Here is a 119,925-nt window from a genome sequence, read left to right on the forward strand (position 1 = left end):
CTTTCCATCTTCCAAGTTTTTTTTCATTTTATTGCCTTTTACCCTTTCCTATCTAGCTTTGTCAGCCACTAGAGTTTCTCTATCATGAGGATCTTACTGCTTGCAGTGTTCCTCACCTGTTCTTTGACTCTTGCTCTTGTTTAACCACATCCCCTACCAGGATCCTTGTTTCTGCCTGAACTATTACATCTCAACCTGCCACCAGACTTCCTTTCAGAGGTTCTTGATCTTTTCCTTGAACCAAGATCAGCATGAAGCTCAACGTCTGATCTGACATTATGTTTCTTGACTTTCCAAAATTTTTATCTCCTCCTTTTAATCATTCGATCTGATATTCTGCCCCTTGTCTTGCAAATTCAGTCACCTTTTGTATTTCCTAGTGTCGCTTCCTGCCCTTCCTACTATGATGACTCACTCGGTCCTCCTGGATGATTGATCTTTGTGACAAATGGCCTTACTCTGATCTTCATCATCACTTGGTATACTCTTAGTCTGTGTATTTCACAGCTGCTGTTCCAAAGGTCTTACATACATAGGCACATCATTGGTCTTCATCATTTGTTCAGACTCCATCAGCGTGCAATCAGTGCCAGTAAGAATGTACGCTATATGGAATGTACTCTAACAGGTTGTACTTGTTTTCAGATGTTTTGTCACCATGCTAGGTGACATCATCAGTGAGCCTCCAGTGAAGCGCTGGTGTTCTGTCCCACTTTCTATTATGTGACTTGGTCTATTAGGGTGGGTGATATCATTTCCAGTTCTTTTTTTCAAAGATTGGTAAATGGGCTCTAAATCGATGTGTTTATTGATGGATATCCAGTTTCTAGCCTCTAGGAGTTCCTGTGCGTGTCTCTGTTTAGCCTGTCCTAGGATGGATGTGTTGTCCCATTCGAAGACCATATGTAAGGATACTAGTGATAGTTGGTCATGTCTTTTGGTGGCTAGTTGGTGCTCGTGTATCCTGGTGGCTAGCTTCCCGTCTCCCTGTCTGATGTAGTGTTTGTTGCAGTCCTTGCAGGGTATTTTGTAAATGACATTCATTTTGCTGGTTGTTGGTACAGAGTCCTTTAGGTTCATCAGTAGCTATTTCAGTGTGTTTGTAGAATTAGAAGAAACCTACAATATCATTAACCACATATTTACTGACATAAATTTCATCAACGAAGAAGAGAACAACAACAGGCTCCCCTTCCTACATGGAACAAACAGTCAATGGAGAAGTGCAGACCTGCATCTACGGGAAAGCAACACAGATATTCAATGACAGGAACAATCATCTCAACACCCACAAACGGAGCTGCAGGAAATTATTTATACTTCCACAACATATTGCAGCACCCAGGAACTGCGAGAAGCAGAAGAAAAATACTTATACAGAGTATTCAATAACAATGAGTACCCGATAAACATAGTATGCGAATCCTTAAACAACAAACCCAAAAAGATATACAACACACCCAGAGACTCTCGCCACATCCCATACATCAAAAACATCTCTGAAATGACTACCAGACTACTCCGACTCCTTGGCATCATGGTAGCCCACAAACCTACCAACACACTGAAACAGCTGCTGATGAACCTCAAGGACCCTGTACCAACAACCAGCAAAATGGATGTTTAGATTAGATTAGATTACTTACAGTGTGGAAACAGGCCCTTCGGCCCAACAAGTCCACACCGACCCGCCGAAGCGCAACCCACCCATACCCCTACATTTACCCCTTACCTAACACTACGGGCAATTTAGCATGGCCAATTCACCTGACCCGCACATCTTTGGACTGTGGGAGGAAACCGGAGTACCCGGAGGAAACCCACGTAGACACAGGGAGAACGTGCAAACTCCACACAGTCAGTCACCTGAGTCGGGAGTTGAACCCGGGTCTCAGGCGCTGTGAGACAGCAGTGCTAACCACTGTGCCACCATGTCGCCCACAAATGTCATTTACAAAATAGCCTGCAAGGACTGCAACAAACATTACATCAGACAGACAGGCAGAAAACTAGCCACTAGGATACACAAACACCAACCAGCCACCAAAAGACATGACCAGCTATCATGAGTATCCTTCCACACAGACGAAGAAGGACACCACTTCCACTGGGACAACACATTCATCCTTGGACAGGCTAAACAGAGACATGCACAGGAATTCCTAGAGGCCTGGCATTCAAACTGGAACTCCATCAATAAATACATTGATTTGGACCCCATTTACCAACCTGGAATAGAACTGGAAATGATATCACTCACCATAACAGACTGAGACCCATAAACAGAAAGTTGGACAGAACACCAACACTTCAACGGAGGTTCATTGATGATGTCACCTAGCATGGTGACGAAATGTCTAAGGACAAACCTACCAGCTCAGCGAGCAAACTTACAACCTGAACCTCAACCTGAGCTACAAATCTTCTCAAAAATCATAATTACTTTAATAACTTAGTTTCTATGTTGCAAGATTATAGTTGTACCATCAGTGCCTCTACCTTTCTTGTCCATTCTTTTTAGTCTTCCCTCTTAGAGTTTGCTATGTCCACAGGATTTAAATGCTTTTTTTCCCAGGGGCAAGGTCTGTACTGGCGCTCTCATCTGGTCTTGTGGTAGGCTTCAAACATACTGGAATGCTATGGTGGGTGCAATGGAGAAGATTCTGGGTGCAAGGGTGGAGAAGGACCCGATCTCTCTTCTTCTTGGCCTGCCTAGTGTGCTCCCTGCAGATGCGAATAAGAAAAAAAAACTTTCAAAATCCTCACTTTAAGTGCAAGAAAGAATATCTTGCTGGGTTGGGTATCTGAAAACACCCCTGGGCCTGTCGGGTTGGTGGAAGATTGTTATGGAGCATATCCCCTTGGATTTTCTCACTAGTATGGTACACCACAAAACTGAGAATTTTTATAAGATATGGCAGCCCTTTTTGGAATATCTGGACACAGCTTTATCTGCCACACTATCAAGGACTTTTATACAGCTGTTACGATTATGTTTTAAGGGTCCAATATCCAGAGAGGAGGAATTAGAGTCACAGAGATGTACAACATGGAAACAGACCCTCAGTCCAACCCGTCCATGCCAACCAGATATTCCAATCTAACCTAGTTGGATTTGCCAGCATTTGGCCCCATATCCCTTCCTATTCAAATACTCATCCAGATGCCTTTTAAATGTTGCAATTGTACCAGCCTCCACCACTTTCTCTGGCAGCTCATTCCATACATGCACCACCTTCTGCGTGAAAATGTTGCTCCTGATCTTTCTGAAAAGTCCACCTTAATAAATACTATATTGTTAGCATGCATGGAATTGTAGCCCTTTCCAAAGTCTGGGGTTGGGGGTAATCCCACATGATGGAGAATATTTTAGGATTCCTTCCAACAACTAACTGATGGGCACTACAGACCCCAGATATCTGATTTTGTTTTGCATGTATTGGCTGTATTAAAGTAGTTGTCAATTTACAGTTTGATAGGTCAATTAAGATTATTGGCCAGCATTTTGTTAATCATAGCATAATTTCTTTCTCAAATCTCATTACTAACGAGACTTTCTGTTGTCATGTGCATTGCTATAACATTCTAATTTTCACAAATACTCCTGAAATATTCATTGGAAAGTTTTCCTTCATTGGCATGTAGCTGATGATCCCCACCCATTTCTCTAATATGTTATCAATAATTAACATTTAATCTTTTCTATAAATTACCACTAGACTAAACTTGTTCACTATCACCACAAAATATAAAAGATGAACCTTTATTCCTCAAGGTCTATTGTTACAGTTTAATTAGAATTTCTTTCCAGTGGAAGACTTACTATTCTCCTATACTTTTTAAAACTATTACAGTTTTTGTGAATATCCTCTAAGTTTACCACATTCCTCATTGAGTACGTTTGCATCCTTTCAGAGAATTTTCAATTTGTGACATGATGGATGTAAAATCTTTCAGTGTGGTTTTGAAATAATCGGCTTCTTTCCCTCTAAATCCTCATCCCCAATGCCATTTATAATACCCTAATGATCTGCTTAAAAATGGAAGGCCTTCCAATGGATTGCAATAAAGTCCTAACTGTGTGAATTGCAAATCTACAGATCTCCCAAAGACAAATCACTTTATTGTGCTCCATATCCAACTTAATTTGGTGCTTTTTAAGTAAGTGGTCAATTAAAAGTAAAGGTATATCATCAGACACTTTGTCGGTACTTTTGATGTGATTTACCAATGTTGTCTTGCACAGTATTACTATTCTTTTCAATGATTTCAATGTATGGTCATCACTGACACTAAATTAGTAGAATATCATATTCTTTGAAACAAGCAAAAATGTAAATTACTGGAAAAACTCAGCAGGTTGGCAGCATCTGTGAAGCAAAAACAGCATTAATATTTCAAGTCCACTAATTCTCATATTCTTTGACCTTGTTTCAGTCTCCCAAGAATCTATGTAACACTTCAACTCTTTGGAGTTACACTCATTATCGAGAACTGTACAATTGAACAAATCTGTTACTCAATTTGATACTCGTTAACTGGACATTTGTATAAATGGTTTGGATGTGAAGATAGGAGGTATTGTAGTACGTTTACAGATGACACCAAAATTGGAAGGTAGTGGACAGCAAAGAAGGTTGCCTCAGAGTACAATAGGATCTTGATCAAATGGGCTAATGGGCTGAGGGGTGGCAGATGGAGTTGAATTTAGATAAATGTGAGGTGCTCCATTTTGGAAAAGTAGGACTTATACACTTAATGGTAATGTTAGGGAGTGTTGCTGAACAAAGAGACCTTGATGTGCAGGTTCATAGTTCCTTGAAAGTAGAGTCACAGGTAGATAGGATAGTGAAGAAGGCATTTGGTAAGCTTTCCTTTACTGGTCAGAGTATTAAGTATAGCAGTTGGGAGGTCATGTTGCAGCTTTACAGGGTATTGGTTAGGCCACTTTTAAAATATTGTGTGCAATTCTGGTCTCCTCCAATTGGAAGGATGTTGTGAAACTTGAAAGGGTTCAGAAAAGATTTACAAGGATGTTGCCAGGTTTGGAGGATTTGAGCTATATGGAGAGGCTGAATAGGCTAGGGCTGTTTTCCCTGGTGCGCCGGCAGATGAGGGATGACCTAATAGAGGTTTATAAAGTCATGAGGGGCATGAATAGATAAATAGAGAAAGTCTTTTCCTTGGGATGGGCGAATACTGAACTAGAGGGCATAAGTTTAGGGTGAGAGGGGAAATATATAAAAGGTACCTAACAGGCAACCTTTTCATGCAGAAGGTTGTGCAGATATGGAATGAGCTGCCAGAGGAAGTAGTGGAGGCTGGTACTATTGCATCATTTAAAAAGCATCTGGATGGGTATATGAATAGGGAGGGTTTAGAGAGATATGGGCCAAATACTGGCAAATGGGACTAGATTAATTTAGGCTATCTGGTCAGCATGGATCGAAGGGTCTGTTTTCCTGCTGTACATTTCTTTGACACTATGACTGAAGGTTCTGGTGATCAATACAATTCTTTCTGATTGGATATTATTGTCTTCCTCTCCTTCCAGACTTTCTGTTGTATATATCATGGTGAAATCCCTGTTATTCCACTCACAATGATATTTTGTGTCACATCCGAAGCCTCTATTACCTCCATCTTGTTTTTTTGGTGTTCATGCCTCTTCCATAATTGTTGAATTTCAGCTGCCTATTACAGCTAACTGAAGAGTTTTCATCTTCAGTCTTTCTTTACATGACAATTTGGGCCTCATATTCAAACGTGTCAATGCTACTATCGTTACATTGTCCATTTGTGCTGTTACTGCTAATTAGCCACTTTTTACCATAAAAGTCACTAGAAATTAATACTTGCTTGAAAATTGTTTTAGACATTCAGATCTAGAAGCATATATCTGTCTTTGAACCTAAATCCCATTGGCACAAAAAGGCTATCCATGTCTAATATTTGATTTATTTACTGTCAAGTGTATCTTGTTAGAAAAGACAGTGAAAAGTGTTGTCTAGTGTTGACACTCTCAGGTGCCATGTTAAAACACAGAAAAATAAACCAAAACATAGAATATAAAGGCAGAAAAATGAAGAAATAAAGTGTCAAACTTTACAGTCTTTCTTGTTAAATGCTGCGTTACAGCCCATGGGCCTGGTGACCTGGCATGACTCCCCTTGTTGTTGTGCCACTGTCACTGGAACAAAGGTTGACCCTTCTGGTGCCATCCCGCCTCCAACAACGCTCTCGCCACTGAGTCCTCATTGGACTTGGCCAAAGCAGATGCCACCGATGCTAATGGGTGCCAATTCCGCCACTGTCATGAATCTGATGTGGCTGCTGCTGATGCCACCAGATCTCATAATACGCCCAAACGCACCTCTGCCGCCATGTCCATGGATTTGCACTGAAAGAAGATGCTGCTGTGAACCCAAACTCACCTCTGCAACAGCAGCCATGAGTTGCTGCTCGGATGTCAGAGGCCACCAAATTAATCTCTGACACTGCCACTATGAGTCTGTGCTGCTGGGCTCACTTGAAACTGTGCTGTTGGGCCCACTTCAATCCATGCTGCTGGGCTTTCTCAAGTCCTCATTGTTGGGCCCACTCAAGTCTATGCTGCTGGGTCTACTTGCTGCTGATGCTGCCACTGCAACTGAGCTCTTCACAAGAGGTACATAAAATAAAATGGAAGAGAAAACAAAAAGAGAAGAGAGAAAAAAAGAAAATAAATCAAAAGCAGATGGAGTAGACGAGCCCTGGGTTCAGATACTCCATTCCACCACTTTAAATTCCTGGCACAATCCGATAATTTGAAGGCAATTACAGATATAGGGATTTTTACATGAAATTGTTGCAACCTCATATATATGTGATTAAACTCCAAGATGTAGTTTTCTTGGAAACATCATCCAGCTTTCTAAGTCTGTCAAAATCCAACCAAGACTCATTGGAGGGAGCCTTTAGCCTTGAAAAGGTGAGGTAACACAGATGAACATATGAAATAGGAGCAAGAATTGACCATTCAATCCCTTGTGCCATTGTGTTTTGAATTCTACATTCCCATCTAACCTTTTAAATTATAGAGTCTTCTATTCTATGCTTTTCCAATAAATGTAAGGGAAATGCCAAATCTTTTTCATTATTTAACTGTTCAGTTTCTACTTCTGAAATACTTTGCAGTTGATCTTACTGCTGACAGGAAGTGAGAAAGAAAGGGCCAGTTGTGCTTTCTTTGTTAGAGATGTAACTCATGCGTTGACTTTATTCTCCATTAGTTACAAGATTCCACTTCACAAAATAGTGGTAGGAAACCATATACTGAAATGTAATACCAGTCTTCTTTTTTCAAAGACTCTCCATTTGCTGCCACCTCAAAACAAATTGACTATAATTCGATTTGAATTGAATTGAATTGAATCTTCTATTTGAAAGTAAATCTTAGTTTCCCAGTTTCACTTTTAGAAGACCATTCCATGCTACCAATGTTAAAGAATCCCTGAGCCCATTTGTGAAACATGCACAATACTTCAGAAAAGAGTCTTAATTTCTTCAAACCGAGCTTGTTTCTCCATTCACATACACTCTTCCCCTCCTTCTGGCTGGCTCTTCATTATATACATCTTAATAACTATTTTAATTAACCTGGTCAGATATGCTGTGACACACATCTAGGACAGGTGGGATTTGAACCTGGACTTTCTGGTTCAGAGGTAGGGACATGATCAATGTGTTATCAGACCCCACATATAATACAATTAACTAATTAATCCCAGCACCTATTTACTTTGTTACTTTTGACTCCTAAGTTTTTAGTACACTGTTATATACTAATTATATACCACTAATAGGGAGTTCAACTTCAAGTACTGTTTCTAGATTATTTCGTAGCTCTTGTAGTGTTGTAGATTCTAGTTGAGCAAAAGCATCTACTTGCACTTTGATGTTTTTCTGGGCTGCTACTACATGTTCTCTCACATCCTTGATCAGATGATCACTTTTTACATAGAATTTGTTTAATTGGTTGCTGCAAACTAAGAGACAGGACTGCAGATGCTGGAAATCAGAGTCGAGAGTGTAGTGTTGGAAAAGCATAGCAGGTTAGGCAGCATCAAAGGACCAGGATTATCGACGTTTTGGGACTAAGCCCTTCATCAGGAATGAGGCTTGTGGGTTGGGGCTGAGAGATAAATGGGAGGGGTGGGGTTTGGGGAAAGGTAGCTGAGAAAGTGATAGGTGGATGAAGGTGAGGGAGAAAGTGATAGGTCTTTGGGGGGAGGCGGGGGCATTGATGAACAGGTCCAGAGGGCGGTGCCGATTTGGAGGCTTGGGACTGGGAAAATGTGGGTGGAGGGGAAATGAGGAAGCTGTTGAAATCCACATTTATCCTGTGTGGTTGTAGGGTCCCAAGACGGAATATGAGGCCTCCTCCAGGCATTGGGTGGTAACGGTTTGGTGGTGGAGGAGGCCCAGCATTTGCATGTTCTTGACTGAATGGGAGGGGGAGTTGAAGTGTTTAGCCATGGGGTGTGGGTGTCCCAGAGATGTTCTCTGAAGCAATCTGCAAGAAGGCGTCCTGTCTCCCCGATGTAGAGGAGTCCACACCGGGTGCAACGTATACAATAGATGACATTGGTAGAGGTGCAGGTAAATGTCTGACGGATGTGAAAGGGACTAAGGTTACAGCACAAGTCGAAGTCATACGACTATGATAAATCAGCCAGTACAGTTTGATCAAAAGCACTTCTCTAATCATCACTTTTTTAGTCAGAAAAGCAAACAAAAATTGCATGCATCATCATCTGCACTTACAAGTTATCCATGGTACATGGTCAACAAAGTGAATGATCATTTATTAACAAAACTGTTGCTTCAGTTTCTACACATGCATTGCATGTATAATTTTTTATATCATGCAGGTTTTCTAATGGTGTGCGTTGTTGTTGGCTGTTTGTCTGGCATCTGCTCATTCCTGGATGATCCTTTGTGAAACATGCACAGCATGGTGAGTGTTATTACCATGGTAAACATTATTGTTGATTCATTTCCATTGTGGGGAATACTGGACCTTTGGCACATATGGTCTTTCTCTACTTGGTGCAGATAATAAAATCACATGGAGTCATAAAGATATAGAAATGTACAGCACGGAAACAGACCCTTTGGCCCAACTCATCCAAGCTAACCAGACACCTAAATCAATCTCATCCTATTTGCCAACACTTGGCCTATATCCTGCTAAACCCTTCTGATTTTTGTACCCATCTAGATGCCTTTTGAATGAATTGCGCCAGCCTCCACCACATCCTCTGGCAGCTCTTTGCAGACACACACACCATCCTTTGCATGAAAAGGTTGCCCCTTAGATCTCTTTTATATCTTTCCCCTCTCTCCCCTAAACTTAGTTCTGGACAGTCCAAACCAGGGAAAGGTCTTGTCTATTTACCCTATCCATTCCCCTCATGATTTCATAAACCTCTGTAAGGTCATCCCTCAGCCTCTGATGCTCCAGGGAAAACAGCCCCAGCCAATTCAGCCTCTCCATTAGTTCAAAACCTCCAATCCTGGCAACGTCCTTGTAAATCTTTTCTGAATCCTTTCAAGTTTCACAACATCGTTCCTCTAGGAGGGAGACCAGGTTTGCACACAATATTCCAAAAGTGGCCTCAGCAATGTCTTGTGCAACCACAACATAATCTCCCAACTCCTTTACTCAATACTCTGACCAACACAGGAAAGCATACTAATGCCTTCTTCATTATCCTATCTACTTGAGACTTTACTTTCAAGTGACTATGAACCTGCAGTCCAAGATCTCTTTGTTCAGCAACAGTCCCCAGGACCATACCATTAAGTGTATAAGTCCTACCCTGATTTGATTAGATTACTTACAGTGTGGAAACAGGCCCTTTGGCCCAACAAGTCCACACCGACCCTCTGAAGCGCAACCCATCCATACCCCTACATTTACCCCTTACCTAACACTACGGGCAATTTAGCATGGCCAATTCACCTGACCCGCACATCTTTAGACTGTGGGAGGAAACCGGAGCACCCGGAGGAAACCCACGCAGATACGGGGAGAACGTGCAAACTCGATACCGTCTGACGCCTCAGTCGGGAATTGAACCCGGGTCTCAGGCGCTGTGAGGCAGCAGTGCTAACCATTGTGCCACTGTGCCTTTACAAAATGCAGCAAGTCACAATTATCTAAATTGAACTCTGTCTGACAGTCTTCGGTCCTTTGGCCCATTTGGTCAAGATTCTGTTGTACTCTGATGTAACCTTCTTTGCTGTCCACTACATCTCCAATTTTGGTGTCATCTGTAAACTTATTAACTATATCTCCCATCTTCACATCCAAATCATTTATATAAATGATGAGAAGTACTGGACCCAGCACTAATCCTTGTGGCACACCACTGGTCATAGGCCTCCAATCTAAAAAGCAATCCTCCACCACTACCACTCTGTGTTATCTACCTTGAAGCTGGTTCTGTATCCAAATTCTGTATCCTTGTTCTTCCTGTATTCCATGTGATCTAACCTTGCTAACCAGTCTACCATGAGGAACCTTGTCAAATGCCTTACTAAAGTCCACATAGATCATGTTCACTAGTCTGCCTTCATCAATTCTCTTTGATACTTCTTCAAAAAACTCAATCAAGTTAGTGGGACATGATTTCCCAATAACTGCCTGCAGTGAATGGACATTTGCACATAGGTCTGTGATTGAAACAAAATACATGGTAGTTCATATTTAGCATGTATGATTGAGGTGACAACTGCTCTTGTTGAGAATGGTGAATGTTTGAACTTTGTCTGGCTTTTTAATGCTTAGCTTTGGCAGTATTAGCAAAATGAAATATGGCTTTCTGTCACTTCACGTTGATTTTGTCACTCCCTCCTGTACTACTTTTCAATTCAGCAATTTTATTTTCCAAGTTGGAAGACTATTTGGATGTAGTATGACATTTATATTAGATTGGACTGCTTTCTATGCATTCACTGGGTAAATTTAATCACTCTAAAATTGAACTGGGATGCGCTGGATTGGCTTGATTTTTGTTATGAGTTGTTTGGCAGTTTTCACTGCTATCTCAGCCTTTCTTATTTGATTGAGAAAAGTGTATGGTACTGAATTTCACAATTCCTTATGATGCACCTGAATTCTTCACTTATGAACTGAGTGCCATTGTCACTTTGTCACAATGTGATTCATACCAATTAAAGTGGGTTTTCAAACAGTTTGCAATCCCATTGGTTGTTGACTGTAGCTGGTCCAATTCCCAGTTGTCAGGATAGTATCAAATGGTGACAAGATACTCATTTCCTGTGCTGTTGAAGTCTACTCAAAGCATCATTCATGGTTTTTCTTTTATTTTGTACAATCTAAGCAGTTCTTTAGTTAGCTTAGCATTTGTTATGAGCATTGCGCTAGCTATTGTGATTCTTATTATTATTACTTAAGTTTGGCATTAGAGCACCCCTCTTGCCTTCTTTAGACTAGACTCAATTCCTGGATGGCTTGCTTGGATGTGCTTCAGCATTTATTTTCTCATCTCTTTAGCGATAATGACTATGTCCTTTGTGTAAAGTGGCACATACATATGTTATTACTACACCAGTCCTATCACGGGCTGTATAACATGCACCTTCATCCTTGTTCTTTGTACCTTAATTCCTATGCTCTACTGATGCCTACACCCTATATCTGAACAATTTTTAAAGGCCTCAACCACTGGGTCTTTCGTTATCCTTTGTGACACTACAGAATATTTAATTTATACTACCAAGACTGCTGGAAATGACTTTTTCCATAATTCACATTCTCTAATCTGCTCTTTTGGCTACAGTATTTATATATCTGGTCCAATTTAGTTTCTGATCAATGGTAACCTTCAAGAAATTGATAGTGAGGAATTCAGCAAAAATAATCTGCCAAGTATTAATGGAAGGTAGTTTGATTCTCTCTTGTTAAAGATGGTCATTATCTGACATTTGTGTGGCCTGGATGTTACTTGCTGGTTGTCAGTGCAGGTCTGAATATTGCTGGACAATATGGACAGAGATTGCTTCAGTATCTGAGGTGTTGAAAATGATACTGAATATCGTCCAATCTTCAGTGAATGTTCTCACTTTTGAACTTATGATGAAAGGAAAATCATAGGTGAAATGACTGTAGATGACTACGCCTAGCAAACTAACCTGAGGAATACCTACAGCAAAGCCTTGGAACCAAAATGATTGATCTCCAACACAACTATCTACCTTTGTGTTAGGTGCGACTCCAACCAGTGGAGATTTCCACCCACTCCCCCCATTCCCAGTTTTGCTAAGGATCCATGATTGCACACTTGGTTCAATTCTCTTTGATATTAAGTATACTAATGCTCAAAGTATACGGGTGGTGGATGAATTCACTAGTGAACCTACCAGAAGCAAAGCTGGGAAAAAAAGTGAGCCCGTGATTGAAGGAACACAAGTTTCTCAATACTCTCATTAGCACCTTGCTTACCCTCTATTTCTTTAACTACCATGGTTTGCAAAATGTAGATTGTTTGCAACTTTTGAAAAATTATCCCACAAATTAGTAGTCAGCTTGTATGTTGAACGTAAGATGTGAACTGCCAGTGTTGGTGTTCACCATCTGCCATGGGCATTCTGCTTAGCCCGGGCACATCTTGGTAACATTTCTATACCACCTGCTTTATCTTGTGAAGTGACTTAGAAAACAAATTTAATCTTAAACACGTATTCTGAGCTGAAAACTTGAGTCCAACTCCTAATTTATATTTGTCCTAAACATGCTGAAAAATAGGGGGACCCTATTGACTCTATGTATGTTATTTCTCCATTCACAGTATTAGTGTTAAACCATTTAACTTTTCTGTGTTTTGTGAATGAGTGAGTGTGTAATTCAGGGCTTTTGAAGAGGTATAGTTTAAGTCATTGTAGAAATCTTTACTTTCTCTTCTTTTTTGTTGAAGTGTGTATCAGTAAATAATTATTTTTCTGTTACTGACTTAACCTGAAATGAATTGCCTTTGTCCAAATAGCAATCAGTAAGGAAAATTTGTCATTTTGGTGGTTTAATTGGATTTTATATATTTTGGGATAGCTTTTGCAACAGTAGGGAACTTTCCAGAGAAGTCCTAAGACTTCCCTGATTGTGTACTTGTTTAAATCTTGTTCCAATTCAATTTTTTTTCTAAAGTTCCTTGGCCTGAATTTATAACACTTTTGTCTGATCATAGATAGTGCCCAATCTGCTGATCACTTCGAGCTTCTACTCTGGCATCCAAAATGTTTCACTGATAAACACACTATTGTTTCGCAATAGCCCAAAATGCACTTTAGGTGCGTTTCAATTTTGAACCCATTTGCTCCCATGGACCGTGTATTATAACAAATAGTGCGCAATCTAAACTTGTCGCGTAAATATAAATGCTGATATTAACGTCTGTTGAGCCAGAGTAAATTTTGAATATTTAAGTTTTGCGTTTAATAAAGCATTGCAATTTCGGCCATTCATTTAGATGTTAAAGGATTTTTGATCTGAAAAGTTGACCTATTTTAATGGCATCTAAGTATTCTGAAACAACTTGATCAATTCACACATTTATTAGTGGTTCTGAAGAAGGCTGTGTTTCTCTTTCCACAGATACTGCCAAACCTGTTGATTTCTGTTTTTGTTGCAGATTTCCAGCATTCAGCAGCTCCCTGTTCGACGTGAGTTTTGAGTTGCCTTTTTCGAATTGGTTTCGGAACAGAGCTTCAAAGGTCTGTGTTGTCGAGGGGCATTAGGACCGCGCGGAGCCACAGTCCGAAGTTCCCCCCTAGCGGAACCGCACTGATAAGAACCACTGCCAGGCTTTTGACGTCAGTTACATTCCTGATTTAAACTGTCAAAGATGGCGGCAGGCGGCGAATGGAGGGGGTCAGCGATTTGTCGCCGTGGTGGCGGCGATGACAACGTTGAAGACGACAGTATCAGCGAAGGTAACAACCCTGTCCGCGGAGTATAACTTCTACATTTTAACTGTGTTGTGTCGCCGTTGGCTTATGGGAGGAATCCGGTCACATTTTCGACCGTTGCGTCCGGCTGAAAAAAGTTCGTTAGCTGCCCTACCTCCGGCAAGATTTGAACAGCGTCGCGCGGTCAGGAACCCGCACGCGCGAAGGGAAAGTTTTTTTTTGGGGGGGGGTGGAGAGTGAGAGAGGAGGGTTCAGTCCCTGGATCTACGCTGTCGCACAGGCGCAGTGAGGAGGTGGCGGTTACGACGCGGTGTTCTGACTGTTCTCTCCACCGACTTCCCCTTCTCCCTTTACGCATGCGGCCGTGAGGCGACGTTTCTGGGCCTAGGTCGCTGGGGGGGGGGTGGGGGGCGAGGGTAGAGAAAAAGGAGATGCCGTTGAAAGCGGCAGAGAAATCTGAGGAGATGCGGGTTGGGTTCCGGAGATCACCGGGACAGACAGCCGGTGAGTTTGAGGGGGGAAAAGGAGATCGTTATGGGGATGGTGTGGATGGGAAGCGCGCTTCTAGCTTATTAAATGAAGATTTTGGACAGACGCAAATGGTCCTGCAATCCTTGGGGTTTGTGTAGGCCCGCACTGGGTGCTAAGGTCGGGATTCAGGATCAAATGAAGTCAATGAAATCAAATGAAAACCCGTTTACATTCCCAGGTTTAAAAAAACACACTAACTACGGAAAGCCGCATATGTCAGGAGGACTGGCCCCAGCGTTGCTGGAGCGTTTTCCTTCACGGGGGGGGGGGGGGGGGGGCAGTGGTTTAACGCTCCTTTTCACCTACGGACTGGCGTGTAAGTTGGGCACTTTGCATTTTCATCCGATGTTGAGGGAGGAGAGAGATGGGGACAGACCAGAGTTGAGCAAAATGAATCGGAGCAGAGTATCTTTGCAGTCGCCGCGTCCCCTCGTCATTGACGGCTTGTAGGACAGAAAAGTCGACCATTCCATCCCGCGATGTTGTGAAGTGTCAGCTGCTTTTGAGTGAGCTTGGGGGTGGGTTATACAAAGCGTGGAGAGGGCTGAGCTCTCAGCCCATGTGTTAAGAAATATCGGGCGCTGTAGTATGTTAGAATAACGTTAATTCGACCGATTATTTAACTATATTCTAACTTCCTTCCCCTCCACCCATGACTGAGGATTGCTCATTTGTGGCTGTGTCTTCCGTTGACGGAGGGTTCTTCCATCTGCATGTGGCTCGTACCCCTCCAGTCTCCTCCCTCTAGGAATTTGGTTGCACACTTCGTTGGGGGGGATGGTTATGTAACAGCACGCAAATCCAATGCCAAGAGAAACAAGAACATTTTTACTAGGGGGAGGGGAGAAGTGGAGAGTGAATTGATTCTACCAGATACATCCTGCTATGTCAAGACCAGGTACTCTACTATTGCTTTGGAGCGAAGTGGGTGGATTTGTCTCCTGATTCGGAGCTCATTGAATGAAGTCAAAGCCTGAACATTTATTGTTTCTTTTCAATTTTCGGTTTTTAAGAAAAAAAAGCAGAAAACCATTCGGGGCTTTCTGAATTTAAGATTTGAGTATCACCGTGCACGTTTCTGTTTTTAGTTTTGTTAATTTTGCATGTTGGTCTCAGATCCTGACATTTCTTACAAACAGCCCGAACTCCTTCACATCTATTATCTCGAGTTTGTAATCTTACACTATTGATCAAAACCGGGGACTTTCTTGTGATTTCTGATGTGATTTTGTTTGACATGGTACCTACACTCCATTAGTGCTGTTGGAATAATTTTCTGCATTTTAATGCTTGCGCGATTGTTGAATCATGGAGAATTGAATTAAGAAAAGTATCAACCCAAAATGTGTAATTAACCAATTGTGCAACATTTTGCAGTGCTGTTGCTGATAATGTTTATTGCTGCCCCTGATGGTTACCCCCCCCCCCATATGCTGTAAATGCTTGAGAATTTTTATCATCAAAAGCCTTTGTTATTTGGTATTGATAATATTGGTGATTTATAGATACTCATATCTATAGGTGTAAGTCAGCTTTGTGGGATAGCTTTTTGATTGAATCTCTGACATGAAATTTGAAGAATGATTTTATTGTCACAATGAAATTTGAATGTTTTATTGTAATTTCACTAAAAATGCATCCAACAGTAAAATCACCGTAAAGAACTTCCACAGTCGCTCTGATCTGGTGCCATTTTGAATAGTTTAAAAAAAGGCATTCGCCAAGGTTCCCCATGGGAGACTGATTAGCAAGGTTAGACTTCACGGAATGCAGGGAGAACTAGCCATTTGGATACAGAACTGGCTCAAAGGTAGAAGACAGTGGTGGCGGAGGGTTGTTTTTCAGACTGGAGTGCCACAAGGATTGGTGCTGGGTCCTCTACTTTGTCATTTTACATAAATGATTTGGATGCGAGCATAAGAGGTACAGTTAGCAAGTTTGCAGATGACACCAAAATTGGAGGTGTAGTGGGACAGCGAAGAAGGTTACCTCAGATTACAACAGGATGTTGACCAGATGGGCCAATGGGCTGAGAAGTGGCAGATGGAGCTTAATTCAGATAAATGTGAGGTGCTGCATTTTGGGAAAGCAAATCTTACCAGGACTTGTGCACTTAATGGTAAGGTCCTAGGGAGTGTTGCTGAACAAAGAGACCTTGGAGTGCAGGTTCAGAGCTCCATGAAAGTGGAGTCGCAGGTAGATAGGATAGTGAAAAAGGCATTTGGTATGCTTTCCTTTATTGGTCAGAGTATTGAATACAGGTATGGGAGGTCATGTTGCGACTGTACAGGACATTGGTTAGGCCACTGTTGGAATATTGTGTGCAGTTCTGGTCGCCTTCCTATCAGAAAGATGCTGTGAAACTTGAAAGGGTTCAGAAAAGACTTACAGAGATGTTGCCAGGGTTGGAGGATTTGAGCTATAGGAAGAGGTTGGGGCTGTTTTCCCTGGAGTATCGGAGGTTGGGGGTGACCTTTTAGAGGTTTACAAAATTGAGGGACATGGATAGGGTAAATAGGCGAAGTCTTTTCCCTTTTGGGGATCGGGGAGTCCAGAATTAGAAAGCATAGGTTTGGGGTGAGAAGGGAAGGATATAAAAGAGAGCTAAGGGGCAATGTTTTCACACAAAGGGTGGTACATATATGTAATGAGCTGCCAGAGGAAGTGGTGGAGGCTGGTGACAATTGCAACATTTAAGTGGCATTTGGATGGGTATATGAATAGGAAGGGTTTGGAGGGATATGCTATACATCTGACTCTAACTGACCAGTGTGCAGGCTAGGTGGGGTTAGCCATTGGGAATACAGGAGTAGGGATGGGTCTGGATGGGATGCTCTTCAAAGGGTCCATGCAGACTTGATGAGCAGAATGGCCTGCTTCCACACTAGGGATTTTATGGATTCTATATTGTTGACTGTTCGTAACACTCCTGCCACTGCTTTGCTGCCGCCACACTGGACTCGACCAGTATTGAAGTTATTGCTCCTCAGGCAGCATCTTTTGCCACTGGACTTACCTTGCCAATATAGCAACTGAAGCCAGGTCCTCTGCTCACCTCTCTGCCAGCTTCCTCCTTGCTGCCATTGTCAGGGTCCTACTTTGAGCTCACTATCTACCTCACCAACTAGGTCTTTAATATATTTACAAGCTATTTTATGAGCTAATCAGATCCACATAACAATCTAGTTATCCATGCTTACTTGTTGCAAAAGACAATACTTTTTTAAATCAAGGTAGGATAATGTTCTGGGCTTTATTCTGAGTTTCTTCATTTCCAGAAGGAGATCTTTCGAACTATTTTCAGTTGATTATAATGGCAATTCTGACCATTCTCTAAGTATTAGTATGTGTCCCTGGTATTGTATGAGTGAACTACTGTATTTATGGGCAACATTATGAGCATCTCATAATTATTAGAATTCTTTCATAGGTGCTGTCCAGGAGTAACTTCTGTTTATTGCTGTAGCCTAGGAATGCTTTTCCGATCAGTGCAATGAAACAATCTTTGAAATTAGAAAGCAGCTAATTTTATTTTTCCTGCTATACTACCACAGAAGCAGCCATACTACTTTTAAGTATCACTGAATTTATAGTTGAAGATTAATTGATGAGGTTTCTTTGGCAATTCATCCTTCCTTCCAAGTTGTTTATTCCCAATTGCTGTTGAGAAGGTGATGGTGAGCTGCCCTTGAGCTGTTAGTCTGCCATGTAGTTACCCACACAGTGCTGTTCAAAAAGGAGTTAAATTCTTTTTTTGATCTATCAACAATGAAAGAATGGTTATTTTATGACATTGGGACCTTGCAAATTGTGGTGTTTCTATGTGTCTGCTTTGTGGGTGATGGTCATGGCTTTGGAAATTGCTCTGAGTTGACGGTATGCACTGCTACCAGCAATACTAGTAGAGGGGGATCAATATTTCCATTAGTGGAAGGGAGCTGACGAAGTGGACCTGTTTATTTTCTGTGGTCTCGAGCGTCTTGTGTGTTACTGGTACAATGCTCATCCAGGGGCAAGAAAAATATTCTATGCTCCTGACCTGGAAATACTAGCTCTGCAACCTTTTCAGTACAATTTATTCAATATGAATTACAGTGGACGGTGAAGCTTTTAAATGGCTTCCCTACCAGATATTAATTTTGGAGTGCTGAAATGTTGTGGGGGCAGAGGCAGCAAAGAGCTTTTCGAAAACACTTCAAGCAGTGCTTCATTTACATTAATCAGTGTAAGGAGCTTCCTACCAATAGTTTAAAATGATGGCTTGTCCATCAAGCTTTGTGTCCACATAGCTCAATAATGAGGTACAGTTGCAGCAGAGAAGGATGATAAGGAGACACATTCTGGATCTTGCACCCCTGTAACATCCTGTCCCACATGGCCAAAGATGACCTGGTACAGAATGGGCCTGTTTAGTGATAGTCATGTGGTAGTAATGTGTGTCCTTGAATAGACTTTGTCCTCAAATCAAAGGACAGCTACTGACAAATGTTTAGAGCGTTATACAACATGGAAATAGACCCTTTGGACCCCACAAGTCCATTGCTTTGAGGAAGAAGTCTACTCAAGGACAGTCAGTAGGTATGTTACTCAATACCAAAATGTTTAAGGAATTCTTGATGTTGCTGATTCACGAACTTAGCTGGTAGCCTACTTTCCAGAAAATGTTAACATTAATTTTTAAAAGATTCAACACTTACGGATTGGTAGGATTTTGTGAATATAATTTTCTTGGGAATGTTTTGAAAATCTCTGTTCTACTTGCATTTAATATACTTTTTTAAAGATAGTAATTAACAAAGTGGCTACAGATTTGGTCTTGTTTAAATTTGTAGTATTGAAGATGCACAGCATAGATTGCTTTAGTAATGAATTGGATAACAGTGGCATAATTGCGCCACAGACTGAGTAGGGCATATGTCAGTGTGAAACCAAGTGTTTCCTTCTAAGGTGGCTATTGCTACGTGTAGGAAGTGCTTAAAGGTGCAATTTTCACAAATACACCACAATTTGTGAAACCTCTTAAGTGAAGAATTGCTAAGTTCCCTGTCTTTAGCAGAAGAAAGTCTGTGCCAGTACCCCACAAGTTGAAATGCAGTGCTTTAGATTTGTAAGTGAGGATGTTGAACTTGCTTTGGCAGCATTATACTAAAACTGGAATGGTACAGAGGAGATTAACATGGCCCCATGCACAAGGATGACATGCAAATTTGTGAAGAGTTCCATATTATTAGAAGTCCTCTGGCACAGTGGTAATGTCTCTACCCTTGGACGGGACATCCAGTTTCTAGCCTCTCCTGCTCCAGCAGTGTATAGTAAAATCGCTGGACAGGTTGGTTAGAAAAATAAGTTAAATTAAGAAACAATTTGCAATATGCTAGGGTAGCGGTGGGTTCAGCATTTTCCCAAAGACTAAGATATACCACTGGCTTTTGTCTGAGACCATTGCTTGTTACTGGTCATACTATGGCCATTGTCTGTCTGGTGTTTCTTGCTTCTGCTTTTGGTGTCCACTCAAGCTATTGTTCATTGGGGCTGCTCCTCTTGGTTGGCTGTGAGGCCTTAATTTTCTTCTCCTCCTCTAAGGTAACAGGGTGTTGATTGTGGAGGGGTTCACTGGACTTTTACTTTGGGGTAGCCAAGGCTGTGGGGCTTCAGCTCTAGATTGTCCGAACAACCACAAAACACAGTGTAGGTGAGCAGCTAAATCTTCTCCATGTGGAGAATGATGGCCATATTGAGTTCTGCAGTTGCCTTGCATTGTTCCACCAGTAGCCTGCAATTGACAAACTAACCACTGGAGGGGATGTAGTATGCTGGTAAATGAACAATCTTGGAACTGGTGTTTGGGGGTTGCTTGGTGTTGCATGTGAGCCTGCAAGCCAGCAGATTAGCAGTGGGTAGCATGTCAGCATGGAAGAGATTGTCAATTGCGTTATCAGAACAAATATTAGAACAAAAAGTTTGCAACATGTAAGCTTTCAGCTCCCAATAACTTAACATTTAATGTGAAATTGCACTAAATGGGGCTGTCTTAAATCAGAGCTTTCTTTATTGGGTACAGCACCATAACTAGAGTTGAAAAGTGTGGTGCTGGAAAAGCACACGAGGTCAGGCAGCATCAGAGGAGCAGGACTGATGACGTTTTGGTCATATTCCCTTCATTGGGAACGTAGTGGAAGGGAGCTGAGACATAAATGGAGGGTGGGGTGAGAATAGGGCTGTGGGGGGAGGGGGAAAGTATGTTGAAGGCAGTAGGTGGGGAGGTGATGGTAATAAGTCAGAGGGTGGAACAGATATGTGGGAAGGAAGATTGACAGGTGGGATAGTTCAAGGGGCAGTGCCGAGTTGGAGGATTGAATCTCATCCCAACTCTGGGATGAGTTGAAGGGGGAGGACAGATGAAGAAACTGGTGAAATCAACATTGATGCCATGTGTGTGGTTGGAGAGTCCCAAGGTTCTTCTTCCAGGCAAAGGCTGGTTAGGCATTGGTGGTGGAGGTGGCCCAGAACTTGCATGTCCTTGGTGGAGTGAGAGAAGGGAATTCATGTGGTTGGTCACAGGGCGTTTGTGTATCCCAGGGATGTTCTCTGAAACGTTTCGCAAGTTGGTGTCCTGTCTCCCCAATGTGGAGCACATCAAGAGCAGTTGGTACACTAAATGAAAACTCTTTTGAAAGTGGTCAAAGGGTAGACAGACTTCATATTTTGGGGCCTGTTGAAAGAGTGCAGACGAATGGGGGTAAGATTGTCTTGGTGGGGCAGGGTCAAAATATTGGACAGTTTACAGCATTCAATTGACACTACCCTCCTGAAGATTAGTGAAAGGCTAACTTTTTGACTTGGTTAATGTCTGACTAATCATGTTTGATCACTTCAAATGCAGTGGGCAATTGAGTCATTTGCGTTGTGTTATAACAACATTGGGCAAACCCTCTTGCTTAATGTAAATCACAACACAGAAAAGATTTATTTCGTGCAGTAATTTGTGAAAACTTGAGAGGCCAAGAACTATTTATTTAAAGTAAAAATTAACATGCTTTAAGAAATAAAGTTAACAGAATAATTAACAACTATTCACAACTCCTTCCTCTAACCTATCATTTACTCTCCCTTCTATAAAACTGGTCCGATAAAGCCCTCTATTAAGATTTACCAAAAATATTCAAATTTTCAAAACTAGTCAGATGTCGAATCTTCTCTTTATATTTTCCTCCATCTCCTTTTTCTTAGGGATTTCTATTTCGCAGGTTACTGATCAATAAAGGTACCTTTTATAAGAGAGCTATTCTCTGGGCAGTCTGCAGATGTTGGTGGCTTGGCCGTTCTCCTCACAACTGTTCAATTTTCCCTGGTCTTGTACCCCGAAAGCATCGGCTTTTAAGATTGTCATGATAGTAAAATCAAATTTGATTGGAGTTTGGTATTTTCGGGGGTATAATTTGGCCTAATCTGAATCCGTTTTGTTTCCAGGCAACCTTTGTTCAGAACACTTGGTGCTGTCAGGTAGTTCTGTTAGCTTTTAACTCTCTCAAAGGTACAGTTCACTCTCATCTTTATAACAATTGTGCATTCTACCTGTTGCCTATAGATTTGAGGTCATAAGGCAGATGTTATGTTCAGTAATGGTAAGAATGAGTGATTTGATGAAAGTGGAGATTTGCAGTCTGAAACAAGGTGGTTCACTATATTACTGGGGCTGACCTTTTTGATTCGTAACAGTGATGTAATTGGAATAAAGTTGCTTGATTGCTCGGTGGGAAGCAAGTGATGAGTTGGCAAAATTACATTAGTGCTTTTTTTAAAAAACCTCTTTCTTGAATGCTGTACCATTTAAGGTTCATAACCCTTTTCATTTGTGTTGGATTCATTTAAACTTTAGATGTCTTAATGTTCAGATTTCATGGAGTTGTCTTGAAAGTGCAGCTTTGAATTGTAAGGTTTTTTTCCCCACAAGAAAACTATCTCATAGATGTGAATGTTTCCAGTTAGTGTCATCCTGTTTCCCCCTCAGTCAAAGCAAAATGCTCTGACACAGTATAGTTTTATCTCCTTCACCTTTATTCCGGCCCTGGAGGGAAAGAGAACGATCGCTAATGTGCACAGAGACATGAGTTCTCAGTCTTCTCTGGAACAGCAGTTTCTTAATTATATTGTCACTTACAAGGAGGAGGCATCCAGATATGATAACATGCATATTGATTGGGTGAGCATTACAATTGGAGTGTCAATAGTAAAGATTAAGTCATCTGCTGTTATGCAATGAATAACTGGTTTTGCATAATGAATATTTTTCGTCTTGTTAACTGACCTTACATACTGAATGCTGCCAGTATTAATAAATGCTTTTACATAATGAACACTTTTCCACTTTATTAATCTATTACCCTTGCCTCCAGCACCCCATTGTTAACTGCAAATTCTTATCAGATCTAAGTCATGCTTAGCTGAACCTCTTGTTTCACAAAACTCATAAATTAACTCTTTCTCTACCTGCTCATACCCTATACACATTCTCAAGGAGCAACATCCAAATGTAAAAGACTTGATATACAAGGAGCTGACCGTAGATATAGAACTGTGCCATGAGATGAAGTACTGTTCGTCATTGCAAGTAAAACACAGGTTGCTCAAGTCAATCCTGCAGTATGGTATTTGTCAGCCTTTGGAAAAATAATGTGAAACTTTTCAGTTTTTCTGATCTGTGGTATGAGTGACTTATCAGCATCTATGGGTGCAATCTCGTGCATGAAAGATTACTTTTTGAAGGATATTGGGGAAGTAAAACTGAAAAGTAAAAGGCTTTTGACATTTGATGTTTACTGCATTAAAGGACAGGCATTTTGGAGTTCAGTACTGGCTTTTAAATCTTATTAGGTAAAAACAATGACCCGCAGATGCTGGAAACCAGAGTCTCTATTAGAATGGTGCTGGAAAAGCACAGTTGTTCAGGCAGCATCTGAGGAGCAGTATAATCGACATTTCGGGCAGAATCCCTTTAAATCGTATTGTGTTGGTGGTACACTGGGCAGCTAAAACTTTTGTCTTGGTAGAAGATGTGAATGAAAAGCACTTAATGTTAATAGATCTCCTTGGTAGAAACAATCTTGTTGCCACTGAGTTCTACTTAATGCTCGTACTTTAAAATTTTAATTTATAAAAAATTGTACTTTGTGCTGAACTGCAGATCGTTTATTTCTTTTTATTACAACTATTAAGACTAAATCTGGTGATCTGGTAAACTTATGAAAATTTTAGTGGATCTTAAATACTTCCATCCTCACCGCCAGCATAATGTAATCTCAAATTGCTATCTCTGGATATGACAAAACTGCATGGAAAAAGGTCATGTTCACTTTGGGATTTATAGAAATTTCACTAGTCCTTCATTGCAATGTTTGTAGTGGGAGTTGAAAGAAAATTGTGTTTCTGTCAAACTTTGAGCATTGTTTGCTTTTAGGATCAATCAATTTAAATATGGATTACAATGTGGAAATGACACCTTCATTCATCCATCTTTCTGCAGATTATCTTCCACTTTCTATTTCAAAATTTTGTATGTTCATTTTGTTGCAAAAATGAATTTTTTTCACAAGATAAAAGCTGCTTGCAATGGTGAAGGAAAATAAAGCATTTAAGTTCTGTGAACAATTTATTTTTTGACATAGCTAAGAAACTATGTCAAATGAGGCACCTGAGAGCTGTTAAATGTGCTGTACTTTGTGACACTGATCAGTTATCTTGGAGCTGCATTGTTGATTTACATAATTCAGTAACCAACATTTTTTTGTAGGTTTTTAGTTGGTGGGATTGAAACTTAAGTTATGTGTAGAAGTTTAAAAGCAAATTATTGAGGTTTACTTTTAACTACTTTAAAAGGTTTGTAAGAACATTTGGTCACCATCTTTTTGTGGATGCATAACATTGGACAAATGGATTTTTTTCATCAGAAGTCTTTTATTATTTCAAGACCGTCCAATTCCACTTACAGCAATGTCTATGAAACTGAGTGGACAGTAATTACTTGCGTATTTAGTACTATGAACTATATTGGTTAGATGGTTGCTTAAAAAATTAACTTATGGGTTTGTCAGTTTTTTTTCCCCCCTAGTACACCATATACATATTTTTCTCTTATAGCTCTTGGTAATGTTTATATACTAAAGTGAGCTTGATCCCACTTAACCTGAAGTGGCAATAAAATTACTTGTGTGGAAATTAATTGACTTTAAATCCCCAGGTTTAAAGAAATATTTTTCATGAAATCCCAAGAAAGGCTGTCAGAATTTGGGTTAATGGATTTGATTCCTATTGTGTAAAACTAGATTCTTGAGCCTAATTTGCTATTTGTGCACAAGTATGGAGGTTTCTCCCAAAGTAGGATTCAGAAATATTGGAGTGGAAACTTCTTTTTGTGTGAAAATACCTTGTTGTTTGTGATTGGTTACTTAGAACATTTAGTTTTTCCACAGTTGCTTTATAATTTTATCAGAATGAAAATTGGTGACAAGCCGAATGACCACTTTTATTAATGTCGCTAAAACGTGCAGCTGGAAAAGCATTGCAGGTCAGACAGCATTGGAGGAACAGGATCGTCAATGTTTTGGGTCAGAATTTTTGTTAATCCTTTGTAGCAAAAAGCCAGGGTATTGTACGTGTTAAAGTTTTTAAAGAAGAACTTTTTTGTTGCTGCATATGTGCAACTTTTTAAAATGAACTTTACTGTTGTATATCAGGTAGGAACGTGTTAACAGTTGAATATCTCTACAAAAGAGGTTTAGAGTCAGTCCAACCATTAAATTCCATGTAGTCGACAGCTCTCCACAGGTGCTGGCATACCTCCTGTATTTTATCATGTGAGACCATTCTTCAGTCAAAGTTTCACTATCAAAGGTACTTAAGTGAATTGAAAAGTTTTATCAATTTTCCCTCATTTCCACCTCACACTCTCCTTCACCTGGTCTATCTCTGAATCCTCTTTTGCTTTCCTTGATAATTCTGATTCCATTTCTGGGGATAAACTGGCCTCTGATAATCACGACAAATTCACTGACTCCCACAGTTAGCTTTATACATCCTCACATCCAGCTTCCTGTTTTTTTAAAAAAAAATTTGTTCTAGTCTTCCAGTTAATCCTGCTCAGTTGCACCTGTTCTGATGGTGCCATCTTCTATAAGGGGGCCTCCAGAATGTCCCCTACCTTCCTCAGCCCAGGTTTCCCCATCGTCATGGTTGACAGGGCTCTCAGTCATGTCTGACCCATCTCCATTTTGTAAAAAAAAACTTGGCTGTTTCCCTGCTGTGAGCAGTTCTCCTAAGGTCTTTCATTGTATTTGTCTTAAACCTAACTAAAATAATGCAACAACTTTGAGTAATTGCTACTCAAAGACATTAGATGTGAATTTAGCCATGGAAGACTCTGATATAATTAACTTTTTAGTATGCTGAACTAGTTTTCTTGGTTATAATTCACTGATAACAAGTCTTTTCTTAAAAACTACTCCATTTTATTGACCAGCATGGAACCTTAAAACATACTTGATTTCCATGACTTAATCAATTGAATTGATGGAAGACATGGGGTTTAATTTGTATCATTGTTTTAATTAACCTTATATTTTTGAGGCAAAAAAGATTTTATAAGTGTTAATTTGGATTTAAACTTGTAGCTGCTGCTATATTTGGAAAAACCATAAATTGAAAATGTTCCAAAAATTCTATTTTATGCATAATAGGGCCTAATCTAGTTGAATTCCAAATTGTACATAGTATTATAAAACAGCATGATACTGAACCACAGAAAATGGTATTGGGTCAGATGTGTGAAACTTGATCAAAAATATAGGTGCTAAGGAATGCCATTATTGCACAAAGATAGGTAGAGGTGGATTCCAGAGTTCAGGACATGGGCAGCTGGTTTCAACAATTTTTAAATTTGGCGTTGTTCAACTAATATTGAATGTAACATTCTTCTGAAATGAAAGTGTGAATATCTTGGTGCTTTCTGGAACTGGCAAAGATTAGGGGTGAGACCATGGATGGATTTGAAATGAAAACTAACATTTAAGTTTCAAGATGTTGCTTAGCCAGGAAGGTTAGTCAGCATGGTGAATGAGACCTGGTATGATTTAAAGATACATGCATTAATGTCTTGGCTGAAGTTTACAGTGTTTAGGATGTAGAATCTTGATCAAGAGTGCATGAGTATTCTAGAGAACGAAGATATGGGTGACAATTTTAGTAGCAAATGATCTGAGGCAAGGATGGAGATGGGCAACGGTGGAGGTGGAAGGGAATGATCTTCCTGATTGATGGTTGGGAGCTTATGCTGTAGTCAGATTTGGTTCAGGCTTAGGAAAGGGATTAAATGGGGGCGTGATATTAAAGGGTTAATTTGCTCTGCTGATGTCCTGAGGCTAGGATGGGTGTCTCTGACTTAAGGTAGATTGTAAGGAATTTACATTCCCATCCCTTGCCATTCAGAGCCACTTACATGGCCATTTCCTAGTTCAGAGTAAAAGAATTGCATCATCATCCTATTCAGAAATCAATAAGAACATTACAGTTGGCATTTTCACTACTCCCTGCAGTTTAAAAAAAATGATTCACAACAGATTTGACCATTAAGGGATGATTTTACATTAAATTATTTCTGGAAATGATGTGGTCACTGTTGTCTTGAGTGGCATGTGACTGTGGGGAGAGTGACTGGGAGTTGTCTCGTGGGCATCACTGACTGTGTGATATAAAGATTTTGTATGAAGAAAGGACTGTTTCCTTTGTTCGGAGAGAGATCCCTTCACGTGACTTTGCAAGTATTGAGAAGAGTGTTAAAGATTTCTCCAGAAAGCTTGTATTATGTTTGCTTAATAAAGTTTTGGCTGTTCACAGAAGTTGGCATCTGTGGTTGCATCAAGAATCTGTGGGAAAAATAACTTAACGAGGGCTAGTGAATTGAGTTACCAGGAGTCCGAAGACTATCTTAGTGTCATTGAGATGTGATGTGCAGCACAGACACAGACCCAGGCCCTTCTGTCCGTGCCCACTAGATATCCTAAATTGGTTCAGTCCCATTTGCGAGCACTTGGCCCATATTCCTCTAAACCATTCCTATTCATATACCGATCTGAATGCCTTTTAAATGGTGTAATTGTCCTAGCCTCCTCCAATTGCTCTGTCTGCTCATTCCATACGTATATGACAATGTTGCCTCTTTTTAAATCTTTCCCCTCCCCTTAATCTTATGCCTTCTAGTTCTAGGCTCTAATTATTTTGAAGTTTCTCCTCTTCCTGTACTGGATGTTGAACAAGCAGTCTTGAGTTAGAAAGAGGGGTTGAAGGAGGTGATGGAACTGGATGTTCTTAGTATGCATGCACTGACTCCAGTTGATGGTACAAATTGAGGCCTGGATTAGTAGATGATCTTTAACATAGTAGTTAGTCACTGACACATTTACGAGTCTGCAGAGTTTCTTTAACAATATATTTTATTATACTGGAGAAATCAAACTATCTACATATGGAATACTGCTTGTAAGATTTTAATACTATTTTTATGCTAATCTTGTTTTCCTGATGCTATCTATTACAGGGACTTATTTGTCAAAATTACTTGGAGTCATAGAGCTATACAGCAAGGAAATATTTGGTCCAACTTATCCATTCTGATCAGAAATCCTACATTAATCTAGTCCCATTTGCCAGCATTTGGCCCATATTCCTCTAAACCTTTTCCTATTCACGTACCCATCCAGGTGCCTTTTTAAATGTTGTAATTGTACCAGCCTCCATCACTTCCTCTGGCAGTTTGTTACATACACATACCAGCCTCTGGAAAAAGTTGTCCCTTAGATCCTTTTTGAATCTTCCCCTCTCAGCTTAAACCTCTTCAGTTTTGGACTTTTCCAGCCCAGTGAAAAGACGGTGGCTTCTTGCCCTATCCATGACTGTCATGATTTGATAAACCTTAAAGGTCACCTCTGTCTCTAACACTCTAGGGAAAATATCCCCAGCCTATTCAGCTTCTCCCTATAGCTCAAACCCTCCTACCCCAGCAACCTCCTTTCAGAATCGTTTCTGAACTCTTCCAAGTTTTGCATCCTCCCTATAGCAGGGAGACAGGAATAGAATTCAGTATTCCAAAAGTGGCCTAACCAATTTCCTGTGCAGCTGCAACATGACTTCCCGACTCTTGCATTCAACGCACTGATCAATAAAGGAAAGCTACTTTCACTATCCTGTCTACCTGTGTCATGGAGAAAATGTAGAGAATCACCAGGAGATGCAGAGTTCTTCAAGAAGTAGGCCTTTTATTTGCAAACAAAAAAAACCGTGACGCTGAGAAAGCAGATTCTTGAATGCCCACGAATCTGAGTCCGTGGTTTTTTATATCTTGTTTCTGTTAGCTTATCAGCATGTCTAACCACATTAATCAAAGTACCTCACTCTTGCTACACAATAAATCAGTGATGTTAGTTCCCATCATCTTTAGTTGTACATTCTATTAATGTTATTCTAATGTCACAGTTAGATATTTAGTGTCAGCTTTTGCAACAGTAGTCTTTTCATTCCAGACCTACTTAATATTTTCCTGATATTATGATCAGATATTTATTGTCAATAGTCTCAAGCCAGCTGACTCTACTAACTATTTATTAGATATTTAATGTTATGTCCCAAATATTTAAGGTCCCAATCTTGTCATAATGATACTAACAGGGAGGCTAACTTTACTAATTGTGTTATCTTATCTCCTATCAGTCTCAACCTTACTCTCTTAATTGGTGTAAGAGTATTCCACTATTCTTATCCCATCCTGCATTCCACAGACCCCTTGCAACCGATCGGCAGTGGACTTTAACCCTTCCCTTGCTTTCATGCTCTTTATTTTTCATACCTGCGACTCTACTTTCAAGGAATTATGATGCTGCACACCAAGGCCTGTTTAGCAACACTCCCCAGGACTATACCATTAAGACCATAAGTTCTGCCCTGATTTGCCTTTTCAAAATACAGTACTTTGCATTTACCTAAATTAAACTCCACCTGCCACTCCTTGGCCCATCTGATCAAGACCCCATTGTACTCTGAGGTAACCTCCTCCTTATTTTTCCACTACATCCCAAATTTTGGTGTCACTGCAAACTTACTTACCATAACTCCTATGTTCGCATCCAAATCATTTTTATAAATGACAAAAAGGAGTGGACCCAGCACTGATCTGGCACACTGGTCACAGGTCTCTAGCTTGAAAAGCAACCCTCTACCACCACCCACTTTTGAGCCAGTTCTGTATCCAAATGGCTAGTTCACCCTGTATTCCATGTGATCTAGCCTTGCTAACTAGTCTACAATGTGGAACATTGTCAAACGCCTTACTGAGATCCACATGGATCACGTCCACCACTTTGCCTTCATCAATCCTCTTTGTTACTTCAAATATCTCAAACTTAGTGAGAAATGATTTCCCACATAGAAAGTCATGTTGACTATCCGCAATTAGTCCTTGCTTTTCTAAATTTTTGTAAATAGTGTCCCTCAGGATTCCCTCTAACAACTTGCCCACCACTATGTCAAGCACACTGGTCTATAGTTCCCTGGCTTTTCTGTGTCACCTTTCTTAATTAGTTGCACCACGTTAACCAACCTCCAGCTTCTCAGCACGTGGCCTATTATTGATACAAATATCCGAGGGGCCCAGCAATCACTTCCCTAGCTTTCCACAGAGTTCTGTGGTACACCTGATCAGGTCTTGAGGATTTATCCACCTTTATGCATTTTAAGACATCTGCATCATCACCTATGTGATACGGACATTTTTCAAGAAGTTACTATTTTTTCAAGTTCTTTAGCTTCCATACCCTTCTCCACTGTACTCATTTGCTATCTCTCTTATCTCCTGTGGTTCCACACATAAGTGGCCTTGCTGTGATCTTTGAGGCCCTATTCTCTCCCTAGTTACTTTTTTTTTGGTCCTTCGTGTATCTGTAGAATCCTTTTTGGATTCTCCTTAACCCCATTTGCCAAAGATATCTCCTCCCCTTTTTGCCCTCCTGATTTCCTTATAAGTATACTCCTATTGTCTTTATACTCCCCCAGGAATTCACTCTATCTGTGCTGTCTATCTGGTATACGCTTCCTCTTTCTCTAGTCATCCAGCGTTCCCTACATTCCTTAACCCTAACAGGAAAATACTGCCTCTGGACTCTTGTTATCTAGTTTTTGAAGGCTTCTCATTTTCCGGAGATTCCTTTATCCGCAAATATCTGGCCCAATCAACTTTTGAAAATTCTTATCTAATATAATCAAAATTGGCTTCCTTCCAATTTAGATGTTTAACTTTTTAGATCCGGTCTGTCCTTTTCCATCATTGTTTTAAAACTACTTAATTCTGATCACTGGCCCCAAGTGCTCCCCCACTCTCACTTCCATCACCTGCCAAGAGTAGGTTAACGTTTGCTCCTTCTCTAAGAAGGTACATCCATCTGCTGAATCAAAATTTTCTTGTACATACTTAACATTCTCTGTATCAAATTTAAGTTCTACTTAATTGATTCTTCCCAGTTTCCTTTCTTGTGAATTATGGAGTATCCTTAAATGAATGCACTCAAAATACACCATGAAAAAGAAGCAGAAGTCAGACATTTGGTCCATTGAGACTGCTGTGCCATTCAATAAAATCATGTCTGATCTGATAATCCTCAAGTCCACATTCCTGTATTTTCCCCATAACACTTTATTCCCTGCCTGGCTATCTGTCACTCTTAAGTGTTCTTAACAATCCCATCTCTCCAATCCGTTATGGAAAAAGATTCCACAGATTCACTACTGATTGAGGAGGGGAAAATAATTTCTCATTTGTCTTGAATGAACAATCTCCTCTTCTGAAATTATGACTTCTGGTCCTACACTGTCAAGGGGAAATAAACTCAGCATCCACACTGTCAAGCCATGTAAGGATCGTTTTATGTTTAGAAGAAATGAAGATAAATTTATTCAAACTAAGCGTAGGCCTAACCTATTCAACCTCTCCTTGTAAGACAATATTCCATAACCAAGATCAATCTTGTGAGCCCAAACCAACAATTGCTGGCAAAACTCAACATGTCTGGCAGTATCTATGGAAAGAAAGTAGCGTTAATGTTTCAAAGCTGTTTAGTTACTTACTACAGTTGCCCTTTTGTAACCAGTCTATCATGTACTTGATGAAATGTCACATGCTAATGAAGACTTTTTGTCCAGAAGATTCAGTCAATCAGAATATAACTACTAATGTAAGGATTTGTGTATAACTTGAAGGACTTGATCCAGGACTTCCATGTTTTTTGAATATTGATTGACCTCTGCCTTAATCTTTTGTCCCCTGAATGTAAAGTATCTGTAATACACCATGAAAGGAGCTGGGAAGTCTGCCTGCTGCCTTGGCAGTAACATTCATCACTTAGGCAGTATCATACATGTTTGTGGGACCTTGCTGTGTATGGAACAGGTTGCTGCATTTGTGATGCTACACCAATGAACACTTGAAAGTCTTTGACTGTTAATGAAATATTGCAGTGTGGAGAAAGTTGTTTTATAGCTGTAAGTTCTTTATTGGTCTTTTAACTCATTGCAGTTGAAATGATTTTGGTTTTCTGAATTGTCTATTTTATTTCAGCAACATTTCTGAATGCAACTCTGAATTCTAAAATTACTATTTTCTGGCTCACCAGCTCAACTACGATGATTCCAGAGTAAACAGAAGAAGGACTTGATCAGTCAGAAATGCACAGCCCAGAAATAGACCCTGTGGTCCAATTCGTCCATGCCAACCAGATATCCTAAATTAATCTAGTCTAGTCCCATTTGTCAGCACTTAGCCATATCCCACCAAACTCTTCCTACTCATGCCCATCCAGATGCCTTTTTTAAATGTTGTAACTGTCACAGCCTCCTCCATATCCTCTGGCAGCTCATTCCATATGTCCATCACCTCTGTGAAAAATATTGCCTCTTGGGTCCCTTTTAAATCTTTCCCCTCTCGCTGTAAACCTGTGCCCTTTAGTTCTGGACTCCCCCACCCTAGGGAAAGGACCTTGTCTATTTACTATCCGAGCCACCTTATAAACATCTATAAGGTCTCCCGTCAGCCGCTGATGCTCAAAGGAAAACAGCTTCAGCCTATTCAGCCCCTCCCTATTGCTCCAACCTTGGCAACATTCTTGTAAATCTTTTGTGAGCCCTTTCAAGTTTCACAACATCCGTCCAATAGGAGGGAAATCGGAATTGCACACAAAAATCCAACAGTGGCCTAACCAATGTCCTGTCCAGCCACAACATGACCTTCCAAACTCCTATACTCAATACTCTGACCGATTTAAAGGAAAGCATACCAAGTGCTGCCTTCACTATCCTATCAACCTGCGACTTCACTTTCAAGGAACACTGAACCTGAGCTCCAAGGTCTCTCTGTTCAGCCACATTCCCCAGGACCTTAACATTAAGTGAATATGTCCTGCCCTGATTTGCCTTTCCAAAATACACACCTCCCATTAAATTCCATCTGCCACTCCTTAGCCCATTTGCCCACCTGATCAAGGTCCCATTGTATTCTGAAGTAACCACCTTCACTGTTCACTACACCACCAATTTTGGCGTCGTCTGCAAACTTACTAACTATGCCTTCTATATTTACATCCAAGTCATTTATATAAATGACAAAAGCAGTGAACCCAGCACTGATTCTTCTGGCACACCACTCGTCACAAGCATCCAGTCTGAAAGGCAATCATCACCCTCTGTCTTTTACCTTTGAGCCAATTCCAAATACAGATGTTTAGTTCATGCTGTATTCCATGACCTCTAATCTTGCTAACCAGTCTACCACGTGGAACTTCGTCAAATGCCTTATTGAAGTCAATGTTCATGACGTCCACTGCTGTGCCCTCATCAATCCTCTTCGTTGCTACTTCAAAGAACTCAATCAAGTTAGTGAGACATGGTTTCCCATGCACAAAGCCATGTTAACCATCCCTAATCAGTCCTTGCCTTTCCAAATACTAAATCCTGTCCCTCCGGATTCCTTCCAACAACTTGGCCATCATCAATGTCAGGCTCACCGGTCTATAGTTCCCTGGCTTTTCCTTATCACCTTAAATAGTGACACCATGTTATCCAGCTTCCCATCTTCTGGTATTATGTTCATTTTTTCCACTGAGCTTCTTACGCACTTGATGCAACTGCAGACACCAATTTCCGTGAACAACCAAACTTTTATTAAGCAAATACAGTACAAACTTTTGAAGAAACTCTTAACACTCCTCGCTGTGCTTGCGAAGCGTGTTGAGAGGTGTCTCTGAACAAATTAAACATTCCTTTTACACAAAATCTTCATAGTCAGTAATGCCCACAAGACAACCCTCCAGTCACTCCCCTACAGTCACATGCCACTCAAGACACAATGCAGTGATAATATAATGTAAATCATCCCTTAATGGTCAAATCTGTTGTGAATTGTTGTAACTACAGGGAGTAGTCAAAATTCCAACTGCAGTGTTCTTATTGATTTTTAAATAGGATGATGCAAATGTAAATTATCTCTGAATAATAGGTGATGGCTATAAAAATGACTCTGAATGGCAAGGGGTTGGAATATAAATTTCTTGTAATCTACCTGCAAGCCGGAGGCATTCCACCCTAGCCTCCGGCCATCCAATTTCCTGCAGATCAGCAGAGGAAATTAACTCTTTAATAACACACTGGCATCTCACCTGTGACTATTGATACAATTATCTCAACAAGGAGCCCAGCAATCACTTCCCAGGGTACACCTGATCAGGTCCTGTGGATTTATCCAACTTTATGCGTTTTTAAGACACCCTGTGTCACCACCTCTGTAATAATGGCATTTTTCAAGATGTCACCATCTATTTACTTACATTCTATATGTTCCATGGCCTTCTCTACAGTAAACACTGTCGCAAAATACTCACTCAGTATCTCTGCCTTCTCCTTCAGTTCCACACATAAACTGCCCTACTGATCTTTGAGTTACCTTTCTTGGTCTTTAATCTATTGATAAAATCCCTTTAGATTTTCCTTAACTCTATATTTGCCAAAGCTATCTCTTGTCCCCTTTTTGCTGTCCTGATTTCCCTACTGCCTTTATACCCTTCTAAGGATTCACTCAGTCTCTGCAGTCTATACATGACATATGCTTTTTTTTTCTTAACCAAAACTTCAATTTTTCTAGTCATCTAGCATTCCATCCACATACCAGCCTTGCCTATTACCCTGAAAGGAATATACTGTCTCTGGACTTCCATTTTTGTTTTGAAGGCTTCCCATTTTCCAGCTGTCCCTTACCTGCGAACGTGCTTAATACTGTAAAAATTGGTCTTCCTCCAATTTAAGCTTTTTAACTTTTACACCTAGTCTATCCTTTTCCATCACTATTTTAAAAGTAAAATAATTATGGTCGCTGGCCCCAAAGTGCTCATCCACTGACACCTTAGTCACTTGCCGTGCCTTATTTCCCAAGAGTAGGTCAAGTTTTGCACCTTCTCTAGTAGGTACAGCAACATCCACATACTGACCATATGGTTGTTACCTTTTGCCACTTCTCTTTAAAGTGCCACTGTTTAGGCTCCTCCTCCGCCACTGCCACCACCGTGCAACAGCTTATGAAAGCTGAAAATGTGTTGCTGGAAAAGCACAGCAGGTCAGGCAGCATCCAAGGAACAGGAGAATCGACGTTTCGGGCATAAACCCTTCAGGTTCTTCTTTAGGGCCCCTCAAAGATCAGCAGGGCAGACTATGAAACAGCTTATGAAACACTGCTCCTGGGATTCAAAGAAACCACCTACACCACCTAAAATATCTCAAAGGGAGCAGCTCTTCCAGCCACATTTTTGTTTTCAGTCCTCCATCTTCAATTACCCAGTATCATTCATTGCTTCAATAGATAAGTATTTTGTTTTTAAATTATAGGCAAAATGCCTTTAATAAAAGTCTTGCTTACACTGCAGTGTTGAGGTTAGATGTTAATGCTTTCAGAATGGAATGGGGACTTGATTTTCACCAATGCCCTTGAAGTGGAGTTTGTATTTTAACGCATTGAAATATTACTGTAACAGATCTGTTGAAAGCAAATCAATCTTAAACTTCCAAAAAGAATGAGTGTTTTTCAGCATTTAAAAAATTTTTTAAATATGCCGTTTATTTATTGCTGATGTTCTACAAATAACTTAGCTGAGCAGTTTGTTGTTTCCCAACTTCTATTTCTCATTTGTGCTTACTGCAAAAATGTAATATTTAAGAGTGCAGAAGTGAAATACTGCAGATGCTGGAAATTCTCATCAGGTATAGCAATACATATAGAAACAGTTCTGAAAGGGTTAATGGTCTTAAATTTAGTTCCTGTTCTTAAATGCAGTCTGGCCTATTGAGTATTTTCTATTCTTTCTATTATTCTAAAAATCCACATTTTGTATTTGCTCAGCCTCTTTCTTTGATCACTAATGGAAATTAATGGATCTAGGACTGAAATTGTCAATTCATTTTAGCACCAGGGTTAGGGAAACATGTTAACTAGCAAATAAAGTCCATTCTAGCTACCTTTTCAGTACTTGCGAGCATAATAAAAACCCTAAATGTTTATGTGAGCAGACTCCTTTTTTTATGCTTAAATTCCTGTAATGAATTTATAGAGTTGAACTGAGCATAGAGGTTAGTCCTGCTACTTTGATATGGTTGGAGGCAATTTTAATATAAGTGGTGAAATTCGGCATAAGTTGGGATTAACATATGTTTGAATTTCAGTCATAAAAACATCAATTACTCTCCTTTCTAACTGCTGTTGGATATTAGTGATCCTCAGCCTCGACTTCAATGCTAGTTAGTGACTCAATGCTTTAATTTATAATCAGTATATCAATGCAGATCTGTACATGTAGTACCTGAGGCTGGTGCCAGATTTATGCTCAAAGCCAGGAATTGACATTGAGGCCCAATTAAAGGTCCAGTGACTACTGTGGACAGTCTAATTGAAACTTTCGTAAAGTACAATGTGCAAGTCCAAGTGTTTTGCCCCTTTTTGAAGTGTTTCTATGGTTGCATATGCTTAGGTATATTATTACCTTTTTATAAATTTCATTTCTCTTTCTTCCCTCTACCCTTCTCAGTCAGACATGTTCATTAGTAATTTTAGCTGTTCAAAATTCTCTGGACATTTCATACTACATGTATTAGCCAAGATTGACCTTCAGAATCTTTGCATCCTTATCTTTGATTCTTACTACAAAGAAGTCTTCCTCTTATCACACACTTGGGTGCCAATGCCCCTCTGTCCATTAAAGTTCCATTCTTGCCTACACCACTTTTTTTAATATTGAATTTAGTAATATCAGTAGTCACTGACAGATTCAGAGTACCCTTTGCATAAATAGAGACAGTGCCCTATTGTAGTTGGATATTGTTGAACCCATGCCAAAACTGGAAGCAATTAGAAGTTAATTGATTAACAGTGTTTAAAAGATTGTGAACAGTGCATCAGGGAGTGCGTAGTGTGAAACATTTTAAAATGTTCTGGTTTGGTCATGAGCCTTAACAATTTTGGCAAAATACTAAATGGCTTTTTGTCATTAGAATGAAGGCTGCATGTGACAGTAAGATGCTCTGACATAACTTAGAAGTAGATCAGAATTGGTGCAGCTGACGTACGTGAGCGTGGCTAAGAAATTGAATTGTTTGGATCAGTGTAAAAATATCTCTCTACTTAAACCTTTTTGAAGTACAGAATTTTATCTGTGATTTTGGTACTTTTGAGCTTGTACGAAGACAAAACCATTCAACAACTAATGCATATTTTGAAGATTCATTTTAAATGATGTTTGCATTTATGCAAATTGTTAACTTGTTTAATGTGTATGTTTTGCCTTTGGAGTGAATATTCTTTTGGAAGAAATTAGTCTGAGGTTAGAGTATTTCTAGCAGGGAAGCCAAGTACTTTAGTCCTGTACAAGTGTAAGAGGTTTACAATTACCTCTGCCATTTTTGTGTACCAAAATAATAGAGATATTTATTGAAACTGGATTTTTTAAAAATAAAAATGAGTAGGGACAGAGTACAATGTTTGTCTGCTGGGTACCTTCCACCACTCAGAACAAGTTGCTTCGTGCCCAGTCTTCCATTCTATTTCTTCTAAGTAACTTTTTTTTTCCCCTCCAAGAATAGAAATATCTGCTTAGTTTGCAGGGAAATTGTAATCCTGAAGGAAATGTGAATTGCCTGATTTCATCAGCAACTTGTAGGTTAGTACTGATATTAAGTTATTGACTTTGACCTTGTTTTTGAGCTTGTGTTGGCATGTAAATTGCTGATACAGATGCCTTGAAACTTGCAGATAAGCACAGTTGCGTTATTTTTGTTTTAACAGTTGATTAGCTGAACAATTTATACATAACTAGGATTTAAACAAAACGGTTAAATAGGAACCACTTTATATTTCAGTCTGCTGACCATTAATTACTGTGCCTGACTACGGTTTTTAGGGATAGAACAAGTTTGTGTGTTTTGGGTTAGAGAGAATATTTTGAAGATAAAAATGTTTGATTCATGGTGTGAGCGGAGTACAGTGGATTTCAATTTGGCTTCAATTTTTGTGACATGGTTCTGTTTTAGGAAAGAAAAAGCTTATCATGGTAAAGTAGATCACATCTCATTGTGTGTGAAATTTTTGTTTTGGCATAGGCTAAATTATATTATTTTGGTTTTCAATAGATGAATATGGTGTGCAGGAGGTTGCAATGAATTCAGATGATGTACCCATGAAAGAAGCAAGACCAATACAGATAGTGTTGGCACATGAAGATAATCATCATTTTGATCTCGATGAAGAATCCTTGGAGCGAATTCTATTGCAAGAACATGTTCGGGACTTGAATGTTGTGGTTGTCTCTGTGGCAGGAGCATTTCGTAAAGGCAAATCCTTTTTGTTGGACTTCATGTTGCGTTACATGTACAATCAGGTAAGAGACCACATGCTGTCAGTTTCTTTTGCATGAGACTTCAGTTGTTTTGGAATGTGCATGTTGAAGTATTTTCATTTGCTTAACAGTTGCTATTGAGATTGATCAAAGCACTGCAGTGACAGTGACAGTTAGCCATTTTCAAGCATTGTTTGGACTGACCTATTAAGTGAGACTGGATCGGTTAGGATTATTTTCATTGGGGTTTAGAGAATGAGATCTTATTGTAACCTGTAAAGTTCTAACAGGACTAGACCAGGTAAGATATTAATGACCAAAGAGTGCAGAACCAGGCGTTATGGTCTAAAACACAGGGTAGGCTTTTAGGACTGATGAAAAATTTCTTCTAATTTTGTGTCAGAAAAGCAATTGAGGCCAACACATTGTTTTCAAGAAAAAATTCAATAGAGTTCATGGGACTAAAGGGATAAAACATGTGGAGAAAAGGACCTGTATTCAAATCCCACAGATGGTGAAATTTGAATTCAGTTAAGATAAAAAGGTCTGGAATGGAGTCTAAAGATGACCTTGAAACAGTGGTTGATTGTCAGAAAAACCCATCTAATTCACAAATTTCCTTTTGGGTGGGGGGATAAAAAAATGCAGTCCTTACTTGGTCTGGTCTACATATGACTTCAGATTTACAGCTGTGTAGTTGACTTTTAACTGTCCTCTAAGCAATTAGGGACAGGCAAAAATATTGGCCTCGTGTCCCGTGAATGAATTGAAAACAAAAACCACAATCCTGTTGGTACACCAGGTGTGAAGGACTGAATGACTTACTCCTCCTAGTTTATATTTCTATGCAATCAGGTTGCCTCAATGTTTTACTTGCTGTCATTACTTGGAGAACACTTGTTTCTTGGCTTTCGTTTAGAAGTCTTGAGCATTTGTACATTGCAATTTTAAACTTGGAGAATTGTAATATTAAAAGAGCACAGTTGAATTATTTTAACTTGCTCTACCAAACATGTTTGTTCTTCCCTGCCTTTTCCTTTACAGTGATTTACTTTTATAAGTTAGGATAACCTCTCACCTTGTCCAGATCTCAATCACTGCGAGTCTTGATTATGACTGCAAATGGGTTTTTTGATTGCAGAGGGGATCACAGTTGATCGGGAGTCTGTCAGACTCTGTAGCCAGTCTCTGTCTGCTTCTATTGGATCAGTTGCTGAAAATCCTTTTTCAGGAGCTCTTGATTAGCCATTCATTTCTCAAGCTAATTGTAAGTTATTCTGTCCAAAACAGCACTGCTGATGTGACTTGCTTCTTCCGTAACCATCCACTGTGGTTGACAGTACCCTCAATCTCATCCTACTCATCACCTGTGCTTCCGCCCTTGTCCCTTCCCATCATCCTCAACAGTGTGATTGGGTCTTCCTTGGCCTCAACTTTGCATCACACCAGCCTCTTGTGGATCATTCTCCATTATTTCAGACAACTCCAGCAGAGCTTCAGCCACCACCAAATATATGTTCCCCTCACTCCTCCTGTTTGTATTTTGCAGGAATTGTTCCTTCCAGGATACCCTAATTCATTCATTGACCACTGATACTACAACTCCTTCCCATGTAACTGCTGAAGGTGCAGCACTTGCCCCTTTACCTACTTCCTGTTTGTTATCCAAGGGCTTAAATAGTCTGTTCCAGTAAAACTGCATTTCACCTGTACCACCTCCAATAGTTGTATTGTATTCGCTGCACCCAATGTGGCCTACTGTACATTGGAGAAACCAAACCAGATTGGGCGATGGCTTTGCAGAACATCTCCAATCTGTGTGCAAGTATGACCCTGACCTTGCCATAACCAGCCATTTTAATACAGAGTCTAGCTTGTGTGCCCACTTGTCTGTCCTCTGTTTGCTGTAGTGTTCCAGTGAATCACAGTGCAAAACTCTCATCTTCAGACTAGGCACTTTACAACCTTCTGGACTTAATATTGAGTTCAGCACCTTCAAAATGTGAATTAACTCCCATTCCTTTCCTTTCCTTTACCTTTTAGCTTTACTTATTACATGTTCTGCCACAATGCACCCCCCTGCCCCCACCTCCCTAATGGAACTGTCTGTGCTTTCAAATCAAAGAGACTTTCCAATCCCAAGCATCCCAGATGTCCACCTATTTCGAACAGTGCTTTTTCTACTCCACTGTCATCCAGATTGCCCTCCACTACACCACCTCCATTTGCCGCTGCACTGCTCTCTATCGCCTCTCCAAATGCAAGATAGAGTCCTCCTTGTCCTCCCCCTCCACCCTGCCAGTCTCTGCATCCAATACATCATCCTTGAACACTTCTGCCAACTCCAACTATATCCCATCACCAAGAACATCATCTTCCTCTCTCCAATCGTCTGTCTTTCACATGTATCCTTTCCTTCGCCAACCTTTGGTTTCTGCCACTCTACCCACCAACACCCCATCCCCGGACCCCCAGTGCCTTCCCCTGCAATTGTAAAAGATGCAAACTCTGCTGGCAAGCCACCCTGCTCCCCTCCATCCAGGGCCCCAAACTGTCCTTCCAGGTAAGACAGGTTCACCTGCCTCTTTTCCAACCTAGGTTACAGTATCTGGTGCTCCTGATGTGGTCCTTACATCATTGAGACTGAACATAAACTAGGGGCATGTTTTACCAAGCATCTCTGCCGAACCCACAAGGACCAATTTGACCTCAAGTCACCGCCCATTTCAATTCCCCTTCCCATTTTCTCTTTGACATGACCATGCATGACCTCCTCCATTGCCACAGTGGATCAGACTGCAGATTGGGGGAGCAACACCTCACTTTCTCTCTGGGCAGCCTACAGCCCAGAAGACTCAACGTTTGAGTTCTCAAGTATCAAATAATCTCTCTTCCCATTTTCCCCCCTTCCCCCAAATTCCTGTGACAAACCCTTCCTTCCAACTATCAAAGGATTCATTCCTCCTATTGACCAACCAGGCTGTACACTCTAATTGTTCCCCTATCACTACCTCACCATTTACACCTTCTCTTCCCCCGCCCACACAGCCTGTGTTCCCCTTACCCCCATCACAAGACCTGAAGAAGGATCATACCCGAAACGTTGGTTTGTTCACCACCTAATGCTGCCTGGCTTGTTGATTCTTCCAGCCTCCTGTTTGTCTACTTTGGATTTGAGCATTTGCAGTTTTTTTGTCTCTAACTCTTAAATCTGGCAGTAAAACACGCCATTATTCTGCTAATCTCACATTCCAATCACTTCATCTGCACCATCAACACTTTTTTTTTAATCTTCCAGCACTCTACATACCATCCACTTCCCTTATGTATGCATGCACAACTCCAGCTCTGACAAAGTCATCTGGACTCAGTATTAGCTTGACCTCTCCACGAATATTGTTTGTCCTGTGATCTCCAGCTTTTCTTGTTTTTTAGTCTGTTATTTCTAATTGATCTGGTCAGAAATGTTATGACAAATTTCTTAGGGCATGTGGAACTTGAACCAGGATCATCTGATCCAGAGGTAGGGAGGGATACTATCACTATATGCTACAAGAGCCCTCCCAAGCGAATTAGTGTCAGTGTTCCCTAACTAGACACAGATTAAATCCTGAAAGCCTTCCAGTTAAATGACCAAGGATGCACAGGAAACAAGTAGGTAAATCATTCCCTGAAAGTGCACATTTCAAGAATAGAACCATCTGCGTGTTCTCTTTGTTTTCTATTTCACTCCTCGCTTCAGCAAAGTTTGGCATATTTCACCTGTAAATATTTCTTGACAAACTTAATAAATGCTGACTATGTCTTAGAAGTCCAACTGGAGTCTTTTTGGGTTCAAGATAATACTAGGATTTGTGCATAAATGCCCTGACACTAAAATTTGTGTCAAAGGTACTTTTGTCAGATGAGACATTAAATAGGGGTCCTTTGTGCCCTATCAGGTGGCCATGATTTCTTTTTGAAGAGCATTTGGGGTGTGTAACCCTTATCCTTCAACAGAAATAGATTATTTTGTTATCACCTTGCTATTGTGGGGATATATAGAAATTTGTTACTGTATTTTCTGTTATTATAGAGACTACACTCAAGAAGTATTTAATTGATTGTAAGGTGCTTTGGCATAGGAATGTGAAAAGGTATCATATAAAGTTCAAATGTTTTATTTAATAAAACAAGATACTGCATTTTGGAAATCAAATTTTAAAAATGCAGAAAATACCAAATTTATCAACATAAAAGGGGGATCCCTGTTTGTGTATCTGGTTGAATGCAACTTAAGGAACTAAATAACAGCACAAATACATTGATTTTTATGATGCCAGGAATGGGGAGAGAGAAGATCTGGGATTGGGTGAAGAATGAGAAATGAAATGGCAAAAATGTCATGAAAAAAATAACAAAGGGGTGACAATGGTTGTGGAAAAGAGAAAGAATTTGTCTAAAGTGTTTGTAATTGTCCGGCTAATAGCAACTCTGCAAAAGCACAGCATGTGGCAAATAAAATCAAAAGTGCAGGATAAATATCATGGTCTGTAACTATGTGTTAACTGTCTAGAGTCCAAAGGGCTGTGAAGTTCCTAATTTGAAGATTATGGGGCATTCCTTGAGTTTAAAAGGAGAATCACTGGGACACTGCAGCAGGCAGAGTACAGAAATATGAGTGCGACCTGGGTGCTGCATCAATGTGGCAAACAATCAGAAACTTGCATTTGCAAGCTGAAATGTTTTGTCAAATGGTCTCCCAATCTGTATTTGGTTCTCCTGAATGGAGAAAATGCATTGTGTGCAGCGAATACAATATACCATAGCACAAGTTGCATGAGTAAATTGCTGCTTCACCTGGAATGAGTATTTTGAATGGGAAGGAGTACATTCTTCAGTTGAGGATGGGAAAATCTATCAAGGAGCTGTTGTGGAAGGTCTGTCAGAATAGATCTAACGCAGACTGAAGAACCAAGAGAATTGGTTTGGAGCCTTATGGGACACAAAGTTTGAGACCATGTAGTTGGTGAACTTAGCAAACAGCCTATCCCCAGAAATGGAAACCCAAAGTGGGAAAAGAACTTGCTGAAAATGAGGATAAGTCAGAAATTGGAAGCAAAATTGATACATTTTGTGTTGTTCTTGAGAGCAGGAATCTGCACTTGTGAATCTTATTGCATTTTACAGCCATTTTATTAAGATCAGTAACTAACTTGATATTCGCGTGTAGCGAAAATTTTAATTACAAAAAAATGTAAATGACTTGTTTTCTCTTTGCATATTTACAGCTTGTGTTTGTATTTGATTTTCTTAGTGATTTGAATGTGAAGTACTCTAAGCCAGACTATATGACATCAACATTATTAGTAATATGCTAATCTTTGAAGCATTACATCCATAGTTTAAATGCCCAATCACAGTTGAAATTCAATGGTTATTTGATTACTGAGAAAAATGTGATAGCTTGAATATTTTGATTTAATGTTGGTTACTATAAAAGCTGTTTTTATTTATGTAAGAAATTGGGAAAATTATGCTTTTTGAAGCCAAAGATTTTACACAGTGTCACTTGGTATGCATTTGCCAATGACGTTTAAACTGCTATTTGTTGCGGTGGTTGCATTAGTGGTTCAGGGATAAAATGGTACCCTACCATGTGGCAGGCTTGGGTTTGATTCTCAGCAAATGCATAGAACTCCTTTCCTTCCCTCCTTGGGGCTTGCTTGTGGTACATGGGTAGTAGGAGAGAGTGAGTGCTGCAAATGCTAGAGATCAGAATTGAATGTTTGATGCTGGAAAAGTATAGCAGGTCAGGCAGCTTGCAAAGAGGAGGAGAATCGACATCTTGGGCATAAGCCCTTCATCAGGAATGAAGCTTGTGGGCCAGGATGCTAAGAGATAAATGGGAGGGGGGTGGGGTTGGGAGGGGAGGAGCTGAGAATGCAATAGGTAGATGAAGGTGATAGGATGGAGTGGGACAGATGGCAAAGACATTGGATACGTTAAGAGGGCTGTGCTGAGTAGAGAAGCCCACGTCAGGTGCAATGGATACAGTAGATGACATTTGTGGAGATGCAGATAAATTTGTTGGATCTGAAAGGATCCTTTGGGGCCTGAGATGGAGATGAGAGGGGAAGTTTGGGTGCAAGTTTTGAACTCCCTTTGGTGGCAGAGGAAAATGCCAGGAATGGGCTGGAGGGGGTGTGGATCTGACAAGATGTCGTAGAGGGAATGGTCTTTCTGGAATGCCGATGGGAGTGGAGAAGGAAATATATCCCTAGTCTGTTTTGCAGATGATGGAAGTGGCAGAGGATGATGTGATGTGAACAGAGATAGGTCAGGACTGGAGGCATCTGTCCTTGTTGCATTGAGTGGTGGGGTTAAGGGAAAAGATAGGCTAGAGGGCATCGTCAAACACATGGGAGGGGTAATTGCAGTCTTTGAAGAATGAGGCCATCTGGCATTTTCTTTGGTGGAACTGGTCCTCCTGGGAACAGAGGAGATATCAGACTTGTGAATAAGGTATGGAGTTTTTACAGGAGGCAGGATGGGAAGAGGTGTAGTCCAGGTAGCTGTGGGAGTCCATGGGTTTGTAGTAGATGTCTGTGGTTAATTGGTAGCCAGGAGATAGAGAGATCCAGGAAGGGGAGGGAGGTGTCCGAGATGGTTCAGGTGAATTTGAGGTCAGGATGGAAGGTGTTGGTGGAGTTGATGAACTATTGTGGGAGCATGAAGTAGTGCCGATAGTCGTTGATGTAGTGAAGGAAAAGGTGGGGATGGTACCAGTGTAATTGCAGAAGATGGACTGTTTCATGTACCTGACAGGGGCAGGCATAACTGCAGCCCATGTCACTACCCATGGCCACCCGTTTGGTTTGGAGGCAGAGGGAGTATTGGAAGGAGAATTTAAGGGTGAAGACCAGTTCAGCCAAATGGGTGAAGATGTTAGTGGAAGGATGCTTGTTGGGACGGCGTGAAAGGAAAGAAACGGAGGGCTTGGAGGCTTTCGTCCTGGTGGATAGATGTGTACAGGGACTGGATGTCCATGGTGAAGATAAGTCTTGCTTTGAAGTGGTGAAGGGCATGGGTGGTGTCCCAAACGTAGGTGGTGAGTTCCTGGACTAAGGGAGACAGGATGGCGTCAAGGTATGCAGGGATGAGTTCAGTGGGACAGGAGCAGGCTGCGACAGTGGTTGGCCAGGGAAGCCAGGCTTGCAAATCTCCCGTAGGAGGTAGTATTGGGCAGTGTGGGCTTTGTGGGCAGTGAGTTTGGAGGCTGTGGGTAGGAAGTCCCTAAAAGTGATGAGGTTGTGGATGGTCTGGGAGATCACTTGCTGATGGGAGGTGAGGTCATGGTTGATGGGGTGGGAGGAGGAGTGCGTGAGTTGGTGCCTAGTTTCAGCAGTATAGAGGCGGTGCGCCAAACTACCAGAGGTCTCCTCCCCCCCCCCCCCCCCCCACTGGAGGGAGATCCAGTGGATATAGTGTACCTGGACATTCAGAAAGTGTTGTTTTCCTGTGTACCCTTGTGGTGAATCCTCTGTTCGGTGTTCTCTGTACTATCACGTCTAGGAATGGGAGTTGGCTATCCTTTTCTTCTTCTTCTCATGAATCGGATTCCTGTGAGTGTGGCGTTGATGATCCGGTGTGTTTTTTCTATTTCCGTGTTTTTGAAAAAAATGGCACTAAAAGAAAAAATGGCCAAACTAACACACAAAAAAGAGGACACTACAACACACACCTGGGTTAAAAACCTCTCCCACAGACAGCTCACAGACATGGAAAGAACGATACTGGCCAAGGGACTCAACTACAACCACAGGGATGCCAAGACAGCAGACTTCCTAGCAACACTAGAATGCACACTCAGGAACAATGGACTGACTGAAGAGACACAACAAACAGTGAGACAAACGGTCGTACCTATGATAAGAAAAAGACAAACACATAACCTCAACACCAAGGAGAGGGAAGCACTGAAAGCACTAAGAAATGATAAGAACATAATCATACTACCAGCAGATAAAGGCAGAATGACTGTCATCCTAGATAAATCAGATTACATCAAAAAAGCGCAACAACTACTCGCAGATACAAACATCTACCAAATGAAGGATTCTGACCCCACACCACAACTCACCAATAGAATAAATAACACACTAAGGAATCTACAAAAAAACGGACAGATAATCAAAGCTGACCTACGAAGAATGAAACTGGAAAGTAACAACACCCCCAGATTCTATGGACTACCCAAAGTACACAAACCAGACATCCCACTCAGACCCATAGTATCACTACCAGGGACACCAGCATACAAACTGGCCAAAGAACTACAACAGAAACTGAAACACCTGGTCAGCGGATCCAAACACTCCATACAATCAACACAGGAATTCTTGGACGCCATCAGGAATGCACACATAGACAAAGAAGAAACCATGATCTCATTCGTGACGTGACGGCACTGTTCACTTCGATTGACAAAACCCTAGCCAGAGAAACAATAGCCAACCTACTGGACATACAGAACAGAAAACAGGAGGCGGAACCTATCAACAAAGACGGCATACTTAAACTACTGGACTTGTGCCTCACTACGCACTTTACATTCAACAATCAGATATACGAACAAATCAACGGAACACCCATGGGATCACCAATCTCGGGACTCATAGCAGAGGCAGTTATGCAAAGGTTAGAACAAACAGCCCTACCACAAATTCAACCCAAACTCTGGGTCAGATATGTCGATGACACGTTTGTAATCATCAAAAACACGGAAATAGAAAAAACACACCGGATCATCAACGCCACACTCACAGGAATCCGATTCACGAGAGAAGAAGAAAAGGATAGCCAACTCCCATTCCTAGACGTGATAGTACAGAGAACACCGAACGGAGAATTCACCACAAGGGTACACAGGAAAACAACACACACAGACCAAGTCCTAAACTATGAAAGTAACCACCCCAACACAACCCCTAGGGAATTCCTAGAGGCATGGCATTCATCCACAAACTCATCGACCTGGACCCAATATACCAACCACTACAGCGGACAGCTGAAACTGACACCCAGAAGCGGCAAGGGCAGACCACTATAAATACCGGAAGAAGCATCAAAGAAGCGCTTCGCAGGAGGCTCCAGAGCACTGATGATGTCTCCTAGCCAGGGGACGAAACGTTTGCAACAAAAACTTCCAGCTCGGCGAACAGAACCACAACAGCGATATAGAAAATGTTATTAATAGTAACATTTAGCAAATTTGCTGATGATACAAAGCCGGGTGAAATGTGAGGAGGATGTTAAGAGATTACAGGGTGACCTGGACAGGTTAGGTGAGTAGACAGATGCAGTTTAATGTGGAGAAATGTATGGTTATCCACTGTGGTGGCAAGAACAGGAAGGCAGATTACTACCTAAATGGAATCAATTTAGGTAAAGAGGCAATACAAAGAGATCTGGGTGTTCTTGTACACCAGTCAATGAAGGCAAGCATGCAGGTACAGCAGGTAGTGAAGAAAGCTAATAGCATGCTGGCCTTCATAACAAGAGAGATTGAGTGTAGAAGCTATACAGGGCCCTGGTGAGACCGCACCTGGAATATTGTGTGCAGTTCTGGTTTCCAAATTTGAGGAAAGACATTCTGGCATTGAGGGAGTGCAGCGTAGGTTCATGAGGTCAATTCCTGGAATGGCGGGACTATCTTATGTTGAAAGATTGGAGCGACTGAGCTTGTATACCCTTGGGTTTAGAAGACTGAGAGGGATGTATAAGATTGAGGATGTATAAGATTATTAAAGGATTGGACACTCTGGAGGCAGGAAACATGTTTCTGGTGATGGGTGAGTCCCGAACCAGAGGACACAGCTTAAAAATAAGGGGTAGGCCATTTAGGACAGAGATGAGGAGAAACTTCTTCACCCAGAGTGTGGTGGCTGTGTGGAATGCTCTGCCCCAGAAGGCAGTGGAGGCCCAGTCTCTGGATTCGTTTAAGAAAGAGTTGGATAGAGCTCTCAAGGATAGTGGAATCAAGAGTTATGGAGATAAGGCAGGAACAGGATACTGATTGGGAATGATCAGCCATGATCATAATGAATGGTGATGCAGGCTCGAAGGGCAGAATGGCCTACTCCTGCACCTATTGTCTATTGTATGTTGCAAGGGTGGGAGGTTGGAGTGGGTGAGGGTATTGGAGGGGGTAGTATCCCTATCCTTGGACTGAGGGGCCTCTGTTCAAGATCCACCTGTTCCAGGGATGTGTATAACATCTCTGAACAGATTAATTAGGAAAATAGGTTAAATTAATAACTGCCAACTGTATAACCATTGGGGGAGATAACTTCAGATGAGCTGGAGCAGAGGGTGTGTACACAAATGGAGAATTTGGCAGCAAGTAACTGGAGTGGAGTGGTAACCAGTTGCATCTGACCAATTCCTCCTGTTTGCCCACAGCTGTGTGATTGTTCAACTGCTTGGGAGCCATCTTGTGGATGTGAATGTTCAGGCAGAAAGTGTTGGACCTCAAAAGCAAGGAACTGTCAATTTCTTTATCCCTCCAGTAAAAACATCTAAAGCTTGAAGGAAACCAGTTTGTTTTCCCTCATCAGTTATTGTAATCTGTGGCACTGTAAGGAGGTCAGAGACCTTTTTTTATATAAAGGTGTGAACCATTCACCCTGTGTCCTGTATGCAAGTGAATGTGTACCTGGAGAAAAGATCCAGAAACAACATTCTAATCAGTAAAGGAATTATCATGGCAAACCCTGTACTGAGGGATCTCTGAACTGCTTCCCCAGTATATCCCCCTGACCATGACACCCACCTTTTTTCCTCTATAGAGAACTGTTTATAAAGAGCTTAGTTTTGACAAGTAGTTATGTTGATAGGTCATTACTGTTTCTGTACTTAAGAAAAACCTATTTGTAATAAATAGTCAATGTTCCATGCTTTTTTGACAATTAAAAAATATATTTTAACTTTTTGTTTTTGGTAATAGTGGCTTGATCTTAAGCGTACTAAAGTGGTGTGTAACACTAAATTTCATGTTTTTTTTAAACATTTTATAGTTACGTGTATCATGAAGCTAAATTAATCAAAATGACAAATTGTTTCAAATGAATGTTTGGGAGACCACAAGAATACCCAAGGATATATGAATGTTGATTTTTCTTCTGATTTAAGATAGACAGTAATTACTAGTTCTGTACCTGAGCCAGAGTCAGATACTGGTTTAGTTTTTCTTTCTGCTTAAAATCTGTTTGTGAGCCATGAACTCTTGTATCAAAAAGAATGATACATCAACCAGTTGAATAAACCATTTGATTCTTGACTTGTTGGTGTATTGACTTACTTACAATATAATATTGTTTCAGAGGAATCTTTGATTTAGATTTGCCTTGTGCTGCTCAGGAACATTAGGTTTTAGACACTGAAGGGCTGAGCTGTGCAAACAACTGATTTATGTGATGTGCCATCATTTAAGAGGTTAGGGATTTGCTACCACAATTGCATTAGTTATAAAATAATAGAGCCACTCAACTTGATATATTTCTAAGTTAGTTCAGTGTGACTGTGCAGGACAAATCATTTTGAAGTACCATCCTTTTATACATTTTAGTCAAAAATGCAATATCTTAAATTGTAATGCTGAAATACCAATAATTTAAAAGCCAAACTGAGATACTTTTTAAGAGGTTCTGTCCAAAAAACACTTTTAATACATGCAAATATACATTTTGACGAGGATATTTGATCACAACATTTTAAAAGGTTTTCACAAGTGCAACTAATTGTCATTCAAATGTTAAAAAGATTTTAAAAAGCAAACATGCCCTTCAATTTTGCTCTGTTCACTAACTATTATTTACTTTAAAGTCATTGTTTAAATAAAATGGTAGTCAAGATTTAGACCATTGTTCATGTTGGCACTTAATATGCTACCTTACTTAGCTACATTTGACTGCCTAATTTACTGACCACCAACATCCATGTAAAATTATAACATGGGTAGAACATAATGGCCTTTGAGCCTGCTCTGCCATTCATTTAAAAGTCTTGGAATTTATACTACTTCCTGTTACATTCTTTTATGAATGTCTGTCTCTGAACACCAGTATTCAAATGTTTTTCACCATTTAAAAAACTTGCAGTCATTTAGTAAGAATAGAAAATTAAAAAACTTTCCTTGCATATGCAGCATTTTACAGGGAGTCCATTTTTAAATTGTTAAAGTAAGCTCTCTTAAAACTATTTTTTACCTTGTAATTGCTTCTCACTTTAAAGTTGGTGCTTTATTTCCTTTTTAGTCCTTCTTTTAAATGCCACTTTCAATGTTAACATCCTTTTTACTACTTGTTGCCTCATGTCACTTGTCAGCAGCAAGGCCTTTTGATTCTGCTAGAGTTGGGATTGTGTTTGACCTTTTATTTGCAATCAATTTTTAAAAAATAACTGACTTGAGCTGTGGTATAAACTTGGATATAAACTTAGTCTTTTTATTTCTCTCTGCATCCATGTGAGCTTAGTGTAGCTGAGAAGCTCTTTTTTAAACTGTACCACTGATACATTAGCTGAGGAATTTGTACTGTACTATCTCTTTTAAAAAAAACTTTACAAGCAGAAGGTCTGCTTTCTCTGGAGTTTTCCATGTTTTGCAAGTTACTTTAGCTACGAATACATGCTGTATGTAGAATAGTTTTTCAATGCATACATTTGCTTTTCTGGACAAAAATTGTTTTTGGGAACCGAACTTAGCTTTAACATTGAATTTCACCGGAAACCATGCTTCATTTAAAATTGTTTCATCTAGATTAGATTGGATTCCCTACAATATGGAAACGGGCCCTTCAGCCCAACAAGTCTACATCGACCCTCTGAAGAGTAGCCACCCACACCCATTCCCCTACCCTGACTAATGCACCTAACACTATGGGCAATTTAGTATGGCCAATTCACCTAACCTGCACATCTTTGGACTGTGGAGAAAACCCTCAGACACTGAGAGAATGTTCAAACTCCAAGCACAGTCACCTGAGGCTGGAATCTAATCCGGGTGCCTGGTGCTGTGAGGCAGCAGAGCTAACCACTGTGCTGCCCCAAGTTATTATTTAAAGTAATTATTTTTCAGGATTGTAATTTAAGAGGATACTCTCCTTGGTTCACCTATTATATTATTGTTCATTCTTAAACTGCCTGTTTCCAACAGCTTTACTACTTGAGCTTGCTTTTCCCTTCACTTTAATTTGTCGGCAAACATGTGCTGCCTTCAAAGTGGCAAGTATGAGGCACTAGCAATGGTCCTGAGGGCACTCCACTTGTATACCTTTATTTCTCTACTTCACTTTTCTACTTTCTGCTTCTCTGCCTCTTAGTTGTAAGTTGACAGTTGCAATTCAATTTTAATGCACTGCAGTTCTTTTTCCTTTTGTTTTTGTTTCTTTCCTTGAGTGCATGAGTGAACAAGAAAACATCTAGGAACACTACTAGAGCCACTTTGTTGTGGTCTTTTAATTATCTTCACCCTTGCACCTACAACTACATTTACTGAATTAGTAATTTTATACCTTGAGAGCATTATCACATCAGCATAATGTGTCAGATGACAAAATAGTGTACAGCCTTTACAAGAAAAGGCATATGTAAATTATTGTGAATCACATCATAAGATGTGCTAACATGAACATTCTTTATCCTATTTGAAGTTATTACTTCATACTTTGTTTTCTCGACAAAAGCTGTGCAGCCGGAGTATAGGTGCTTAGAATCCTGTAAACCTGGCGTTTTTATTTTTTGATTGAACCCGTGGTCCAAATGTCCTGATCAGTGTCTAAGCTATAGTGTCTGATGCTGTCAGTCAAAACTTTTATGGCTGAAATTTTAATGCAGTGTCCTAAAAACTAAATGTTAAAGTCCATGCAGAGATCCAAATGGAAGCATTAGCTATCCTATGTTAAATCTTAAATCCTGGCCTAAATGTTTCAGTGGATGAATGTGAAAAGGTAAGGTGAGTGATTGGGATTCTACTCTATGGGCAAGTTAAATGAGGAACCTTTTGGGTAAATATCATTGACTTGTCCATAGTTTCTGACTCCGACTCTGAAAGAGTCCTAAGTGCAGTGTGATTGTTCAGAAATACCAAGTTCCACATGTAAATCAGGGCATCCTAATCTGGTCTCTGGCTTATTTCTGAACTAAAAGGACAAACTTTGAAATCATTCCTAAAATAGTTATCTGTCTGTTTTGGGGAGGTGGGGGAATAAAATAAAATGGAACACTTTAAGAGGAAAAACTGAGCAGGTCAGACGTTTGTAGAGAGGAACCATTATCGTTTGATCTTCTATCAAAACTGGAAAACATTGGAACCCATGCCATGCATTCCTCACTGGAAAGGAGGGAATATTTGGTACCGAGAAACTTGGCATGTTCTCAACCTACTTCCTTACACTTCCAATAAAACCTGAGGTGAGGTACTTCCCTCTTTTAATTTAGGCACATTACAGCTTTTGAACTCCGTGCCCTTTTTTTAATGGCTGCTGTTCTAGCTTTTCTCATTGCATCCAGACCCTCTTGTTTTTATCTGATAATCAGCATATTTTTCCCTGCAACTTGATTACTTTCATCATTAATCTTTTTGCATTCCATCCTGTATGCCCTTCCCTGTTGTTTCTTCACATGCACACCCACCCTTTTTCAAAAAAAAGCCTTCCTTTAAAATCTGCCGATCTTTACAACTTTTTCACCTCCCTTGTCCGCCTCATCCACACTGCTATGTCCAATGAGTACTTCCGTCAGATTCTGTTTTTCAGATTTTCAGCAGCTCTAAAACTTCAGTGAAGGTTCTACCAGTTTGGGTAGCATCATCTTTGAACGCAGGTGAATGAACTTGACCCAGAGTTGCCTTTCCTGTCTATACTATATACAGCAAAAATTTTATTAACCTGCACCTATGGAGCCAAGAGTGTGCTGATTAATCAACTATACTGAATGATCACTGGAAAAACACTAGAAATGTAATGCAGGGGTATACACATCGCTGTGTATTTTATTTACTGTAAATCATTTAAAGTTCTGTGTCCGGCAACATTTCATTTATCAGTAGAGCACCTTCTTACTCGCAAATGACTACTCTGACGTCGTGAGGATTGTGACAATGAGTAGACTTCCTGTATTTAGGTATATGTCTATTGTCCATTTATCGAAGGTGCCGTTTAAAATGGTTTGCTGCACTTTTATATACTGAAACATGGATTGTATTTTTTAAACTCAACAGAACTCTAGTTTGTGTAGCAGTTTGCTGTAGTTGTGAGCAATAACACAATGGCTAAAGATAAGTTAAATTCTATTTTCAAAACAAAAGTGAACTTTTGTATATTGAACCAATAAATAAAATCTTTACATTTACCTCCAGTCTGATTTTGATTTTTTTTTCTTAAATGTGACTTAATTTGAACTGTTGAATAGTCCATGAATTTCTTTCCTCATGCACTTTGTAGTAGTTGAAACCATTGAGATTAAACTTAAATGTTAAGTTTAATTGTACAGGGCGTGTTTTTGAATTTCAAGTTGAAGATAGTACTGCTTTTGCATCTAAAAGCAATAAAAACTAATTGTGAAAAATTAGATCTTATGAGGTATTTGTACAGTCTCTATTGTTCCCTGGTAGCAATTGGCTAATGAAGACATCAAGTAAGTTCACTTTTTTTTAATAAATTACTTCTATTTACAGTACTCTTGTTCTTGGGCTTCTAGTTTCCTATGCACAGACTGTGAACTCAAGGTGAACTTGCTGGATCTTTCAGGTTGATGGAAACAGAATCTCTGCAGGAGGAGGGCATTCAGCTCATCTTGTCTGAAAAGGCTGTCTAAAAGAGCAACTTGCTTAGTGTTATTGTCATGCTTTCTCAACTCTGCACATGCGTTCTTGTTAGATGGCTACAATAATTCCTGATGAAGGGCTTTTGCCCGAAACGTCGATTTTCCTGCTCCTCGGATGCTGCCTGACCTGCTGTGCTTTTCCAGCACCATTCTAATCGAGACTTTGATTTCCAGCATCTGCAGTCCTTGTTTTTACCTACAATAATGCATGCCCATTTTCCATTGCATTTCAGGCAGGTACTGATCTCCAAATAAATGTTGTAATACACCATCACTTGCCTTTATTTGCATCTTCGCATTTTTATAACAGTACAACAATCATAAGACACTTTAATGTAATTATTGCCTAACTTGGTGGAAGTCAGTTTAAAAGTAACCAACTCAGGCTTATTGCCTTTGTGTCTGTTCCCAAATCCCAGCTGATGAACAACATGCATCAGTGACTTTGTAACACATCTGAGGTGAATGAGTAACTTGGCCTATATACAAACTAGCAGTGCAGTCTTATTCACTGGCTTTTTCTGCTGAACAAAGTACCTGGTTGTCAATAAGCATCAACATAAACCAGTGAAATTTTCATGGTTTAGTTAGCCAGCATTCCTCCTTTGGCAACCTGAATTGAGTTGAAGAGCAATTATGTATAAAGGGGAAGGAATATCAGCTGCCATTGACAATTGATTGTGTGAAAATATTTGATAGTACAGATTGATAACTAAATAATTTGGTAATCTCATAATTGAGATTGTTTTATTTTAAACAGCTGAAGTATTAAGGGAAGGTTTGATTGTAAAGTGTAAAATTGGAGAGGAAAATAATCCTCAAGACCCGATGCTGGCTATCTGAAACAAAAACAGTGTCGGAAAAACTCCGCATCTTTTGAGTTTCTCAAGTTTTTAAATTTGAAGATGTTTTGATGGTGAAATTTAAGAATTACTTTCACCTACCAGCTACCTCAACTGTTCACTCCCTTCATTGTCAAGGCACAGCGGCAATAGTGTGCACTCTGTACGAGATGCATTGCAACATTTCGCCATGCTCCCCAGAGTATTTCCTTCTAAAACCGCTTAAGACCAGTACAGTGGATGTATGAGAACACCACAGTCTTCAAGTTCACCTCAAACCTACACACAGTCCTGACTTGGAGCTATATTGCAATTTTGTCACTCTGGGTCAAAATCTTGGAACTCTGAACAGCTGTGGGTTAAGTGAGTATACAAAGTCACCAATTAGACTGCATTTCACTGCCCATAGCAACATTTGGTTTATAATATGCTATGATTTAGCTGATGTTATTACTGGGCATCAGATCCCAGATTGAAATCCAGTTGGATATATAATGATTTGGATTTAAAAAGATAGGGTCACGCTGAGATGAAACACATCATGTTGCAATTTAATTTTAATAAAAGGAAGTTTATTAAGCATATTCTATAGTTTATTCTATTTTATTTTCAATCTGTCTGCTTATAGCACAAACTCTTTTTTAAGGTAAAATAACCATAAACACAAGTTTTTAAATAATCACTTGTACCTAGCAGTATCCCTTGTACAGTACCTAGCAGTATCCCTTGTACAGTACCTAGCAGTGTCCCTTGTACAATACCCTTTCTCAAATCCCTTCCTCTAGTACAACGTTCTGAGTAACTGACTTGATGGTAATGTAATTTCTGTACTTTTTTTTTCTCAGAAGTACTGCTGTATGTAACTATCCCCATCCAAGTACTACACAAGAATGTGTAACTTAAAATATATCTGAAACAACAACCTCTCCTTCTGACTTATGGCAGTATTCAAAAAGGAAATACGCTTAAGTTTCACCAATTTCTCCAAAATAGCTGGTGACAGAAAACTAAGCATTCAGTGCATTTATTGTAATCAGTAAATGTGAGGGGCACATCATAGTGCCTTTTCTGAATATCCTCTAGAAACACTCCACTCCACTCCACAATCGTTCCAAGTAATCTGTCTCGCCTTGAGTCTTGTTGCCAGTGCCAGCGAAGGCAAGTTGCTATCACAGGATAAGAATTCTGTGCATCAAGCAGACGGAGCACAGTAAAAGTCTGCGTTGTGTCCACCTATTTTTTTTTAACCCCCTGCCCTTGATCAAAAACAGTTGCACCAATCAGTGGAAATGAAAGTCCTGAGACCACTCGACTATATCAGTGATTTGATGACACTAAAATTGGCAGTATTGTGGATAGTGAGAAAGGTTATCGGAAATTCCAGCAGGACCTTGATCAGCTGGGGAAGTGGGCTGAGAAATGACAAATGGAGTTTAATATAGATGAGCGTGAGGTCTTGCATTTTGGAAAGTCAAATCAAGGTAGGATTTTCATGGTAAATGGTAGTACCTTCAGGAGTGTAGTGGAGCAGAGTGGTCTTTTGAATTTAGGTTCATGATTCTCTGAAGTGGAGTCACAGGTAGACAAGGCAGTGAAGAAGGCTTTTGACACACTGGCCTTCATCCATTGGGGCATTGAGTATAGAACTTGGAAGGTTATGTGGCAGTTATATAGGACGTTGGTGAGTCCACACTCGGAGCATTTTGATCACTTTTGGTCATCTTGCTATAAGAAGCATGTTATTAAGCTGAAAAAAAGCAGAAGAAATTTGCATGAACTCACTGGTGTGAATTATGGGGAGAGGTTGGACAAACTAGACTTTTTTTCTTCAGAGCATAGGACTCTGAGTGGGGAACCTTTTTATAGAAGTGTATAAGATCATGAGATATGGATAGGATGAATGCACTCAGTCTTTTTCCCAGGCTTGGGGTATTGAGGACTAGAGTGCAGCAGTTTTAGGTTAGAGGGGAAAGAATAAAAGGGAACCTGAAGGGCATTTTTTAAAAAAAACCATTTGTTATGCATATGGAATGAGTTGCCGGTGTAAGTGGTTGAGGTGGATACATTAACATTTAAAAGGCACTTGAACAAATACATGGATAGGAAAGGATTAGAGAATATGGGAGTAGAGCGTATGGGTGCTGGAACAGCACAGCAGGTGAGGCAGCATCGAGGAGCAGGAGAATCGATGTTTTGGGCATAAGCCCTTCATCACGAATCTTATGGGCCAAGTGCACTTCGATGGATGACGTGTAGAGAAATGGGGTTAGCGTGGACAGACATTTTGGCCAGCATAGCCCCATTTGGGCTAAAGGGTCTGTCTTCATGTTGTAGGACTCAAACTCTCACTGCTGAGAGTACTTTACATCCTTGCTGTTTGGTTGAAAGGTGTTGTGGTCTGTCTTGCAAGAATTTTCTCTACAGTCATCATTGTCCTCAGAGGGAGAGCTTGAGAGCCCAAATGTGACCTTTGCAACCCCTATTGAGAGTTGTAACCTACAGTTTTGGATCTGCTGTGTATAGGTTTAACATCCTAGGACAGGCTAAACAAAGACACGCACAGGAATTCTTAGATGTCTGGCATTCAAACCAGAACTCCGTCAATAAACATATCGATAAATGGGGTTCAAATTAATCTCTTAGAAAAAGAACCGGGAATTATATCATTCCCCCACCCCCCCCCCCCCCCCGCCAAAGAGACCAAGACTCACTAATAGAAAGCAGCTGCCACCGAAAGCTCACTAATGTTACCTAGCACGGAGATGGAACGTCTGAAAACAAACCTGCCAGCTCTGAGCAAACTTACAACCTGGATAGTTGAGGAATGTTGCGATCCCAAGCTGGCTTTTAATGCTGAGGTGCTATTGCTTTTAATCAGCAATTTGAGAACCAGGAATCCTTAACAGGATTTTTGACATGAGTGGTTTATAAAATCATGAGGGGCATGGGTAAGGTAAATAGGCAAGGTCTTTTCTCTGGATTGGGGGGTGTGGGGGAGTCCAGAACTATTTGGCATAAGTTTTAGGGTGAGAGGGGAAAGATATAAAAGGGACCTAAGGGCAACATTTTCATGCAGAGAGTGGTGTGTGTATGGAATGAGCTGCCAGACGAAGTGGAGGGGGTTGGGACAATTGCAACGTTTAAAAGGCATCTAGGTGGATCGATACGTAAGGTTTGTGGGCCAAATGCTGACAAATGGAACTAGATTAACTTAGGATATCTAGTCAGCCTGGACGAGTTAGACCAAAAGGTCTGTTTCCAAGCTGTACAGCTGTATACTCTGACTAGGTAAACTGACTGGTAGAAGCCTGAGAATTTGGTTAATCTCTTAATGGGATGCTTAGAAAGCATGTAGTATGTGGGTATAATGTGACAATGCAAAAACGCCTAATGGCTGAAGTTCAACTAGACTTCAAACAGGTGCTATCATTGGCTTTATCATTGGCAAATGTGGCTGACTAGATATCCTAAGTTAATCTAGTTCCACTTGCCAGCATTTGGCCCACAAACCTTATGTATCTATCCACCTAGATGCCTTTTAAACGTTGCAATTGTCCAAACCCCCTCCATGTTGGAGGCTTGGGACTGGGATCAGGTGGGGGGGTTGTCATCCTGTTCCAACTTCTGAGTTGAAACAAATACTCAGACCCAGTATGGCTTTACCTTCTTAATCTTTATTCCGGGCCCTGGAGGGAGAGAGAATGATCGCTCGTGTGCATAGAGACATGAGTTCTCAGTCTTCTCTCGAACAGCAGGTTTTTTTAGGAATTATATAATCACTTACAGGGAGCAGCATCCAAATTAGGCAACCTCTATATTGATTGGGTGACTGTTACAATCAGCGAGCATCAACAGTAAAGTTAAGCCATATGGCATTATACAATGGATATTCTTAACCTTGTCAACTGGCATTACATACAAGATGCTTTTTACCTTGTTAACCCACTACCCTTGCCCCCAGCACCTCCTTGTTTACTGCAAGTTCTTAACTGGTCAAAGTCACACAAGCTGAGCCTTTATTACGCAACCCAAAACTTAACTCTTGCCCAATTTGAGAAAGTGTATAAGGTATGAGCAGGTAGGGAAATGAAGAAACAGGTGAAATCCACATTAATCCCAATTGGTTGCAGGGTCTGAAGGCAGAAGAAGAGGCATTCTTCCTCCAGGCATTGGGTGGTTAGGGTTTGGCGATAAAGGAGGCCCAGGCATGAAAGGTGTTAGTGAAGTTGAAGTGTTCAACCTCCTTGTGGAAGCACGAGGTAGCAGTGATACAGTAAGTGATGCAGTGGAGGAAAAGGTGGGGGTGGTGCCGGTGTAGCTGCAGGAGATAGACTGTTCCACCTAGCCAACAAAGGGGTAGGTATAACTGGGACACATGCAGATGCCCATGGTTACTCCTTTGTGGAGGCAGTGGGAGGATTGGAAAGAGAATTTGAAGGTTCAGCCAGATGGATGAGGATGTCAGTGGAAGGATACTGGTTGAGACGGTTTGAGAGGAAGAAACTGAGGGCTTGGAGGCCTTTGTCGTGGCAGATAGATGTATACAGGGTGTCCATGGTGAAGATAAGGTGCAGGGCCCTGGGGAAACTAAAATCTTTGAGGAGGTGAAGGGCATGGGTGGTGTTCTCAATGTAGTGCAGGGATTTTCCACCTAAGCGGGAACAGGATGGTGTCAAAGTATGCAGAGATGAGTTCAGTGGGACAGGAGTAGGGTGCGACAGTGGTCGGCTGGGCATGTCGGGCAGAAGCTATTGGACCTCAAAAGCAACGAACTGTTGATTTCTTTATATCTGCAGCAATAACATCCAATGCTTGCAGGAAACCAGTAACTGATGAGGGGAAACAAACTGTAGTCTGTGGCTCTGTAAAGAAGTCAGACTTTTTACATAAATTGTGAACCATTCACCCTTTGTCCTGAGATTGGCATTTACCTAGATATTGTGGTTACAAGCAAAACTAATAACTCTTGGAGAATCTGGATTTAGTTCTAAGGCATTTTACCAAGGCCGATGTATACTTAAGAAAGGAAAAATGTGTTTCAGTCTACTCAAGTCGACTACAGGGTTGACAAGATTGGGTCATATCTGTTAGAAGATAAAGGTGAGGGTGACCAAAGGTACCCTGGCCCCCACATCTCTCCAGATATTTAAGTCATATCTGGGTCTAGTAAACTCTTAGAGAAAATTCATAGACAATCTGACATCCATTCCGGGCATAATTCCTTCCAATCCTAAAAAAGGTTTAGCCTGGGAAATGGTCTCCTACAGGTCCTAGCTTTTATTAAGTAAAGAAACTGCTACTGTCCTGTAATGTGTTGGTGCACTATGATCCCAAGAAAGATCTGGTGTTGACATGTGATGCCTCACTGTATGGCATCTGGGTGGTATTAGCTCATAAGCATCCCATTGCAGAGGAATGCCCTATAGCTTCTGCATCCAGAACTTGCTCTAATGAAGAGCATAAATATGCCCAAATGGAAAAAGAAGGATTAGCAGTCCTATTTGGAGTCGAAGCTCCACCGATATCTTTGACTGGGAGGGGTGATGGTGGGGTGGAATTCATGATCGTGGACCAAAAACCCCATTTTGGTCTACTTAAAGAATAAAGCAGTGCTGTCTAAAGCTTCAGGCCGCACTTAGCAGTGGGCTCTAGTGTTATGTGCTTTATAATTACAAATTAGAACACCATCTGGGAAGCTGAGTAGCAAATGCAAATACATTGAGCTGTCTTCCATTCGCGGGTATGACTACCATGATACCCCCTACATGGAAGAATCTGTCATCACTTTGAATTTTCTGGGCAAGCTCCAGTTACAGCGCTTATGGATGAGACTAAGCCGCCTCAAACATGTTAAGAAGATAGCCTAGATTCTAACTTTTTATTTTAGTTTAAGGCATTTTAAGATGCTGTGTTCCAGATGTGATTTGGTTGGTCAAGCTGGTAGGCTTTAAGCAAAACACTCTATTTTAACTGTGATGTAAATATAAAAACAAAAACAAAAGAATTGGCATAACTTTAACTCTTTCGAAATACTTAAACTAATATTTTTAACAACTACTCATCAATTGTTCAAATTTAGCAGCATCCCATAAACGAGCCCTTGGCAAAGGCTCATTCAGCAAAATAGATTTGCTCATGTGCTATCTGCAATTCAGGAGAAAGGAAAAACTGAAAGAATGAATCCAGCAGCAGAGACAAACCTTTAAGGTTTTTACAGCAGCAGAGAGTGCTTTATCTAGCAGCATAATCTCCAAAAACACCCAATTTCAACAACTGAAAGCAAAATTAAAACCCTAGGTCTGCGAGCCTGTCTCCACCCACTCATGCTTCTTTTGCCTACCTTTCTTTTTTTTTAAAAACAACTATTTACTCTTTCCCTGGAGCAGATTACTTGGCACCAGACTTACAACCTCTCTTCTAGCAATCAGGGCAGACTGCTCACTCTTAAAAATACAATGTCAGAAATAACTATACTAGACTTTGGACACAGATCCAGTGTTTCCCAAACTTGGTATTAATAAGGGAAACCAAAGGGCCGTTGAATGTCTTTTGTGACATGGAATCTGGGAGGTATTGGTCACAATAATGGGCCATTGTTTACAAGTAGGGACTTTAAGTAGGGACTACTACTTGAAGACAAATGGGATTCGATGTATTAGGCCAGATCCATGCTATCCATCATCCAGTGGCCTGACAGAAAGGCCAGTCTAAACTTTGAAGACTGGACTGAAGAAACAGCCTTTAGCCTCATGAGAGAGCATTTTTCTAAGTGATTATTGGACCACCCTACATGCAACTAAAGGGTTAGTACCAGCAGAGATGCTAATGGATAGAAGACTCTGCAACGTGCTAAATCTCGTCTTCCTGGACCTGTGGAGGCTTAGTGGGGGTGAAACAGCATTGGGAACTCCAGTGCCAAACGCAAGACACTGCCAAGTAAGAGGGATGGTTGATTCAGGGGACAAAATTTGATGAAAGAATCTTGTAAATGGCCCCACGTGGGTAAGAGGCATGATAGTGAGATCAGGGTCAGTGACCTATAAAGTCCCGGTACGTGTGATTGTCTTGAATAAGCATTTGGACAATTTGAAAGTTGCAAATTCACAGACTGCCCTGCCTCTCAGAATCTTCAGAAGTACTTCACAAATCTGAGGATTCACCTTTTCCATTAAACATTGTTGAATTCTCTGCGTCAGAGATGGACATAACGGAAGTAGCTGCTAGCCTTGATGCCTTTGCCTCTGGAAGCAGGGAGTGAAAATTTACCAAGGTGCTGCAAACACAGTGATGAGCTTCTGTTTATTATATGCCTCCTGTGTCAGATTCCGAGTTGGAGGTGTTAAGATGCCCCCAGGCTGCAGGTCAAAAGAATCTGTCCATAAAACATTGGAACAAAAATTAGGCCATTCAGCCCATCGAGTCTACTCCGCCATTCAATCCTGACTGATTGATTAATTTCTCAACTCCATTCTCTTGCATTCTTCCTGTAACCCTTGATCTCCTTGACAATCAAGAACCTATATCTCCGTCCTAAATGTATTCAGTGACTTGGCCTCCACAGCCATCTGTAGCAATGAATTCCATAGATTTACCATTCCCTGGCTGAAGAAGTTTCTCCTCACCTCCATTCTAAAAGGTCTCCCCTTTACTCTGTGCCCTCAGGTCCTAGTCTCTCCTACTGATGGAACCATCTTGCCAACATCCACTCTGTCTAGGCTGTTCAGTGTTCTATAAGCTTCTATTAAATCCCCCTTCATCCTTCTAAACTCAATAGAATATAGACCCAGAGTCCTCAAATGTTCTTCATCTGTTAAGCTTTTCATTCCCAGGACCGTTCACGTGAAACTCCTCTCAACACACTCCAGGGCCAGTATAGCTTTCCTAAGGTACAGGGCACAAAACTGCACACAATATACTAAATGTGGTCTGACCAGAATCTGAGGTACATCCCTGCTTTTATATTCAAGTCCTCTGAATATAAATGTCAACATTACATTTGCCTTCCTAACTACTGACTCAACCCACAAGTTTACCTTGAGAGAATCTTGGACTAAAATTCCCAAGTCTCTTGGCACTTCAGACTTCTGAATTTTCTGCCCATTTAAAAAATAGTCCATGCTTCTATTCTTCCTACCAAAGTGCATAATCTCACTTTCCCATGTCATACTCCATCTGCCACTACTTTGCTCACTCACCTAACCTGTCCCACCATGTGTCCATAGACTGAGGAATGTCGTGGTTGTAGTGTGATCAGCTGACTGGACATCACAGAATGAGTTCACCGTTTGAACTATATTGAGTGTGACCTGGGCAACATGAAAGGATAAATATCACAGATATTGAGATATGAGATGCTACACTCTGAGAGGCAGCGCTGTTGTAAAACACAATGCATTTGTAATTGAATGATTGGTGATGGAATGCTGGCCTCTGAAGATTTATTTGTGGGTGCCAAAGGCTTTCAACCGGATGACAGCAATCTGATTGGGCACTGGGTAACTGACTAATTTAGGAATGTTTGTGATATTGGCATAAGCTTTCAGACTGCTGAAAGGTCAGATGGTGCCTCTGTCACTTGCATCCGTGTGTTCTGTCATGTGCACGGTTTGTCAAGCTCTGAGCCTGAGAAAAACTAGTTTATTTTCTCTCGCAAGTTGCTGTAGCCATTTGTTTTTCACTGGTCACTCAGACTTCATAATTTATGAACCAATTGCTCTGTGCCAAAGTGAATGAAGCAAAGAATTTAGGGAAACAGGATGTTTGAAAAGCTGTTAGGCCCGTGGCAATCCTGAATTGTACTCATATTTAATAAAAAAACTCCTCCATCATATTACTTCCAGTTTGTTTCCCATCAACATGTAACATCAATGTTTTTTTGGCCAGTGTGTTGGCAGGTTGGAAGGAGGTTAGAGTTTTAACTAATAGAATCTTATGTCAATTCATTTTGGTTTGCCTGTAGTTATAGTCTCTCTATTTGTGAAAAATAGTTCTTCTATGGAAACCTGATATGGAATTGAGGTAAATTGGGGTCTACTTGATGAAATCTTTGACTTTTGTGATGATTCCAAGATTAGCAGGGCTTGATTTCCAACACAGTACCCCAATAAGGTGTAACAACACATTACTAAGCTGAGTTATAGCATCATTGCAATAGACTAGAATCTGAGAGCAGTTTTCTTTCTTCTCAATCATAGATATTTGAAACTGAAGTTTCCAATCTTCTGTCGGTTTGAGTGAAGCAAAATTACATTGACTGCGTATGACTTTAGCTTACTGAATTCTGAGTTAAAATTACTCCAATTTCAACATATTTTGTCATTTTATATAAATGATTTGGATATGAACATAAGAGATATAGTTAGCACGTTTGCAGATAACACCAAAATTGGAAGTATAGTGGACAGTGAAGAAGGTTACCTCCGATTGCAACTGGATCTTGATTAAATAGGCCGGTGGGCTGAGAAGTGGTATGTGGAATTTAATTCAGATAAATGCGAGGTGCTGCATTTTGGGAAAACAAATCTTAGCAGGACTTATACACTTAATGAAGAAAGAGAACTTGGAGTGCAGGTTCATAGCTCCTTGAAAGTGGAGTCACAGGTAGATAGGATTGTGAAGAAGGCGTTTGGTATGCTTTCCTTTATTAGTCAGAGTATAGAGTACAGAAGTTGGGAGGTCATGTTGTGGCTATACAGGACATTGGTTAGGCCACTGTTGGAATATCGCATGCAATTCTGGTCTCCTTCCTATCGGAAAGATGTTGTGAAACTTGAAAGGGTTCAGAAAAGGTTTATAAGGATGTTGCCAGGGTTGGAAGATCTGAGCTACAGGGAGAGGCTGAACAGCTGGGGCTGTTTTCCCTGGAGTGTCGGAGGCTGAGGGGTGACCTTATAGAGGTGTGCAAAATTATGAGGGGCATGGATAAGATAAATAGACAAAGTCTTTTCCCTGGGGTCAGGGAGTCCAGAACTGGAGGGCATAGGTTTAGGGTGAGGGGGGAAAGATATAAAAGAGACCTAAGGGGCAGTGTTTCATACAGAGGGTGGTACGTGTATGGAATGAGCTGCCAGAGGATGTGGTGGCGGCTGGTACAATTGCAACATTTTAGAAGGCCTCTGAGTGGGTTTATGAATAGGAAGGGTTTGGAGGGATATGGGTCAGCATGGACGAGTTGGACCAAATGGTCTGTTTTCTGTGTTGTACATCTCTGTTAATCTATAACCTGTACTTTCAGGTTATAGAGTCGATTAATTAGATTACTTGCAGTGTGGAAACAGGCCCTACGGCCCAACAAGTCCACACCGACCCGCCGAAGCGCAACCCACCCATACCCCTACATTTTCCCCTTACCTAACACTACGGGCAATTTAGCATGGACAATTCACCTGACCCGCACATCTTTGGACTGTGGGAGGAAACCGGAGCACCCGGAGGAAACCCACGCAGACACGGGGAGAATGTGCAAACTCCACACAGTCAGTCGCCTGAGTCGGGAATTGAACCTGGGTCTCAGGCGTTGTGAGACAGCAGTGCTAACCACTGTGCCACCGTGCCGCCCACTTATCATGACAGAACTTGCAGATGTGATCCAACATCTGTGTCATTTAGATCAATTTTCAACCCTGATGTAGAAGAATTTATCATTGTGCATTTTTATACTACTTTTGACCTCCGCTGTACAGTGAATTGGAGTTCCCTTCCATTGGGACATGTACGGTAAGATGTTTTTATGATCTTTCTTCTATTGAGTTTCAGAATGAAGAAATTACTAGCCCTGCTGCAAGCATCAAAGTACAGTGTTCAACAGTTGAGTTCCATAGGATTGTGGGACTTGAGTAGCCATTAACTGAAAACTATTTATAACGTGGTTAAAAACACAACTTGTGTTTTTTTTAAAGTGCTAACTTTGGATTGATTTATCCATAATGTATGATTTGTCTTTCATCTGAATATTACACATTTCAATTGCAGAAAAAATGTATTCCTGAGTAATAGAAATGCAAATATGTTTGGATGTTTGAAAAACTGGTAGATCGTTGACAATCCTGAATTGTACTCGACTTTAACAGAAGCAATGGAATATTTCCAATTCAACTTCAGGTTGACTAAACTCTCTCAATCGATCCATTCAGTCTTGCAATAATTTCTACCAGAAACATAATCTTCCATTGTTCTTTGATCTTATAGATTTTTAAAAATCAATTATTACATTGTTTTCAGTTCATAAATATCCAAATTGGAATTGTGGCTTTTTATGAACCATACCCGACCATGCTTTCTTTAAAAATGTATTTAAATATATGTACCACATTAGACTAATAAGCTTTGACCTTAAAAACTGAAATTTCCTGTGTTTAAGTGCCACATATTTAAGGTGATCTTGGCATGTATAATTCACAATAAATAACATTTTGGATTAGGAATCCTGGTGAATTTGGTGGGTTTTTTTCTTCTCCATGAAATGCAGTGCCCAAGCTTTAAGCCTTAACTTTTATCAATTTGGTTGGCTCTCAATGCTTCGCTCTTTTTTTTAAATGATGCCTTCCCAAGTAAGGGATGTGCCTGAAAATTATACCTTTGTATTCATCCGGGAGAAAGTAAGGACTGCAGATGCTGGAGATCAGAGTTGAAAAATGTGGTGCTGGAAAAACACAACAGGCCAGGCAGCATCCGAGGAGTAGGAGAATCGACGTTTTGGGCATAAGCCCTTCTTCAGGAATGAGGCTGGTGTGCCAAGCGGGCTGAGATAAAGGGTTGAGGAGAGAGAATTTGGGGGAGGGGTGCTGGGAATACGATAGGTGGAAGGAGGTGAGGGTGATAGGCCAGAGAGGGGGTGGGGGCAGAGAGGTCGGGAAGAAAATTGCAGGTCAAGAGGGCAGTGCTGAATCCGGGGGTTGGGACTGAGATAAGGTGGGGGAGGGGAAATGAGGAAGCTGGAGAAATCTACATTCATCCCATATGGCTGGAGGGTTCCTTGGCAGAAGATGAGGCGTTCTTCTTCCAGGCATTGTGTGGTCAGGGTCTGGCGATGGAGGAGGCCAAGGACCGACATGTCCTTGGTGGGGTGAGAGGGGGAGTTAGTGTTCAGTCACGGGGCTGTTGGGTTGGTTGGTGCAAGTGTCCCAGAGGTGTTCCCTGAAACATTCCGCAAGTAGGCGGCCTATCTCCCCAATGTAGAGGAGACCATAATGGGTGCAACGGATGCAGTAAATGGTGTGTGTGGAGGTGCAGGTGAATTTGTGATGGATATGGAAGGATCCCTTGGGGCCTTGGAGGGAGGTAAGGGGGGAGGTGTGGGCGCAAGTTTTGCATTTTTTGCGGTTGCAGGGGAAGGTACCGGGAGTGGTGGTTGAGTTGGTGGGGTGTGTGGACCTGACGAGGGAGTTGGGGAGGGAGTGGTCTCTCCGGAACGCTGACAGGGGTGGGGAGGGGAATATATCCCTGGTGGTGGGGTCTGTTTGGAGGTTTCAGAAATGCCGAAGGATGATACGATGTATCCAGATGTTGGCGATTGGAGGGGCAGGGTTCAAGGGCAGAGGTGCAAGAATTGGAGGAGATGCGGTAGAGAGCATCGTCGACCACGTCGGAGGGGAAATTGCAGTCTTTGAAGAAGGAGGCCATTTGGGTTGTTCGGTAATGGAATTGTTCCTCCTGGGAGCAGATGCGGCGGAGGCGAAGGAATTGGGAATACAGGATGACATTTTTGCTGGGGGCAGGGTGGGAGGAGGTGTAATCTAGGTAGCTGTGGGAGTCGTTCGGTTTGTAGTGAACCGCAGCTACACTGGCACCACCACCCCCACCTTTTTCTCCACTACATCGATGATTGTATTCCCGCTACCTCGTGCTCCCATGAAGAGGTTGAACAGTTTATCCACTTTACTAACAGCTTCCACCCCGACCTCAAATTTACCTGGACCGTCTCAGATTCCTCCCTCCCCTTCCTAGACCCCTCCATTTCTATCTCGGGTGACCGACTCAACACACATTTACTACAAATTGACCGACTCCCATACCTACCTAGATTACACCTCCTCCCATCCTGCCCCCTGTAAAAACGCCATCCCGTATTCCCAATTCCTTCGCCTCTGCCGCATCTGCTCCCAGGAGGAACAATTCCACTACCGAACAACCCAAATGGCCTCCTTCTTCAAAGACTGCAATTTCCCCTCCGACGTGGTCGACGATGCTCTCCACTGCATCTCCTCCAATTCCCGCACCTCCGTCCTTGAACCCCGCCCCTCCAATCGCCATCAGGACAGAACCCCACTGGTCCTCACCTTCCACCCCACCAACCTCCAGATACATCATTATCATCCTCCGTCATTTCCGCCAACTCCAAACAGACCCCACCACCAGGGATATATTTCCCTCCCCATCCCTATCAGCGTTCCGGAAAGACCGCTCCCTCCGCGACTCCCTTGTCAGGTCCACACCCCCTACCAACCCAACCTCCACTCCTTGCGGTTGCAGGCGAAGGTGCCGGAAGTGCAAAACTTGTGCCCACACCTCCTCCCTCACCTCCCTTCAAGGCCCCAATGGATCCTTCCATATCCATCGCAATTCACCTGCACCACCTCACACATCATTTACTGTATTTGTTGCACCCTATGTGGTTTCCGCTACATTGGGGAGACAGGCCGCCTACTTGCAGAACGTTTCAGGGAACACCTCTGGGACACCCGCACCAACCAACCCAACTGCCCCGTGACTGAACACTTTAACTCCCCCCTCGCACTCCGCCAAGGGCATGCAGGTCGTTGACCGCCTCCATCGCCCAGACCCTGACCACGATGCCTGGAGGAAGAGCGCCTCATCTTCCGCCTAGGAACCCTCCAACCACAAGGGATGAATGTAGATTCCTCCAGCTTCCTCATTTCCCCTCCACCCCCCAACCCAACCCTCAGTCCCAACCCCTGGATTCAGCACCACCCTCTTGACCTGCAATCTTCTTCCCGACCCCCCCCCCCCCAGCCTGGCCTATCAGCCTACCCTCACCACCTTCCACCCATCATATTCCCAGCACCCCTCCCCCAAATTCCCTCACCCCTTCCCTTTATCTCAGCCCGCTTGGCACACCAGCCTCATTCCTGAAGAAGGGCTTATGCCCAAAACATCGATTTCTACTGCTCCTTGGATGCTGCCTGGCCGGCTGTGTTTTTCCAGCACCACATTTTTCAACTCTTGTATTCTTCCCAGGATGATTTTAAATGTTAAGAGAATATGGTCAAGGTCACTTCTGATTCAGTTTGCTACATTTTCTGTCTGAATTCATTATTTTACTTGACAACTCTTGTCTGTTATCAGTTATATACCTACCTTTTTAGAGCTGCTGTATAGCCTTCACTTGCAATGATGAGAAGCTATTGCTGAACAGCAGTATTGTGATGAGACTTGTTATACTGCAAAGTTCAAGAGTGAGGGGGGTTTCATTGCAATTGCATAGAATTTATGGATAACTTATTTGGAACATCTAATTTGTATTGATATAATGAGAGATAGGTAGTACTGTTGCATGGAGGTTGCCTAACATGGTGCCACTATTTAAGAAGAGTGTTAAGGAAAAGCTAGGGAACTATAGACCAGTAAGCATGACATCCATGCTAGACAAGTTGTTGGAGGGAATCCTCCGGGACAGGATTTACATGTATTTGGAAAGGCAAGGACTGATTAGGGATAGTCAACCTGATTTTGTGCGTGGGAAATCATCCCTCATGAACTTGATTGAGTTTTTTGAAAAAAATAACGAAGTGGATTGAGGGCAGAACTGTGGACGTGGTTTATATGGACTTCAATAAGGCTTTTGACAAGGTTCCTCATGGTAGTGTAATGTTAAGATTAAATTGTATTATCTCTGTGGACAGTATAGTTTAACCCTTTAACGTTTCATTACTGTCTCTCTGCAAAGAATTGAAGTGGGTGGGTGCAGCATTCTGTCTGTCAGATGGCATGCAGGAATGTGGATGACTACCTTGTAATCCACACTTCATTTGGGCAGCCATTTACTATTATTCTACTGCTATTATCAAATTAAACTCTCATTCAGAAATGCTTTCATAGCCATCCCCCAGACAATCAAATTTGTTTGCGTAATCATCCCCAGTGCTGAAGCATATCACACTTATGTTGTCCTGGGGAATCACTGAGTCAGGAAATTGTTTGCGTAATGATTCTCCAGGACTAGGACATTTACATTTACATTATCTCCAAGGATGACCTCATCCTATCCTTGTACCTGAGGTAATGTGTGGTTTGGGGTGGGGGTAGAGGCTGGAATACCTGTGAGCATTACCAACTGTCCTGTATAAGAGGATGCATCTGCTTTGTTCGAGGCCTTTTTTGACTTGACTTAGCACCCCTGCAAAGAGTGTCAAAGGGGGTCACCTAGCTTGTCTAGACTTTAATTGACTTTAATTGTTTGCCAAAGCTGGTGTGCGCGAATTGCATCTCTGGTGTGAAACATCGGGACCGAACCTAACAGTAGACTAGTTAGCAAGGTTAGATCTAATGGAATGCAGGGAGAACTAGCCATTTGGATACAGAACTGTTTCTATCTTTGAGCCACAGGGTGGTGATGGAGGGTTGCTTTATCGACTAAAGGCCTGTAACCACAAGGATCACTGATAGGTCCACTGCTTTTCGTCATTTTAATAAATGATTTGCATGTGAGCAGAGGTATAGTGAGTAAGTTTGCAGATGACACCAAAATTGGGGGTGTAATGGACAACGAAGGAAGTTACCTCAGAGTACAATAGAATCTTAATAAAGTGTGCCAATGGACTGAAGAGTGGCCAATGGAGTTTAATTTAAAAGTAGAGTGCTGCATTTTGGAAAGGCAAATCAGAGCCTGACTTATACCCTTAATGTTAAGGTCCTGGGGAGTGTTGCTGAACAAAGACTTTGGAGTGCAGGCTCATAGTTCCTTGAAAGTGGAGTCGCAGATCGATTGGATAGTGAAGGTGTTTGGTATGCTTTCCTTTATGGGACAGAGCATAGGAGTTGGGGAGGTCATGTTGTGGCTGTACAGGACATTAGTTAGGCCACTTTTGAAATATTGTGTGCAATTCTGGTCTCTCTCCTATTGGAAGGATGTTGTGAAACTTGAAAGGGTTCAGAAAGCGCTTACAAGAATGTTGCCAGTGTTGGAGGATTTGAGATACAAGGAGAGGCTGAATAGGCTGGGGCTGTTTTCCCAGGAGTGTCAGAGGTTGCGGGATGGCCTTTCTAGAGGCTTATAAATCTCATGAGGGGCAAGGATAGGATAAATCGGTCTTTTCCCTGGGGTGTGGGAATCCAGATCTGAAAGGCATAGGTTTAGGGTGAGAGGGGAAAAATTTGGAAGGGGCAACAGTTTCACCAGGCGGTGGGGTTATGTGTGGAATGAGATGCCAGAGGAAGTGGTGGAGGCTGGTACAATTGCAACATTTGAAAGGCATTTGGATGGGCATATGAACAGGAAGGGTTCAGAGGGATATGGGCCAAGTGCTGGCAAATGTGACTAGATTGGATCAGGATATCTGAGCTGCATGGACGAGTTGGATCAAAAGGTCTCTTTCTGTGCTGTGCATCTTTATGACTCTATGTACTAGATTTGACCATTTTGCTGTAATTCCTTCACTCAACCACATCCCGTATTTTATACATTAACCTGGCACATGTTTCAATCACTAACTCTGATCCATTTTACACCAACAAATACTTGACCTTAAGTATTTTTCAAACCACGGGTTTGATTGGTTATATCTATTTGAGTTAATTTGAACTTCATGGGCAAAATTCAAAGGCAACACTTTGCAACCAAATTGCCCCTATATAGCACACATTATTGCAATTAATTTTACACATTCTAAATGTGGTATTTGTTTTACATCTGCAGAATCCTGATACTTGGCTCGGTGGGGATGATGAGCCGTTAACAGGCTTTACTTGGCGAGGTGGCTGTGAGCGCGAAACTACTGGAATACAAATTTGGAGTGAAGTTTTTGTCATCAATAAATCTGATGGAAGCCAGGTATGCTCAACCATGAACTTGAACTTGTACAATCAAAGAAACTTCACACTTTTCATATGTTTTGGCTTTTTCTATCAACAGGAACATTGTCTGAAAATGCTGTATATTTCCCTGATGTGTCTTTTTGATACATTGATCCAAGAATTTCAGTTTCTAGCCTTTTGTAGTTCTGGCTAAGGTTGAGTTAACGAAGTCATTTTTGGAAGAGCAGGAATCTGAAGAAATAGTTTGGATTGATGGAGGAGAAATGAAAATAATAAGAGCAATCCTTGTTCTCATGGTCACTATCCCTTGCCATCAGTAATCTGTTTTAAGAATACATTTACAATAAAAACTAGAGAGTTTGTTATAATAATGTTGAAACAATTCTTCTTAATTACTATTTAAGTTTTACCTTGAGTAATTTGAAGTCAAAAAAACCTCACTTTAGTTCTTGGATGATTTTCTTCTCTTCTTGGGTCTCCTTTCCCCAGTTCTACTAAAGTTACTTCAAATCTCACACTAATGTAACTTGATCACATAAGCCAATGGTATGGACTTATCATGGGAAAATGTATTTCACCAAAGATGCTAATTCTGGAAACAAATAATAAAGGTTTTTTTCATTCACTACAGTCTGCAGTTCTGCCTGTAAAGGATGGCAATTATGTCATTTAGTGTTAGCAAATGAGAGAGGTATCATATTTAGAAGAATGTGTATTTTCCCTTGATCAAAATGTTTTTTAAAAAACCAATAAAGTCTACATATGCTGAAATAGCATATAATATCTTGAAGCATCTTTTGAAGACCTTTAAGCAGTGTTATATTGTAACAATATATGATTAGAAGATGAGCGTTGCCTGAAATGAAATGAGACAAATATTGCCTAGAGCTGCTGATATTTATCAAATTAGAAAAATTATTCCTTGAACTTCTATGTCCTTGGGATGAAGGAGTGCAGAACCAAAGGGCATAGGTTTAGGATGAGAGGGGAAAGATTTAAAAGGGATCTAAGGAGCAATATTTTCATTCAAAAGATGGTGTATGTAGGGAATGAGCTGCAAGAGGAAGTGGTGAAGGCTGGTACAATTACAACATTGAAAAGGCATCTGGATGAGTATATGAATAGGAAAGGTTTAGAGGGATATAGGCAAGGTGCTGGCAAATGGGACTAGATTAGGTTAGGATATGGACGAGTTGGATCGAAGGGTCTGTTTCTGTGCTGCACATCTCTTATTCTATGACTCTAGGGTTTAAAAACAAATCAGATGGATTTTTACTTTACAGTTATAAAATAGTGATCCTGGTGTGAAAAATACGCACATCCGGATGGACAGAAACCCAGTGGTCGTAATGGCCTTTGTGGCAACTGATGCTCAGTGGGTTTTGATTTGAAGAAGAGGTGCTTCATCTAAGAGCTACTAATACCCACGATCTATATTCTGATGTAAGTGCTTTCAGGAGAAATGGATTAAAATGCACTTTTTAAAAACTTTAAAAGATATTTTATTAATCTACTAATGTCTGACCGGTTGACCAAAATGATCCAAATGGGCATCTCTGGAGGGACCATTTGGCGCACAGTGCCTTGCATATCTTGGCAGTTGGTTGCTTGGATATTTTAAAATATATTGTAATGTTTAAGTAAAATAAAACCAGGAACTGTGGGTGCTGGAGGTCAGAAACAAACAAAAACAGAAATTGCTGGAGAAACTCAGCTAGTCTGTAGCGTCTCTGAAGAAAAGTAGAAACTGTGATCCTTCTTCAGAGAAAACATTTTGAGTACAGATAATTAAATCAGGTACGAGACATTGGGATAGAGGGAGGACAGTGGCAAGTGGTGGTGATACATTGTTCACCCACCCTTCTTTTAAATTGTGTTGGCCTTATGTTCACATTTCAGAGAAGGATCTAGGGAATGGAAAATTGGACAGTTCAGCTGTACTAATGGAATGTTGCTTTTCCAAGGACTGTGTTGATTTCCTATTTGACATATTCAAAACCACTTTTCATTTAAACTATTCTATCCACTAAAATAAATTTTGAGAAAAGTCGGTGCATTCAAATAACTAGTATCAACTGTAAATGAAAATCAAAAACCTTGGCATTCTCCTCAAATATGATGCTCAGAAATGGTCATATTATTCTAAATATCCAACTGGAAGCGTTTATTTTATACTCTTTTGTACATTCTGCCTCCTTTTGTAAAAACTTGGATCCAGAATTTTTTAAAAAACTTCTGGCATTTTTGCCACCTTCAAAGATTTATATAAGCACACCCAGGTTCCTGTTCCAGTCCCCTCTTTAAAATTGACGTTTTAATTTTTATTGTCTTATCTCTGTCGTACCAAAATGAATAACTTCATACATCTGCTTTAAATTTTATCTGCCCAGTTCACTGTCTGAAGTTTGACCATTCTTACTGTTTACTGCACTTAAGCTTTGTCTTTTATGCCATTATCCAAATTTTACATAAACTTTTGAGCTGGAGTTTGAACAACTGGAGATTCTTGCTGTACACGTAGAGGTTATCAAGAGCATGAGCCTTGAAATTTCCATAAGGCACAGGCATTACATGTAAATTGTCCTAGCTTCATTGTTTTTCTAAGTACGTCCATTTATAAGTGAAGGGTGCTTCCAATTAAACCTGTTGGACTATAACCTGCTGTTTGTATGATTTTTAACTAAGTGAAGCGGCATATTTTTGTAATAGTTTTTGCTGAATTATAATCATCCCTCAGGAAGGGGAATTATACATTTTGAAAGCATTGTGGAATGTGCCACACCATGGTAGGGTAGTTTTGGGGGTGTACCAAATTATAGTAGCAGTGCAACAGAAGTTATTGTCCTATGATTTGATAATTAGGGGTTTGGCCGTAACCCTGATGTTGTGACAGAATCCAAAAGGGATAAATGATATAAGAGCAGTTGGGGGGAACTTGGAAAAAGAAGATTCAGTTGTCATGGTCTGCTTAGAGATATAGGGAAGAGAAAAAAGGCCCTACTAAGTAAATGTTTGAAGTACATTAAAAAGAAACAAATTATTGGTCTTCCTAGGCTTATAGTGTGAGCTGTATGCTAATTGCATAGGGATGAGGTAAGTAGATTAGGAAAGTGAAAGATTGGTGAGGAAAATTGTTCCATTTAATGAGAGATGACACCAGTACTGGGACATGAAAGAACTTTATTGTTGGGACAATTTCCACCTGACTGCTCCTGGAACCAAATGGAAAGGATAGTTAGTCTGAAATGTATTTCATATTTATTAGATTAGATTACTTACAGTGTGGAAACAGGCCCTTCAGCCCAACAAGTCCACACCGACCCGCCGAAGCGCAACCCACCCATACCCCTACATATACCCCTTACCTAACACTACGGGCAATTTAGCATGGCCAATTCACCTGACCCGCACATCTTTGGACTGTGGGAGGAAACCGGAGCACCCGGAGGAAACCCACGCAGACACAGGGAGAACGTGCAAACTCCACACAGTCAGTCGCCTGAGGCGGGAATCGGGAATCGAACCCAGGTCCCTGGCGCTGTGAGGCAGCAGTGCTAACCACTGTGCCACCGTGCCGCCCTATGTGCCACCGTGCCGCCCTAAATACTCCATTATCTACTCCATTGATTGCTTACTATGAGTTATCATATCCAGTTTACTTTTTATTTTAAATGCCATGTGCATTGCTTTATAATTCAATTCATCTTATACCAGTTGTTCCTTCTACTTTATTTTTGGTGATTTTTTGATTCTTCATTCTAAAACTGAATTTGCATCTTAAACATTTGTTATCCTTGTTTCCTCTCTTGGTCTGATCTTTACTCTCTACTCCTACTTGGCACTTCAAGTATTTTGTCAAATCTGAGAAATGTGACAGGAAGAATGGCCGAACAATATTTTTGCTGGACTGTTGATCTGGGGACCTGAATTTGAATTTCGCTACAGCAGATGATGGAATTTGAATTCAGTAGAAATCTGAAATTAAGAATCTGATTATGACCATGAATCAACCATTAATTTTTGAATAACCCATCTAGTTTGTAAATGTTATTTAGGGTAAGAAACTGCCTTCTTTACCTAAACTGGGATATGTGACTCTAGGCTTAAGGAAATGTGATTGACTCTTAACCGCCCTCTGGGTAATTAGAGATGGGCCCAACTAGTGATACCCTCATTCTATGAACAAATTTTTAAAAATCCATTGTGAGGAATCAGATGAAGTAGTTGAACATGAAATACATTGCCGCATCGCCCACCACCACCACCCCACCTTTTGTGGAACGGGGGTGTCGCTGAATGGCTAGCATTTATTGCCTGTCATTAATTGCCCTTGAAAAGATGATGGTGAGCTGCCGCCTTTAACTGCTATGGTCCACATGCTGAAAGTTGACACAATGCCCTTAGGGAAGGAAGTCCAGGATTTTGACCCAGCGATATTGAAAGAGCAGTGATATATTTCTAACTCTGGATGCTGAGCAGCTGGGGAACTTGCAGGTGGTGGATTTCCCTTGCCCTTCTATATGGAATTTGTTGTTGGTTCGGAAGGTGCTCTCTGACGATCTTTGGTTAATTTCTGCAGTGTATCATGTAGATAGTACGTACTGCTGCGACTGAGTATCAGTGGTGGATGCTTGTGGATGTGGTGCCAGTCAAATGGGCTGCTTTTTGCAGGATGGTGTCAACCTTCTTAAGTCCTGATGGAGCTGCAGCAATCCTGGCTAGTGGGGAGTATTCCATCATATTCCTGATGGTAGACAGGCTTTGGGGAGTTAAGGGGCAAAGTACTTGATGCAGTATTCCTAGCCTTTAACTTGGTCTTATAGCCACAGTGTTTGTGTGGTGAGCCCAGTTAAATTTCTGGCGTATGGTAACTCTGGCGATGTTGATGAGGGAATTAGTGATGGTAACGCCATTGAATGTCAAAGGGCATTGGTTAGATTCTCTTACTGGAGATGGTCATTGCCTCGCATTTGTCTGGTATAGATGAAACTTGCCACTTATCAGCCCGAGCCTGGATGTTGTCCGGATTTTGTTGCATTTGAACTTAGACTGTTTTAGTATCTTGAGTTGTCATGAATGGTGCTGAACATGGCGCAATCATTGGCGAACATCCCCACTTCTGATCCTTGATGGGAAGGCCATTGATAGAGCAGCTGAGATGGTTGGATGTAGAACACTACCCTGAGAATCTCCTGTAATGATGTCCTGGAGTTGAGGTGACTGATGTCCAACAACTGAAACCATCTTCCTATGTACTGCGTAAGACTCCAACTTGAGGAGAGTGCCTGATACGCTATGATTCCAGTTTTGTTGGGCTCCTTAATGCTACATTCTGAGGTTGAGGGCTGTCGCTCTCTCCTCACCATTTGAAGCTCTTTTGCTTGAACTGTAATGAGGTCAGGAGCTAAGTGACCCTGATGGAACCCAAAGTGGGCATCACTGAGCAGGTGCTGCTTGATTGCACTGTTGATGGAAACTTCCATCGCTTTCCTGATGATAGAGAGTGGACTGGTGGTAATTTGCCAGGTTTGATTTGTCCTGCTTTTTGTGTACACAACATACCTGAGCAATTTTCACATTGTCAGGCAGATGTGCAGCATTGTGGCTCAGTGGTTAGTACTACCTAATAGTGCCAGGGCCCCAGGTTCAATTCCAGTTTGGGGAGACTGTGTAGAGTCTGCACATTCTCTGTGTCTGTGTGAGTTTTCTCCAGGTGCTTCGGTTTCCTCCCAGAAGATGTGCAGGTTAGGTAAATTGGCCCATCGTGCATTAGTCAGGAGTAAATGTAGGGTAATTGGGTAGGGGAATGGAACTGTGGGTGGGTTTCTCTTTGGGAGGGTCGGTGTGGATTTGTTGGGTCAAATGGCCTGTTTCCACACTGTAGGATTCTGAGATGCCAGTGTTGTAACTGTACTGGAAGAGATTGGCTAGGGCAGTGGTATGTTCTGGAACTCAGTCTTCAGTGTTGCAGGAAAATTGTACGGGCCTGTAGTCTTTGCACTACCTCTTGCCTCCCACCATTTCTTGATATCATGTGGAATAAATTAAATTGGCTGAAGACAGGTATTTGTGATGCTGGGGACCACTGGAAGAGCCTGAGATTGATCATCTACTTGGCATTTCAGGCTGAAGATTGCTATAAATACTTCAGCCGTATGTGTTGCTCTGATATGTTAGGCTCTGCTATCGTTGAGGATGAGGATATTTGTGGAGCCATCTCCTTAAGTGAGTTTTTTAATTGTCTACTGGCATTCATTTCTGGATGAGGCAGGACTGCAGAGTTTAGATCTAATTCGTTGGTTTTGGAATAGCTTGGAACTGTCATTCGTTTGTTACTATGACTTTTGGAATGTAAGTTGTCCTGTTTGGTAGCTTCACTAGGTTGACGCCTCATTTTTATGTACGCCTGGTACTGCTGCTGGCATGCCCTCCTGGACTGTCCACTGAATGAGATTGGGAATGGTTGGGTGAGATATATGCCAGGAGGTTGGAAGTTGTGCTGAAGTACAGTTGTGCTGCTGTTGTTGGCTGAAAGTGCCTCATGGATGCCCAGTCTTGAGTGCAGGATCTCTTTGAATCCTGTCCCATCTCCTATGGTGATAGAGCCACACAACATGGAGGGTATTCTCAATGTGAAAGTGGGACTTTATCTCCACAAGGACTGTGTGTGGTTGTCTCTCTTGCTGATACTGTCATAGAAATATGCATCTGCAGTTGGCACATTGGTAAGGATGAGGTCAAGTATGTTCCCTTTTGTTGGTTTCCTCCCCACCCACTGCAGACGCAGTCCAGCAGCTCTGTCCTCCTCCATCCAGAGTTTGCATCCTTGCATCCTTAATGCTTCCTCCATGTGTTGTTCAACGTGGAGGAGTACTGATTAATCAGCTGAAGGAGGAAAGTATGTGGTAATTAGCAGGAGAGTTCTTTGCCCATGTTTAACCTGAAGCCATGAGACTTGATGGGGTCTGGAATTAATGTTGAGGATTCCCAAAGCAACTGTCAACTGTGTACAATGCTGTGCAGCCACCTCTGCTGAATCTGTTCTGCCAGTTTGAAAGGAGATATCTAGGGATGGTGCTGATGCTGGTGATGTCTGGGACATCATGATTCTGTGAGTATGACTTTCAGATTGTTGCTTGACTTGTCTGTAAGACAGCTGTCTCAATTTTGGCACCAGCCCTAGAAGTTAGGAAGACTTTGCAATGATGACCGATCCGTTTCAGCTGTTGACTTTTCCGGTGCCTTGGACAATACCAGGTAGTCTGACCAGTTTCATTTCTTTATTGCAACATTGTAGAAAAATGTACCTTGGCTATTCACTTTATCTATTCTCCTCATGATTTTATAAACCTTTATAAGGTCACCCTTCAGCCTCTCTCGCTCCCAGTGAAGAAAAGTGCCAGCCTATTCAGGTTCTCCCTATAACTCAAATCCTTCAATAGTGGCAATGTTCTTAAAACATTTTCGGCACCCTCAAGTTTAACAACATTCTAAAGAGGAGCTTCCAGAATTGTATGCAATATTCTAAAATATTGACTAATGTCCTATACAGCTGCGACATGACATCCCAACTCCTCCATTCAGTGTACTCAACAAAGGCAAGATGCCAAACATTGTCTTCACCCCGTCTACTTGTGACTCCACTTTTCAAGAAACCATTGGCCCATCTGATTAAGGTTCTGTTTTAATGAGATAATCATCTTGACAGTCCGTTTTACCGCCTATTTTGGTGTCATATGGAAACTTACTAACTCTACCTCCTATATTCACATCTAAATCATGTATATAAATGAAAAAAGGCAGTGGACCCAGCACAGTTTTTGTGGCACATCACTAGTCACTGGCATCGAGTCTCTCTCATCACCTGCTGTTTCTGAACTTCAAGCTAATTTTGTATCCAATTGGATAGCTTCCTCTGGATCCCTTGTGATCTAACCTTACTAAATAATCTACCACTGTGGAACCTGTCAGACACACTTTTCTGAAGTCTATCCTGCCAATGTTTACTGCTCTGCCATCATCGATCTTCTTTGGCACCTCTTTTTTTGAAAAGGGGGGCCTGGAAGAGGCAGAGGGTGTTGGGGAGTGAAGAGCCAAAGAATTTCACCAAAGACATCGCTTAGGCGGTTTTTGGAATATTGTGTTCAATTCTGGTCTCCCTCCTTTTGGAATGATGTTGTAAAACTTGAAAGAGTTCAGAAAAGATTTACAAGAATGTTGCCAGTGTTGAAAGGTTTGAGCTATAGGGAGAGGCTATTTTTTCCTGGAGGCTAAGGGGTGATCTTAAAAGATTTATAATATCATGAAGGGCATGGATAGGGTAAATAAACAAGGTCTTTTCCGTGGGGTGGGGGAGTCCAGCACTAGAGAGCATAGCTTTACAATAAGTGGAGAAAGATTTAAAAGGGACCTAAGGGGCAACTTTTTCATGCAGAGGGTGGTGCATATGTCGAATGAGCTGCCAGAGGAAGTGGTGGAGGCTGGTGCAATTACAACATTTAAAATGCATCTGGATGGATGTATAAATACGAAGGGTTTAGAGGGATATGGACCAAATGCTGGCAAATGGGACTAAATTAATTTAGGATATCTGGTTGGTGTGGAAGAATCTGACCAAAAGGTCTCTTTCTGTGCTGTACATCTCTATGACTAGAGCTGCAAGTATGACTCCTTTGTTCAAGAAATGGTGTGAGGACAATCCCAGGTAACTGTATTTGAGACTCTAGGATAACCAGCAGACTAAGTTTTTGGCCAATATATTTGAATGGTAAGTGCTGATCGAGGAAATGTAGGTTTTCAGAAAGTTTTAACAAAGTGTAGCAAGTGGTTGACAAAATGGAATCTCGTGGAATAGGAGGACAGTATTTAATTCAATTATAAAGCCTACCAACTCCTACATCTACCTTGACTACTCCACACCAAACTCTGCTTCCAACAAGGATTCCATTCTTTCAGTTTCTATGTCTCCATTGCATCTCTTCATTATGATGCTGTTTTCTGTCCATAGGAATAATCATGTACTCTCAAGATACTTAACATCTCAATAAACCATCTTACTCTCTTGCTAACGTTTTTGTTCTCGGCTTGCTGCAATATACAATGAAACACAGTGCAAGCAGAAGGGACAGTGCCTTATTTTCTGCCTAGGTACTCTATATAGCCTTGATTTCATTACTAAATTCAATAATTTTGGAACCTGATCATATTCTTGCATTTTTCTTCCACCAAGTGTCCTGTATTGTTTGTGTCTTCTTTACTTTGCTCTTAGTATAGAAGACCCATTCCCTCCCTTTCACACCTTAATTTCAACCCATTTTACATCTTTGTTTTTCCACTATTAACAGCCCTTTTGTCTTTTGCAGTCGGCCTCCATTTAATTAAAGTACATTCAGTTTAAAAATATTTTCCAATGCCTTTCAGCTCTGAAGAGGAGTTATACCAGACTTGATGCTAATCTGTTTCTCTCTCCATGGGTGCTACCAGACCTGCCTAGTTTTTCCATTCCGTTTGTTCAGATTTCTAGTATCTGCATTAGTTTGCTTTTATATCAAACTAACAAATCTTGGTGTTTTGAACTATTAAAAATATTTTTAGAAATATGATCTCAAACTTGGAATCATTTCCTTCTAGGTTGCAGTGCTTTTAATGGATACTCAGGGGGCCTTTGACAGCCAGTCAACCATAAGAGACTGTGCCACAGTTTTTGCTCTCAGCACCATGACAAGTTCGGTTCAGGTAAAGATTGCTTTTAAAACTGCTTACTTGGGGTGCAGCTTGTTTGTCCTGTTGCTATTATGTAGTCTTTCATTTGGAGAGATTAAAAATATCCCAGTTTTAATGATTGGTATTCAATTGTGGATTTTCTTCTGTATTGAATAGGATATGTTAATAATTTTTACTGTCTGTTAAATTAAATTTATCATTTGTCAGTTGTTCAATAAGACAAGAAGCCAGAAAATGTCATCAGTATATTTAATAATGCAACTACCTGAAAATATATATAAGGACATATAATCTTATTAAAATGTACCTTTCTTTAAATGTGGTGGTAACAGCAAGGAATTGATACTGATAGGATCACTTACTTTGAGAATATAGAAAGTACGGTTAGTTTGTGGATGATACCAAAATTGGTGGCAAAATAGACAGAAGAAAGTTTACAGAGATTACAAAAGGATCTTGATAAAATATGTTAATGGGCTGAAAAATGGCAGATGGATTTCAATCTGGATAAATGCGAGGTATTGCATTTTGGTGGTACAAAAATGGGTAGGACTTTACAACTAATGGTAAGGCCTTGGGTAATGTTTTAGAACAGAGGGATCCGGGGAGTGCAGGTACAAAATTCTTTGAAGTTTGCATCATGTAGACAGGGGTTTAAAAAGGTGTTTGGCATGCTTGCCTTCACTGCTCAGCCCTTTCAGTTGGGAAGTCGTGATGAGTTTGTACAGGACATTGGTGAGAGCTCTTCTGGAATACTGTGTCCAGTTCTGGTTGTTCAGTTATAGGAAGGATATTACAAAACTGGAGAGGGCTCAAAAGAGATTTACTGGGAAAGTTTTGAGTTATAAGAGCTGGATAGGCTGGGACATTTTTCAGTGGAATGTAGAAGGTTGTGAGACAACCTTACAGAAGTTTATAAAATAATGAGTATAAAGAGTTAATGGTAGTTGTCTTTTCCCTTGGATGGTATTGAATGACTCTAGTAGCATGGATACTGGACAAAATATTGGGTGTTGCTAGCAAGGGCAGCATTTGTTTATCCCTAATTGTGTTTGAGGTTGGTGATGAGGTACCTTCTTGAACTCCTGCAGTCTTTGAGGTGTAGGTATACATGTGATCCTATTATGAAGCGAGATCCAGAATTTTGATCTTTTGACATTGAAGGAACATAATGTAGTTCTAAGTTAGGATGATATGTCGACTGGAAGGAACTTGCAGATGGTGGTGTTCCTGGGTTTCTGCTGCTGCCCTCTTTCTAGATGAAGATGTTATGCATGTAGAACGTAGTGTCTGAGGAAGTTTAATTTGTCACAGTGCATTTTCTAATGCTATGCTCTCTAGCAATTATATTGTGGCTGAGGAAGTAGAGAATGTAGATGATGGGTGAACTGGATTCCTCTTGGATTGGAGCGACGCTCCTACAAGTAATTGGAGGATAATTATATCACTTTTTTTTTAAACCAGTTTTTTTCCTTTGTTTATAGGTATACAATTTGTCGCAGAATATTCAAGAAGATGATCTGCAACACTTGCAGGTATCGTAGCCAATTTTAAAAAAATTAATGCATGGGCTGAGGGTGTCGCAGCATTTATTGCAACATCCCTAACAATTAAGAGTCGACCACATTGCTATGGGTTGAGAGTCACCTGAGGCCAGACCAGGTAAGAATAGCAGTTTCCTTCCCAAAAGGACATTAGTGAACCAGGTGCTTTTTTTTTTCCTGACAATCAATATTGGATTCATCTGCCATGGTGAGATTTGAAACCTGGTCCCCAGAACACTACCTGGCTCTCTGGATGAACAGTCCAGCAATTAATACCACTAGGCCATCACCTGCCCCTAAATATGTTAGAAGGAAACATTAATATTTTGATATATTGAAGGTCATGATTCCAATTTCAGAAACTAAACTGCATTGAGATATATTTCAACATACTAATATTTACTCGAGTTTGGCAAGTTATTTTGGCTTGGTTTTGATTCTCTTGTAAACTATCTCTAACTCGCCTAACTTTAGCTAACCATAAGCTGCAACCTCATTTCTAATGAGTTTCTATTCTCCTCCTTTCTCCTAATCCAAAAAAAACCCTAACTTCAGTTTTCAGTTAAGTCAGTGCTGATTCATGTTTACCAGCATCTAATAGATCAGTCTTCCATGTTGGTGTTAACTCAACATATTTATATTCAATAGATTTAGGAATACAGATGTTCAAAGTAAATGCCAGCAAGGTGAGTGTGTCTGCCTCATTCAATGCCTCCATTCAGGTGAGAAGGACTCGGCAAAACCAGAGGTCTCCACCTGTTGTTTACTGACTCAACCTTCTGGTATCTACAAAGTGTATTACATTTGTTTTCAGCCAGAACTTCAAAGCCCTAATCTATGCTAACTTTCTGATTACAAATTTTTTTTTTTTTTGCCCCCTTGTAGCTTTTCACAGAGTATGGCCGACTAGCAATGGAGGAAGTGTATCAAAAGCCCTTCCAGGTTTGTGTATTTAATGACTTTTTGGTATTGTGGTTACTTTATATGTATGTTAGGTGTGAAGTTGTTTCATGATTGTATTCCTTCAGAGGTCTAGAACTTTTACATTGGTACTCAAAACCTTGTAATGAAAATAGCCTATTTATTTCTTAAATAGCTGAGCAATTTTTTAAGATAATTAAATTCAGCCTTGCTAATAAACTTATTAACAAATATCATACAGGAATAGCAAATTCTTCAGTATGAGGATGTACCTACTAGAGAAGGTGCAAAACTTGACCTACTCTTGGGAAATAAGGCAGGGCAGGTGACTGAGGTGTCAGTGGGGGAGCACTTTGGGGCCAGCGACTGTAATTCTATTAGATTTAAAATTGGGATGGAAAAGCATAGACCAGACCTAAAAGTTGAAGTTTTAAATTGGAGAAAGGCCAATTTTGATGGTATTAGGCAAGAACTTTCGAAAGCTGATTAGGGGCAGATGTTCGCAGGTAAAGGGACAGCTGGAAAATGGGAAACCTTCAGAAATGAGATAACAAGAATCCAGAGAAAATATATTCCTGTTAGGGTGAAAGGAAAGGCTGGTAGGTATAGGGAATGCTGGATGACTAAAGAAATTGAGGGTTTGGTTAAGAGAAAGGAGAAAGCATATGTAAGGTATAGACAGGATAGATCGAGTGAATCCTTAGAATAATAGATTAGGAGTATATGTAAGAAGGGAATCAGGAGGACACAAAGGGGATATGAGATTGCTTTGGCAAATAAAATTAAGGAGAATCCACAAAGGGTTTTTATAAATACATTAAGCACAAAAGGGTAACTAGGGAGAGAATAGGGCCCCTCAAAGATCAGGAAGGTGGCCTTTGTGTGGAGCCGCAGAAAATGGGGGAGATATTAAATCTAAATGAGTGTTTTGCATCAGTATTTACTGTGGAAAAGGATGTAGAAGGTTTAGACTGTAGGAAAATAGATGGTGACACCTTGCAAAATGTCCATATTACAAAGGAGGAGGTGCTGGATGTCTTGAAACGGGTAAAGGTGGATAAATCCCAAGACCTGATCAGGTATACCCGAGAACTCTGTGGGAAGCTAGAGAAGTGATTGCTGGGCCTCTTGCTAAGATATGTGTATCATCGATAGTCACAGGTGAGGTGCCAGAAGGCTGGAGGTTGGCAAATGTGGTGCCACTGTTTAAGGAGGGTGGTAGGACAAGGCAGGGAACTATAGACCAGTGAGCTTGACATCGGTGGTGGGCAAGTTGTTGGAGGGAATCCTGAGGGACAGGATGTACATGTATTTGGAAAGGCAAGGACTGATTTGGGACAGTCAACATGGTTTTGTGCATGGGAATTCATGTCTCACAAACTTGATTGAGTTTTTTGAAGAGGTAACAAAGAGGATTGATGAGGGCAGAGCGGTAGATGTGATCTATGTGGGGTTCAGTAAGGCGTTCAACGAGGTTCCCCATGGGAGACTGATTAGCAAGGTTAGATCTCATGGTATACAGGGAGAACTAGCCATTTGGATACAGAAGTGGCTCAAAGGTAGAAGACAGAGAGGGTGGTGGTGGAGGGTTGTTCTTCAGAATGGAGGCCTGTGACCAGTGGAGTGCCACAGCATCGGTGCTGGGTCCTGTTCTTTTTGTCATTTACATAAATGATTTGGATGCGAGCATAAGAGGTACAGTTAATAAGTTTGCAGATGACACCAAAATTGGAGGTGTGGTGGACAGCGAAGAGGTTTACCTCAGATTACAACAGGATCTGGACTAGATGGGCCAATGGGCTGAGAAGTGGCAGATGGAGTTTAATTCGGATAAATGCGAGGTGCTGCATTTTGGGAAAGCAAATCTTAGCAGGACTTATACACTTCATGGTAAAGTCCTGGGGAGTGTTGCTGAACAAAGAGACCTTGGAGTGCAGGTTTATAGTTTCTTGAAAGTGGAGTCGCAGGTTGATAGGATAATGAAGGTGGTGTTTGGTATGCTTGCTTTTATTGGTCAGAGTATTGAGTACAGGAGTTGGGAGGTCATGTTGCGACTGTACAGGACATTGGTTAGGCTACTGTTGCAATATTGCGTGCAATTCTGGTCTCCTCCATATCGGTACGATTTTGTGAAACTTGAAAGGGTTCAGAAAAGATTTAGATTAGATTTGATTCCCTACAGTGTGGAAACAAGCCCTTTGGCCCAATCAGTCTACACTGACCCTCTGAAGAGTAACCCTCCCAGACCCATTTTCCCTCTGACTAATGCACCTAACACTATGGGCAATTTAGCATGGCCAATTCACCTGACCTGCACATCGTTGGACTGTGGGAGGAAGCCGGAGCACCTGGAGGAAACCCACGCAGACACTGGGAGAATGTGCAAACTCCACATAGACAGTTACCGAGGCTGGAATTGAACCTGGGACCCTGGTGCTGTGAGGCAGCAGTGCTAACCACTGAGCCACCGTACCACCCAAATTACAAGGATGTTGCCAGGGTTGAAGGATTTGAGTTATAAGGGGAGGCTAACAGGCTGGGGCTGTTTTCCCTGGAGCGTCGGAGGCTGAGAGGTGACCTTAGAGGTTTACAAAAGTATGAGCGGCATGGATAGGATAAATAGGCAAAGTCTTTTCCCTGGGGTCTGGGAGTCCAGAACTAGAGGGCATAGGTTTAGGGTGAGAAGGGAAAGATATAAAAGAGACCTAAGGGGCAACTTTTTCACACAGAGAGTGTGTAGAATGAACTGCCACAGGAAGTGGTGGAGACTGGTAGAATTGTAACATTTGAAAGGCATTTGGATATATGAATAGGAAGGATTTGGAGGGATATGGGCTGGGGTGCTGGCAGGTTGGACTAGATTGGGTTGGGATATTTGGTCAGCATGGAAGGGTTGGACCGAAGGGTATGTTCCTATGCTGTACATCTCTTTGACTCTAAATGTTGGCAGAACAAATGCTTAAATTTTTTCACAAAACCAGCAAGCCCAATATTATTTTTATTTGGCAATGCAGCTGAAATCTAATTTAGACTAGGATTACTAATGTAATTGGCTGATTGGTCCAACTGTCAAAGATATCTGGATATTTATTACATAAAACCATGAGGTATAAGAGCAGTATTAGGCCAATCAGCCCATTGAGTCTGCTCCACCACTCAGTCATGACTGGTATGTTTCTTAACCCCATTCGCCTGCCTTCTCTCTGTAACGCTTGATTCCCTTACTAATCAAGAACCTATCATTCATGGAGGAGAATGTGTTTAACAGTGATTTGTATTAAGAACAGAGATTTTAATATTTACAATTGTGAAATGTGTTTTCTAGCATATAGTTGGCCTAGCATGCATTATTAACTTGTCTATTAGACGATCATGGGCTCTTATTTCACTGGGACTTGAGCATTTGATTTTAGCTAATACTTCAATACAGTACTGATCGAGTGCTCTGATGTTGAATGAAGCATTTAAACCATGGTCCTACTTACCTGTTCAAATGATATTAAAGATTTTTTAGCACCATTCAAATCTGGCAAGACGGCTCTTTCGTGGGTAGACGTTGAGATATTCTGCTGATGGGAAAAGCTGTGTGTGCAAGTGCAGACTTTTTTTTCAGTTGCAGAAAATTAAACTAAGTGAAGCTAATAATGTTCTTTCTATGTAGACTCTTATGTTTTTAATAAGAGATTGGAGTTATCCCTATGAACATCCATATGGATTGGAAGGAGGGAGGAGCTTCTTAGAAAAACGGTTGGAGGTAAGATTTTAAATGTTATCCTTTGTCTTATGTCAGCAGAAGAAACAGATCACCTGTTAAAATGTAGCGAGGTGACCTGTTGTTGGTTTGACGTGACTGTTAGAAATGAAAAACGTGTTGCTCCATTTAAATTTTTAATTTTTGAAGATAAGACTTAGTGTCTGCTCAATGATTTTAATATTTTCGGATCTTGTTGGAAGTGTTTGGGAGAAAAGTGCTCCAAGAAAACAATAATTACCTCAGTTGACAATGCCACCACATTGTTCCTATTCTTAAACCAGTAAAAACTCTACTACAGTTTTCTAACTTCACTTGACTATTGTTTTGTTCCTTAGATAAAACAAAATCAGCATGAAGAGCTACAAAATGTGAGGAAACATATTCATTCCTGTTTTGCCAAAATCACTTGTTTCCTAATGCCACATCCAGGTTTGAAGGTTGCCACAAATCCTAGCTTTGATGGAAGATTAAAAGGTATTTGAATGCTACCTGAAGTCGTGTGCATATACATGCTGGATGACAAGTTCTGTTTGTTGAGATGACCAGTTTGTTGTGGTAGATGTTTGACCTCTCTTGAATTCTGGTTTGCATATTCATTAAAAAAAAGTACAAATCAGAAGTTTGTAATATTTTCTGACATTTTAAGATTCTTAAGTAGGATTGTTTTATTTAACTATCAAAACATGCATACATTTATTTTTAACATTGAACCTCATTTTAGTAGCCTTGTAAATAAATTGATATTGTGAATATATGACAGGATTCCCCTAAGTTACTGACCACTATGTTCTCATTCTTGTGTTGTCCTTTAAATTTAATGTTGCCTTGTCTTATTGACAGATTTTTGGTTGTTCGTGGGCTGTGGGCGTCACTGGCTAGGCCAGCATATTGTGCCCCCCTGATTTTCCCACTGAAAAATCTTGTTGAATAGTCAGGGTCCTTGGTTGTACGTACCTCCGTAATGTTGTTAGAAAGGGATTTCCATGATTTTGACTCCCCATCAGTGAAGGGACAGCAACATAATTCTAAGTCAGGATGGTGTCTGGCTTGGAGGGGCCTTGTGGAAAGTTCTTTCCTTGAGCCTGATGCCCTTGTCTTTCTAGATGGTTAAGTTGTGATTTGGAAAGTTCTGTTGATGGATGCTTGGTAAGTTATTGCAGTGTGTCTTGCAGATGGTATGCTGCCACTGTGTTGGTGCAGGGAGTAAATGCTGAAAGTAGTGATCGTGCACTAGTCATGCAGGCTGTTTTATTCTGCATAGTGTCCAGCATCTCAAATGTTGTTAGAACTGCACTCGCTGTGGTAAGTGGAGAGTATTCCATTATACTCATGCTTTATTCCTTGTAGATGGTAATACCCAACTTCTCACTTGATTTTATAGCCACACTATTCATGTGGCTGGTCCAGTCAGTTTCTGTTCAATGGTAATTCCCCTGGGATGTTTGTAGTACAGGATGCAGTGAAGACAATACTGCATGTCAGGAGGCAATGGTTAGATTCTCTGTAGGGATGATCATTACCCAGTACTTGTGCAGCGCAGATGTTACTTGCCACTTAGCAGCCCAAGCCTGAATTTTGTCCAGGTCTTATGCATGCACATTGACTGTTTCAGTATTTCATTAATGCTGAATATTGTAGAATCATTAGTGAACATTCCCAATTCTGACTTCTTATGATAGAGGGAAAGTCGTTAATAAGCAGCTCAAGATGATTGGGTTTCAGATACTACCTTGACCCCTGCAATGATGTCCTTTCTCGTAGAGCACTTTAGGGAACATCTCTGGGACACCCGCACCAATCAACCCCAGTGGCCCGTGGGCCAACATTTCAACTCCCCCTCCCACTCTGTCGAGGGTATGCAGGTCCTGGGCCGCTGCCTCCACCGCTCCCTCGCCACCCGACGCCTGGAGGAAGAACGCCTTATCTTCCGACTCTGAACACTTCAACCCCAGAGCATCAATGTGGACTTCACCAGTTTCCTCATTTCCCTTCCCCTCCCCCCACCCCCCCCCCCACCTTACCCCAGTTCCAACCTTCTAGCTCAGCACCATCCTCATGACCTGTCCTACCTCCCAATCTTCCTTCTCTCACCTCACCGCTCCACCTGCCTCTGACCTGTCACCTTCATCTTCATCTCCATACGCCTGTTGTACCCTCTTCTCAGCCCCACTCCCCTCCCGTTTATCTCTCCACCCCGGAGGCTCCCGGCCTTCATTCCTGCTGAAGGGCTTTTGCCCAAAATGTCTGTTTTTCTGCTTCTCGGATGCTGTGTGACCGGCTGTGCTTTTCCAACACCACTCTAATCTAGACTCTGGTCTCCAGCATCTGCAGTCCTTACTTTTGTCTAGGATGATTAACTATCACCAGCTGCAACTATCTTTCTTTATGTTAGGTGTGATGCCACCCAGTGGAGAATGTTTATTTTCTAGATGCTCATTGGCTATATTTTGCTCAGGCTCTTTTGGTTCAGTTGTTGATCAAATGCTAACTTGATGACATAAAATTATAGAACACATCAAAAACTGTCACTCTTTTGTCATCCCTAATGTTTAACTCCTCTGTTCATATTTGGACCAAGGCTGTGATCAGGTCAGAAACTGAGCGACCCTGATGGACTCCAAGTAGGAAGCAGATTATTCCTTTGCATTGTGCTGCTTGAAAGCACTGCCAGTGACCATTTCCATAGGTCTTTAATGTAAAATGTCAGGTATTGAGTTTGAACTTCAAATAATCTTGATTCGAGGTTTAAAGAATCTGGCAGTTCAAAATATTACGTCTGCAGATCACTTTTAGTCCATTTTTGTGCAGAGCGTGAGAATCTCAATTTCTAAGATTCTAAGGTATTCATCTCCCTTCCAGTATTACAGCTTGTCAATATATTTAACTTGGGAATTCTAGTCTTGCATGTATTGAGGTCTAACAAAGTTCTATCTACTTGGGTGATGATGGGAGACAAAATGATTGATATTTTTATTGCCATTATGGTCATGCTATCCACTGGCAGCTTTTGCATTTCCCCAAAAAAAAAGTTGATCGCTCATCCTGTCTTTCAGGCCTGAAGAAATGGCAGAAACTACATGAATTAGATTAGATTACTTGGTGTGGAACCAGGCCCTTCGGCCCAATAAGCCCACACCGACTCGCCGAAGAGCAAACCACCCAGACCCATTCCCTACATCTAACACGGGCAATTTAGCATGGTCAATTCACCTAACCTGTACATTTTTGGAAACCGGAGCACCCGGAAGAAACCCACGCAGACACGGGGAGAATGTGCAAACTCCACACACACTCTCACAAGGTGGGAATTGAACCCGGGTCTCTGGCGCTGTGAGGCAGCAGTGCTAATCACTGTGCCGCCCATAATTATTAAAGGATCAACTCTTTGCAGTTGCATAAAACACTGACATAGACATATAAGTTACTGGGCAAAATGCAACTATTTCTGCACTCTAATGGAGAACTAGGGTTTGGCAAATTGGTGAGGGGGAATAGCATTGAACTTGACAGAAGAATTGCGAGGAAAATAACCGAGCTATGGAATATTGATTTTAGCACCAGAACAATGCAAATTCTTGGGCTAATCCTGGAGCCAAAAACTGGTGACAAAGTCCTTGAGCAGGAAACTGAGTCAGTGTCATTATCCGTGCTTAGATTGGTTCTGCCGTTGCTTCCCATACTTGCCTTCACCTTTTAAATAGTCAGGCAGCTTTAAACCTCCACACAATGCCAGTAAGAGCTTCTGGTCTTTGCAGGAGCGTAAGCCAAATCTACATTTCTGTTTGTTGAATACATTCTTTCTGCTTCTCTCCATCTGGTTATAGTTAAATATAGGCTAGAAGCTTCCCAACCTCCCCAGAATTTCTAGCCTTGGCTAGAGAGTAGCCAGAATTTTTTATATTCCCAAATTTCTCTTCCATAGATGTACCTACTTAATTGCAAGTGAAATAATGGTAGTTATGTGAAAGATTGAGAAAATTCAATTCCTCACAGCAGCCCTTTGGTGTTTTAGCAAGGACCTCTTAACTGAATTGTTGTTACATATAGATTAAGATTTGAAACTTCACAAAAGGATCAGACAACTTCATTCAAATGTAGTTATTGTAAAAAGATCTGAAATGCACAAGACAATTTGTTCATGTTATGTAGTTTAGTTTTGGTACTAAACGAAACTTTTAATTAACTACTGGCATCCTATACACAAATAGAAAATGCAGTAAGACAGTACAGTATATGTAGAGAAACATAAATAGCCCTACAGGTCTATGACTACTACTTATAGGCCCTTTTCTGATCCTGTTTTTGGTTTCCAGTATTCACTGTATTCTGTTGATTTGATCATTATGCTATACATGGATATTAAAACATATGGATTTATGTTGCACCTTTTATATCACTTTAGGGTGATGGACCAACTTTTTAATAGTTATTTGCATTGAATTTTGGGGTGTGACAGCCTAATTTGTCAAAATCTTGGATTCTATTTAAAAGTTTATTGCACTGTGAAGTAAGCTACTCAGTTGAAAACTGCAAGATGATATGTTGACATTCGGAATAGTTTTTGTAATTTATGATTTGCAGATTTAGTATTTTATCTTTATAGATATTGATGATGACTTCAAGATAGGGCTCCATGATGTTGTGCCATTTCTACTGTCTCCTGAAAATTTAGTAGAAAAGGAAATCGGAGGGTCCAAAGTGACTTGTAGAGACCTTCTGGAATATTTCAAGGTAGGAAAAGTAAATAGTCACTTTTTAAAAAAAAACTTTTTGTTGCAGTTCTTTAGTTCAGAAGGCTCTGTTAGCATATTAACGATCCAGGAACTTGTTTTTGTGTACTTCAGGCTTACATCAAAATTTACCAAGGAGAGGAACTACCTCATCCAAAATCTATGCTACAGGTACTTTTTTAAAAACAAAATCTCTTTCTTAAAAATACACCTTCTTGGTACTGATATGATCAAGAAAAGTATTCACACAAATTCTCTTTGAATGTGGTTTAGAGAAGGAATCAAGAGTAACATCGACAAAACTTCGACTCTCAAATATTGATCCTTTTGACATAAGTGTTCCAGATTCCTCCAAAACGCAATTGAGATTGCTGGTGATGCAAGATATTGAACAAGTCTGCTCAATGGTTACTGGTGATCTTAATGGTTATGTCCATCCATCTATCTCAAAGATTGGTTTTTGGAAAGCGGGAAGAGTGAGGGTTATTCGCAGTTTGTTTTGACACTGGGTAAACCCTCCTGCTTAAACCAGCAACACAGAAAAGATTTATCCTATGCAGTAATCTGTGAAGCCAAGAACTATTTAAAGTAAAAATTAACCACTTTAATTATTTTCTGTTATACCTTAAGAAATAACTAACAACTATTCATAACTCCTTTCCCTAACCGATCTTTTACCTTCCCTTCTATAATACTAGTCTGATAAAACCCCCCGATTAAGATTTACCAAAATTTCCAAGTTTTAAAAACCAGCCTGCTGTCGAATCTTCTATTTGGATCTTCCTGTGTCGTCTTTTCTTCTTGGGGATTATGCTTTACTGATCACAGATCGATATAGGTACCTTTTTAAGAGAGCTATTCTCTGGGCAGTCTGCAGATGTAGTTCTCTGGCTTGGCAGTTCTTCTCCCAGCTGTTCAATTTTCCTCAGTCTTCTACCCCCAAAGCATTGGATTGTGTCATTGGCTTTTCAGATTGTCAATATACTAAATTCAAACTTGATTGGAGTTTGGTATTTTTTTGGGGGTATAATTTAAACTGATTGGCCTAATTCAAATCTGTTTTGACGTTTCCAGGCAACCAGCTACCCTAGCTACTGAACCACGTGTTACATTATATCTTGTTCAGAACACTTGGTGCTGTCAGGTAGTTCTGCTAGTTTTTAACTCTCTTAAAGGTACAGTACTCCCACATCTTCATAACAAGTTCTCTTAAGTGTGTGAAAATTATCCTCCAGCAAAAGGTTGCTATGATAATGATTAATTAAAATAGTAATTCTTTTACAGGCAACAGCTGAAGCCAACAATCTAGCTGCTGTAGCAGGAGCAAAAGATGTCTACACCAAAGCAATGGAGATGGTATGCAACTATTTTTCTCTGAAAAATGGCCTTTTTTTTGATACAGTGCAAATGTTCTGTTTTTGTATAGTGTTGATTCTGTATCTTGTACTGTGTCCATCTCAATTCCATGGCTATAATTTCTGATATGATACTAACCACATTTCAGGTTGGAGGAAGGACGTTCTTTAATATTGTTGCCTGTATTATGCAAAGTTAAAAGTTTCACAACACCAGGTTATAGTCTCATCAGGTTTATTTGAAAGTACTAACTTTTGGAGTGCTGCTCCTTCATGTAACTAGTGGGGCAGGTACACATAGAATTTATAAGTAATAGATCAAAGTGTCGTATAACTGATGTGTTGTATTAGACAACTTAGATGGCTACGTCTTTAATCACTTAGAATGGGGATGCAAGTTTTGATTGATCAAGATGTAAATTCCAGAGTTTTTCATGCCACAGCCCTGAGATAATTTGAGGTTTTATCAGTAGATATAACAAGGTGACATCTCAGCTCAGATAATGCCTTAAAGGTGTGAGGTTAGAGTCCATCTGTATCCTAATCTGGAGTCAGACTGGTTTTATTATTCAAGAATAAAGTGAAGTGAGTTTCAAGCATTTTTATCTGTCAATGATAATGAGCAATCTATAATGTCCCAATTTTTGATCTGTTGTTTAACTAATCAGTTTAATTTGACTTTGTTGTTTTTAACATACTAACAAATTAATTAAACACTTATTTTTCTAACTTAATACACTACAAGTTCCTATATATAAAACTGCTACATATATCCAGTTAATAAAACCATGAGACATGGCAGCAGAACTAGGCCATTCAGCCCAAGTCTGCTTCAACATTCAATGAGATCATGGTTGATTTGATAATCCTGAGTGCCACCTTCTGCCTGATCCCTCATAACCTTGGATTTCTTTACTGATTTAAAAACCTGGTTGTTTTAGCCTTGTATGTACTTAATGCCCTAGCCCCAGCCGCAAAAGGCCTTTGTGTTAAAGAATTGCATAGATTCACACCCTCTGAAGAAATTGCTCCCCCCCCCCCGTCTTAAATGTGTAAGCCCTTATCCTCAGATTATGCCTTATGGTTCTACACTCTCCCACGGAGGGGAAAACCTTTCTGCATCTATACTGTCAAATCCTCTTAGAATTTTATCTGTAATTCCATAAAGTTGCCTCTGATTCTTTTCTATTCCAAGTACAGGTCTGACTTACTCTCTATTTCTCCTCGTAAAGGAATCCTTCTATACTGGTATCAGCTAGTGAACCTTCTCAGGACTGCCTCCAATGCCAGTATGTCTTGCCTTGGATAAGGAGCCCAAAACTGGTCAGTGTTCCAGCTATGGTCTGACTAGTGCCTCATATAGTTTTAATCCTTTTATACTGCATTTCATTTGAAACTAAAGGCAGCATTCTATTTGCCTTCTCTATTATCTGCTGAACTTGGATTCTAGATTTGAGATTCATGGATGAAGACTCCCAAATCCTTCCCTTCTGTGGCTTTTTGCGGACTTTCTCCATTTAGAACATGTTCAGCACCTCTATTCTTCTTGCCAAAGTGCAAAACCTCATGGTATCCTCATAATAAATTCTATCAACCATGTTTTTGCCCACACTTTTTTAACCTTCTGTATCCCTCTGCAGACTGTCATCTTCACCACTTGCCTTTGTGACTATTTTGTGGCATCCATAAACTTGTCTAGTACATTCTCTTTCCTCATCCAACTCATTAATGTATATTGTAAGTAATTGTGGCCTCAACACTGATCCCTGTGGCACACTACGGTAACAGGTTGCAAATCTGAAAACGCCCTGTTATCCCAATTGAATCTTCCTATTTGGCAAAACATTGCGTGATTAAAGGCAGTCAGCATGGCTTTGTGAGGGGCAGGTCAGCCTCACAAATCTTATTGAGTTCTTTGAGGAGGGGACAAGACAGGTTGGCGAAGGTCAAGCAGTGGATGTGGTGTATGTGGACTTCAAGGTATTTGATAATGCCCCATGGTAGGCTCATTCATAAAGTCAGGAAGTATGGGGTAAAGGAGATTTGGCTATCTGGATTCAGAATTGGTTGGCTGACAGAAGACAAAGAATGGTTGTAGATAAAAAGTATTTGGCCTGGAGGTCAGTGTTGAGTGGGGTTCTGCAGGACTCTGTTCTTGGGCCTCTGCTCTTTGTAGTTTTTATAAATGACTTGGATGAGGAGGTTGAGGGGTGGATTAGTAAATTTGCAGATGACACAAAGGTTGGAGATGCTGTCAATAATATTGAGGGCTATTGCAGGCTTCAGCGCAACATAGACAAGAGGCAGAGCTAGGATGAGAAATGGCAAATGGAGTTAACCTGGTTAAATGCGAAGTGATGCTTTTTGGAAGGTCGAACTCGAATGTTGAATATAGGATTAAAGACAGGATTCTTGGCAGTTTGGAGGAACAGAGGGATCTTGGTGTTCAACTACATAGATCCCTCAAAGTTGAATAAGGTTGTTAAAAAGCATATGGTGTTTTGGCTTTCATCAATGGGGGAATCAAGTTTGAGCCCCAGGGTTTTGTTACAGCTCTACAAGTCCTTGGTGAGGCCACACTTGGAATATTGTGTCCAGTTCTGGTCGCCCTACTATAGGAAAGATACAAAATATTTGGGAAGGGTGCATAGAAGGTTTACCAGGATGCTGCCTGGACTGGAGGGCTTGCCTTATGAAGAGAGGTTGACTAAGCTCTAACTTTTCTCTCTGGAGAGAAGGAGGAAGAGCGGTGACCTGATCTAGTTATACAAGATAATAAGAGAAATGGATTGAGTCAATAGCCAGAGACTTTCCCCCAGGGCAGGATTGATTGGCATGAATGGTCATAGTTTTGAGATATTAGGAGAAAGGTATAGAGGGGACGTCAGGGGAAGGTTCTTTGTGCAAAGAGTTGTGAATGCATGGAATGAGTTGCCAGCAGTGGTGGTGGAAGCAGAGTCATTAGGGACATTTAAGCGACTGTTGGACATGCACATGGTTAGCAGAGCATTGAGGGGTGCGTAGGTTGTTATTTAATGTTAGGATTAATCCTCGGCACAACATCGTGGGCCAAAAGGGCCTGTTCTGTGCTGTACTTTTCTATGTTCAGTGTTCCTCTATCCTTACTAATATACTATTTTCAACATCATGTTATTAAGTAGCATGATGTATAGTGCCTTATCAAATGCCTTCTAGAAATCCAAATATTTTACATCCACTGCTTTCCCTTTATCTATCCTGCCTGTAAATTTGGGAAGGCATGATTTCCCTTCGTGAAGCCATGCTGATTTTGTGTGATCATACGCTTTTTTAAGTGCTTTGCTATTACATCATTTATAATAGAATCTAACATTTTCCCAATAACCGACATTAAGCTAAATGGCCTGCAGTTAGCTCTTATTTCTCTACTTCCCTTTCTCAATAAAGATATTACAATGGCAGTTTTCCAGTCTCCTGGGTCTTTGTCAGAATGTAAGGATTCATGGAAGATCACTCATCCACTGTTTCTGTAGTTATCTCCTTTAATATCCTAGGATGCATCCCATCACATTCAAGGAATTTAGCAGTCCCTAGTCCCATTAGTTTCTCTAGAACTTTTTCTGTAGTGATAGTTATTTCTTCTCTTACCCCTTGAGAGTTTCAAATTTTGAGATGCTGTTAGTGTCTTCTACGTTGAAGACTGATGCAAAGTATTTATTCAACTCCTGTCATTACTTGGCTTCCTATTATTATTTCCCCAGTCTCAATCAAGTTCTGTTATTTGGTAAAGACATTGTGACATATATAATTTGACTAATATTTTTCTCCACTACTAATTGTCGCAAGTAAGTTTCTCATCCCTAACTGTAAACTGTTATCCCAAACAGGTAATCTAGGTATAATAGATTCAAACACTGGCTTCTATTTGAAGGGACTGCACATAGGTCAGTATCCTGTCACCAAATCACCATATACAGGAGAACCTCGATTATTCGAATGTAATAGGTGGGCACTATTTCGTTCGGATAATCGATTATTCGGTTAATCGATTAAACACCTTTCCTTTTGAGGCTCGGAGTTTTTAAAGTCCGCTCCTTGTTCAAGAGAGTAGCGGCACACAGCATGCGAGGCCCTGACCCCTGTCCCCAACCCTGTGCAACCTCGCCCCCCCCCCCCCGCCCCAACCTGTCCCACACTGCCCCCTACCCTGTCCCCCGCCCCCAACATGCCCCACCCTAACCCTGTTGAACACACACCTCTCCCCTCTCCCCCCCCCCCCCCCCCCCCCCCCCCCAAATCCCAACCCATCTCCCTCTGGGGCGTGCGCACGCACACTTGCATGCATGCACACGCGCGGACACACATTTACTTGTGCACAATCTATCCACTGTGGCCAGCCAATTCTGAGTCAGTCCTTTCAACTGAGGAGATAGTAAATCCTCTGTTCATATGGGTCAACCATTGCCTCCTGATTGGCCCAGGTTTCACTTTCTCCAGGTTAACTATCTCAATCAAAGACTCATCAACAAGGTGCACCTGGTTCCAGTCACTTCGCTATTAATTTCACAAGTTCTAGATGTTCTTTCAGATGTACAGTGAGCAGCTGGACAGGACCAAATTTCATCATGCAAGAGACTAAGGTGATCATTTTTGGTGATCATGGTATGTGTGAAACCTAACTTATCAAGCTCCAATTCAAGTGCCTCTTGCTTATTATTCATCTTTGTGTTCTGCAGAGTAGTTTTTTTGAATTATTTAATAATGGAATCATATGGCACAAGAGGAGACTATTTGTTTTTTTTTGAGCAAAGAATAAAGGAAGTTTACAACCCAGGAACAGGCCCTTTTCAAGCCTGAGCCGATCCAAATGCATTGTCTAAACCTGTCGGTCAATTCCTAAGCATTTGTATCCCTCTGCTCCCCACCTACTCGTGCATCTGTCCAGACACATCTTAAATGAATCTACTGTGCCTGCCTCTACCACCTCTGCTGGCAATGCGTTCCAAACGGCCACCACCCTCTGTAAAGTACTTACCATGTGTATCCCCTTTAAAGTTTCCACCTGTCCCCTTGAAAGCATGACCTCTGGTTATTGAATCCTTCACCCTGGGAAAAAGCATGTCTCTATCCAGCCTGTCAATACCCTTCATGATTTTGTAAACCTCAATCAGGTCCCCCCTCAATCTCCTTTTTTTTATAGCAAAAATAAACCTAACCTAGTCAACCTCTCTTCATAGCTATTACCTTCCATACCAGGTAACATCATCATAAACCTTCTCTGCACCCCCTCCAAAGCGTCCACATCCTTTTGGTAATATGGCGACCAGACTGTACACAATATTCTAAATGCGGCCGAACCTATGTCTTGTACAATTTTAACTTGACTTGCCAGCTCTTATACTCAATAACCCGTCCACTGAAGGCAAGCATACTATATGCCACCTTGACCACTCTGTTCACCTGTGCAGCAACCTTTAGGGTACAATGGACCTGCACTTCCAGATCTCTCTGCCCATCAACTTTTCCCAAGGCTCTTCCATTCATTGTCTAATTCGCTCTAGAATTAGACTTGCCTAAATGCATCACCTCACATTTGTCTGGATTGAAAGCCATCTGCCACTTTTCTGCCCAATACTCCAGTCTATCTATATCCTCCTCTATTCTCTGACAGTCCCTTACGCTTTCTGCTACTCCACCAATCTTTGTGTCATCTGCAAACTTGTTAATCACACCAACAGTGCCCTCTTCTAGATCATTTATGTATATTACAAACAACAGTGGCCCCAATACTGACCCCTGTGGAACACCACTGGTCACCTTTCTCCATTTCGAGAAACTCCCTTCAACTACTACTACTACTCTCTCTCCTGTTGCTCAACCAGTTCTTTATCCACCTAGCTAGAACACCCTGCACACCATGTAACTTCACTTTCTCCATTAGTCTACAATGGGGAACCTTATCAAATACTTTACTAAAGTCCATGTATATGACATCAACAGCCTGCCCTTCATCTAACAACTTGGTCACTTCCTCGAAGATCTCTATCAAGTTGGTAAGGCACGATCTTCCCCACACAAAACCATGTTGCCTATCACTGATAGGATCTATTTATATTTAGAAAAGAATGATCTTATCTCTGAGTATCCTCTCCAGCAACTTCCCCACCACTGACGTCAGGCTCACTGATCTGTAGTTACCCTGAATATCCCTGCTCCCTTCTTGTACAGGGGGACAAAATAAGCTACCCTCCAGTCCTCTGGCATCTCACCCGTATTTAAGGAAGCCACAAAGATATCTGTCAGGGCCCCAGCTATTTCCCCCCTCACCTCCCTCAGCAACCTGAGAGAGATTCCGTCCCTGAGGACCACTCTCTTCTTTATCTACGAGTATTCTAAAACTTACAGAATTGTGGTCACTGTTCCCAAAGAAATTGCCCCCCCATCGCAACTTCTACCACTCGTCCTGGCTTGTTCCCCAGTACCAGGTCCAATATGGCCACTTCCCTCATCGGACTACTGCTCTAGAAAACTCTCCTGGACGCTTCATACAAATTCTACTCCATCCAGACCTCTGATGCTAAGTGTATCCCAGTCAATGTTAGGAAAATTAAAATCTTCCATCACCACTACCCTATTGCCTCTGCATCTATTCATAATCTGTTTACCTATTTGTTCTTCTACCTCATGCTCACTGTTGGGAGGTCTGTCATACAGCCCAACAATGTAATTGCACCCTTCTTATTTCTCAGCTCCACCCATAATGCTTCACTATCCAAGACCGCCATAGTGTCCTCCTTTAGCACAGCCGTGATATCGTCCCTGACCAGCAATGCAACTCCATCCCCTCTTTTATTTCCCTCCCTGTCCTGTCTGAAGCGTCTATATCCCGGAACATTTAGTTGCCAATCATCATGCCCTTCCTTTAACCAAGATGGCTTCTCTGTGATGGCAATAATGTCATATTCCCAGGCACCAATCCAAGCCCTACATTCATCTACCTTACACACTATACTCCTTGCATTAAAGTAGATGCATTTTGGGCCACCAGTTCTTTTGCGCTCACCTGCTGTCTGCCTATTCTTCCCTTTATTAATGTTATCTTGATAATTCTTAAAGTCTCCACCTTGCTGCCTACTTGTTTACTCTTCTGGTTCCTAGTCCCCTGCTACATTAGTTTAAAACCTCCCCAACAGCAGTAGCAAAAACTCCCCCAAGGACATTGGTTCCAGTCTGGTTCAGATGTAGACCGTCCCTTTTGTAATAGTCCCACCTTCCCCAGAACTGGTCCCAATGTCCAACAAATGTGAACCCCTCCCTCCTACACCATCTCTCAAGCCACGTGTTCATCCTGCTTATTTTTTCATTTCTATGCTGGCTAGCATGTTGCAGATCACTACCTTTTGAGGTCCTCTCCTTTAACTTCTCTCCTAGCTCCCTGAATTCTTCTTCCAGGACCCCTCATCTCTCTTCCTACTTATGTCGTTGGTGCCTATATGCACCAACTCAACTGGCTGTTCACCCTCCCCTTTTAGAATGCTCTGCAGCTGATCGGTGACATCCCTGACCCGAGCACCTGGGAGGCAACATACCATCTGGGAGTCCCATTTGCGGCCATAGAGCCGCCTATCTACTCCCCTCACAATAGAATCCCTTATGACTACGGCCCTACGAGTCTTTTTCCTGCCCTTCTGAACAGCAGTGCCTATCACGGCACCATGATCTTGACAACTGCTGCCCTCCCCTGGTGAGCCATCTCCCCCAACAGTATCCAAAACGGTATACCTGTTTGGAGGGAGATGACCTCAGGGGACACCTGCACCGCCTTCCTACTCTTTTTTTTCTCTCTGTCTTTTGGTCACCCATTTACTGTTTCCCTCAGCAATCCTAACCTGTGGTGTGACCAGTTCACTAAACGTGCTATCCACGATGTGCCAGTTCTTTGAAATAGCAGTTCAATTAGTCCCCAACTCCCCTTTTTCCTATAGCCTGCATTTTAAAAATTCTAAGTATTTAATAATGGTTACTGTTGAATTTTGCTTTTGTTCCCCATTCTGGTCACGTATTCCTGATCATCATAACTTGCTGTGTTTTACATGTATACCCTCATGTCACCTGATTAGTTGATTTTCTTTTCACCTGTGCCTTTAAAATCTTGTTCTCTGGTAACCAATCCTTCTGCCATGACAAGCAATTTCTTTCCTTAATCAGATGATCATGACTTTGAACATTCAAAGTCAAGGTAAATGGGTAATTTAATAAAGCAAAGCAAATATCTCCAGTTTCTTTAGTCTTGTAAGGAAAGTTTAATCTCTGTACAATTTTAGTAAATCTCTTCTATACCCATGTCCTTTCAAAATGGAGTGCCTAGAATTGGACATAATGGACTATTCTAGTCTGTAGCTGAGATCTAAAGTGTTTTATCAAGGATTGCCAAAACTTTGCTGGTTTTGTACTCTGCATTTGCTTAGAAAACTGAAGAATGCTATCTGCTTTTTAAACAGTTTCCTTAACCTGTTCTGTTACCTTCAAAGATTTCTATTAATATGCTCCATTTTGTTCATGCACCCCTTTAAAAATGTGCATTTAGTTTCTGTTGACTTTCATGATTCTGGTTTCCAAATGATTTATTAGACTTCTAGTCAGAGGTGTATAGCATGGAAACACACCCTTCGGTTCAACTCGTCCATACCGACCAGATATCCCAACCCAATCTAGTCCCACCTGCTGGCACGCACCCCATATCCTTCCAAACCCTTCCTATTCACATACCCATCCAGATGCCTTTTAAATGTTTCAATTGTACCAACCTCCACCACTTCTGGCAGCTTATTCCATACGTGTACCACCCTCTGTGTGGAAAAGTTGCCCCTTGGGTCTCTTTATATCTTTCCCCTCTCACCCTAAACCTATGCCCTCTAGTTCTTGACTTCCCCACCCCAGGAAAAGACTTTGTTGATTAAGCCTATCCATGCCCCTCATGATTTTATAAACCTCTATAAGGTCATCCCATAGCCTCTGGCACTCTAGGGAAAATAACCTCCGACCCTCCAGGGTACAACATCATCCCTGTGCCTAAGAAGGCTCATGCAGCATGTCTCAATGACACCCGCCCGATGGCCCTAACCTCAATGGTCATTAAGTGCTGGTTATGGCATTTATTAACTCCAGACTCCCCACTACTCTTGACGCACTCCAATTTGTCTGTTGCACAATCAGAGCCATGTCAGATGCCTTATCACTTGCCCTTCACTCCTCCCCAGAACATCTTGACACCAAGAACAGGTACGCAAGAATCCTACTCATCGACTACAGTTCAGTCTTCGAAACTGTTATCCCCCTGAGACTGATTACTAAACTAAGTGATTTCTGACTAAGGCCCACTCTCTGCAACTGAATCCTCCGTTTCCTGACCCACAGGTCACAATCAGTGAAGATTGGGGATAATATTTCATCCTCACTAACATTCAACACTGGAGCCCCCCTCACCCCCCCAGGGGTGTGTACTCAGCCCTCCTACTGTACTCACTGTACTCATGACTGTGTTGAAAATACCAGACTAATGCCCTTACAAGTTTGCTGATGACACCACTATAGTTGGTCAAATGTTAGATGCCTATGAAATAGACTACTGACAGGAGGTGGAAGACCTGGAAAAATGGTGCACTGAGAACAACCCAGCTCTTAATGCTGGCAAAACCAAGGAGGTCATTGACTTTCGGCATGATGTTACTCATGGCCGCCTCGGCATATTTAACTGCACAGGTAGAAAGAGTGGAGAGTGTCAAGCTCCTGGGCGTGGTCATCAACAGCAAGCTTTCTTGGGCTCTTCGTGTGGATGTACTGGTTACAAAGGCCCAACAACGTCTTCTCTTCCTCAGCCAGCTGAGAAAATTTGGCATGACGGCAGAATCCTTGGCAACCTTTATAGGTGTGTCATCGAGAGCATTCTGTCTGGATTCATCACTACCCAGTATGGCAACTGTACCATTCAAGATCGGAGACTGTTACAAAGAGTGGTGAACTCTCCCTGGACGGTCACAAAGACCAACCTCCCATCTATAGAATCCATCTACTAGGCCCGTTGTCAAGGAAAGGCCACCAGCATTCTCAAAGATCCATCCCACCCTGGTAATGCTTTTCTACAGTCTCTACCATCGGGTAGAAAGTACAGATGCCTGAACACGTACCAGCTGGTTTCGAAACAGTTTCTACCCTTCTGTTGTTAGGATACTGAATGGTCTCTTAAACTCTTAGCTTTCATTTGTACCTGTGATTTTGTTTTGCCGCTGTTTACGTATTTACTTAGCTCTGCTATTTTTAACTATGTGATCTGCCTGTATTGCTCACAAGACCAGCTTTTTACTGTGTCTCAGTACACATGACAATACATTCAATTCAAAACAGCCCCAGCCCATTCAACCTGTCCCTATAGCTCAAATCTTCCAACCCTAGCAACATACTTGTAGGTCTTTTCTGAACCCTGTCAGGTTTCACACCATCCTTCCAACATGACCTCCCAACTCCTGTACTCAATACTCTGCCCAATAAAGGAAAGCATACCAAGTGCCTCCTTCACTATCTTATCTACCTGTGACTCCACTTTCAAGGAGCTATGAACCTGCACTCCAAGGTCTCTTTGTTCAGCAACACTCCCCAGGACCTTCTCTGCATTGAAGTTTTATCTGCTATAATAACTTCAAAGTTTGGCTCTGCTGGTTAATTTGTTAAAAACAACACTTTAACACTATTAATTAACACTTATTACAGAGCACATTGCATACACAGTCCTTATAAGCCTAGCTCCCAGATGCAATTGCAGGGTAAGTCCCCACATGTCTTTGCAGATTCCCCACTGTGTCCAAGATTGAACTAGCAAGTCACATGACCCCTCTCAGCTCCGCTATAAAGGGGCCAACTACTACATCCCACCTCTTAAGTCCCATATAACACATCAAATAATTAAAAGATAAAATAATCAAAACAGTAATGGAAAGAATACTTTTACATTATTCCATCAATATCTCAATATCTGTCAGGTGGCTTTATCTTCTTGCACTGTGATGTTACTTAACTGACTGAGATCCTTCTAATGAGGTAGTTACTGTTGGATTTGTTTCACAAGGAATTGCTACTGGTACTATTGTTTCATCTTCCTCTGTTGCCTAGGGGATAACAGTCTAGCCTTTTTTGGATAATCTGACAGTTCAGTCCACAGGCAACCCATAACCCTTCCTGCTGACATCATTGGATCAGATCGTAACTTTGACTTTGACATCTTGAGATGGCTCTTGCCCACAGAAGAGGTGCAGATACTTGGCCTATTTTGACTACAATGCCTCCTGGAGTCTAGTTTGGTCTGCTACCAAGGTTCTTGGAGAACACTGAATTGCCTATCTCAAACTCTTCTGCACTTTTAAATGAATAGTGGTTCCTCTGTCGTTCCCAATCTCCCAGTTAAGTTTGGGAACATTAGACTTAACCTAGTCCTCAACTAAAGATGCATGGGCAGTTCAACTGGAAGGACCTTAGTGGTCATATGTAGGGTGATCCTACGATGATTTAAAAAAAACCCTTTCAACTTTGTGTTTAAAGCCAAGGTAGTTGCTTCTTCAAGCCAGCCTTGAAAGCTTTCACTGCTTTTACAGATGGTCCATTGGGTGAACGACAGCACAGTGTTGTTCTGATATAGTCCTAGAGATGTACAGCACAGAAACAGACCCTTTGGTCCACCCATCCATGCCAACCAGATATCCCAACCCAATCTAATCCCACCTGCCGGCACCCGGCCCATATCCCTCCAAACCTTTCCTATTCATTTACCCACCCAAATGCCTTTTAAACGTTACAATTCTACTAGCCTCCATTTCTTCCTGTGGCAGCTCATTCCACACACGTACCACCCTCTGTGAGAAAAAAGTTGCCCCTTAGGTCTCTTTTAAATCTTTCCCCTCTCACCCTAAACCTATGCCCTCTAGTTCTGGACTGTACAACCCCAGGGAAAAGACCATGTCTATTTATCCTATCCATGCCCCTCATAATTTTGTAAACTCTATAAGGTTACCCCCTAGCCTCCAACCCTCCAGGGAAAACAGCCCCAGCCTGTTCAGCCTCTCCCTGTAGCTCAAATCTTCCAACCTTGGCAGCATCCTTGTAAATCTTTTCTGAACCCTTTCAAGTTTCACAATATCCTTCCGGTAGGAAGGATACCAGAATTGCACACAACATTCCAACAGTGGCCTAACCAATGTCCTGTACAGCTGCAACATGACTTCCCAATTCCTGAACTCAATACTCTGACCAATAAAGGAAAGCAAACCAAACGTCATCTTCAATATCCTATCTACCTGTGACTCCACTACCTATGAACCTGCACTCCAAGATTTCTTTATTCAGCAACACTTCCTAGGACCTTACCACTAAGTGTATAAGTTGTGCTGAGATTTGTTTTCCCAAAATGCAGCACCTTGCATTTATCTAAATTAAACTCCATCTGCCACTTCTCAACCCATTGGTCCATCTGGTCAAGATCTTGTTGTAATCTGAGGTAACCCTCTTCGCTGTCCACTACACCTCCAATTTTGGTGTCATTTTCAAACTTACTATACCTCTTATGCTCGCATCCAAATCATTTATATAAATCACGAAAAGTAGAGGACCCAGCACCGATCCTTGTGGCACTCCACTTGTCACAAGCCTTCAGTCTGAAAGACAACCCTCCATCACTACCCTCTGTCTTCTACCTTTGAGCCAGTTCTGTATCCAAATAGCTAGTTCTACCTGTATTCCATGAGATCTAACCTTGCTAACCAGTCTCTCATGGGGAACCTTGTGAAACACCTTACTGAAGTCCACATAGATCACATCTACCACTCTGCCCTCATCAATCCTCTTTGTTACTTCTTCAAAAAACTCAAGTTTGTGAGACATGATTTCCCACACACACAACCATGTTGACTATCCCTAATCAGTCTTTGCCTTTCCAAATACATGTACATCCTGTCCCTCAGAATTCCCTCCAACGACTTGCCCACCACTGAGGTCAGGCTCACTGGTCTATTGCTCCCTGGCTTGTCCTTACCACCTTTCCTAAACAGTGCACCTTGTTACTAACCTCCAGTTTTCCGGCACCTCACCTGTGACTATCGATGATACAAATATTTCAGTACGAGGCTGAACAATCACTTCCCTAGCTTCCCACAGAGTTCTAAGGTTACCTGATCAGGTCCTGGGGACTTATCCACCTTTATGCATTTCAAGACATCCAACACTTCCTCCTCTGTAATATGGACATTTTGCAAGATGTCACTATCTATTTCCCTACATTTTTCATGTCCTTTTCCACAGTAAATACTGATGCAAAATACTCATTTAATATTTCCCCTGTTTTCTGCGGCTCCACACAAAGGCCGCTTTGCTGATCTTTGAGGGGCCCTATTCTCTTCCATGTTACCCTTTTGTCCTTAAGGAGAATCCAAAGGGTTTTTACAAATTCATTAGCTCTGTTTGCCAAAGCTATCTCATGTCCCCTTTTTGCCCTCCTGATTTCTCTCTCAAGTATACTTCTACTGCCTTTATACTCGTCTAAGGATTCACTCGATCCATCCTGTCTATACCTGACATATGCTTCCTTCTTTTTCTTAACCATACCCTCAATTTCTTTGGTCATCCTGCATTCCCTATACCTACCAGCCTTTCCTTTCACTCTAACAAGAATATACTTTCTGTGGACTCATTATCTAATTTCTGAAGGCTTCCCATTTTCCAGCCATCCCTTTACCTGTGAACCTTTGCCCCCAATCAGCTTTTGTAACCTCTTGCCTAATACTGTCAAAATTGGGCTTTCTCCAATTTAGAACTTCAACTTTTAGATCTAGTCTATCCTTTTCCATCAATATTTTAAAACTAATAGAATTATGGTCACTGGCTCCAAAGTGCGCTCTCACTGACACCTCAGTCACCTGCCCTGCCTTATTTCCCAAGATTAGGTCAAGTTATGCACCTTCTCTAGTATGTAGATCCACATACTGAATCAGAAAAATTTCTTGTACACAGTTAACAAATTCATCCCCATCTAAACCCTTAACACTATGGCTGTCCCAGTCTATAGTTATGAAACTACACCCTGGCAAAATTTGTTGTGTTGTCTGAAATGAAAGCCTCTGGTACCCTGCGAAACACTGGTGTGGTTTTTCACTTATGGCGTACAAAATCGTGGACCACCATCCACTTTTGAATGGGCATCCACTAACAACAAAAACATTGTGCTCATAAACAGACCAACATAGTCATGTGGATCCTAACCGACTGTCGACCAGGCCATTTCAATGGACGTAGTGGAGTTATGGCAGATATCTTCTGAATATGGCACTGATCACAATGCTTTACCATTCCTTCAATTCCTACATCAATATCAGGCCACCGAACATAGCTTCTTATTTACATCTCCATTTTTTGACATGGCTGGATGAGCACTCTTCCAGCAATAATTCTGTCCTGGTCTAAGAATGACAACACTCAATCACCGGGGATGATACCATTTTCTCAACTCGGCTTATTTTTCCTGATCTGCTAAGGTTTAATTTCTTAAAAGTCTTCTATTCTGCCAACTGTACAATACTGTTGCTTTCACCTTTGATAACTGTGGATCTCTGTCAGCCCAGTACTTGTTGAACCGATAAAGGCAAGATGTATAGAAAATTCTTGGCCATCCTCCTCCAATATTGTGAAGCGTGTATCCATCTCTGGCAAGGGAAAACTACTCAGGGCATCTGCGTTGGCAATATACATCCCAGGGTGGTGATCAGTGGCATACTGATAAGCCAACATGAACAACATCTAATGCTGTATCTGACCCGAAGCAATGTCCTCTCTTTCTGGACTCTCCCACCCCAAAGAAAAGTCCCTTTCTATTTACCCTATCCATGCCCCTCTATAAAGTCACTCCTCCGCCTCCAACATTCCAGGGAAAACAGCCCCAGCCTATTCAGCCTCTCTCTATAGCTCAAACCCTCCAACTCTGGCATTGCCCTTGTAAATCTTTTCTGAACCCTGTCAGGTTTCACAAAATACTTCCTACAGCAGAGAGACCAGAATTGTACACACTATTCCAGACAATAGCACCATCTTACTGCTCTTAAAAAAAACACTGCTCCAAGGTAAGTCTGTACCCATGTTTTATGTTTTAAAAATTTAATCAAGAGACAGATCTCAGTAAAACAAAAATGAAAAAAAAAATGCAGTCTACTCACTACTGGGTGTAGTAAGGTTACACTTAAAAACTGTGCACTCAGCTTCTGCTGTGCTGGGAGCTCTCCCACACAGGTTCCTCCAAGGTCAGCTGTGAATTTTGCTGTTTATTAATTTTTCTTAGATGCACTCTGATGTCCAGAGACTTGAAGTCAAACAACAAAGGCAGTAACTGTGCAGATTCACTGCTGTCAGTCAGCAGTGTAGGTTTGTGTCTCTGCCTTTGTCTCTTCCTCCTTTTTAAAGTGCCATTGTTTTTATCTTTTCCCCCTCAAATGTTCCAAATCAATGCAACAATTTATAAAACAGTAATTCTGCTGCTCAAATTCAAGGAAATCAGCTCCCACACCTAAAATACCTCAAAAAAAAAGGAGCTGCTGTTAAAGTCACATGTTTTTCCTCCATTTGGATTACCCAGAATTCTTCTGTAACCATCTCCAGAAAAGATTTGAATTCGGATTTATTCTTAAGGGCCAGCACCTCCTTGATTGCTTTCATCTTGTCCTCTATGGGGTGCAACTTCTGTGTATCCACTCAATAATGAAGGTAAACTGCTTCTTTAGCCTGGAAGGTGCACTTCTGCTTTGAGATGCACTGCTGTTTCCTGGAATCATCTTAATATTACTAAATTTTACAAGTGTTTTTCTTCAGTAGGTGTTACTAATATGTCTTCCAAGTACACCATAACACCCAGCAAGTTTTGCAGTAAAACTGTCCTTTGCTCTTTAGAATATAGCACACTCTAAAATTCCTAAAAGCAAGCAGGTATTGTAGTACAGCACTTTATGGTTGTTTAAGGTGCTGCATCTCTTTGAGGCATTGTCCGGCTTCAACTGCTGGTAGACATGACTCATGTCTGGCGAAAGTGAAGTCTGCAGATGCTGGAGATCAGAGTCAAGATTAGAGTGGTGCTGGAAAAGCACCGGTCAGGCAGCATCCGAGGAGCAGGAAAAACAACATTTTGAGCGAAAGCCCTTTATCAGGAATCAGGAATGGCTTTTGCCCGAAATGACATTTTGCCTGCTCCTCGGATGCTGCCTGACCTGCTGTGCATTTCCAGTACTACTCTAATCATGACTCACTTGGGGAACATTTGACCTCCCAGCCTGTTTCCATGTAGATCTCCAATATTTGGAGTCGCATACTTAGCCAGATCCGCAGCCTGGTTCACCATCCACTTGTAATCTCTACAGATATAAATCCAGTTTCACTCCTGGCACAATGAATATTCTACAGGTCAGAAAACTAGCTTGGATTTTTAAAGGGCAGATCTTGCCTGAGTATCTGATGTATTTTGAAGGCAGAAATTACTGCAGATGCTGGAATCTGTACTGAAAATAACAAATGCTGGAGATCGCAGTGGTTCATACATCATCCACAAAGAAGGCAAGATGATGTTGCGTGTCCAGATGAGTCCCGAGCTGAAGTGAAGAGTGGAGGGGGCAGCATTTATGCTGTAGTTTGGGTTGGTTAGGGAGAGGTGTAGAGTGGTGGGAGAGGAAAAACATTGATTCTTTCAAGTTTGGCAATTAGACACATCATTGTTCTGCCAACCTCAAATTCTGATCACTTCATCTGAACTATCAACATCTTTTATTCCCCTCCCCCACATACAAGTTCTTATAGATATAACTGGATAATGCTGTGGCCATTGATTTTAATGTAAGTAAATCTCAGATTTCACTTGGGACACAAAAAAAGGTGCTTTCAAAATGGTGCAAAACTATGAACAGTGACGGCCTTTCAAGAGTAAAATTAGAAAACATGTAATAAGTGGTAGGTGTTTGAGCTCTTCCACAAATGGTAGTAGATGCTTCGTTAGTTTTGATCTTGAGATTGACACCTTGATACACAATCCCTTGGACTGCTGGGACCTATTTTGATTTCTTTCCAAGTCTGATGGGACAAAGCCCTCTTAATTCTGATAAAACTGAAAAAGTTTAGGCTAAAAAATTGGAGACTTTTCTATAAAAGCTCTCCTGGCTGAGAAATTCCACAAACTAGATGTCACTTCTGCTAAGATCACCTGAAGTGACTTGATTCTCCTTCTAGGAGTAGGAATTCTTCCTGACAGTCAACAGCAATCATGTGCTTTCTTGAGGTTGTCACTTAACAAATTATTTTGTAAAACATTACATCCATAGATCTCTCTTTGTCGTCATTTTTTCAAATACAATATTGATTTTGAAATAAAAATCCCAAAATACAACACAATTGTGAACCTTTCATCACAATGTAATTCATTGGAATGGGTGCGGCCAGATCAACTGGAGTGTTATTAGCTAATTGAAGTGCACAGAAGCTGAAGCCCTTTCCATTTATACTTTTTCATAAGATTAAAAACGAATGTTAATAACTTTTTATAGTATTTAAAACTTTTGTGGGTAAGATGATACTGGAGTGGGATGTTGGCAGTGATCAGTGAAGAAAAATGGGGCCAAGGGTGGATATTTCTTGACTGATTGAAAATTTACATGTTGTCCTGTTGAAGCAAGAAATTAAAAATGGATCTGAGTATGTCCAAATAAGGACATGAAAAATGAATGAACTTCTGATGTGTATTTCACACTTTCTCTTTGTACTCAGCAGTTAGTGCACAAAGAGATTATTATTATGTTATTTTATATATTTCTGACCCCAAAATAGACACATTTTACCCATCAGCACTGGAGTTCAGTAAATCTAATTTGTTTAAAAGCAGAACCAGTTTTGAAGTATACACACATTCCATGCACTTCGGCTAAGAATTTTGACTTAAATATTATGGAGAAAATGTCATTTGTCCTGCACCTATGGATCTTAAAAATCATCATGTCCTTAGAAAAATAGCATTCTATTCAAGAATTGTAAATGTGTTTGTCTTTGCAGTTCTGTGGGGGAGATAAGCCTTACATAGCACCAGCAGATCTGGAGCAGCAACACCTGAACTTGAAAGCAGCTTCTATCAAGCAGTTTCGATCTGTCAAGAAAATGGGTGGGGAAGAATTCTGTCAGCGCTATCAAGAACAGCTTGAGCAAGAAATGGATGAGAACTATGCAAACTTTGTAAAGCACAATGACAGCAAAAATATTTTTTATGCTGCTCGCACACCTGCCACACTCTTTGCTGTGATGTTTACCATGTACATAATCTCAGGAGTGACTGGATTCATTGGCTTGAACTCGATAGCTTCTTTATGCAACCTTGTGATGGGAATGGCTCTAATATCCCTCTGCACCTGGGCTTACACAAAGTATTCTGGTGAATTCAGAGAATTTGGAACAATCATTGATCAAGTGGCTGAAACTATATGGGAACAGGTGAGTACAATTCCTCCATAGCCCCCTCCTTTATTGCCATTATGATGTACAGTTTAATGTGGAGGACAGTCCCTAGTTTAAATAATATGTTGATCATTATTGTATGACTTTTGAAATTGATTGCAATCTTAGCTAATTCACAGTTTATGCAGTTCTTTCTAAAAGCATTGCTTTAAATTATTTAGGTGAATGGGTCAAACTACATAATCTTTCAATATGTAGCTGAATAACAAGCATGTATTAACTCTTCAACCCTATTTAACATCTGTCGGCAATGTCCTTCCCATCAGTCCTTTGCTTCTTTCCTAAATATCTGTCTGACAAAATTAATGGCAATTTAAAAAAACAATCTTTGAATTGCATTTGCCAGATTTAATAATAGATAACTATTTCTAGTCACCCTATTTGGATATGTTATTACACATTTCCAGGGCAGGTGGGAGTTGAACTTGTACCTTCTGGCTCAGAGGCAAGGACACTACTGCTATGTCACAAGAGTCGTCTTCAGAATAGACAAACCTGGATAAAGGTTCTTCTTCACTCTGTTTTTAATCATCTCACCTTCCATTGCTGCATCACTTAATGAAATAATAGTTGCAGCTTAGATGACCCATAGTATCTGCAACTTACTTCCCTTTTGAAGTTCTCTGCCTAAACTTTACTGCCCCGTTTTCCCATGACCATCATGACATGTTTATGTCCACTGACTGGGAAGGAAGAGCCTTAGTTTAACATTTGATCTGGAGGATTGGAAGAGTGATTGGAAAGTGCAACATTTCTTCAGTACTTCTCTGGTGTGCGAACCCAGATCATGGGGTTAAGTTTCTGGTGGAGGACTGAAACTCACCACCTCGTCACTGTTGTGACTGACTGACTGAGCTAAGGTTATTATATTCCATACAGCCAGAGTGTGATCAGGATAATTAAAATAGAAAACTGATTTTTCACCTTGAAGTACTGGAGTTCATTGGCTCTTTTTTTTTGTCTGTTCATCTTTTTTGCCAGTATTTGGAAAGACGCAAGCTTAATGGAATTTCTCTACCTGAAAATGATCCTTAACTGAATTAGTCTAAAGTTTTAGTTGTGTACATTATTCTAATATTAAAATAGAATGTTTTAATGCAACATTTGCATTGATTAAAATAACCGTGATTTGGCATGCATTTACTTTTAATGTAGCTGATTTTTTTTTCCATAAAAGTCCTTTTACAAATTTATTTTCCTTTTTTGTTCTGCTTGTTGAGAGTCTCAAATATGAAATATAGCTGCTTTGAGCAGTCAAATCACATAGCATTCATTTGATTGTAATTATAGACTCTGTAGCATAGATGAGTAAGCACATGACTGAGGATGTGAGCCTGCATAAGAAAACTGAAGGAGACGAATGATCAGATTTTTAGAGATGGAGGGACATTGGTCATCTACGTGACATCCTGTGCTATGGTTCAGCTTTGGTATTTGCCTGTGATCTTTCAAGTGCAAGTTCCCAATCACTGCTGTGAACCACATGTGGCAAATTTTTCACAGCATTTTGCTCTGGGTTTGCTCCTAGTTGGTTCCAGAGTGATATTAGTGAGTTATGAGCAGAACACGTCAAGATTGTGCAAATTGTACAGTAACAACACTCAGCTGATTTTGGGAGACATATTCAACAAACCATGAGGTCCTAATTCAGTTTTTCAAACCAATTTTTGTTTCCCTTTTACACATTACTTAATTTCCTCAATGTGAATGAAGGTGGGATGATTTTAAACCAATAACAAGATTATCCAATTATGTTACGGGGAAATGAGAGAAGGATTCAAAAGTAGTTTGTTTGACAGTTGAGACACGTGCATCAAACTTGGGAAAGAGCTTTGAAACTCAGTGATAATTGAGCTTGTATTTATCCAATATCCCAATATAGATCATTTAATAATAATCCCTGACTTAGAGGATAGCTCAAAGTATCTGCTGCTGCATTCTATATTCTGATGGCTGTTATTCTATGTTTCTTCTGAAGTATTCTTTGATTCCTAGTCTTTCCCTGTTGGTACTGATTACTACATGCATTGATTGCTTATTTTCTTCCTTTTCCTCCTTTATGCAATCCAGAGGAGTCCAAAGAAGGTGAAAACCTTGTTTTGACTTATTACCACAAACATAATTTTTTTTTTGACGTATTGTAGTCTTCCCAGTTCATAACTAAATTGGCAAATTGAGTGTTTTGGAGATCACTAATTAACAACTCCTTGTTTTAGGTATTATGCAAGCTGTTCACTTCAGCTCGAAGTAGAGTGGTACATCGTTCTATTACATCACTGAGACTCTCATCAAACAACAACAACAAGAAGAAAAACTAGCTGTTGTGCTTTAATCATGTGGTCTTTTTGGAGGGTGTGGGAATGTGGACATTTACACACTTGTCAGGGTCATGTTGTGTAACAAATTATCAAATGTTCACAGCAAATTCAATAATGTAAAGTGCAAAACTGCTCATTTAAGTGACTGTTAAGAAGGCAGGCAGATCCATGTGAAGAAGAATAGTGGTAAATGTCTTATCATTTCAGATCATTTAATTTTGAGATTTTTTAAAAAATATATATAAATCATGTAGTATCCATTGTATTATATACCAGAATAATGCAGGCTGCTGTGCCCAGCAATTTTTCCACTTAACAAGTTTTTTTCCCTTTCAATGCAGAGTTGAATTTAATTTCACATTCCATCTTTCCTCATAATTCCTTTCAATCCAACGTTCTTGTAGTTATTTTGCAACTAGTTAATGGGAAAATATTTAACAGATGTGGTTTTACTTTTTTTTTGTTGATAGCGTGTTTTTGGTTACCCCATTTTAAGTCTCCCTTTCTTTCTTTTAACATTCCCATATTACAGGTGTTGAAGCCACTGAGTGACAATTTGATGGAGGACAACATAAGACAGACTGTAGCAAACTCCATCAAAGCAGGTTTGACTGAACAGGGCTCCCAACATACCAAATTAAAGACAAACTGACAATCCTTGTCTGGTTCTATTGGTGTCAAATGCTTGCTATAGGTTATGGACTTTGAATCAATTTAAAATTAATCTGCGTAGATTTTGAAGTGAAAGGCCCAACTTCACTGGACACTGCCAAAAAGGTCTGAAGAACGAAGAAGGAAATATTCATGGAGATGATTTTTTCAGTGGGTAGGTAGTTACATTGCTAAACAAGATCTAAGAGGTTTGTAATATTTGTAACTTGAATGTTGACGTAAGAACACTAGTCAAATTTCCTTTTCAGGTCTTGTGAAAGGCTGGTTTGCACTGTAGTATACTGTACAGATAAATCAATGGGATCATTGAGGTAGCCAAGCATAGTTAAGCTTGATGAGCCAATTCATTTTTTTGTTAATGCTTTTGCTCGTATTACCAGTATTATACATTGCATGAATCCAAACTACACAAGCCATTGGATTAATTTTGAGGACAAGATTACTGTTAGATGGGGTAATTTGAAGCTTGCCTTGCCTTTTTCCTGAAAGCAGCCCTAGAACAGTTGTATGAACAGTGACAGTCGAACTGCTGGGAAGTTTAACCGTTTCACTACTGCCACTTTAGTCCATCCAATATGCCTTTTTCATTTTTTTGTGGGGGGAAGGGGGGAGTAAACCACCCAAAAAGAACCGTTTCCTGTAGCTACCAGTTAGCATTGTCTGTACAGTGCATTTATTTTTTTTAAATTTAATTTTCTATCAAATCATAGAGGTGGGGCATGTATATTAAATATAAATATATAAATACCAAATTTTGTATCAAAGTTTTTGTAGTTAATGGCAAAATCTGGTACAGTGGTAGGCTCTGTGCAGTTTATGTAAAGGAATGTTATTTGTGATTGATGTAAACATAAGTGCACCAAATTTGAGGTTTTGATATATTTGTGATATTACCTGCCTTGAGCATTGCAGTCCCACCCCTTATGGCAAAGCAATGGGAATGTTATTTCGTGGAATTCGGTTGTCTTCTGTTGCATTTTAAAGTTATTTCCTGTAATTTATTTTTCAATACACAATTAAAGTACTCTATGAAGTTCCCTGTTTCTGATTGATTTCACTGAAAATGTAATGAATCTACATGATACACTGTAAAAGAGATTAAATGTCAAGGGAGTAGTATTTAGTCTTCACATGTTTCTAAAGTTAGTTTTTAAATTAAGTTTAGCTGACTAAATGTGCCTAAACTATTGTTAGATGCAGTTAACTATGAAAATATTGTGTTACTGTTAAATATTTGCGCGCACACTAAACAATTTTCACATAACTGATATTCCATATCATGGCTAAATGGAATTTTAAACTATTAGAAAACCTAACTTCCCTGTTAACAGAACAATTGAGAATTGCATAGTAATGTCTGTAATAACTACCAGTTAGGGCTGTATATGGTTTAACTCAGACCAACATTTAAAAGACTGAAGTACATCTGCAATAAATTTATACAATGTTATTGCAGCTATTTCAATCTTTTGAGTGCTAGCTTTACAGCCTCCCTATTATTCCACATCAGTATTGAGTTCTACACAGCAGCCAAAAAAGAATACCTCTGACAGTATAGTGTCCCCTTGGTTTTGGACTGAAGAATTAGTGGGATTGGACCATAGAACTCCTTTTGTGGAAGTAAGGCTTCTAACTGTTCCTCCAATAATTGCTGTACTGAAATCCATGAATGAGCTCCCTGTCTATACTTTAAAATGTGATTGTAAATGGGAGACAACTTGTACATTTGACAAGCAGTAACTTGTAGTCAAGTGTAAAAGCAACAAGAAATTCTGGAACTTTTTGGGTTAGTCAGCATGTTTGGAGGGACAAGTTAATTTTAAAGTTCATAACCTTTCTTCAAAATTGGCAAAGTGTTATCTCTGGTATTGAGATAGGGAAACATTGGGGGGGGGCACAAACATGTAATCCAGTAGAAAGTAGGCGGGATTAAGTGACTAGGAATAATGCTACAAGGCAAAAGGGCATGATAATGGTACAAGTGAAATACAAAATGGAGGAGGTCAACATGACAGTAGTGATAAATGTGTTGCTGGAAAAGCACAGCAGGTCAAGCAGCATCCAAAGAGCAGGGGAACCAACGTTTCGGACATAAACCCTTCTTCAGGAATGAGGAGGGTGTGCCAAGCAGGCTAAGATAAAAGGTAGGGGGGCTGGGCGTTGGGAATGCAATAGGTTGAAGGAGGTTAAGGTGGGGGTGGGGGCGGAGAGGTCAGGAAGAAGATTGCAGGTCAAGAAGGTGATGCTGAGTCCGAGGGTTGGGATGGAGATAAGGTGGGGAGAGGGGAAATTAGGAAGCTGGAGAAATCTGCATTCATCCCTTGTGGTTGGAGGGTTCCTAGGTGGAAGATGAGGCGTTCTTCCTTCAGGCGCCATGTTGCCAATACCGAACAACCCAGATGGCCGTCCCCTTCAAAGACCGCAATTTCCCCTCAGACATGGTTGACTATGCTCTCCACCGTATCTCCTCCACTTCCCGCTCTTCCGCCCTTGAACACTATCCCTCCAATCGCCACCAGGACAGAACCCCACTGGTCCTCAACTACCACCCCACCAACCTCCAGATACATCGCATCATCCTTCATCATTTCCGCCACCTCCAAACTGACCCCATCACCAAGGATATATTTCCCTCCCCTCCCCTATCAGCGTTCCAAAAAGACCACTCGCTCCGCGGCTCCCTTGTCAGGTCCACACCCCCCACCAACCCAATCTCCACTCCCGGCACCTTTCCCTGTATCGGCAAGAAATGCAAAACTTGCACCCACACCTCCCTCCTCACTTCCCTCCAAGGCCCCAAGAGATTCTTCCATATCCGTCACAAATTCACCTGCACCTCCACACACATCATTTAATTTACTGCACCCGATGTGGCCTCCTGTACATTGGGGAGACAGGCCGCCTACTTGCGGAATGTTTCAGAGAACACCTCTGGGACACCCGCACCAACCAACCCAACTGCCCCGTAGCTGAACACTTTAACTCCCCCTCCCACTCCGCCAAGGACATGCAGGTCCTTGGCTGCCTCCATCGCCAGACCATGGCAATATGGCGCCTGGAGGAAGAGCGCCTCATTCACAAGGGATGAATGCAGATTTCTCCAGCTTCCTCCTTTCCCCTCCCCCCACCTTGTCTCAGTCCCAACCCTCGGACTCAGCACCGCCTTCTTGACCTGCAATCTTTTTCCCGACCCCTCAGCCTCCACCCCCTCTCCGGCCTATCACCCTCACCTTAACTTACTTCCAACAATCGCATTCCCAACGCCCCTCCCCCAAGTCCCTCCTCCCTACCTTTTATCTTAGCCTGCTTGGCACAGCCTCCTCATTCCTGAAGAAGGGCTTATGCCCGAAACGTCGATTCTCCTGCTCCTTGGATGCTGCCTGACCTGCTGAACCTTTCCAGCAGCACATTTTTCAGCTCTGATCTCCAGCATCTGCAATCTTCATGTTCTCCAGGGCAGTAGCAATATCAAAGCTGCTTTCTGGAGAGCAGCAATTATGATCTGAAATTGTTAGAATTGATATTGAGTTTGAAGATTGTAAAGTGCCTGATTTAAAAGATAAAGTATTGTTCCCTGAACTTGCATTGTCTTTCATTTGAACAGTATTGGAGGCCAAGGCCAGTGGGATCAAGAATTAAAATAGCAGGTGACCAAATCTCTGGGTCAAGCTTGCAGATTGAATGGAGCTGTACTGCAAAGTGATTACCTAATTTGTTCGATCATCTCAATGTAGAAGAAACCACATTGCTACAAAATTGTTCTGGTCCAGAAGTAAGTCTTTGGGCCCACTGTGTCTGCACTGGCTCTGTGCGATTTTAATTCTTGGCAACGTTTTCACTGCTTCCTGTGACTCCTTCTGTTATTTCCATTTAGATAATTATCTAATGCTAAACACTGATACAGCAGAGAAACAGGCTCTTGAGCCCACAAGTCTATGCTGACTAACAAACAATACTACACTAATCCCATTTCCCCTGCTTGGCCATTGCCCACTATGCCCTGGCATTTAAATACTCACCCCAGATGTTTCTTAAATGTTGAGAGTACCCTCTCAGGCAGCATGTTCCATATACCTATCACCCCTGGTGAAATTTCTTTTCCCCAGTCTCCTTGAAACCACTTTCTCCCCACCTTAAACTTGTACCCTCTGGTTTTTTGACATATCTGTCATGGGGGAGATTTTCACGATCTGCTTTTT

The 119,925-nt window shown here is 41.0% G+C and overlaps 1 protein-coding gene and 1 non-coding gene across 4 annotated transcripts; both read left to right on the forward strand.

Annotated features, from left to right (window-relative positions):
- The first annotated feature begins 13,896 nt into the window (after nt 1–13,896).
- Nucleotides 13,897–116,762, forward strand: atl2 (atlastin GTPase 2). 3 transcript variants are annotated; one of them, XM_060831710.1, is made up of 13 exons: nt 13,897–13,995; nt 38,257–38,504; nt 72,042–72,176; nt 81,791–81,895; nt 83,368–83,418; nt 84,313–84,369; nt 88,010–88,102; nt 88,438–88,576; nt 92,706–92,833; nt 92,947–93,003; nt 94,117–94,188; nt 112,281–112,712; nt 115,587–116,762. In XM_060831710.1, exons 1-13 carry the CDS (start codon nt 13,908–13,910, stop codon nt 115,704–115,706), a joined length of 1,725 nt encoding a protein of 574 aa, XP_060687693.1. In that variant the 5' UTR covers nt 13,897–13,907; the 3' UTR covers nt 115,707–116,762. The 3 variants fall into 3 exon arrangements, with proteins under 3 accessions (XP_060687693.1, XP_060687695.1, XP_060687694.1); XM_060831712.1 differs by having other exon boundaries at nt 114,953–115,680; XM_060831711.1 differs by lacking the exon at nt 13,897–13,995 and adding an exon at nt 14,340–14,475.
- Nucleotides 19,621–19,731, forward strand: LOC132819948 (U6 spliceosomal RNA). Its single transcript, XR_009645161.1, has one exon. It is a non-coding gene; the product is annotated as a U6 spliceosomal RNA (small nuclear RNA).
- Nucleotides 116,763–119,925: the final 3,163 nt, after the last annotated feature.

The sequence above is a fragment of the Hemiscyllium ocellatum genome, chromosome 10 (assembly GCF_020745735.1).
Source record: "Hemiscyllium ocellatum isolate sHemOce1 chromosome 10, sHemOce1.pat.X.cur, whole genome shotgun sequence".
In the NCBI taxonomy this organism is placed as follows: Eukaryota; Metazoa; Chordata; class Chondrichthyes; order Orectolobiformes; family Hemiscylliidae; genus Hemiscyllium; species Hemiscyllium ocellatum.

What these genes read in the sequence shown, in the direction of transcription:
- atl2 (XM_060831710.1), top strand. Translation starts at nt 13,908, where the DNA reads ATGGCGGCAGGCGGCGAATGGAGGGGGTCAGCGATTTGTCGCCGTGGT. An exon ending in TCTTAGAAAAACGGTTGGAG is followed by an intron (nt 88,103 to 88,437) that starts GTAAGATTTTAA and finishes TTTGTTCCTTAG; the next exon opens with ATAAAACAAAATCAGCATGA. An exon ending in CTTTGATGGAAGATTAAAAG is followed by an intron (nt 88,577 to 92,705) that starts GTATTTGAATGC and finishes TTATCTTTATAG; the next exon opens with ATATTGATGATGACTTCAAG.